At 38.2% G+C, this 144,179-nt stretch overlaps 2 protein-coding genes and 1 long non-coding RNA gene across 4 annotated transcripts; all 3 read right to left on the bottom strand.

Annotated features, from left to right (window-relative positions):
- Positions 1-21,655: 21,655 nt before the first annotated feature.
- LOC128511011 (uncharacterized) lies at positions 21,656-25,150 on the bottom strand. Its single transcript, XR_008356149.1, has 4 exons — positions 25,112-25,150; positions 22,404-22,445; positions 22,111-22,203; positions 21,656-21,828 (listed from the first exon to the last, which is right to left on the bottom strand). It is a non-coding gene; the product is annotated as an uncharacterized LOC128511011 (long non-coding RNA).
- A 25,204-nt stretch (positions 25,151-50,354) lies between these two features.
- Positions 50,355-55,613, bottom strand: LOC128511327 (protein phosphatase 1 regulatory subunit 15B). Its single transcript, XM_053484129.1, has 2 exons — positions 52,726-55,613; positions 50,355-50,840 (listed from the first exon to the last, which is right to left on the bottom strand). Exons 1-2 carry the CDS (start codon positions 54,589-54,591, stop codon positions 50,649-50,651), a joined length of 2,058 nt encoding a protein of 685 aa, XP_053340104.1. The 5' UTR covers positions 54,592-55,613; the 3' UTR covers positions 50,355-50,648.
- Positions 55,614-58,109: 2,496 nt separating this feature from the next.
- Positions 58,110-115,508, bottom strand: pik3c2b (phosphatidylinositol-4-phosphate 3-kinase, catalytic subunit type 2 beta). 2 transcript variants are annotated; one of them, XM_053483917.1, is made up of 33 exons: positions 115,228-115,508; positions 108,863-109,729; positions 108,483-108,583; positions 106,262-106,422; positions 100,245-100,365; positions 97,848-97,959; positions 96,654-96,733; positions 94,670-94,733; positions 93,808-93,954; positions 93,470-93,503; positions 89,417-89,612; positions 85,808-85,930; positions 84,187-84,357; positions 81,144-81,255; positions 76,987-77,129; positions 71,869-72,057; positions 71,489-71,582; positions 71,243-71,337; positions 70,240-70,420; positions 69,985-70,092; positions 69,081-69,173; positions 68,876-69,005; positions 68,576-68,712; positions 67,937-68,106; positions 67,609-67,765; positions 67,349-67,458; positions 65,266-65,467; positions 65,003-65,127; positions 63,039-63,156; positions 62,403-62,493; positions 61,703-61,809; positions 61,484-61,612; positions 58,110-60,814 (listed from the first exon to the last, which is right to left on the bottom strand). In XM_053483917.1, exons 2-33 carry the CDS (start codon positions 109,619-109,621, stop codon positions 60,623-60,625), a joined length of 4,752 nt encoding a protein of 1,583 aa, XP_053339892.1. In that variant the 5' UTR covers positions 109,622-109,729; positions 115,228-115,508; the 3' UTR covers positions 58,110-60,622. The 2 variants fall into 2 exon arrangements, with proteins under 2 accessions (XP_053339892.1, XP_053339894.1); XM_053483919.1 differs by lacking the exon at positions 115,228-115,508 and adding an exon at positions 114,760-115,072.
- Between the last annotated feature and the right edge of the window lie 28,671 nt (positions 115,509-144,179).

Here is a 144,179-nt window from a genome sequence, read left to right as displayed (position 1 = left end):
GCACTGCAATGCAAATTGCCAAATTGCTCCTTGTGCACCCAAACGCAATCATATTTAGTCTGGAATCATGTTGTATCTGGGCAGTGCTTTTAAACTTTCACCTTCTGAGATATCACCCCCTGTTCCTCAGGGTCACTGGCATGTCTGGAATGTCAACACGGATTGGAATTCTTACTAGACACACAGATATACTACACTTCAGCACAAACACAAACCCTCCACTTGGACGCACACAAACACTCCACAAAAAACACAAAGTGTCTCCTGCAGATAATTCATGCCTCACACTCTGGCTGCTCCTGTCAGATTGGGGGGAAAGAGTTATAGATCATAGTCTGGCCACACAGCAGCCCAAAGAATGAGGCTGAACTTCTCACAACTCCCCATTGCGCTTTTTCCAACTCTCTCTGGCCAATTAAAACATTCCAACCCAATGGCCTTTGTTTTCACCATGGCCCATTAACTTGTAATTTACCGCTAATCTGTAAACCTAGACGATTTCAAGCACCAGCTGTGCCTTAAAAAAATAGTGCTTGCTCACCACTGTTGCCTGATCCTGTGTACTCCAAAAGCCATGGACGGTTCTGATTGAACTTTTTAATGAGTTTAGCACACAATAAACGTGTAAGCATATTCACTTTGCCCCAGGCCCAACAGTTGGATCTTATTATTATACAATCTGGATGTTATTATTACAGGATCACGTTATGCTAGAACCCCTGCCATGCTCTGATATCAAAATGCCATACTGGTCACATGTAGCAAATAAAGGAAAGAAGCATGGGCTACAAATAAAGCGATATAAACAGGGGTGGAAATGATGGCCAGCCCTCCCCAAGGGATATTAAAGTGGAACAGGTAGAGGCATGTTTCAGGAATGGAAAGAATTTGGGTTATTTGCAGAGGACACGTGGCAGAGCTATTAGCAGGACCAAACCAGTGCCGCAAGTGCCGTTAAGCCCCTTTATCTTCTGAATAGCAGGAGTGCTAATTTTGAAGTCTCTAGAGAGACTGTACTTCAAGGATGATAACAGATTAGCAGGCTAAACGCATGAAGAATGCCAAATAGTCACGGAAGCCCTTTCTAGTAAAAACATTCATTACTTCATGACACTGTTGACTAAATAATTTCTAAATTCCTAAGAAACATTTGACTCTATTTTCCCTACTCAGTACAGTATGTTTACAATGACCTTAAGTCATACACTGTATATCACATTGCATAAAATAAGTTATAAATCCGGCGGCACAGTGGCTTTGTGTTTAGCATTGTTGCCTTGCACCTCCAGAGTCTGGATTCAATTCCTGCTTTTGTGTGCATGGAGTTTGCATGTGCTCGTTGAGTTTCCACCAGGTACTCCTCTTTCCTCCCACAGTCCAAAGAAATTGAAAATTAGGATAATTGGCGTTCCCAAATTGCCTGGGGTACCCTGCTCCAGGCTCTAGGCCCCCGCGACCCTAAATACAGGACAATGTGGTATAGATGATAAATTAATAAATCAAATTAAAAACACAGGCTTATGTGGCATACAATGATTTATTGCTCTATCTTCAGTGGTAGCTCAGAGAGTTAAGGCACTGAGTTACTGTTCGGAAGGTCGGCGATATGAACACCAGCTCCACCAGGTTGCCCTTGTTGGCCCCTTGAGCAAGGCCCTTTACCCTATCTGTTTAAGGGGCGCCGTATCATGCCTGACCCTCTGACCCCAGCTATGCTGGAATATGCAAAGAAAGAATTTCACTATGCAGTCATGTATATGTAAGAAATAAAGGCTCATCATAACTTAAACATATCAATGTGCTATCTGCACTCTAGCCTTCCACATAGCTATTTTTTTTCCACAAGAGGCTAACATTGACACCCTGTGGCCATTTAAGAGGTTCTAATAAGCACTACTAATACTGACAGACAAAGTATCACATAAACCACATTCTTTTTCATTTACAAAGTCAGCCCTTAACAGGAATTAAACAACAATATAATAAATAAATAAAAACCATGATGGTTTCATTGGTCTGTGTAAAAGAACAAAAATTATGTTTTGCCCTGAAGGTTTGTGCTTTATTATTGGCAAAACTTAATAACAGTGCTGGGATGTTGTGACATTTCGCTTTCCACACCATGTCTGTGTGTGTATGTACATGTGCATGTCCTCATCTGCGTTTTAAAGTATGTGTTGCGTGTGTGCTTCAAACAGGGTGTCAACACCTGCCTGCTCTCCGGATGACATCCGGTGAATTGAGACAAAGGTGCGATTCTATCTGTGGGACGCCTCATCAGACAGGCATTTAGCTGGAGTTCTGCTCCTCCTCGTGCCTTAAGCTAAAACACACATAAGTACGTTTAACATGCTTGAACAAGTTAGTCAGCTATCACACTGCGGAGAGAAGTCTGCTCTATGCATGATCTAGGATGAGCTTCTCTTAAACAAGTCCCGATGTTTGTTTAAACCACAGAAGTAGACAGATAAGACTTTAAAGGCATCTGCTAGTCAAGTTGACTTCAATGTCATTCCATCATTGTGCTGCATCACTGCTCAGGTGCTGTACAGGATGAAATAAAAAGCTAAAAGACAAAGAGCTTGCAATAGTGACTGCGATGTATTAACCCAACATATGTCATGTATTATATTTGTCCCTGTGCACAAAATGATGATGATGTCCCTAATTATTATTAGTCTATCAAGCTAAAAAGTTGTGCTCATTAGAATCAGTCTAATATAGTGGCTACCTCTGCACAAAACTGGCTGGGCAATTCTCAAGTGAATTGTGTGCATCTGTGCATGATCTCGAGGAAACAATCAAGCAGGCGTGGATTGAGCAACTGACACCAGAATAATCCAGATGTCTTTTTGACTCAGATCAGATCCAGCCGGTTTTCAAGAATAAATGACCTCATACTAAATAATGAGTGTTGTATAGCAATTAAATATTCAACTTATTATCAATATCTTGATTGATTGCCTTAGTATCCGTTTTGTTGTTTAAGAATGTCAATAAAACACTGAGTATCACTTTTGTCTCAACACGTTTAGCCACCACTGCATCGTATGGTACTCAGTTTACTACCTACTGTATTGTATAGAGCTGCAGTCAATATTTAATTTTAAAGAAAAACTATTGATTTTTTTTAACCTGTTATATATATAATAATAATAATAATAATAATAATAATAATAATAAACTCTCTTTTTTTGGCTTTACTACATTACCACTGTAAGGACTTGTTTACATACTAAGGAATAACACACATCAGACTGGGTTGTTATATGGTTGCTATAGTTGGAACTAGATAAGCTAACAGACAGTTATTGATCAATAGTTTAATTGGGTATTAACAGTGTAACTAAAAGTAGTTTTAAATTCTTAATGATACTATGTTGGGGAGAATAAACCATAGAGATGGTGTACAGTCCTGTAAAAGTTTATTTTTATATAATTTTTTTTCCCCAATTATTCGGCTAGAAAACAAGCTATGTTAACGTCCAGGTTCTGTGGCTGAATCCCCAAAAGCATTAAATGGAAAGCTAGCGCACTAGTATGCACAGTCACTTGTCCAACACATCAAGTAGTGCCCTTGATTAGTGGTATTTGGGATTCGGCTTTGTGTTAAAATATAGTTAGCTTTGTAGCTCGTTTTAGCATAACTGAACCTAAACAGAGGTGATGTGCAGCAAATTATAAGCACTTATTAAGTAGATAAAGTGTGGTTTAAGATGATCTAACCTTATCAGATGTGTTTTCTTGCTGAAAGTGCTTTCAAGACTGGCTTTGAATTTAGTTTTGGTAGGTATTTTCACCATTGCTGCGACCAACAGTGAGTATAATTACCGATAGTAGAACACGGAGTGATAGAAACAGCTAAAGTGTCTCAGTCCGTCTATTATTACCGCTTGTAAAATGAGATTTGTTTTATAATAACGAATGAATACAGTCATCATTATGAGTATCATTAATAAAATTCCTGCAATATTCTAACAATATATGTAGTTAAAATAAAATAACGTTGTTATTGTTGTTTTATATTATTACTTTTTACCCTCAGGTTTAAAGTTAGTGAACTTCTGATGAATATTTCTTTTTCCTTTTATCTTGATTTCCTTACTTTTCTCTGGTGATTATAAAAAAATTCTATGATGTCCAATATACTGAGCTTCGTAACCCAATATTTTGAGATTAAAATCATAAACCTGAGTCATCACATTTGGTTAGCATTACTGTAAAGAGTTCAAAAAGGAGTAAAGATACGATCTGTTTTAAATTTAAGCTTGATTCTAAAAACAATACACCAAAAATCTGACTTGTTCACACATGCTATTTTTCCTGTAACATCGTTAAAATTTTAATACGGGTTACTACAAAAGCTCTACTTTTATTTTAGTAGATGCTTTTCTTCCTGCTCTGGCACAGACATTTATGTGGGAGGCATGTAAATGATGCACATATTTGATAAATCGGGGGTGTTGAACTATGTAAATAAACGGCTGGTGGGCAGATTCTTGTCTCAATACGACTGAAACTGAGTCACAAATTCAGTTACTTTCAAAAGGCTTATTCAGATGCTTCATATTCCATTTCATGTAATTTAATCTAGGTTTGTTTCTATCAAAAGTATGGGAAAAAAAGATGTTAAGACTTTCCACCAGCTTCAGTACCCCTTGACAATGTCGGTTTGTTTGGGGTAATAAACTAGAAATTACAAAACAGTATCCTATCATTACCTCTAACCCTAAAAGACATAAATTTAAAAATCTAATCTTTTTCCACGGAATAATTGCATTAAACCATAAGAAATTTAGGTTTTTACAGTAGCTCAACTTTACAGATAAAGGTAAAATTATACCATTCTAAATGAATATATTAAACACCTAAATGTGTTAAAACATTTTTGCTCATCCATCATTTCCGCTTGGTAAGAAGGGAACAGATGCAGACTTTTAAAAAACTTTTTGGGCAGCATGGTGGCTTAGTCGTTAGCACTGTCGCCTTGCACCTCCAGGGTTTGGTTTCGATTCCCGTCTCGGGTCTGAGCGCATGGACTTTGCATGTTCTCCCCGTGCTTGATGGGTTTCCTCCCACAGTTCAAAGACATGCAGATTAGGCTAATTGGCATTCCCAAATTGCCCAGTAGTATGTGAATGTGTGTGAATGTTGAGGTCCTTTAACATGGAAATAAATACAATGGTATTTACTTCTACTTGGACTACATAGGTACCTGGATGGATGTATGGATGGCTGAAGATTAGTGTTTTAGCAGCTATCTGGTTAACTAACAAACCTCCAGCTTATCTTTTTGGATATTTTAATTATCAAATGACAACCATGTATAAACATTTAATTATTGGTAAAAAAAAAAAAAAAAAAAAAAGGTATTTTGGTAGGGGTACATCATTCAGCAAGTAGAAAATGTATCCTCTGTGTGTATGTTTATGAGTGTTTATTTATTAACAGTATGGAATTGCAGGTGGCATGGCCAGATGGGTGGCAGAAACACTGCCTAAACAGAACAGTGACATTTACTGGCCCCAGGCCATCTGGCCATTGCTTATGTCAGTCCTTGTTTACTAACTGTGTGATTTCCTTCTAATAAAACATAACACATTACCATGCTCATCACCACCTGACACTGTGACGATATCAGATGTCACTGAGCATTTTATTCCAATTTGGCACTTACATCATTATTTTTATGACCTCTTATCTAACCACTTTTAATCTGATTATTATTTGAATTTAGTATCATATTATAAAAAGCTCAATTATGATCTAAATCGCCTAAAATCATCACAGTTCTAAGAAACAAACAATATTAAGACATGCCAAGAAAATCTCTTCACATGTATGAGGATCCTGTATGAGGGTATGAGCTTGTAAAATTCATGTTTTTGAAATAACAAGTAATATTTAGGTGCAAGCAAATCAGAAATATACAGTAAGTACCCTTTTAATATCATGTGTTATCTTCTTGCTACTATTATTACATTGTTAAGCGACGCTTTGTAGAAGTTTTCTGGAAATTTGCCCCAGTGCTAAAGGAGAGACTCAGCTACCTACACACCAAAGTTAGTGTATGCCCCTTGTTTGCTCAAGTGCCACCAAAAGATCAAATTTGCAAAAATAACTCTACTGTAAAAGCTTTTTCTTTGAACGCATGCAAAGATCAATGCACACAACAATGGTAGATTTACTATGCTTACATTTTTTTTATGACATTACTTTTTCTTTTTTTATGTCCCATTACAGAAGTTGGATTACAGCATTGTAAGACCAATCCGAACAAAACTTGTTTCTCAGATTTTGATATGTAAGATGACAGATTGTCCGTAACATGCACACAAATTTACTAGTAAAGTTGCCATACAGGGAGTGATCTTCAGGAGAAACTTTCATGAGTAAAAAAACAGAACCTATGTTACAGTAATATATTTTTTCTAAACTCTACTCGGTGCTATAATCCATAAATTAGTAAAACTGTTCATAGATTTTTTATATTTTGACATAAAATGATGAAATGACCTGGAATATTGACTTTTTTTTCCTTATTTTACAAGACATTCAACCCATAACATGCAAAATTTGCCAAACAAGAAGTTACACCATTGCACTGCTTTTACATTCTGACACCAAACTTGTCAACATGCAACATGTTGGTAACAAACCAATTTTGAGGTAATTTCCATGAATTTCTGTTACTGAAAACTGGAAATGGGACATAATTTTAGCAAATGATTCACACATTGCAATCAAATTTTGTAAACATACTTGGAACCAGCACCTCTTTTGTCACTAAGCAGAGGGGGCAGATATATAATAATAATAATAATAATAATAATAATAATGATGATGATAAAAACAGTTAATGAACATGTTATTATTGTATAAGTACTCTTAAGATTCCTAGTGCATAAAAATAAACCCTATCACCCTATATTGCCTTCCACAATAATTAAGAATTTGCAAATTTTTCAGTAAGATACAGAAACGCCTGAGGCATAGACTTAAACATCAAGACAGCCTCTTAAAAACAAAGAGTGCGGCAGTGTTAAGAATCCACACAAGCATCCACTGAAAGTGTTTATAAATTACTCTTTTTGGCAAAGACTTTCGAGGGAGGAGTGTCCCAGTGACAACAGTCTAGCACCAACACAGATACACAAAGACTCAGCAAAAAGCCCCTCAGTCACAGAGGACAAACAAGGTATTCTTCTCTCTGAAAGCATCCATCATCACCAAGCTCTCCATTTACCACAGCCAACCTGCTGGTAGTGCCAAGTCTAGCCATTCAGCCGCCAGTTAGCCAGTCTCAGGACCATCTACGGACACCAGTGCCACATGCACTGTTCAGGCTGATTTCAGGCCAGTAAACAATAAGCAGTTTCAATGTTTTTCCTTGGCCTATTCCTCTTCCCACTCGACTCGCAAATTATTGGCACACATTTTATCCCTTCCTCCTGCAAGCAATCCACCATTTCTTCAGGCTTGGGACTGAAAATAAGGATGCCCTGCATCTATGTGGCTGGGTATTACATATGGGCAAAGGGATAAGGGCCTTGTCTAAGGACGCAGCAGTGGCAACATAGTGGTGGTGGATCTCAGTGCCCCTATATCTCAGTGGTTGGGTATTATATGCTGTATGGGCATGGGTTTAAAGGCCTTGTTTAGGTCCCCAACAGTGGCAATCTGGTACCCCTCACTCTCTTCCAACCCAGACCCTCAACCACACAAGCCACCACAGCCCCAAGCATTTTGTAATTTAAAGCTTTAATTAAAAAGGTCTACACTTAAGATCTTTGGCAAAATATTTTTTCTTCTTTCTGCTACTCCTATGAGAAGTTGCCATAGTGGATCACCGTGTTGCATATTTTAGCACATGTCTCATGCCAAATAAGCTTCCTGAGGCAATCCTCTTCAATTTATCAGTGCTTGGTATGGGTGCTAGGGTACAAAAATGCATTTCCCATGGTTGGGTATGACTCCCTGACTGAGAATTGAACAAAAGTCAATGACAGTGGTGGAAATGTCAAATGTTAGCCACTAGTTGAAACCTGTATTGAGAAATTACTATATTGTAATTTCTTACACTCCTTCCAAGAGTGTGTTAAATTCATCAATGAAGAAATGCAATAAGAAAGCAAATGATTAATTTAGGAATAGGAAGCTAGGGTGAGAGTGCAGGGTCAGCGAGGATACAGCACCCCTGCAGTGGAAAAGGTTTCTCAAGGGCTCAACAGTGGCAACATAGCAGTGCTGGGGCTTGAACCCCGACCTTCCAATCATTAACCCACTAATCCACAGCCGATCGAGCCACCACTTGCCTTTTTGAAGATGTTATCCAAGATTTAGATATTATTCAAGAAAATTGTCCTTTGCATTCAAACAGTAGTTTACTTCTGATATTTTACTGACGATCTTTAATACAACTTCAACAAATTTCATTTACCATAATATAACAATTTACTTGCTTAGTTTGTTTATTAGTTGAATAATGTTAGCTGTTACATATTCATTATATACAGTATATAATTGTTATATCATTATATCCAAAAATAAATTTCAATTAATTAAATGAAATGTGTTTATATAGTTAAAATCTTTCCATCTTTCCCATAATCCTTAATGTTGCTAAGAAATAGAATGTTTAAGCTATTGGTTGCAACATCTCTCAGTTGTTTTTTTTTTTTTTCTTTTCTTTTTTTAAAAAAAACATGTATTAAAATAAGTTTTAGTCACTGAATGGTTACGGATATTTAAATCAGATGTGACAAAAACCATATCTTCTGTAAAGAGACGTGCTTCTGCTCAGTCCTCAGGTGAAATATTTGTAGGAAAAAAATTCCCACTAACTGATTAATAATCAGGTTTAGTATGTTTAGTAAGTGTATTAGTGCCTGACTATGGGCTTCTAGGAATATCATTTTTAATCCATATATAAAAGTGCACCCATATTTTAGACAAAGACTATAAGTGAATGACTCCTACACCTTATTGCCAAAAGTGTGTGGACACCTAGCCAGGACCCCATAAACTGTATGTATGGGCCTTCCCTAAACTTTTGCCACAATCTTAGAGGTGCATCATTATGTAAAATGTCTTGCTGTATGTAGTTAAGAGTCCTAAAATGGTCCAGTAGACAATATTCCTATGTTAAAGAGGCTGATAAAGAAATTATTTGCCAAGGTTGGTTTAAAAGAACTTTAAATGCAACATTAACTGCACCACAGGCCACCTAACCCAACATCAGTGCCTGACCTCAATATTGCTCTGAATCACATAGTGGTTAAATTAGTGTAGAATCTAAAGGGCTGCAAGTCTCAGGAGTCTCAAGTTCTGTGTGCATGTCCTCTAAGTTTTCTTGTTTAAAAAAAAAATGTGGCAGTAGATGTACTGGCTATGCTAGAATGCTCAGAATCTATGCTAGAATCTCGCTGCTATTGCTGGGAAGGACTACAGATCCACTGCATCCCCTTTTCAAGGTAAAGCAGTTGCTGAAAATGAGTGTATGACAAAATTTTCTCCAAAGCCTCTAACACTTAATACTGATCAATTCTATACAGTTGATTCAATACTAGATGCAAATAGTCTCAATCGTCATGCCCTTCTCACTCTTATCCACAGTATGGAAAAGGCCTTCACAGCGTGACAAAATAATGTTGGAATCTCGAATAGCGAAATTTATTTTTGAAGTGCTTACACTATTTGTGTGTATGGAGTTTGTATGTTCTCCCCATGCCTGGTGAGTTTCCTCCAGGAACTTCTGTTTCCTCCAACAGTCCAAAGACATGCAAATTAAGCTAATTGCCATTCCCAAATTGCTTGTAGTGTGTGAATGAGTGTGTGCATCTGTGCATGTGTGTGTGCCCTGCGATGGATTGGCACCCCGTCCAGGGTGTACCCCATCTCATGCCTTAAGTCTCCTGGGATATGCTCCAGGCTACCCACAATGATGAGTGAGTGAGTGAATGCTTACACTATATAATAGTTGGGCACTTTGAAGCCTGTGGTCTAATCTCAAAGTAGAACCTTGAAAATGTTTAATGGTTCACAGTTTTCACTTGCCTCATAATTCCTGGCCATACCTGCACTGCACTGACAGAATAGGTAGTCCCATAAACTGTTTTTGGATTCCTTTCTCCCAGCAGCAGTTGGAAGCTTTGCTGCAAATTACTGTGTGACAGAAATGAGTCAGCAGGAAGGAACTGATCGATGTGCCCTTGGGCAAAACACGATGCCCATGTGTGGATTTGTCCTTCTGTAGTAACAACAAAATTACAAGCTGGACTTCAGGGATTGTTTTATCTCAGCTTTTTTTCCCCAAGGTAAGCAGAGAGAGAGCAATTGCCCAGCTTTTATTAACAGAGTAGGCCAAAGCGGATTGCTTCAAGTCTTAATTAAAAACAGTGCTCTTAGACTTTTGACTTTTGGGTCCCTTGTATACAATGACCATACAACTAATACAACCTAATGCACAACGAGCACAATCCGTAAGAAATAGGGATATATATTTTGATTCATTTGCTATTTGGAGCAGCATTTATTACAACTGTGGTCCTGATGCTGTCTTTAATAAAGAGCATGAGGACATTATGTGTATAGTACATTACAGCTCACAAGCACTTCATCATACATGGTTTAGCTTCAAGTTCCTCCTGACAGCACTGCTTATTTTCCTATGCGGCAATAAAGTAGAGGTTTAGTTGTCATTTGCATTTGCATCCAATTAGCATAATATCATTCCTAAATATAGCAAAAATAAGCAGGTGACACTCCGTCATGATTGTGAGAAATATGAAAATCAAGATCATGAGTGTGTATAAATTTAGCAAAAGCCCATCGGGTTGTTCTAATGACAGACAGCGGTGTCTAGGACTGATATTGCACTGCTGGGTTCGGCAGACTCGTTATGAGTTGTTCCTCCCAGCATAAGAGCACCATCATTCAAGTTTGCACAACTGGCTCTCCTGTCTGAGGTTATATGACTCAAAATAGTCACCTGTATCATTCAGTAGATTTATGATGAGTTCAGTGATAATGGTGTATGATTCAACCATCAGACTCTACTTTCGAGATAACTATGGCTAGCTCAACCCTCTCATCTGGTAGCGCTTCAAAGACAACGTCTGGTTAAGTAGGTGCTTTACAGGTGATATTTTGTGGCCAGTCCTGGCTGTGAGGCTCCCCAAGGCAGTGTGTGATTTAGTGTTTTTGTTCTGTTCCTGCCCCTGACATACCTGAGTTATGTAGTCAGCGGGTGTCCCTATAGTCCCTGCTTACCTGATACAGGTGATCTGGGAGCGAGAACAGGTTTGAATTTGAAGTAAAAACAGAACTCTAAACCTGTGTCAGAGTAAAGACTCTCAGGCTGTCGGATTGAGACAAATTAGGAACATCTGTTTCAGAAACTGAATTGTTCATTTATAATAGAACTGCACTGATGGAATGAAGAAAAATCTCTGTCTAGACATCTCACAGACAACTCAGAAATTCACACGCACCAGAAGAGAAGAAAGAACAGAATTAAGTGTTCCATAAAAAAACAAAGTAACACAAATAGTCCTTGTCCTTTTATCTTTCTTTTTCATAAAACCCAAAGAGAGAGAGCTTACCTTTGTGAAAGTCTTTCCCTGCCTTTGTTTTCCTCAAGATGTAGTTTCTTGTCGGTCTCCTTCTCTTCCTGTATGAGAATGTGGCGTGGCTCGACTAAAGGAGGTGGGAGTGGGAGTAAGAGAGAGAGAATAAGAAAGAAAATGAAAAAGAGTGGTTGAGCGAGCAGAAGAATCGAAAGCAGAGGAGGAGAAACACGAAACCACCAATGACCCTCAAACAATCAATCCCCCCTCTCCTTCTTTCTTTCCCGCTATTTTTCCTCTTTCAGTCTACAGATTCCTTGCAGGAGTTGCTCCAAGAATATGGACAGACAGATGTGTTTCAGTCTAGATTTCGAGGAAAACAAGGAAATTCGATGAATGGGAAACACATAGCTGTAAAAAAAAAATGCGAGTAAAAATATGACCCGTGAAATGAGTTTCCTTTTTTAAAATGCACGGGAAGTTGCAAGCAGGATTGCAGTGCTTTTTTAAAATTATTATTCTGACCTCAAGTTCTTTCTAAGTAAGCAAAGGGAAACTACCCAACGCTAAAAGCTGACTAATAGATAGATAGGGAAGAGAGATGGACCAGGAGTGAGAAGGAGAAAAAGAGACAGAGAGAGTAAGAAAGACAGTCTAATACAGGTGGATGGAAGGTTTATGGGAAAGTTATGTGATATACATGACACAATAGATAAGAGTTAAAGCATGGTTACATGTCATTTTATTCCCTTTCTTGGCATGCTGAGACATGAATTTGCAATCACAAACAAATTCTATGAAAAACACACCCAGCTTGTTTTCTATGCAAGTGATAATCTAGAAAATTAGGCTGGAAATCATCCTGGTCATCTGAATATGTCAATAAATAAAGAAACCTCACTTGGGCATGTTTTATATTGAAAGTAAAGTACACACACACACACCTAATATACATACTGCACAAACATTTAAGAGTATTTATATACACAATAAAGGCCAATAGTTGCCAGTATTGATTTTATGGAGCATGTGTGTGTCTGTGATTACTAGTGAACACTGAAAAAACACCTGAGGGCAGGCTTCTGCATTTGTTTAGACGTCTAGGCTTGCAGGGGACAAAGGTTAAGCATTGTCAGGCCACCTTGTACCAACTTTGTGCCACTGCAGGAAGCAGGACACACACTCAATGCAGCCATACAGATGTGCAGATCTATTTCATAACATACCGGCTCATAGTTAAAAAAAAAAATAGTCAGAGGATGTTTTATTCAGTTTTATTAATTTATGCAACGATCTTGTATGAAAACTGAAAATGTTTGAGTTTGTGGCAGGGGAAGCATTTTCTAGGACTTTACTTATATGATATTAATTAAAACTGCTACTACTACACGTTCCTGCATTTTAGTTCATTGAATTTTCCACAAATGCATAGTATACTGTATGTGTTTGAGGAACTGGCACTCATTTAATGCTGCTACAATATAAATTAAGCTGCACAGCTGTCATGGTCTTGAATAATTCATTATGGTTTAAATATTTAATGTGAAATATGTAGTGCATCTTTTTTTTTCTTTATCCGTGCAAGGTATTTGCTTATCCAGCCCTTTCTCTGCCTATCATCCTCTCTCTGCTGCCTGATTCTGCTAGGCGAGCAGACCACCATAAATGTGAACACAAAGACGTCTTTCTTCAGCCAGCAGGCGGTCGGGTCTCCTCTGCCCCACAGTGTTGATATAATGCTACAGCTCAAGAGATATGCGCCTCAGGGAAAAGGAGAGGGACAGACACACAGAAAACAGTGCTGGCAAGAAGCAAAGAAAAGTTGAAGTTAAAATTTGCAGCAATAAAACAAACTACAGAATAACCATCCTAAACTAGCACTAACTAGTATAACCTAGATTAGTTAAGCATGCAAATATAAACTATTTAAAGTTGTAGGAGACGGACTGAGACAGAGGGAGAAAGAGAAGACAGACACCATGAGAGAGAAGGAGACCTGAGAGTGATGGAGGCAGAGTGAAAAGGTGATAGAATTTGCAAAAGGCAGAGAGACAGTCCAATGAAGAAAGATAGGGAAAGACAGAGACATAGTGAGCAAGACAGGGAAAAACAGAGACAATGCTAGTGGGGGGAAAGCAAGACAGGGAATTTTTGTGATAGATAAAGATAGAAAGAAAATAGACATAGAGTAAGAGATGGAAAAGAGAGAGAGTAAGAGAGAAAGAAATGAAAGAGAGCCAGTCAGAGACAGATGGAGATAAAGATAGACAGTTTTTTCTAATAGACGGGAAGAAATTGGCAAAGAGAGAGAATAAGAAACAGAGATGGACAGAGTGAGAGGAAGAAAAAGAGACAGATATGGTGCGAGAGAGACAAACTGAAAGAATGTCATACAATACAGAGACATAGGAAGGAAGAGTGATGAGAGATAGAGACAGCAGAAGAAAGAAAGACAAGTATTTGTGAGGGATAGACAGAGATGGTGAGAGTGTGATACACAGAAAGTATGAAATTTCTTTTAGGGAGAAAGACAGGGAGGGAATGAGTAAACAGATGTTGAGAGAGACAACACGTGAGAGACAAAGAGAGAAAAAGATGAGAGAGAAAGACAAGAGGAGACATGGTATTTATTAGAGAAAGAAAAAGATGTCAAGAAAGAGGGTATAAATAGAGTAAGAAAGAGACAGACAGCGATTGCGAGAGACAGACTGCAATTGTGCGTGAGACAGTGTCCTGCCACTTCGTATCACCCTAAACTGTTCCACAGAGAGTTTGACAAGTAAACTGATCTGCGAAACATTTTGCTGATTATTAACCAGAACATGTCCAGAGACACGAGAACTCACGGCACTAGGCTTGAACACGGGCAGCGTGGAAACACAAATCATTTCCTAGCAGCTTGAGCAAACACAGCCCCTGTCATTTCAACACACCATGCTGTGGTCCAGAGAGCCATCGAGGGCTAATAATTGTCCTGTAACTATGTGTAACATTGAAAAGCTAACACAAGTGCAAAATATGTCTCATTATTCTTAAGAGCCCTGACATGGCAACGAGTGGCAGCCTTAAAGGATTTGAACTGCCCCATATGCTGCGTCGAGCTTAAGGAGGAGAAGTCGAATTCCTTTCTCGTTATTTAAATAACAACCCAAGGCAGTAGTGATAGCCTGGACGCTAACAGTGTCACGCAGGAAATGGAGGGGATTTAGGGTAAAGCAGCGGGTGCACGTCTGGGAGGCCACTGAACCTGAGCAAAGGATTATTTTAAATCCGCTGATTAGACAAAGCCACATTATCTGCTTGACTACAGATTTACCTCCATTTCAGGTATGTCTTAATGCGCAGCAGAATGTATTCTGTTTGTCCGGGATAAAAAACTAAAGAACAAAAAAGAAATAGCTACATGCACTTTGCAAACATTCCACTCTAAAATAAAATTTCACAAGTTTTCATTCTGGTATAAACCATGAAATCTTAAAATAATAACGCTTAATAATAATGAAGCTTCTTTGTGAAATATTGCATGCTGAACATCTAAATTAGCTTTCATGGATTATGAAAATCAGGCTTGGAAAGACGGAACTCGAATGGAATTCAGTTCAAAGATGTAACTACAGACACATGTTCTCCTTGTACGGTCTCATGTACCAGACAGAGTGGGTCAAAAGGTTTTGCTTTTTTATTAAGTGTTTTTTATCCTGTACTTACATTATTAAAATGAAAAAACATGCAGTAATCACAAATTTATATAACTTATAACCAACTAGAAGTGTCAATAAACATGATTTTAATATACAGGGTCCTTCTAAAAAAATTAGCATATTGTGATAAAGTTCATTATTTTCTGTAATGTACTGATAAACAGTAGACTTTCATATATTTCAGATTCATTACACACAACTGAATTAGTTCAAGCCATTTATTGTTTTAATATTGATGATTTTGGCATACAGTTTATGAAAACCCAAAAGTCCTATCTCAAAAAATTAGCATATTTTATCCGTCCAATAAAAGAAAAGTGTTTTTAATACAAAAAAAGTCAACCTTCAAATAATTATGTTCAGTTATGCACTCGATATTTGGTCAGGAATCCTTTTGCAGAAATGACTGCTTTAATGCGGCGTGGCATGGAGGCAATCAGCCTGTGGCACTGCTGAGGTGTTATGGAGGCCCAGGATGCTTCGATAGCGGCCTTAAGCTCATCCAGAGTGTTGGGTCTTGCGTCTCTCAACTTTCTCTTCACAATATCCCACAGATTCTCTATGGGGTTCAGGTCAGGAGAGTTGGCAGGCCAATTGAGCACAGTAATACCATGGTCAGTAAACCATTTACCAGTGGTTTTGGCACTGTGAGCAGGTGCCAGGTCGTGCTGAAAAATAAAATCTTCATCTCCATAAAGCTTTTTTAGCAGATGGAAGCATGAAGTGCTCCAAAATCTCCTGATAGCTAGCTGCATTGACCCTGCCCTTGATAAAACACAGTGGACCAACACCAGCAGCTGACATGGCACCCCAGACCATCACTGACTGTGGGTACTTGATACTGGACTTCAGGCATTTTGGCATTTCCCTCTCCCCAGTCTTCCTCCAGACTCTGGCACCTTGATTTCCGAATAACATGCAAAATTTGCTTTCATCCGAAAAAAGTACTTTGGACCACTGAGCAACAGTCCAGTGCTGCTTCTCTGTAGCCCAGGTCAGGCACTTCTGCCGCTGTTTCTGGTTCAAAAGTGGCTTGACCTGGGGAATGCGGCACCTGTAGCCCATTTCCTGCACACGCCTGTACACGGTGGCTCTGGATGTTTCTACTCCAGACTCAGTCCACTGCTTCCGCAGGTCCCCCAAGGTCTGGAATCGGTCCTTCTCCACAATCTTCCTCAGGGTCCGGTCACCTCTTCTCGTTGTGCAGCGTTTTCTGCCACAGTTTTTTTTCCCACAGACTTCCCACTGAGGTGCCTTGTTACAGCACTCTGGGAACAGCCTATTCGTTTAGAAATGTCTTTCTGTGTCTTACCCTCTTGCTTGAGGGTGTCAATGATGGCCTTCTGGACAGCAGTCAGTTCGGCAGTCTTACCCATGATTGCGGTTTTGAGTAATGAACCAGGCTGGGAGTTTTTAAAACAGGAATCTTTTGCAGGTGTTTAGAGTTAATTAGTTGATTCAGATGATTAGGTCAATAGCTCGTTTAAAGAACCTTTTTTTATGATATGCTAATTTTTTGAGATAGAAATTTTGGGTTTTCATGAGCTGTATGCCAAAATCATAAAACAATAAAAGGCTTGAACTACTTCAGGTGTGTGTAGTGAATCTAAAATATATGAAAGTCTAATGTTTATCAGTACATTACAGAAAATAATTAACTTTATCACAATATGCTAATTTTTGGAGAAGGACCTGTACTGCACAAGTCAAATCAAAACCTTTTGCAAAGTAACAGAACACTAAAAGCAAAAACTACCTTTATTTCTCTATATAATCCACTGCTACACTAATGCACTTATTCCAGTGTTTTATTAGCGCTTAGATACCATCAAGGTAGAAACTTTTCTTAGTATGTCGGAGCTATAATCAGACTTCATGCTTCACACCTGAAACGCTGGCCTCCCAGGAACTCCTTTACTGCCTCAGACATGTGGAAATGGCTTGGAGTGATGTCAAGACTACGTATATATAACACTAAGACGAGCTCCTGTCATGTGCTAGTAGTGTGTTTGAATGATTGTGTATAAAGTTCCAACGGAGAGATCTGTCTTTTCTGCAAGTTTGCACCATTTAAATATTTCACTGTAGCTGAGAGCACTGTCTCAGCACTGTATCATCTGTAAATGTCAGTTTTACACCTTCATTCATGCGAAATGTCATCACAAGTTCTAGTTTGACTTAAACAGTCTAATAAAATATTAGACTACTAGACTAGTTTGATTTGCTTTCTTCACACACACACACACACACACACACACACATATATATATATATATATATATATATATATTCTAATATGGAAGTCTTTTGACTAAGATTGGATACAGCCTTATCCACATAGGCATGTCAGAGTAGGTTCATGTACTGTAGATTTGATGTCCTTTTGTGGTTTAAACACAGAGTGGTGCGGTTTTGTGGTGTGATTTTAATTATCATATGAGAGTAAAAAAAAATATATATATATAAAAATTCTCTTATACTAAATCATTTTGCGATTAACAGGGAAAAAAGCTATTCTTTTGGCCCGCATTTTGTATTCTGTTTTTTGATTGTTAAAAAACCCTATGTCTCTTTCGAAAGATTTAAAGGTAGGGATATAGATTATGTTCTGATCTGGATTAGGTAGGCCATTAAAAAAAGGTTTCAGGTGCTGTACGCTGGGTTTTCTGCCTCAATAATGCAGACACAATCAAACCGGCAAAAGCTTTCCTTGTTCACAATGAAAAAAATTCTTGCTCTTCTATACTGTAGCTTTATATGATGTGCTTACTGTAATAAATTATAACACTGATGTTATTGGCTCATGTATACATTTTTCTGCCACATGATATACAGTACTTGTGGTTAAAACACATGCAGTACATGGAAAGGCAGTATTTTTTATCTGTCAGCTTGTGTAATGTGGGATCTCCTAGACAAACATGGAGAAGCCAGCCTGCAGTCAACTGTACAGGGGTACTCACCTCCTACACTACCACTGGAACTTAAGGAAACCTTCAAAAGGCAGGCTTCATTTATCTGAGCCTGTAACACAGAGTTCTGCCAGTAACACAGAGTTGATTTGAGTGTCAAGGCCAACGTGTGTTGCTCCCCCTCGTGAGCATCATGAAGGGAGGTGTAACATGAAATAGTGAGATACATGGATTATTTTAGATGAATCATGCACTAAGACATCAAGGACACAGGATAGCAAGAAGAAAATGTGGTTTCATTTCTTTTTAATCTAACAGTAAAATATACGTAGGCTGGAAAACTAAGCATAAGCATATTATGTAAAATACAGAAAAAAAATATTGCATGCATGAAAAAAAGCAGGTGTGACCTTCGGAGGACTGTGGTTGAGTCTGTAGCACGGTCAGTAAATCTAAGCAGTAATATCCTTATAAAAACTACACAAATTGTACCTGAGACTATATTTTGAGCAAAAAAGTCATCACTCCAATTATTGAGGTTTTTTTTTTTTTTTAGAAGACATAATAGCTCTACAGCAGTTAATTGCACTTTTACACAGTACTGTATATATTAGATCATATCAAATTAGATTAGATTAGATTAAATTCTTAATTCATTCATCTTCTATACTGCTTTATCCTGTATACAGGGTTGCAGGTGGCCTGGAGCCTATCCCCGGAAACGTTGGGCCCTGGATAGGGTGCCAATACATCACAAGGCACAGTCATACACTCACTCACTCATTGTCTATACCTCTTAATCCTGTTTTCAGGGTCGTAGGGGGCCTGGAACCTATCCCAGGAGGGCACGACACGGGGTACACCCTGGACAGAATACACACACACACACACACAATTTGGGAATGCCAATTAACCTAACCTGCATGTCCTTGTAGGACTGCACTGGTAGGAAAGTGGAGTACCTGAAGAAAACCCTTCAAGCACAGGGAGAACATGCAGAACAGAAAAGGTGAGAATTAAATACTCCAACCTGAAGGTGCGAGACCACATGACCCCACCCTATATATATTATATTATATTATATTATATTATATTATATTATATTATATTATATTATATTATATGAAAATTTATGAACCTATATCACATTTTATAGAACTATAACGTATTTACAGTACATCTATAGCCTCCTCTTATTTACTTACCCCCTTATCTTATCTGCAGGGTTCAAAGCTGCATGACTGGTGGTACAGTAAATAGCAAGCCACGTGGAATTGGCATGTGATAAACAGTAGTACTATAGATACCAAGGGACCTTGTACTCACCACACTACAGCATGGTAGATCTCAAACATGAGTTAAAGAACCATGAACAATCACTGCATAGCAGTTAAATATAATCAAGATATTAAACTCCAAGCATCTCCTTTCTATTTACTTAACATTGACACATATTAACACAGCTAGTCATTGTTTTTACTCCATTCTGTCTGGATTTAATCACCTGCCAGTACACATATACCAGCCAGATTTCCCCTATGAGCTAGCCCCTATGAGGATATGGTGAAGACTGACACATGCTTCCTTTAAGACATGAAGCCAGATAGCCACATGCAACCATCTTGCACCACAGAGTGGCGCAACACAGGGAGGAAGAAAAGTGCCATCCGCCATCTAACAAATGCATGACCTCACAGATGCCCTAATAACCTGGTAAACAATATGCCATCCCACCCTTTCAGACAGCAGTGTCAATTTTTCTCCCTCAGGTCTTAGTCATAGAGGGCATTTGCATTGCCAGGCTTCAAACTCGGAGTCTGACCCACATCCAGCACAATACATGTTTTTAATTTAGAATTGTTGGAACAATTTCCACAACAAAAAAAAATAATACATACCAAAAATGCCTACCTGACGATGTTGACACACATCTGACATCATAACAGAAATTCTGTTTGTTTGTTTGTTTGTTTGTTTGTTTGTTTGTTCGTTTGTTTGGAAAGTCTTTTCACAGGTAGTAACCTACTGTACAATTAGTAGCTTTTGTGTCATACTATTGGCATGTCACAGGCATACATCACCGACTGTAACAGTAGCCAGCTGCATTGTCAACTTTTACATCACACTGTGTTCGTGTCACAGGCATTCCTCACTGATTGTAACAGCAGGCAGCCTCGTCTGCTCAGGACTACTGAAACCCTGGATTAGACTGGACTACGACGACAGCACATATGACAGGCAGACGTAAGGGCTGCCGAAACATTGGAGTAGCGTGAGGAGCGGCAGCTAGTTGATTGCACACTATATTTGCAGGTAATGGTCGGGATCTGCATGTGGCGGAGCCACGGGTAAACATCATGTACGCGGGTGGAGCCGCAAATAACCTTTAGATCTTTGAAAGATATCAACGGTTTTATTGATACAAAACTATTAAAATTTGTGCAGCGTTTTTATTTTCAAAACATTTTGCCTAGGCAGATTGCCTATGTTTTAATTTTTTTTTTTTTAAGTCTGACGGTGTTGACAGAAGCTCAATAAATAAACAATTTTTAACAGCCATTAAAATGTACTTATTTTCTTGGCACACAATGAGTGATTGTTTTTTTACAGATTTTACTCAGTTTTTTTATCTTATAATATTTGTGCAATAACATCTCTTTTTTTCCTAACTGTACAGTATTATATTACCTACACTGTAAAAAAAATCCCGTAGTTTTTACGGAAAAAAACTGGCAGCTGGGGTTACCAGAACAATTCCGTAAAATATACAGCAAAACAGTAATTGCTTTTACTGCATAACATGTATTTTTTACAGTTTAAACCAGTAAATATAACAGAAGTCTAGTGTGTTATATGCTGGTTTAAACTGTAAAATGTACATGTTATGCAGTAAAAGCAATTACTGTTTTGCTGTATATTTTACGGAATTGTTCTGGTAACCCCAGCTGCCAGTTTTTTTCCGTAAAAACTACGGGATTTTTTTTACAGTGTTGTAAAGCCGATCATCTCCTATCCTAAACCTTTTCGAGATGTCTGCAGCGAGCATGTATTTTGACATGACAAGCCATGCAAATATGTTCACAACGTGCGATTAAGAAATTGAGAATATTATGGTCCAACAATACAAAAGACATACTGCACACAAAATGCAACATATTCTAACGTTTTTCCCCCAACTGTAACACATTTAAAGAGGGGGAAAAAGTGTGTGTTTGACAAAAAAAAAAAAAAAAAAAAAAAAAAAAACATTAAAACAGTATTCTGGACATGTTTTACATAAGAAAAAAATCATGTCACTCACAAAAAAATAGAAAACAAAAAAGGTTCTCACTGTATGAATCTTACACTCAGGTGCTTGATGTTGGTTTGTTTTTAAGCATCTGTACTTTTGGTGAAAGTCTGGTAGCATCCAGCTGGAGAAAGATCTTCTGCAGTACCTCAGAGAATATTTTCAGTTCCTGAGAATAACTGGAGACATTAAGACCGTACATGTAGTAGCGATGTCTCCCAAGTCATGAAGCACTTCAACACCCTCAATAACAATTCCAACATCAGCTGGAGAGGTAGTGGCATCACCTCCAACATTGATGCTGTAGATGCCAAATACAACATGTTCAAGATCCTCTCTGCAGCACAGCCATCTGTATTCTATTGATACACAAAAAGCAAAAATGAAAATCACTAGACTAATACAGAATTCCAAAGAGCCTGTTTGCATTGCATTTTTCCCGGTAGTTGTTTTTCTAGTCTTTAAATCACTAACATTTGGTCCACACTGATTTCTCACATTCTTTTCTCAAGTACACCTGTGATCTGATGCCATCTAATAGCAGCTTTAACTTATAATTTAAGAAGACTAAATGGATATTGTGATATTCTGAAGAGCCCAATGATACCATTACTTCTGCAGTAATCATTAGCATTACCTACCAGATATTCTTTGAAGAGACTGTCCGGTTCTTCATTTAAGTAGACACAAAGTGCCTTGATGAGGCACTCCCTCTTCTTCTCAACAGTTGCATTCTTAAAAAAAACAAAGAGAGAAAAAAAAAAAAAACTCAATATACTTAATACAATCCTATTGAGTGAGTTACATTTCACTATAAAATTAGGCACATGTCTAATGTCGTAAATAAAACTAAAAAAAGTAACAAGCTACTCAGAACTAACAAATGAAATGTCATGTGAGAAACAGGATTTCCATTAGTAGACGTAGATCTTACCTGTTGCGAGTAAAGCACACCTTTTATTAAGGACCAGAAAAACTGCAAAGAAAAAAAAAATTTATAAAGACATTAATATTTTAATTAGGTTAACATCAAGTATAAAAATTTGCCCACTATACACAAAAATATACTTTATTGCAAGACCATTTTCATATTGTACACCATTATTTTTGCATTTGTAAAAAAAAAAAAAACATGTAAAAACAGGCTAATGTTTAATTCATGGTATCTTAAAATTTGGTAATTATACCACCAGCCCTTTTATCAAACATCTTATTACAATGTTTTGTTCAAACCACAGATATAAGTTAAGATAACAATTATTACTATATATAATTATATACTTTTTGCCAAATAATGGAAATATATGCAGTGGACCTGTGACACACGAGGCTGAAGGTATCTCCTTATTCGCAGCTTCTGATTCGTTTGGCTTCTTATTGTGCAGCGTCTCACTCTGCGGCTGAAGTTAGCTCCTTATTCGCCTCGTTACTAACGGGAGTGTTCACGTTGGCGAAAGCTGCGCAGTTTAATCAATAAAACGTTATTTTAGCAGGTACCCAACTATATAGTAAAAGTGAAATTGTCCAAGCTCAGATTGATTTTACACTTTAAAAATTAAATGGAAATATGTCATTCTATTATGCACAATGGTGTGAATAAGAAGCCAGATTTCCAGGACCATTTTAGTAGCTTAAATCTCTCTGGGCCAGGCAAATATGAACCATACAACATCTAGCAGGTACCCAACTATATAGTAAAGGTGAAATTGTCCTGGCCCAGATTGATTTTACACTTTAAAAAGGATGGAAATATTTGACTATTTAATTGTATTATTAAAATCAACTTTTAAATTAAATATTCGTTTTATTTAATTTTATTCATTGTTTTTTTTTTTTTTTTTAAATGTTAGTGATTTTAATGTCAATTAAACTCTAGAACAGAATTTTCCAGTGTATCGAGCGCTCTGACTGATTAATGGATATGTATTAATTATTCAGCATTCACTATATTTTTACTATTTGCCTATCCCTTACTTGCTATATACACTCGCTTAATTATAAGTAGGAGAGTATGCTACTATTCAAACTAATAAATTTTAATTATTTTATACAGCACATTAATGATTGTAAAAATGTTGCACATAGCAATGATAACTAATAATAACATTCATTAAAAAAAATTACCCAAACAGGTATTAACAATACAGAGATGCACATTCAAAATGCAATGACAAACTATATGGGATTATCCTAAATTTTTTTACAGTAAACTAATTTAATTTTCATTGTATCTCTTACATTTTCCAAAAACACCAGCATGTCCTTCATTTTGGAGAAGACAAATAAAAAATTCACTAGAGTATCTTCTTTTTCATCTTCAACATTTTCTAGTGTCAAATTTACACAGGGCCGTGTCTGTTTCATCCTTGTTCATGTACAAGAGATCTCAATACATATACAGTGATTAACACAGTGATTAGTCTGTGCCATAGACTGAACAGTGTTTAAGGTTTTTGTAACAAACTAAAATACAGGCTATTTTATTCTCTTTTTTGCCATCAACATCAGCAGTAAACTAATCACTGTGTTAATCACTGTATATGTATTGAGATTAATATATTTTCAGATTTTAGAGTTACCTGGTGTATCAGTGCATTTTGGAAGCTGAGAGGTGGCGCAATGAAAATAAGCAGCTTTTCTGGTGGAAATGTTGCTTCACCTCTTGTACATGAACAAGGATGAAGCAGAGACGGCCCTGTGTAAATTTGACACACTAGAAAATGTTGGAGAAGATGAAAAAGAAGATATTCTAGTGAATTTTTCATTTGTCTTCTCCAAAATGAAGGACATGCCGGTGTTTTTGGAAAATGTAAGAGATATAATGAAAATTAAATTAGTTTACTGTAAAAAAAATTTAGGATAATCCCATATAGTTTGTCATTGCATTTTGGATGTGCATCTCTGTATTGTTAATACCTGTTTGGGTAATTTTTTAATGAATGTTATTATTAGTTATCATTGCTATGTGCAACATTTTTACAATCATTAATGTGCTGTATTAAATAATTAAAATTTTTCAGTTTGAATAGTAGCATACTCTCCTACTTATAATTAAGCGAGTGTATATAGCAAGTAAGAGATGGGCAAATAGTAAAAATATAGTGATTAATGGATATGTATTAATTATTCAGCAATCAGTCAGAGCGCTCGATACACTGGAAAACTCTGTTCTAAAGTTTGACATTAAAATCACTACCATTTAAAAAAAATGAAAAAATAAATAAAACGAATATTTAATTCAAAAGTCGATTTAATAATACAATTAAATAGTCAAATATTTCCACTCTTTTTAAAGTGTAAAATCAACCTGGGCTTGGACAATTTCACTTTTACTATATAGTTGGGTACCTGCTAGGTATGGTATAGTACATATTCGCTTGGCCAGAATGGATTAAGCTACCAAAATAACGTTTTATTGATTAAACTGCGCAGCGTTCGCCAACGTGAACACTCCCGTGAGTAACGAGGCGAATAACGAGCTAACTTCAGCCTCGTCTGTGACACGTGGCTAAATCCGTTAGCTTACTTCAGTCTAAAACACTAGCACTCTCTAAAACTACAGAAGCAGGTCAAAGTTAAATACTATATATATATATATATATATAAAAATATGTACTGGCGAAAAAAAATCTTATATCTTACCTTTTCGTGTGTTGACCTCCTCTGTTAAAACGGACAGAACAGCAAAGGGTAACGCGCGCGCGGGCAGAGAGTCAATTAACTCCAGCGCAGGTGTAGTTTGAATTGTCTCACTCTTCTGTTTCATTAGCGGTTCATGACAGCTGGGGTCTCGCTACTGCCCCCTGCTGTACTGTATGAAATGTTGACTTAACATGAATGGTTTGTGATTAGACAACGTATTAGGAATTTGTACGGTCAAGTTGACCGTAATTACAAAATTACTTTACCCTAAATCGAAAAAAAAAACACTTTACGTCAACAAATACGATTATTTTGAGTATATGAAAGTAATTATATTATGTAAAGTTCACAACCTGCCTTGTAATTGTTTTTGTGTTTACTGTTCTTTAAAACTTTACAATACAATATTTTATGATAACAACTAAGTATTCTTCAACTAAATTCTTTTCTAATTTGTACAGATTACAGAAATTCGAGGCAAAAATATGTTGAAACGCTTTTCTCCAGGATGTTTTTTTAGAGAGCATTGACTGAAATCAACACAAGCAGGTTTAATTTTTAACAAAAATAGTAACATCATGTTTATCTCATGGGTTTTACATGTGATCCCATGGGTTTCACACAAAAAATGTCCCAAAAACACATTTTTGCACATGTAAAAACATGTAAAATTCATGTATTTTCTGTAAGGGATAATACAGTATATTGTTGATTTTACTGCAATTAACCGTATTTTCATATGTTTTTAACTGTTAAATGTAAGGTATTACTCTGTTAAACTAATTACGGTTTTTAACTGTAAATTTTACGGTTATCGCATGTTTTGTGGAATACGGTTTTATTCTGTAGCATTTATACAGTATTTTACCGTTAAATTTACTGACATTTTTTACAGTGTAGTGCAATTTAATTTGATTGAAAGTGTAAATGCTGTAAATGCCCTACTGTGGGACAAAAAGAGGTATATCTTAATGGGGACACTTTATTAAATAGAATAAAAAAAATTGTAAGTAGAGTTGAAAAAAAAAGTATTTTGTTATGCTGAGTTGGTTCAGCTTATAAAATTGATCATAATCAAAACATGAATTATTTTTCAAGAAATGTTTTAAAGAAAAACACAATATTATATGCTAGATATGTTTTGTCCCAGTTCTTAAGAATGACTGATATTTTATATATTTACAAAAAAAAATGTAAATTGTTCTAGACTTATGAGTGTAGAAACACTCATAAGTTCTATTATCCTGCCAAAAGCAGGGCCAAGAAAAATCTGTTCTGTAATAAATAAAATAGACCACAGTATTCGGCACTAATATCATGACTACAAAAATCTTTTTTTCCAAATTACTTTTTTTTTTAACTCCATCAGCCCACCTACCCCTATTACTGCCCAGTGTCAAGGCAGTGTCATTTTACCCCTATTACTGCCCACCTACCCCTATTACTGCCCATGTGCACAAAGCTCTGCACTAGCCTGTTAATTAGGGTGTCTGTAAAATAACTAATGGGAGGACGATCCAAACACAAATTCCTGACAAGAAGCATATTTGTGTTTGTATATATATATATATATAATTAGAATAAACCCTAAACCATATAGATGGACATTGCCCACAGCATTGCCCACAGCAAACCAAAAAAAAGGTTATTAATCGATATGGATCAATTTCATTATTGCATTCATTATAAAGCCTCTATTTGGCTGTTCACTTTTGGTTGACAGCACAAAGAAAGAGATAGAACAGGATAAATAGTGAGAGAGCATCATGATCACAGCAGAAGGTGCAAAAGATAGCAAAGAAGACCCTGGTGTGAAGATCACATACTTCAAAAGCTCACTTAACAAAAATATGTTAATTAATGCTAAAAAAATTTTTTAAAGACAATTCTTTGAAGACTTGCATTTTTATTAATAACTGCTTGCGATGAAACATGGGTTTTTATTATGAATTACTTATTAAAATAATAATAATGTTGGCTATTTCTTGTAGTTGCCATTTTGGGGGTCACAGCATAATACAGGACAGTTGAAACATTTGTAGTAAATTGTTCTGAACTTATGAGTGTAGAAACACACATCCTGCCAAAAGGAGGGCCAAGGAAAATCTGTTCTGTAATAATCCATGAATAAATAAAATAGACCACAGTATTTGCCACTAATAGCATGACTACAAAATATCACTTTATCAATTCTTTTCCGGATTACTTTTTTTTTTTTTTACTACTTCAGCCCATCTACCCCTATTACTGCCCATGTGCACAAAACTTTGCGCTGGCCTGTTGACTAGGATGTCTGTAAAATAACTAATGGGAGGACGATCCAAACACAAATTCCAGACAAGAAGCACATTTTTAAATAAGTTTTTTTTTTCATACACATTAATACTTTTGTCCTGCGGTCATGGCTCTTAAAATAATCTGGTAAAAAGATGTGGGTAAACTAAATGAAAAAACTAAATGAACATTGGTAATCTACCAGAGTACACATATAGAATACTGGACCTTTAAACAGAAGTAGCAATATACTCTATGCAGCTTGTAATTCTAGAAAAGGGTTAACTTGATTTTTTCCCTTCCATAACTCACCAGCTTTTAAAAAGAAATTAGAGCAGGTCGACTGTTGACCTACACCGGAAAGACATAAGTTTTGTAGAAGAACTGTCACAATGATGGAAACTTCTTCATTTATTGCTAGCAATCCATTCGCTATAATGGTCCTGAGGACATAAGATCAGGAAACCTTTCTCATGGCCTCTAAGAGATACAGCGGTAAATCAACATTGCTTAGGAATCACTGAGTGCCTGAGAGATGAAATACAGAGAAGCACAGGCTCTGAGCTATCCGCTTGGTAACTAAGCGGACAAATAGGTCTCCTAGAGACAACACGTCAGCTCCTGTTAAAGGAGGAAGCAGGGGCTAACAATAAAGTCCTACAACAAGTCCAAAAACAAGTCAGAGTTTCTCTGGCTAAAAATGAGATAAGATAAAATGTCCTGTACAGTTAACCAGCTGTTAAAAAGGACTATCTCTTGATGAATTTTTAGTGCAGTAAGTAAAAAAATAAGCCGTATACAGTTAATGTGATAAAAATGTGATTGTATTAATAAATTTAGACATTTTACATTTAAATTAATTGTTAAATTGAACACAAAAGGACCATGAGTGCACCAAATGGAATTAAAAAACATCTCTCTCTCTCTCTCTCTCTCGCTCTCTCTGAATTTTTCCATCAGGATTTCCCCAGACAACCCCATGTCCACGACCTATTGATGAGATATTTACATTCTCATCCTACTCTCAGTGTGTATAGTAGAAATGCATCATGTATGTTTTATCTGGAAAGATTAAACGGCTGAGCATGGCTTTAAAAGTAGGCCAGCGCTAATCAGGTTCAGTCCTTAGTGATATGGGAGAATATAAGCAGCTGCCTAAATCGCCATCTAGAGGAGGCATCATTTTTCTGAAGTCTCAACTAGTTCCCTCACAACATATTGAGAGTGCAATATTGAGGACCCGCATTACATTACATTCGAAGTCTCGATTCACGGAGGTGTCTCCAGCATTATTAAAACCGTAAAATATCAAATGTATTATTAAAACTTGTAGGGATATTGGTGAATCCTCAACTTCATAAAAAATGTGGCTGGGAAAAAAAAACAATAACCATGATCGGATTGATGCACCCATCATGCATTGTGCCCATCGTATAAGCCCCAGAAGGCAGTGTTGTAATGTTGGGGTTGCTTCAGTTGGTCAGGTCTAGGCTCAGCAACATTTATGTGGCAATAAAATGAAGTCAGACTGCCTGAATGTCATGAATGACAAGGTTTTCACATCAGTGTTTTTATTTTATTTTTTTCCTCATTCCTCCCTAATTTAGTCATGGCCAATTCCTCCCCGTCACTACAGGGCTCCCACATTAAGGCTACTACTACCATTCAGCCGGGAGGGCCGAAGACTATCACGTGTTTCCTCCGAACCGCGTGATGCCAGCCGAGCATCTTTTGAACTGCTTGCTCACTCACGGTTAGGGGCAGAGTAATACACTCGGAGAAGAGCGCTAACCGCTACTTCCGCGTGCATCAGCTCACAGACGCCCCTGATTGGCTGTAGAGCCGTGATTAATGTGGGAGCACAAAGTACCTCTCATCCCTTCCCTCTGAGAGAGCTCGGCCAATCAGCTCTCTCTAGACCTCCGGCTGGAAGAGGTAACAACATCACCCAGGGATCGAACCAGCGATGTCCGGATGATAGGGCCATGACTTTACCACTGCGCCACTCGGGAGACCATCATTTCTGAGATTCTTCAGGATCAAATTGTACGAAACAATGCGACGGTGAATGCGTGCCATAATCCAGCTAAAGGTGATATTGAATATATTGATAATGAAATATTACAGTATATTACAGGCTGCATATCTGGTATGCATTACTAGATTAATCATTCATGGACTTAGCTGATCCTGGGTTACTGTAAGATTTATAGCACACCATGTTTTGGGGCACGTAAAACTGTTTAAGCAGGTTTCTGTGCGGGTAAGCCTTACATACTGCTTTATTAAACATAAATAAGACCAAAACAATACAGTACACGAGTCAACACAACTATTTAAGAATTTAGTTCTAGTCCTGGTTATAGTTTCTTTTCAATTTCAGAGACCGATCATAAAATAAATTTTATTACAAGAGAACCTCATCACCTGAGGCCAAAAAAATATATATATCAAAATAACTTGTCATTCGTCAAGTAGATGCAAAACTTCACTCTTGCACCACCTATGAGTGGGTTAGCATTTTTATTCTGGTTTATTCTGGTCATTATTTAATTCAGTGCTTCTTCATTAACTATTTTAAACAAATTCAATCGCATTAATTGAACACTAGATGTTAGAACCTATGCAATCTATACAGTTAAAATATATGGTGTGGAGAGCACGCTGGTCACATGATCACTTTCTTTACCGGAGAACCAGGAATCATCTGAACATGTGAAGTAAACAAAATAATATAGGTTTTATGGTTCCACAGCAACATTATTATAATAATTAAAAAGAGCTCTATGGTAGCTTTAATAACACAAGTCCCATGCCATTGCAATGTATTGGAAAAAGGCTGCAGATCTCAGGCACTTTGGAACCCTATTTCCCCTATAAACTATACCAGAGCTCATTATGTTTCAGTTGATCATCTTCCCACAGGTCAGATATTTTCATATTTCATAAATTTTTTGGAAGGATTTACCACATTTGTTATTTATAAGATAAAGATATATAAGTGTTTTAGAAACTCTTGACGAGAATCAAGAGTATCTTTTCGAACATGCTGTATCTGAACATCTTGTATCTTTTCGAACATGCTGCAAAACACAATTAGAGAAAAGCTCTCGTTGCATGAGCTCACAGACACCCATCATTGGCTAATGTAATTGTGATTGACAGGAAGGAGAAATATATTGCCTAATTTACATGTCTTTGGTCTGTGGGAGGAAACCAAAGTACCCGGAGGAAACCCACCATACATGGGGAGAACATGCAAACTCCATGCACGCAGACCTGAGGCAGGAATTGTACCCAGAACATGGAGGTGCAGGACGACAGTGCTAACCACTAAGCCGCCGTACCGCCGTGAAAGGTTATACAGTACATTATTTATTATTCTCTACAGGAAACATTATATATGCAGTATGCATTACAATGTAGCAGGGAACAGTGTATATCCTCTTGGAGCTCTGCAGTAATAAATCTTGGTATGGTTGTACTTTTACATTCACTGCAATCAAGCCGATTTGTTAGACCTTCTGTACTAAAAAAAACCCAATCCCTTCGTGCATGAAGACTAACAACAAACACAGACAACACAACACGTGAGTACAATATATGAATACAGTAATACACGGTACAAGACGAGTCTTTAGTGACAGAGAGAGAGAGAGAAAGATGCTTCTACTGTACTCCTGTACCCATGAAGCACAATTTATAAATTCTACCCATGACTCCACTACTCCTTTAGTAATAACAAAATATGAATTGTTTTGGAGGCAAGTATATATATACTTGCCTCCAAAACAATTCATATTTTGATATACAGTGGTGTGAAAAACTATTTGCCCTCTTCCTGATTTTTTATTCTTTTGCATGTTTATCACACAAAATGTTTCTGATCATCAACACATTTAACTATTAGTCAAAGAAAACACAAGTAAACACAAAATGCAGTTTTTAAATGATGGTTTTTATTATTTAGGGAGAAAAAAAATCCAAACCTAAATGGCCTGTGTGAAAAAGTAATTGCCCCCTGAACCTAATAACTGGTTGGGCCACCCTTAGCAGCAATAACTGCAATCAAGCGTTTGCGATAACTTGCAACGAGTCTTTTACAGCGCTCTGGAGGAATTTTGGCCCACTCATCTTTGCAGAATTGTTGTAATTCAGCTTTATTTGAGGGTTTTCTAGCATGAACCGCCTTTTTAAGGTCATGCCACAACATCTCAATAGGATTCAGGTCAGGACTTTGACTAGGCCACTCCAAAGTCTTCATTTTGTTTTTCTTCAGCCATTCAGAGGTGGATTTGCTGGTGTGTTTTGGGTCATTGTCCTGCTGCACCACCCAAGATCGCTTCAGCTTGAGTTGACGAACAGATGGCCGGACATTCTCCTTCAGGATTTTTTGGTAGACAGTAGAATTCATGGTTCCATCTATAACAGCAAGCCTTCTAGGTCCTGAAGCAGCAAAACAACCCCAGACCATCACACTACCACCACCATATTTTACTGTTCGTATAATGTTCTTTTTCTGCTGTGTTACTTTTATGCCAGATGTAACGGGACACGCACCTTCCAAAAAGTTTAACTTTTGTCTCGTCGGTCCACAAGGTATTTCCCCAAAAGTCTTGGCAATCATTGAGATGTTTTTTAGCAAAATTAAGATGAGCCGTGAACACTGACCTTAATTGAGGCAAGTGTGGCCTGCAGTTCTTTAGATGTTGTCCTGGGGTCTTTTGTGGCCTCTCGGATGAGTTGTCTCTGCGCTCTTGGGGTAATTTTGGTCGGCCGGCCACTCCTGGGAAGGTTCACCACTGTTCCATGTTTTTGCCATTTGTGGATAATGGCTCTCACTGTGGTTTGCTGGAGTCCCAAAGCTTTAGAAATGGCTTTATAACCTTTACCAGACTGATAGATCTCAATTACTTTTGTTCTCATTTGTTCCTGAATTTCTTTGGATCTTGGCATGATGTCTAGCTTTTAAGGTGCTTTTGGTCTACTTCTCTGTGTCAGGTAGCTCCTATTTAAGTGATTTCTTGATTGAAACAGGTGTGGCAGTAATCAGGCCTGGGGGTGACTACAGAAATTGAACTCAGGTGTGATAAACCACAGTTAAGTTATTTTTTAACAAGGAGGGCAATCACTTTTTCACACAGGGCCATGTAGATTTTTTTTTCTCCCTTAATAACATAAACCTTGATTTAAAAACTGCATTTTGTGTTCAATTATATTATCTTTGACTAATAGTTAACGGTTTTTGATGATCAGAAACATTTAAGTGTGACAAACATGCAAAAGAATAAGAAATCAGGAAGGGGGCAAATAGTTTTTCACACCACTGTGTATATAGACAGTGGGCACTGAACGTATTTAGATCCCTTAAATGTTTTACTCTTTGTTCTTTGTTATATTGCAGCCATTTGCTAAAATCATGTAAGTTCATTTTTTTACACACAGCACCCATATTGACAGAAAAACACAGAATTGTTGACATTTTTTATTAAAAAAGAAATACTGAAATATTACATGGGCCTAAGTATTCAGACCCTTTGCTGTGACACTCATATATTACCTTAGGTGCTGTCCATTTCTTCGGATTATCCTTGAGATGGTTCCACACCTTTATTTAAGTCCAGCTGTGTTTGATTATACTGATTGGACTTGATTAGGAAAGCCACACACCTGTCTACCTTACAGCTCACAATGCATGTCAGAGCAAATGAGGTCAAAGGAACTTATGACAAGGCACAGATCTGGCCAAGGTTACAAAAAAATTCTGCTGCACTTAAAGTTCCTGAGCACAGTGGCCTCCATAATCCTTAAATGGAAGACGTTTGGGACGACCAGAACCCTTCCCAGAGCTGGCCGAACTGAGCTATCGGGGGAGAAGAGCCTTGGTGATTGAAGAAACCCAAAGATTACTTGGTAAAGAAGAATCCAAAGATCACTGTGGCTAAGCTCCAGAGATGCAGTCGGGAGATGGGAGAAAGTTGTAGAAAGTCAACCATCATTACAGTCCTTCACTAGTCGGGGCTTTATGGCAGTCAGTGATCCGCCTATCCTCGGTGCAAGACACATTAAAAAACACCTGAAGGACTCCAAGATTCTCTGGTCTGATGAGTCCAAGATAAAACTTTTTGGCCTTAATTCTAAGCGGTATGTGTGTAGAAAACCAGGCACTGCTCATCTCCTGTCCAATACAGTCCCAACAGTGAAGCACGGTGGTGGCAGCAGCATGCTGTGGGGGTGTTTTTTTTTAGCTGCAGGGACAGGACGACTGGTTGCAATTGAGGGAAAGATGAATGCAGCCAAGTACAGGGATATCCTGGATGAAAACCTTCTCCAGAGTGTTCAGGACCTCAAACTGGGCCGAAGGTTTACCTTCCAACAAGACAATGACTCTAGGCACACAGCTAAAATAACGAAGGAGTGGCTTTACAACAACTCTGTGACTGGTCTTGAATGGCCCAGCCAGAGCTCTGACTTAAACCCAATTGAGCATCTCTGGAGAGACCTAAAAATAGCTGTCCACCAACGTTTATCATCCAACCTGACAGAACTGGAGAGGATCTGCATGGAGGAAGGGCAGAGGATCCCCAAATCCAGGTGAAAAACTTGTTGCATCTTTCCCCCAAAAAACTCATGGCTGTATTAGATCAAAAGGGTGCTTCTACTAAATACTGAGCAAAGGGTCTGAATGCTGGATACTTAGGCCTTTGTGATATTTCAGTTTTTCTTTTTAATAAATCTGCAAAAATGTCAACAATTCTTAATAAAACTTAAATAATTTAGGCAAATGGCTGCAATATAACAAAGAGTGAACCATTTAAGGAGGTCTGAATACTTTCCATACCCACTGTATATAAAAAATCATATACTGTATAAAATCATATATACAGTATATACAATCATTGCCCTGACAGCCTAGGATTTTACTGTCCTCAAAATGTGATTGCTTTCAAATCTATTTTCCAATAACAAAATTATTATTATTAGTTATTTGCTTAAAAAAACTTTAAGGGGTTAAGTAGAACTAAAATATAAAACTATGGAGATAAAAAAAATGCTCTTACTTAGAGTAACTTACAAATGTGCTTTGAAGTTTTCATCATTAGATATGGCCTTACACTCTAAAAACTGCAGGGTTAAAAAACAACCCAACCTTAACCCAGCCGCTGGGTCACTATTGGACAGAACACGCGCTGGGTTGTTCTGACCCAAGTGCTGGGTTTAACCATTTAACCCAGAATTCTGGGTTGTTCATCTGACCCAACCAGTGGGTTAAATTGACACTCTAGCTGGGTTAAACGTTAAAGTGCTGGATTATTTGATTTGACCCAACCAGTGGCTTAAATTGACACTCGTGCTGGGTTGACATTAATTTATTAGATTTTATCTTAATTTACACAACTTTAAATAATGTAAATAGATTGTCACAGAATAAGAAAATGTGAATAACTAAATTTTGACAAAAACATACAGTACAATCCGAAGATGACCTTTTGTTAAATATAAAATAAATGTAACATAAACACTTTGTAAAACAATAAAAACAAGAGGCCCCTGTAAATCTGTCAATTTGAATTGCATTTAATACAATGTTTAAAAAGAGTAAAAATACTGCCAGCTATAAGTGGCGTACCTCTCCCTTCAGAAGTGAAAAATCCAGAAAGTTCGTCATGTTGTTTTTCTTAATTCCAAGAACACAAAAAACAAACTTGACTTGGAAGTGCACACTCAAGGGTATGAGGACACTAGGTATATTGCAAATGGAACGCAGCATACAGGATGCGTCACACAGCTGCGATATATTATACCATAACCGTATTATTAACCTAGGATTGCCTGTGAGAAGTGCACATAGTGTGGAGAAACCAGAGAATAAAGATGAAAAACCAGTGGTTGGGTCAAAATAACCCAACCAGGTGTTCGTTTGTAAATGACCCGCTATATCTCATTTAACCCAACACAGAGCAACCCAACAATGTGTTTAAAGTACCTGAAATAACCCAGAATTTTGACCCAGCATACACAACCCAACAACGTGTTTACAGAAACAACCCAGCATTTTTAGAGTGTGCACAACAGAAATCACAGCTATGTTTAATAGCGAAATTAAGAGCATTTCAAGAACACATAATGAACTCTGTGAATTGCAAATAAACAGTTGTGTTGGCTATGAGAAAACCACTTGTTGATGAGACTAACCAGAAAAAAAGGCTTTAGTTAATTTATTTTTACTTTGGAGCAATGTGGTAGGTTGTACGACCCAGATTGACCCTATGCCAGAGCATTGGGTGCATCAGGGTAAGGAGGGAAGCACACAAAGCAATGAAGCCATCGTGCATTGTGGCCACTGTACAAGCCCACTACACCCATGTTCCCATGATTAGTCTAAACAATGATATTTGGTCATAAAATGAAGTCAGTTAATGACCTGAACGTACCTAATGACTGGGTTGAGTCATCAATGGATGTTTTTTTTCCCCTGATGGCACGGGCATATTTCAAGACACAAACTGTGAAAAAGTGGTTCTAGGAGCATGAATCATTTTCACACAGGGATTGGCCAGCACATTGCATGCTTTAATCAAAGGTCAAAGGGGTCAAATTAAATTAGATTGGACAACTTCTTTTTTTTTGGCAAGGCAGTGTATAAATAATTACACAATAATAAGGCTCACAGCAATAATGCTGTGTTATTTGACTTTTATTTTTTTTTTTTTTTACTAAATTGTTTAATTCAGCAGCTTTCAAAAACCAAATAAATAAATCAATACATGACATGTTAGATTCACATCCCGTAGTCAGGAAGATTTAGAGCCGAATTAGTTTTTCACTGCAAGCAAACCATGCTGGAGTTCACTTTGGACCGGACTAGCTCATATGCCTTTACACCAGCTGTTTTGGTCAGCGTGAGAACTGTTGCTTTGTTTTCACCTGCCCAAACAAGGTGGGAAAACACAAAAGGATTCCATACAAATGGAGTAAACACCATAAACGTGAAAGCACCCTAAGTGTTGGCTTTCCGTGCATGCCAGATCCTTCGTCGTGGAAGCCTCAAAATACTCGAAAAGGCTTCAGGCGGAAAGCCATTCAGCCCTCATTAGCTTCTTTTGTCATCCATAGAGAACGAGCTCATCTTGCTTTTCAAGTAGGGCCTCAAACGTCCACATCCTGTTTTTAACACTTTTTATCACGAAAACACACAAACGTAAATAGCTCGTACTGGAGATGAAATGAGCTACCAGAAGTGGGATATTAATCTAACGTGATTAGTCAATGTGTTGTGCCGGATGATTAGACCCCTGACTGCTTGTCGGCGAAGGATGTATTATAATTGAGGACTAAATCAGGCATACACACATGCCAACAAACACATGCACAAACACACGCACCATGTCTACAATTTACAACCAAGCTTACAGTGAGGAACTGAAAACGTTGCCTTTCATTTAATTAAAGAAAGCTTTTTAGGCCTGCGGTCACTATCGCTGGTCATTCCTCTAGGGGCTTAAAGCAAATAAAACAATGTGACAACATGTCGATATAATCTACAGCAAGAAATGCCTAGCACGTAAAAACTGCTAAAAAGAAGGTTGAGTGATGTATATTAAGAATTAAGTAGGTGAAGGTAAAAAAACAAAAAAGGTTTCACACGAGGCCCACGGTGGAAAAACAGCATTAGTTCTTGATTTAATTGTCAACACAAGCTCTAATCTACTTAGAGCCCATGCATGATAAACACATACACTATTGGACACTCTGTTTATTTCTTCTAACTTTAGTCTAATTGCAATCCATTAGCAAAAGTAATCCCCACAAAAGTGCTCTAAACATCACAATCTGGATTCAAAGGAAGAAACACATGTGCCAATGATGGCTTCAGGAAGACAGCGAGATGACGCACAACAAAAGCCACTGTGAGGGTCTTTGTGTGGAGGAGGGTCTCTGAGGAGGGCAGGTGCCGCCAAACAGACCCATTATCTGCCTCTGCCGAGTCTGAGCATTAACGACCTCCCCCGCCCATCCATAATCCATCCATTCACTGCTCCACTCCTACTGTCTCTGAGAATGACAAACAAAGCCAAGACTTGTTTTCAGGAATCAAGGTATACTGTACATTTAATTTCTTCAGTAGAATTGGAAGCACTATATACGGTAGCTATAGCCTATACACAGAGTGAATTATGCATGCAAAAAAACATTTAGTGTAGCTATATTTCGCACCTACTCATCATCTATACCGATTTATTCTGTATAAGGTTTTGGGGGGGGGCTGCAGGACTATGGGCGCTGGAGTGTATCCCAGGAGACTTAGGGCATATGGCGGGGAACACCCTAGATGGTGTGTGTACCCATAATATTAAAAACTATATTTTTTACTGCACGATGGTTCCAAGTGTATCTGAGACTCAGCAACAACAACAAAAAAATGAAATGGAGTGACTGTTGATATAATGTAGGTATATTACGTATAATATCTTGCTATGTCTGGTGATTCTCATGATGGCAAACTTACATACTGATACCCTCACTCACACGTTCTCTAATACCGCTTATCCTCTACAGGGTCACGAGAGCCGCACTCAGGGCACCATGGGTGCCAATTCATTACATGGCGTACAAGCACAAGCACTTACAGTACAGGCAATTTGGGAACGAGAGAACCCTGAAGAAACCCACCAGGCACGGCGAGAACATGCAAAGTAAACACACACAGTCCTAAGGCAGGAATCAAATCCTCGACCCTGGAGATGCGAGGTCACAATGCTAAGCACCAGCTACTGTGCTGCCTATACTTACTGTATATAGAGTTTATTAAAACTATGCTAAAATACTGAGGGAAGAGAGAAAATCCATAGATTTTAAATAAGTGTAGTGTAGTGAGTTTAAAAAATAAGGCGTACATATGATCTGAATTGGAATGCGTGCAGAAGATACAAACCTGGCTTTTAGTTGTGGAAGAATAAAAACGGTAAATTGATTAAATATAATAATAAGACAATTGTATGTTAAGGTTATAAATCAACTTAATCATTATTATGAAACCATTATTATGAAACTGGAAAAAAAAATTAGAGGGAGATATTCTTTGTAACTCTTATTCTGGATACTTATTACAGAGAACTGTTTGTGATTAAAAAAAAAAGAAGCTTAATTCCTATTGAAAATGGGTATAGCATATAATATATCTCTGATTAGTATGTAAAGCAATACAATATACATGACAGGGAATGCTGTTATAGGAAAATAATCCAGAATAGGTTACAGCATTACTGTTACAAAAAAAAAAAAGTTCCTGTAATAGCATATCCCAAAGTGTTTAATACGGTTTATATTACAGCAACTTGCCAAAATGTAAATATTTATATAATAAAAAAACAACTGGGTGTATACTTTAATGAGTTTGTAGTTGCAGTTAATGTCGTTATGTACAATTAGAGCTAGAAACATTCAGCGGCTTTTTCATTCTTAAGTAATAACAATTTTATTGTATATTATATCTGTTTACTATTAGGCTTACATTACAGTATGTGATGTGTTTGCCATACATGACTTTGAACAAGGTGATATTGTATAAACTACACAATAACACAAGCACATTAATAGACTGTAAAACATTATGTTGCAGCTGCGTAACTCTTAAAAATTAATCAACCCCTTTTGACCAATCAGATGTATTATCTCAACAGCACTATATGATAATGTATTATATTATATTATATTATATTATATTATATTATATTATATTATATTATATTATATTATATTATATTATATTATATTATATTATATTATATTATATTATATTATATCCAAACTAAAGCCGGAACTATAGAAATGTTTGTCAAATTGAAATAAAATGTTAGTCTTCCTCTCGAGCTACTTACTGTGTATGTCTGTGACTCACATATGAATAACTCTAAGAGACTCGTTTCAGCTATGAGTCACATCATCCAGTAAGAAAAAACTTCCCACACAGACACACACACACACACACACACACCCTGTGGCTAAGGAGAATGAACACCCCATCATCAGAGTATGAAACAGACGGAGCTTCCATTGAAGATGAAAGTAAGCTAGTGGCATTAATAAGGCGAAGTCAGCAAAATAACCCACGCATGTTTCAACGAGCTGGTCATGTGACTGTTAAATGAGCGCCTTAGCATCACTAATGACGTTGCTCCATTTCTGCATGAAATGTTTTCACCAGTACAGTTCTTAATGCAAGATGTAAACACACCCTGGCCACACCCACTCTTTGACCTACTGTAGCTGCTCGGGAGTCCAAGAAAGACAGCATGCAGCATTCTTGTGACAGAGAATCAGAAGAAATTCAGGCTTCAGGCATTTACTGTACATGCCACACCGTATTATTGTCTTTAAAACTGTGTAAAACAGGGGGGGAAAAGCAGTACCTATTTTTTTTGTGTGTTTCTTTTTACTAATGTCCACATTATTGTTCTGTCTATGGTTGACCAGAGGAAACCCTATTTTTTAGGTTACTATTATTATTACATTGTATTGTTATTGTGTCTAAATGCAATAATGATGCATAAATTGTATTCAGGAAAATTTAAATTCCAGTTATTTTTCTTCCTACCGACGGGACTCTTCCTGGACACCAGAATAGACTAAATATTGGGCAAAGCCACAAATAAAAATTAATGTGCCAGAAATACAGCTATAAAAAGCAATGCCTGCTGACTCAAAGGAACATGTTCTTGAACAGACAGCCAATATTTTCATAACACCCATGGAACTGGATGAAGGGGGGGGGGGGGGGGGGACATACATTCTGGAGAATGGCAAGTTAAATTCTTAACATGGTTGTTCTGTACTTCTGAAAGGCAGAAAATAAAGGAATATGCAATAGATATTTCTACCACTTTTCTGCCTATTGTAAATACAATGTCGCATTTAAACATCAATAAAAAAGTAGTTATGTTAAAATCTATTTGTGGCCATGCTTTTTTTTTGGATGCATTAATCCTTCTTTTCCCAGTCTTTTGGATTGACCTGGAAGAGGATTTGGATTAGCTGATAGATAAGGGGTTAGGGAGGCACTAGGGAGCAAAGCCAGGGTTAATTATCTGTTCTCACTCTTTCCCAGACACATTATATTACTCTGCTTACTTAAAATACTCAGCCTTAGCAATGTCATTATAATGTCCACTGATCATGAGTCTAGGGACCAGACTGATTTGAAAATCCACTATTATACCACTGTATAGGAATTATTTTAGGTCTTGTGTAATCAGGCTCCATGCCTGTCTGTTTTACCTGGCTTTTACAGTTTTTTTTTTTTTCCTTGGCTTTATGATGAATGCCAGAGTCTTGATTTCTGGCACTTTTGTAGCTAGTATAGACAGGAAGAGCTTCAGGGATAAAAATTCAAATCTGCACATGTGCACATTAAGAGGAGCCATAAATTATTTGCTGCTTATAAACCAAGCCATCAATATTGTATGTATACAGCCTTAGGGAAACCAATAAATTGGGGCATTATTTTGACTGTGGCTTTGCGCATTTTTTTTTTTTTTCATATTAAGTCTGATTGCTTTGTACTGAAAAAGCAAAAGCAAAAAAAAAAAACCCTGCTTGTTCACATTGGCTATATTATTTTATACTTAAGCACAATCAGGTATCCACAGGCTCTGATACAATAGGTGGCAGTGTACATCCAGTTCATCTGCCAATAAACACAAAGAAGAAAAAAAGTAAACAGGAGTTGTTTAATGTTTACAGTTTTGTTACAGTTATCTTTCATACCTAGTGGCCTAGTACACTATACCGTGCTTGGGATCACTTTTTCAAGTGGAATGGAGCAAAGTACATTGGTCCTGAGTGTGTAAGAAGCCTTAGGAGACACTAGGCACATTTGATCCATATCATGCCCGGTTACAATTGCTCCTCTCTCCCCACTGGCCAGCTTATGTTACGTTAGTAATATCGCTCCATACCCACCTACAGTTATGCATCTACATTCTACCATGCAGTAGGTGGCAATATAAACATAATTGGTCTGTATTCAGCCAGTAAAGTAAAAATAAAAATAAAAAGTAAAAAAAAAGGATATATATAAGGAAGTCGAGCATCACTTTTTAAGTGGACCCAAGCACAAACGTACCAGACTTTGGGGTCAAGTGTACTCAGATCCGTGCCTGAGCATCTCATGTGAAAGCACCCTTTGATGCTCCGAATCATTTTTTTTAAAACCCAGCAAGTGCAGCGGTTGAATGACAACAACGGTAACACATTTACATTTAGGCATTTGGCAGACGCTCTTATCCAGAGCGACTTAGATTTTTATCTCATTACACATCTGAGCAGTTGAGGGTTAAGGGCCTTGCTCAAGGGACCAACAGTGGCAACTTGTTGGTTGTGGGGTTTGAACCTGGGCTCTTCCGAACCGTAGTCCAATGCCTTAACCACTGAGCTACCCCTGACCCTCATACACTCTTACTCATACTCTTCATTTGGAACCAGATTCAACCATGAAGTGCTTTAAAGCATAGGGGCTGGATAGGAGTAGGAGTATGGGAAGCCTTTCATTACCAGATGGCAGAGAATAGGTCTCTGTGAACTGAATAAGATAATAAGTATACTAAAATAAGTATGCTATTAGCAGGAGAACAAGAGATGACCTGTGTATTTAGCCTGGAATCCATGCGGTGGCGGTTTTTGGTTGAAAAACTCTGGCTTCTGTTAGATGTGTGAAGTAGGCAATTTTCTATTCAGGTCCGGGTAAAAACTAAGTGGCCGTGCAAATTTGTGGCCAGCTCAGGGTCCTGCTTACATAATGGGTAAACAAGAAGCATTGCGCAAGTTTAACTAATCATTCACGCCTGACTGCCAAATGTTGCGACACAACGCATGCATTGTATCAACAGGAGATCATGAGTTTCAAATCCACAAATGTGTGAGATGCATGGCATACTCTCTCAATCACAGTGAACTCACCAGTCATGAGCACCTGTGAGCTCATGTACTGTACAAAGAGAAAGTAATGTCCAGATTGCATTATTTTTCGTTCTCCTGAATGTGTTATGCTGCCCTATGTACTGTAGCATGAGCCTCAACGGGAAAAATGTGGTTGCCTGGCTTCATGTGTCACAGATTTTCACCGTCTTGCACTGGTATCTGTCATATGATAGAGAGGAAAGCTGGTTAATGTTTGGGACATGGCATAGTAACCAAAATCTCCAAACTGTCAAGAGATGATGTTCTACTGAAATCTATCTTCCTGACCTGGATGATGTCATCAACCTGCAACAGTACTAGCGTAAAAGAAAAGATACCTGGTAAGGTTTAGGTAGTATCGGTTAAGCAATGTTTAATTCGCGCAAAAATGACAGCTTTAATTAGAACTCCATGCCAAATCATAAAAATCCCATAAAGAAAGGAAATAAATGGTGTAGAGAGACACAGCTGAACACAACCATAAATGACGAAGAACTCTATTTTGAAATCTGCCTAATTGATCCTCAGGGAGAGATACATGTGTGCCCTTGAGTCAGGATCACACACACTCTGGTTTGTCAGGCAGCCCATGGGGACTGGAACGGAGCTAAACAGGGCCATTCAGTTGCTAATAGAAGCGAAGCCCATGTGGGTACGGCTCTCCAAATTTGACAGTATGAACCCAGATCCAGCAGAGATGCAAAATCACGTCTGTTGTCCTGCTGTCAGTGTCCCATTGCATGACAACAGAGCCAAATGCAAAAGTCAATTACTTAAAGGAATATGTAGACGGAAAACAATGATCCGGTGATGATGCAGAGCACAAAAACACATTTGATGCATATAAGAGCTATGAGTGTTATCTAGAGGAAAAGTCGAATTAAGATCTGCTACTTTATACTGACATAACGATGACAGTCCTAAATAAAAAAGCCATGGATTGTATGGATATTTTTTTGACTTTTGCACTATTGTGGTGTCTTTATTGTAGTTTAACCTACAAAAGTGAATTTCCATGTAAAGCATAAACTACATGAACATTTCATAAATGATTAACAGAACGTTATTCTGGTGCCAATTTGTTAAACAATGGAGTCAGCAGTGCCAGTGTGCATCTGCTTCCGTCTCAATGTACATGCCATTGTGCAGATTTTGTGTGTTTTTTAAGCAAACAGCACAGTCAAACAGTTGTTCTTCTGCAACAGAATACTCAATGGCTGGCTGTCAGTAAGCAAGCAAGCTTTTAGTCAGTACCATAAAACACCAGCACAACCTCGATCAGGATACATTTAAGAGTGATTTGGTTGCAGATTGCCTTAAATATTAATGAGCCTGTCAGAAATCATTTCCCACTTGAATAGCCAGTCACAGCGGGTGATGCTAGGGTACTCATGCCAACATGCTGTTGTTGGCAAGAGAAATACCCGATCATGGATACGTTCAAAGTTCAAAGGGGCTGATATGGAAACAAAAAACAAAAATGTGACCAATGAAGGTTCTAAATGAGCAAGTGAGCCAGGCTTGTGTCATTTAATCCAAAAAGCGGATCGGAATCCAAGCAGGTAGTAATTTTGATCTCAACAATGTCGATAGAACACATGCCAAAAAGCACAGCAGAGGAGGCAAAAGGGTTAACTTGTTTAAGTCGATCCCCTGTAGACTTGGCACATCGATACTCCAAACAACCCAGACTGCTTTTACAGGAAGTCATTTTTTTTAGCACTGGTTCTTGTCGATTCAATACAAAATAAATAATGAATAGATGACCGAACAGGCACTTAGGTACAAGGAAGCTGGAACACGGTACAACAAAGGGCATCAAGGAAAAGTAATATGACCTCAACCGTCCCCTCCCCTCATTACTTCTTTTTATGTCTCAGTTCCTCCCCCTGCCTCCACACACTGCCCGGTCTCTTTCATTCCCCTCCTTTGTCTTTCCATCAGAGACCATGTCCCTAGGCACCTCTGCCAGAGCTGATTTGATGGGTTCCTGTGGTAGAGGTGCTCTTAAGGTTAACACTTTAATCTCCAGCTCTCTGTGCCACTTTTTGCCTTTTTTGTCTGTGCCGTAAAGTTTATAAATAACATATGTCTTATGGCGTCTGAGACAAATATATATATTTTTAAAAACTCCTTATTGACTTTTGGTACGAAGTTATGTTTGTCACAGTGGTGCAATACAAGTCAATGCTGTAATGTAAATAGTGCATGCTAATTGTTCCAAGCCTGTGTAACCAAATCCTGAGACTTGCCAATCATGCTTAAGCTTGCCCAGTGAGCTAACTAACGAGTTTACGATTCTGTTGTATTCACTCCATAGCATACAAACCTGACCTGTTTTTTTTTTCAAGCATGCCAATGCTTATATAATATGAATAATTAACCTGATGTCACTTTGCATGAAAACAAACAGTGTGATGTTACTCGTCAGGCAACCTCTTCAGTCGAGAATGTTTTAATGATGCACATATGCCGAGTGGGAACTCGCAGAACATAAAACGGGGATTATTTCGCCAGGGTTTTGCTGAGACAAGGATCCTCTATCGCCAGATATTAAATTGCTGAACCTTAATAACGTACCAGGTTTTATGTTACACTGTAAGACATTATTACATGTTCAGCTCCTGCATTGTCTTTCAGGTTGCATTATCGTCCTGGAGACTTGATATTTAATTGCGCTGTATTCATAAAAGACATAGGTGTTGAAATTACTTTAAAGCTGATTTTTTCTTTTTTCTTTTTTTTTTTTTTGCACCAGGTAAAGAGGCCCGCATGCATGAATAACATCAGGTCAAGTATGAACGGCGGATTGAGATTTGATTGTTCAATTAAGCATCCTAAAAACTTCACCTTGTCTGCCACAGACACCTATCACATGCCTCTATATTCCGAAATATAAATCGCACACACTGCGAATTCAAACACACACAGCTTCTGTCACCTGACTGTACCCAAGGACATCAAAACAACAGATCACTTATTTATCACACAACAATATTAATAACAAAAAATTCGAAAGGAGGACAGATGCGATATTGGCAACTCCAACAGAATAAGTTAAATGGACAAAGATATGGTGTCCCACCTTTTACTATGTCTAACTAGAACGTTCATACACACATACTGTACTCTCTCTTTTTTTGTGCATTTGCTGTGTAATTCTATCCCTAACATCTGTATGCAAAAAATTAACTCTAAAGTTTGTTCAGTTATTTTGTCTTTATAAAGGAGTCTAAACAAATTTTCCCATAAATAAATAGTTAATGACAATATAAGCACATACTCGCACAACATGTGCTTAAGTAGGGAATCCATACTGCCTTGATTGTGCCATTGTCTTCCCAGTATATGCATCACACTCCTTTCCATTAAAGTGTGCTGGATTGTCCCAGATGTTGCCATTGGCATGATGCAAAACATGACAGGGTTAGAAAACATTGCGGTCTATCGAAAGCCACATAAAATAGACATAGAACAAGAAAGGGAGACAGGTGGTGGCAGTCTGGGGTTCAACATTTTGTCACACAGCATATGCAATGAGGAACGAACACCACCCAAACATGAACCTTTCTATCAGTCCAGGATAAGGTTTCACGCTCTATTGTATAATACGCATGGCTAGAATTGTGCTACAATAGTACCGTAATCAATTATTGCTCTGAACCCGTTAAACAGCTGTCCACATGAATGGAGAATGGATGAGTGCACGGATGTCGAAACGGGATCAGTGTGTTGACAACACATGGAGCTTCCAGCATGGCCATTTCAGAGCAGCTTAACCCCCCATACACCCCCCACCACCACCACCAAACACACACACACACACACACATACTTATAATGCTATTGTTGTAGACTATATCCACTGACATATATTACTATAGCTATATACTGATACTGTACGCCTATGGCTCTTTTTGTTTATCAGCACTTTCCAAGGCATGCCAAATGTCCCCAAAATGTCAAAATTGTCCTTAAATACTATAATCATGGAAACAGCTGGTCCCCATAAAGAACCAAATACACTGTGTGTCTCTCTCACACACACACATAACCGAACCTGTTTAATACCCAAGCACAAAACCACATCAACACCACTGACAGCCATTAATGCATACTCACCAGCCACCTGCTCCAAGCTCTTCTCTCCGGCTCTGATTACCCGTCTCCAATATGTCCACAAGATATAAAATCAGCCTTGACGAAACAACAAGATGATGGCAGTCTGGCAGAGACTGTTCATAGGAGGGTCAGAGGAAGGAATAAGAGAAGGCTTAGCTTTAGAAAGCAACAGCCATTCATTAGGCAGCTACAACAGAGCCAGTGCTGGTGGGTGTGAGGCTTTGGGATGCTGTACAGCAACATGCATCCTCGTCTCGCAAAGGGATAAAAGGAAGGAGGGGCGATGCAGGGAGGGAGGGGTGGAGGGATCGAGCATATTCACTGCAAATCCCGGGAAGTCACATGACACTGTCTGAGCTCTCCATCAGGAGGGAGGAAGAGAAGGAAAGGCAGCAAGGAATCTCGGTGCTAATGAAAGAAGTGTGCAGTGGTGAGTGGCATCATCACAGCTTTAGGTCCATGCTAAAGACAGAAAGAGCTGGAATCTCCTGCAGGTCTGCCCACAGCCCCAAGCTATCTAATAGCAGCAATGAATTATGCATTTAAGAGGGGAAAAAATAGTGATCTCCAAATCTAATGGATACTTTCTAGGATCATATTTTGTTTCAGCAATGTTCAATATAATATTAAATGGAGAAAAATGCTAGGTAAGGTAGGTTAATGATCTACAAGATGATGAGAACAATGGCACTGACTGTGTTATTAGAATGAATATAAGGAGGTGATAAAACTACACAGTACAGTATTAAAGTTTATGATGCATTCATGCCAATTTCAGCAGGCTCACAAACACATTGTACAATAAAGTAGGAAAAAATAATGCGCTAAACCACGTATCCTGTACAGGATTGCGGGAAACCTAAAATCTATCTCAGGGGAATTGGACACTAGGCAGGGCACACCCTGGACAAATTGCCAATCCATGGCAGTGCACAAGCACACTCGCTCACACATTATGGGTAATTAAAAAAAATAAAAATTGGCCTAATCTGTTTGTACTTGGAGTGTGGAAGGAAACCAGAGTACTGTACACATAGGAAACCCACCAAGCACTGGGAGAACATGCAAACTCCATGCACACAGACCTGAAGGCGGGACTCAAACCCCTGAGCCTGGAGGCGTGAGGCCACAGCGCCTACCACTATACAGCACATTTCGAAATTCATTACAAAATAAGATAAAATGTTAATTACAAAGATCAAAATCCAAAGAGGGAGTTTTTAAAGATACATCTTCTGGGTCACATCCTGACTGATGGCAGCACATTTTTGCAGAATCAGTACTTTTTAATCAGAAAATTTGTGTTTTTGTTTGTCCATCCGCTTCTTAAGGAGTGACCATAAATTCTCAGTGGGATGAAGGTCTGGGAGTTTCCTGGCCATGTGCGCCATTTCAAAAGGGTCAAATTATTGGGCTGCATCAAACAAACTCTTCAACAGAAAAAAATAAAAATAAATCATAAATGGAGATCATCATCATCACTTAAACATTTCTCTATTTAAATGATTATATATCTACTGTGATTATTTCCTGTAAAATATAGGCCAAATGGGGGGGTCATATCGTGATTATCTTATTTATTTAATCACATAAACTCCTCATATTAACTGAATCGGATAAGTATCTCAGGCGTTTTTATAAGCATAATAAGACACTGTGTGTTTGACTCTCCTGTTTGAAAGAGATGCGGCTGTTCTGATTGGTTGTTGTACTCGCTGCAGCTCCAGTGGTGGGCGGGGAAACGGACGTTAGCTCGCTTGAGACGGATTTTCATTGGTTAAAACAAACGCAGTAACAGGAAGTCATCTGAGAACGCGGAATTGAACCTAGAGTCAACCAATACTAAATAATAAAGATATTTATGCACACGTACTGTTCTGGAATCTTAAACACACCCGCCTTCATTCATGACTGTGGTTATTGTTATTTACTCCTAACAGACGTTATTCAGTAAAGAAAAAAAAAATGGCCCACACTGCCATCTGGTGGTAAAACGTTCATCCTGACCATGATATGCTTTATATTTGTTTTCCTTGAACCAATTCAAGTGAGAAAATTCCTTAAAATGTGAAGGATTAAATGTATTTCCTGGTTAGAATTTATTACAACTCCTGTTTAATAGTGTTAAATCAGGTAAAGTAGTACCGCAATTTCTATCAGAATAGTTTTTGGCTTTATATAGGTATCATTTAAGTTTTTTTTTTATTTTTTATAATGTGTTTAAATTTTTATTGTAATTCACGGACGGGCTGTTTGGACGTGTCGCTGGACTTTAAACAACCGTAATATAATCACGATGATAAACAAAATGCAGTGCCTTCTAGTGGAATACATGGGTAACTACAAGTGTTACGAAATAAATTGTGATGAATGTAGTTGCCAGGATTGACCACTAGATGGCACGACTGCCTGATATTGTAAATGAGCGTAGCTCTGTAGAACAGCTCAATTCTAGATGTCCCAAAAACATTATGAACTGTAATTTACAGTATTAACATAGTTGACCCACTGTGCTCGATTCTAAACCACTTTATAACTATTTAGGATCCTGACAAAATACTCCAACTATATTTTTTTAAACAGTGGTTAGTGGAAAGATTTACTAGTGTAAAGAATGTCCATTTCCATTCCCTATTATTTTAATGATGCAAAACATTAATAGTCTTAACTGTGGTCTTAACATTCCTAAAGGTGTTTCTGTAAGAATCAGACAAACAGCTCAGTTTAAATAATAGTTTTATTTGCATGTTAAACTGATTAAGACAAAAATCCAGAATATATGCTGAATAACTATAACTCTAAATGTTTTAGAAAAATAAAACAACTCCATGTTAATTATACAGATTAACCCCTATGCTTTGACATCAAGCATATTATTTCTATAGATCATCATGCATTTAGCTCCCTGCACTTCTTTTTAGTCATACACATAAATCCGGCCACTTGATCACAGCTGCCACAAGTTCAAACTACAAAGACACAACCTCTCGATTAAGACACGTTACACACCACAGTGATTCTCAAAGCACTAGAAAGTCAAGCTGGTTTAGGAGAAAATGAAAGCCAGGGCTGTACGCTTACATAGGACCATGCAAATATGGAGCGTGAAGAGCCGCCAGCCTTTAGATGCAGGAACACATACTGCCTTGGGCTTAGCTGGACTCTATAAATACTGTGTTCACTTGGCGACGGTTAATCATCCACGTTACTCCACCGTGCTGTGTGATCAAACATTGAGCTTCCAACTAAGTGTACACAACTAGTACAAAGTACTAAGTACACAACTTAAGTGCTATCTTTGGCTTGAAGGTTAATTAATTAGTGTACAGGTTTTACAGCTGCATTTAGAAAGTATGAGACATTTGACCCAGGTTTATTAACGTCCCTTACTCCTGGTATGAAAGAAGAGACTTAGCGGGTCTGGAGTGTCACTTTGCAGGGAAGGAAAAATTTGAATACATGTTCAATGCACAATACAAAATAATAAAATGATGTACTTTTCCTTGGCACAAAAAAACATCCTGACCCACTGACAAGTTGTTAAGCATGAACTTACGCCACAGATTTTTGCTTGAATTCCTTTTTTTTTTTTTTACAACAAGAAGAAAAATGCCCAACCATCTAAACACAGCATTAATAAAATCCTTGTAGTACATAAAGGCAACAGGTTGTTCTAACACTATAAAGGGCAAGATTTCAACACTGTTGCACTAAAACACTTGAGAGGTTGAATGTAGGACTTTTTTAGAAGCAATTTAGAGTTGCAGTTAGTGCATTGGTGGCTTTTTATATCAAACAATACCTGCAGATAAACTTAACATTTCAAAGGCATTTAAAACCAGCTTTCTTCAAACTGTGACCTTTTCATTCACAGGAAATTTTGGACGTCATAACAGAAGTATTTCTTCCCTTTATTAGTCATTGTGGTGATCAAGATGCTGCATTACTGAAGTTCTCCACAGAACAATGGTTCTTTACTGTATGACTCAAGTGAAGCGTTGGACCCTAACACACACTGATGAAGCTGCAACACGGGAGTCTTTATGCTTTCAGTTTTTCCCCCCCCTCCAATTCTTTGCCTCTTCTTCACCCTGAATTAGACCCGATATGTAGTTCTGTCTCGTGCAATCAAAAATAACTACGAAAGGCAAACCATAAAATAAAATAAACTAAAAATAACTTAATCAGCTAGTAGGGTAGAGTCTCTGTAAGATGTTAAGGCGGAAATTGGGAGACAGGCAGTAACTGATGCTTTCCTCCACTTCCTGAATGCGACGATGGAAGCGACAGCGGTCTCGGGCATATTCCTCCCACGGGCCGCGCCGCTCCTCGTCACTGCTGGCGTAGAACTCCTCGACTTCCTCTATGAACGTCACCTGCACCAAAACATAGTGTTGAGGTTTACCGTTTGTGTAATTCCCTGACAGATATGTCAAACTTTAAACAATCATAACAGTTCATTGTTTTATTATAGACATTTTGTACTACAATAATAAAGTTCTACAATAAACACAACCATATCGAAATATCCATACAACTCTGATGAAGAAAAATGCTGATGAAGACATTTGCTGTTAAAACGATTTCCTTAACAAAATTACAGCTTTAAACAGCAGATAAGCAAAATGCCTCAGGTAAACATCACTTTCCCAGCAACAAAATTATCATTAATTAAATGTCGATATAAAAAAGAAAATTTTTAAATACAAGAGTGGAACATTAACAGTTAGAATTGAGAAAACCCTGAAAATTAATTTTGTAATCCAGTACTTTTACACTGTATTTAAACGTCACTCTTTTCAGAGGTGCAAACACTAACGTCACATCAAGAGCTTTACAGAGTTTCAGCTCAGTATTTCATCATGTAGTCCTGCTGTTACAAATCTGTTTTTTTATGTTTTAACTTTAAAAGGTGATAATGTACATACAAATTAACATAAAGCATTATATATATATTGACTGTTTTTTGAATACGTGTGAGAAACGGCTGACATTTTGCTGCATAATGGTGTGGTACAAACAAATTACGTCAGGGTGTCCTATAACAGCATGACCTTAACCCAATGTGTCAAATTTTAACAGTTATACATTTTACAAGTCCAAGTTAAAAATTTTACTAAGGTGTAACATCTGGACCATAGGCACAAATATTGAACAGACACGCAGTAAAGCCTTTGTCCTGCTGATGTCCTGAGTCTAATGTTTCTGTACATTTTCTGAACAGGCAAAGACCCACCCTGTCCAGTTTAGAGGTGAGCCTGTGCTCATGATGGCATCAGATTGCTGTTTGTGTCTGACATAAGTGAAACCTTATGCACCCTCCTGCTGATGTTTCATGCATACCAAGATAAAGCATGGTTTGAGTTCGTACATATTTTATTTTCACTTACAGAAAGTTATTCTATTTTTCTGACTAGTCTCTTAAACAGAGCTTCACTGTTGCTAAGTAACGTTTCATTTTCCTCTAAAATAACCCGATATTATATCAAAAGGAGAAAGAGGGGCGGTGGTCTATTAAAGTGGCTGGAACAGTGCATACTTCTACAGTTACAGCTAATGTCTAGGACTAGATTTGAGTCAGAGACTGAAAATGGGCCAGCGTTATAATGAGTAATGGGCAGAGCACTCACTTGTGCTTCCCTGGAGAGCGTAAAATGGAAGCATTGCATCAGAAGATAGAAAAAAAAAATGGGATCTGCGGTCTGCTTGCACTGCTTTACATCATTTTCACATCATTTCACAGCTGAGCCTTAATGATGATGATCTAAATCCAGGATGTGACTACTGAGGCTATGGCCAGTAACAAAAAATCTGGATGCCTGAACTGTCAGGCAGTATTTCCATGACAGAAGAATTTGTACTGGATGTCTGTACTGGCTAAACTGGATGGGGTGCCAATTTATCGCAGGGTGCACGTGCACACTCACTCACCCACCAACCCAATTAGCCTTCCCGGAATGTCTTTTTCAACAAATAATACAATAGCGTTTTAAATGTTCCATTTAGTATTTATACATATTCATCGAGGCAACACCAAATAATTGGATAAATGTTCTCATTAAGAGAAAGATTGCTATAAATAAAACATTTATTGATTTAACAAAACAAAAAAATTTGACAAACTACATAAATTCGCAACTTTCCATGTATAACCTGTAATGACTTGCAGCCTTTTGCAATTACATACTTGCACAGGTCCATATTATGATTTTTATGTGATTAACTGTGCAACACTAAACAAAATAAAAATTCCAGACTAACCTTTTTTAGCCTGACAGCTGCCGCACTTTCGAGGCCATGGACAGTGGTGGTCTCTGAGAATCCGCTGTCCATTCTCTCCTCTGCCTCCTCTTTTCTATAAAGCAGAGGCTCGACCGATTTCCCTTTTTTACAGCGCTGTCTCGCTGGAGGCCGAGTCCTGACTGACGCCTGAAAGTTCATGGGACTGTAGGGATCTGAAGAGCAGCTGAAGGAGTTCCAAAGTTTCAAACTCTCAGCTTCATCCATCGACGAACAGCCTTCTTCGCTTGACTCCATGTCGTTCAAGGTTTCTTCCAGAGGTGAAGAAAGAGATGATGGGGAGGAACACAAAAAGGAATCGGGTTCTACTGGGGATCCCACAGGAGACGAGTTCACCACGGATGCACCAAGCTTCTGGGATGTGTGAATTGGGGCGGTGAAGTTGCGAGGGTTATAGGGGTCCCTGGTTTGGCACATGGAATTCCACAGTCTTTCACTCTCTGAGTCCAGTTCATCAGATTCTGAATCCTCCTCATCCTCCTCATCCTCATCATCACTGTCGTCTAGGTCCTCAGAGTCAGAATAGTTATCCAAATCGTCACTGTCAAAGCCGTCATCGTCGTCGTCACTGTTGTCATCCACGTCCGACTCGTCGCTGCAGGGGGTGCCCATGATGTAAGCGATCGCCTTGTTCTGACAGTGAGGGATGGACTGGACTGGCACAACCTCAGGTACAACCTCAAGCTCATTGTTTTGCTCGTTCTCCTCTCCCTTTTCATCTTCCTTGTTCACAACCCTCTTAATGCAATGAGTGTTGCCAGCAGATTTGTCCCCCTCTCCACCGTGCCCATGATCGCCAGCCTGAGAAGCAGCAGAGCTCTCATGGCCTGACAACTCACAAACAGCATTCATATTACACTGCCTTGCATTGGCACTTTCTTCCTCCAAGCTGGAGTATCCATGGTCCTGATCCGGGGTCAGAACTGCCACCTCACTGCAGGCGGCAGCAGCTCTGGTACCGACCAGATGCTCTTCGATGCTGTGTTCATGAGCTAAAGGGTTTGGGAGGAATTCCAGCCTGGCTGTGTGAAGGCTTGCATGATCAGCTGACTCTTTGAAGCGTGACGGTCCAGCACATTCGCCGTTTGCCCATTCAGTCTGGCTGCTGGGTCCTAACGGTCGATCAGATAGGACAGGTGACCTCTGGGAATCTGGTTCACACATGAGGTGCTTATTACAATGCGGGGAGTTTGTTTCAGCATTTGCAGTGGTTTTAGTCTGGTACAAAGCATCGAGAGGATTTTGCAGGTCGTCAGATCTCCAAAGTCCCTGCCACCACCAGGTGTTAGAGCCGCTCGAGGCTGGATTCGGGTACCAAATGCCAAACTTGGGCTCGCTGTTCTTTGCTTCTTTTGGTGAGAGGAACTGGCCAAGGAACTTTCTCGCCAACGCAAGGTACCTGTATTCAGCTGGGGCTGTTTGGTGAGCCTTGAAAGTCATATTCACGCTGTCCTGAATCCCTAGTTCTCTCAGAGAGTCTGCTGTCAGCCAGCTCAGAGGTTCTGCATCGCCGGAAGTCAGAAACCCGCCGTTTTCATGCTGACAGTGAACATAAGCTACACGCAGGTGAGTGGAGCTCTGGTCAGAAGGCATGAAGTTATCAAGACCTGCCATTAACGTATGTCCAAAGTCAATGTTGGGTTTTCCTGCCTGCGGTCCTGCTGGGAAATATTTCTGCAGGAGCGACCACGCAGGCCTAGACAGCGCTGACAGCATGCTAATCCACGAGCTAGCCGAACGGTCGCTCCCCACCTCAATGCTAGCGGCGGCGGCGGGCCCGGACCCCCTCTTAGAGAAGTGTTCCTCTGAGCTCATACTTTTAAACATTATAATATATATTAATAAATCCAAACTATTAATTAAATAGAGTTAGGAAACTGAAAAAACGGTGTAAACTGATGTTACCGGTAACTTCTTAGACCTTAGCTAGTGAGCTGGGCTAGTAAAGTATTTTCCCTTTTTTTTTTTTTTTTAAACGAAACTAGTTTAATACCTAACTGTTAAATATAAGGGTAAAGTCAGACTTTAGACGTAAACTAGTTAAGTAAAATTGTGGGAAATACCTGTGGTTGGAGTAAGTTTCAGCGCCAGCTGGACGACGTTAGCATTAGCCTAGCACGCGAGTGCGGAACCCTTATATTTAATTTGTGCTGCTAAATATTAGCTACCGAATAACTAACAAAAGTGGACATCAACAAAGTGTCGCAGTTCAGAATACTGTCCGTGTTTAATATTGTCAAATTCCCGAAGTGTCCATATTGTTTAAACGACAAGGGCATGTTGCCGGTTTTCTCTCCATGCAAACCAACAGTGCAAGCAGTCGGCGCCCACGTTCGCCATGTTCATCTTCACAGCAGCTGTATTCTGGGGATTCGTTAAAGTCGCACGCTTTTTGAGAACAGAAGAGACAGGAACGGAGGATGGCGTGATGAGGATCGAGCTGACATATTCCACACTTCTCAACTCGGACGTCAATTTACAAGCCATGTTGGTTTTATAAGGCGATCCTGAAGCTGGCCGTGTGTCGCTGGTGAGATGAGACTGCGCGCCGAACACGAAGCAGAAGCCGAGTTTCCGCGTTGGCAAAATTAACATGCGTTTCTTTTAAACGTCGATTTACAAAGAAACAAAAGAAAACAACGAATCGTTTAAAATTATGACTGGAAGGACTCTGAATTTTTCTAATTCGCCAACAGATTCAGCTGTAGTTTTTCCAGTTCCGTTTTTCCCCCTCTCTCTTCCTCTGGCAGAGAAAAGCCCAGGGCTAACAAGAGGAGATTTCATCAGACAGACTAAGGCACCGTCAATAAACTCCGAACTTACTCGAAACGCACAGTTAGGGAGCGTCGCAGCGGCTAGTGCGTGTTATGCAACAAGCTCAAGCGTTAAATCGCACGCATACCGTGTGGTGTCACATGTCCTGTCCTGTGGTCGTGCTCAAAAATAATCTTTAGCTAAGTTTAGGACAAGCTTAAAAAACAGGCGAGTTCATTTTAAATTCAAGATTCTTTATTGTCACTTTAGTAAGTACAGAGAAATTAGAGCAGCCCTTACAGTACTTTCAGTTTTGTAAATCGAAATAAGTAGATTTATTTAAATACACACACGCAACTGCGTTATACAGCACATTATAGTGATGTATAAGTTACAATAACGGTGTGGGTTTTCTGAGTATAGTATGTGTGTGTGTATATATATATATATATATATATATATATATATATATATTCTGGGAAATATTTCTGCAGAAGCGACCACACAGGCCTGAACATATTATATATATATATATCAGCTCATACACAGGTTAGTATTGCACAGGATTTCACAGTATTGCAGCAGGTCATAAAATAAGTAATTGCACAAAAGTCACACACTGGGATTTGCATATGATGAGGGTATTAACTTGTAAGGGAATGTAACTATGTTAAAAAATACACAGTTGCACAAATGAAAATCAGTGCAAACTATTAAAAACAAAATGTTTATGGATACCTGGACACCTCACCAATATGTGCTTGTTGAACATCCCAGTTCATATTTAATCTCTTTTACTTTTATAAAAGATATATATAAATTTTCTTTTCAGTGTATTTTAAAGCAATGCTGTCAGGATTTGTTCATTTAGCCTCAGAGCCATTCTGAGGCCACTTGGGTGTCAAGGCCTGGGGTGCAATCCGCATTCCAGTTCATCCCAAAAAAGTTTTCACTTCAAGGCTCTATTATATGCAGGTTTATCATGTTCTTCCACACCAATGTCTTCATAAAGCTCACCTTATACAAATGTACTTACACAAAGTGCAATGCCTCCCTGAAACAGGTTTTATGCCTCCTAATTTAAATTAAGAGAACATTGTAATGGTACATAATACACTATAGGCATTATAAACAATTCTGTGAATCCAAGTTTGTGGTAACATTTTTGGGAAAGCCAATACATAATATGATGAATGTGACAAACCTTTGACCATATAGTGTATTAAGTATGTGCTTTTCCCCAAAATGTTACCACAAACTTGTACTTGTTCTGTACCTGCATTTATTGCAATATAATCAATAAAGTGACATGCAGTGGGGTATTACCAAACATTTAGTTAATAATTCTCCAGTAATAGCACATTTTAAGTGTAGCATTTAAAGTATGGCATATGTGTTTCTACATAAAAGGAGACCACACAACTTATACTGTATGGTCAATTTTATCTGGATACCTCACCATCATACCTATTGTATATGTGGAGCTTCCCCACAGGTATAGAATATCTTTGTATGGTATAGCTTTCCCGCATTTTACTTCACTGGAACTAAGACGCCCAAAACTTTCCCAGCATGAAAGTGTCAATATGCACATAAAAATATGGTTTCCCAAGGTTCAAGTGGAACAATTAAAGTGGCCTGCACAAATATTATTATTAGTAGTAGTAGTACGAAAAACAAGTAAGATAAAAGCTCAATGTTTAACTTCCTCAACATTTCCCCCCCTCCTAAAGCTATAAAATAAGTGTACAGTATCTCACAAAAGAGAGTACTAAGTATTCTACCAACTGGCTACAAAACAATTTTTGTTTTTAATGCATTGTGTATCCTTTTATCACTATAGTTCACACAATAAGCACAGTTTTGTTTTTTTTAATCCTCACATCTTGAACAGTAACTTGTGTGTAAAGGAGCCTTTTGTTTGGATAATTGCAATTCTTGTCATTCATCATTACTCCTCCCTGGGCTGTATTAACATTAATGACTATAATCAATGCAGAGACAAACACTGCTTAGACAAAGAGCCAGACACGTGAAAACACACGGGCCTGTTGTAATTCTAAACACTACCCAGCATTTGCAAAGCTGGGTGTGAGTTATAATCAAGGGATCTTTACACAAAACTGAAACTAAAAGAGGTATGACGCAGGGTCCACTTTATTAGGAGCTCCTGCTAATTTGTGCAATTTTCAAATTAGCTAATCATGTGGTAGCCATGCAGTGCATAAAATCATGCAGACACAGGGCAAGAAATTGACTTAATGTTTACATCAAAGAGGAAAATGTGATCTCAATGCTTGTAATTGTGGTGGGAGTTGAAAGCTGACCAGCCAATCTGATACCAACGTTCATGCACAGAAATCATGTTCTTCCTAAATTCTGGTATGAACATTATCTGCAATGCTTCATTAGAGCATTAGATGTTCTAAATGAGAGCATTTAATTTATATGAATAAAACCTGATAATTTTTTACATACAGCAGCTTCTACATATTTTTTGGGGTTAACATGTAGGCAATGTGTTAAAGTTATGGTCAGAACCAACTAGCCAATACTAAGCAGACTTACATCTTCATAGACATGACCAGGTGTTTTTTTCATTTTGGATTCAAGTTCTTTTTATTATTTAGTGCAAATAATATAAAAAAAATGGTCTAAAAGGAACACAGCTATGTCAGGAAATCAAAACAGTGACAAAATCCATAAAGCACAGACAAATTATAGTCTTAATATGTACAACAGACTAAGCCTGTTCATTTTAAACTTACATTCGCTCCATAGTTTCTCTTGGACAAATGGTCTCTGGTGATTCAAAGTGAACTAATTTGGGTTTTTTGGAGTCCTTTGCAAATCTTCTGCATAATAAGAGCAGGTCTGAGCTTTCCAACCATCTCGCTTTCTTACAAGGGCACACAAAGAGTACCTCACCAGTAATAACACTAACACTCAGTACAGATTGGTACTTCAAAAAAATAAGTTGACTAACCCCAACATTAAATAAGACACATTAGTGACAGAACAGTATAATATTAAACAACAGTATAATCAAGAAAACTGCTGTCTCAGGGTTGGACCAAGAACTTTTTAACAAATCCCCCTTTGGCTCGTGGCAGGCTACGATGTGGTTCATTTTTAGATGACAGCATATCATAACACTATGTTATAAACCTTTAACTAAACATACTGATTATTTACATACATACTGTACGAATAAGGTCTAAAACATAGGTGAATTTCAAGCAGCTGTTTTCCTTCATTGAACAAAGTTTTACATGAAACAGTTTTGTTTTAATTTAGTGAAGTGGACAAATAAATGTGTCACAAAGAAACACAAAGTGACAGAACATGTAAAGGTGTATACAGAAGGGAAAAAACATAAAAACAGCCTTAGTCTCAGGTTCAGCGAATCATTTGCATGCGTGCACATCTGGAAAGGAAAAAAATTCCCAACAGATTAAAGCTTAAAAGTATACAGTTGAATTTGAAGTTCACAAACAATTTCAACAAAATAAAGAATCTGTATTAATAGGAATATTAATCAATAATATTGTGGTACGGTTTATCTTTGTTTCCTTTTCTTCAAATAAATAAAATATTCCATTTAAGTAACTGACTGATCCCAAAAACGTAAGCACAAAATACTTCATAGCAAATAAGAGCAAAAGTGCAACATTTATCCAGTAGCAAATTTCACAGCATGCACATGAACCATTCAAATACACACATTCTCACTGGAGAGACAGACGCTAGGCTGAGATAAGTCCGAACCAAAACATAAACTCATTGCTTAGGTTCCTCTTGTCTTGTTTTAACCTTCATGGTTCATTTTAAAGCAAACTATAATAAGGGCTTTACTAGGTGGTGTGCTATCAGGCTAGGCGATGTAAGGGAAATATATCACATTGTGAAAAGCACACATTCTGGTCTATAAAGTGCCACTGTGATTCAAACAATGTAATGCCTATTGAACCCTAACGTTTTGATCGATATAAGTTATGAGACAGCATGTGTTATATGACAAGTATATTACTGGAAAAATACTTCACAAATAGAGAACCTAATCAGACTGATTTAACAGTTCTTTTGTCGAATAATAACCTGGATTTTTCTCCCTTAGTTTCATTAACAGACAAAAAAAAAGTTAATTATGAGAAGGTTTGTTAATGTCACCTGGCGACCCTTGTGGCACAATGTGAAGTGTAACAAATATATTTTAAGTCTGGTCCCAACTTGAGCATTTTTATTTATTTATTTATTTATTTATTTATCAATCTATCTATCTATCTATCCATCTATCTATTTATGAAAATCATTTCAATCTGGGACCTTTTAAGACTGGTGCTTATTTAAAGAAACAAAGAAAGAACGTGATTAATAAACAAAAATCAAAAGTTACAGAGCTTTTTATGTCATTCATACTACAAATGTTGTACTGAGTAACAACTTGCATGACTACACACAAGTGTGCAATGCCACAGAATCTTAAGTGTTTTAGTTTTTCAAGACATGATAGATCCCTGCCACCTGTAAATCGATTCGTTTTACAACGCTCCATATCTCCCTTTTTACATACATAAAATCTGTAATCATCTAACTCTCAGGGACATAATCGTCACAACTGAAGCTAGCTCCAAATCGAGCCAAAATAAAAGAGCATCTTAAAAAGAAATAAGTTAACGTTTCACTTCTTCTCTCTCTGTGAGGCTGTACAATGGACCAGATCCTTCTGGGTTCTGCATCCGAGAGAGTCAGTGTTTCTTATCTCGGCCACAGCTAGTTCAGGCATGTCCTGTTCCACAGTCACATGTAGAGGACAAAAAAAATCCCCAACCCAACTAGCACATGTAGTGATGTCTCTCCATCACAGAGTCTACAAGTCTCCAGGGCAGGAGAATCAGCAACAAGCACCCCAGTGTGGGGGAAAATACCTCTTTCTATGCAGCATCTAACAGACCCCAGTGCAAAGACAGGCACACCTACAGCATGCTCCTCAAAGGGCTCCATCTTCAGAGTCGGTTCCCTTCCATGTAAAGGGACGTACTTAACAAAAATACTGGTGATCAGACCATCACCCAGGGTCTGTTTTAGCGAGTCCTTTTTCGAGTTAGCGGCTGGCATCGGAGCTGCCTGTGCTCAGCTGGTGCCAGTCCACCCAATGCTGTCCGGGTGTTAGATTATTTAGGGGGATGATGGCCTCGCCCAGCAGCGTGTTGTCCCAGAACGCTCCATCACCTAGCACTCGAAGATGGATTGAACGCTTGCTCAGGTCCCCATGTGGTATTTCATCATACACCAGCTACAGGGCGAGAAAACACAAGCAAACATCAGACAAAATGATCACACTGATGGCTAAATGCCAAGGTAATTTTACACCAAACTTTGTTTCTGAAGGTAGGCTGAAGACTTACGCAGAAATGCTTCTAAAACATAATGATGAACAACATGGCCATCTCATTCTCCTTCAATAATTCAACTAAAAACTGCAGTTGAATTAATGAAGGCCTCCTCATGTTCATAAGAAGTGACTATGACTATAGAAACATGAGCTGCTGTACACAAAGGAGGTGATACTGTCTCTGTTGCCAGTCAGAGACACACTAACTAATCTTGAGCATCTGCTAACTTGTGTATGCTGAAAAGGGAAGTTTCGGCAGCTGCAACGTGACCTAACGTGACTAGCATTTTGAAAATCATGGTTTCATGTGCCTCAAAGGAAACATGTGTTTTCCGTCTCAACATTAAACGTCATTTGACGGAGAGAACTAATGTGTGGGAAAGGACAAATGACATGATGGGGGAAAAATATAAAAACCTATACAATGCCCTGTTATATTTGAAACCAGTATTACATAATGCGTCATACTTTTTCTCTAAATGTTGCCTAAAATTTTGGTTTTGTTTGTAACATCCTGCAAGGTCTCAGGCAACACAATACTGTTATCAAAACACTTGTCTGTCATCTTACCATTTCATTATATGTGGGGTTGCATGTGCGACGAGCTGCCTTTGTCTTCCTCTTGCCTGTTTTCTGGGGATCAGGAAGCAGGTACAGTTTGACGTATGGATCAGGATCGGTGCCGTCCTGTAAGGGTTGCTGTTGAAAAGCATGGAGTTATTAGTGTCACATTCCTTTTTTTCCATTTTTTTATGCAATATATACCAGAACCAACGCCATAAGACTCACCAGGCCTCGTATGTGCATCACCATAATGAAAAGCTTGTTGCTTTTGTAGGAAATGGACAATTTCACTTCACCAGCTGCTTTACCAGCCACAGGAGTCCAAGAACCCTCTGTAAACAAGAGAATATAATTAGCACTGTGTACAAACATGTAAACACAAAACCTGTTTGGTGGAATCTTAGAAATGTGTTTCAGAGAACTGGATGTATTTGTGCACATGTTTATGATATAATATACAAGCTGAAAATTTATTCATTTTGCTCTGAGCTGAAGAAAAAAAGATGATCAGAGCTCACAGGAATTAAATATTAAACTAGTCGAGAAGCCAGCTATGTCTAAATAGTGTTCACCTCTGACCCGATTTTTTTGTCCCCATTAATGTTTAACTAGCTTTATTGAATTCATGGGGGATAAGGAACTAAAGTGCGTACAGACCCATGGCAACTCCCTCTGCATTACAAATTCTCTCCAAACTCATTGATTACAATTACAAACACACCATTTGGACCTTTTCTGGTCATTATCATCACACATACACTCCTAGATTGACCAGTTCAAACGTTCTGACTCATTAGTAAACTCAGAGTAGACTCAGAGTCACATGATAATGTTGGATAAACATTAACCCATGTCCACATGCTTGATGCATCACCATGATTTCGCTTCTATAAATAAACACTGTGTACGTGCAAGAACATTTCACCTGTCGGTTTTACACTCAGCACGTTTACAGCTGTTCCTACTGGCCGCTCGTCTCTTGGTAACGGGTGGAAGAAGGTGTAGACCAGGTCACACTGCAAAAAGAGAAACAGAAAAGAAGAACCTAAGCTTAGCTGGTGCCTTACATGCATCTTAAATAAATCTGCATGACAAGTTCAGCAGCATTCTTTTTAGACACTCCCTAAAGGAGACGCAGTGTTGGAAGTGTGAAGTGCTCGGCTGCTCTCCAAGCTGACTAGGAGGGGCAGAAACACTGTCTATCTAAAGAGTTTTTTTTTCTTCTTTCCTTTCAGAGAAACCGGTGGCTGATTTCCAGGAAGTAATGCAGTCAAACTGAAACATAAGCACACCAATTATTTATGAACTCAGTCACAGCTGAGTGAGAAATGCCTGTTGCATGAACACTACAGGGATGAATTTAATTCTATTTCATGGCTGATTGATTGATTTTTTTTTTTAAGCCAGGTTATGAAAAAAAATGGAAGACCCAGGCCTAAATCTGACAGCATAATTTGTGAAATCCGATTACAAAGGCCCAAACAATCCTGTCTTTTTCCCCCCTATTGACACAAATTCTAAAAATGGACTGTGTGTGCTGGGAATAACAGGAGGGAAATACCTGAGCAACTTCAGCGGCTGAGTGGATCAGATGCCATACGTATGCGTTCAGCTCATCTTTTCTGCGGTCGGCCATGGCTTCTCCGCGAGAGCGACCAAGCACAAAGCGACTGGGAAAACTGTAGGACAGCAAAGTGAGAAACATATAGAGCTATTTTAAAACAAGCTTACGTATATACAGAAACAGTGCAGTGAGGACACAGTGGTGGTGGCAGGAATACTGCTAAAGCAGATGCCTTTTATATCTGTTCACTAACTAGGCAGATTAAATAAGGCACAAATAAAAGACTTTCCATCCAGGTCAAAGTGTTTACTTTATTATATGTTCTGTTTGAATTTTCCCTTACTCCTTAAAAAAAAAAAAAAAAAAAAAAAAAAAACAAGAACCAAAAGCAGAAGAAAAAGTAACCAGGGTCATTTGGAAAGACAATTGAAACTGTGACTATAATAATTGTTACTGCACAACAGCGTAAATGTTAAGTCTAATATGTGTGAAGAGCTCTCAATAAAAAAAATAATTTGTCATTATTAAGCATTATGATTCTATTCTGTTGACAAAAGGAAAAGGAAGTCCTACATGCATCAGTTCTGCATTAGTATTTTCCCATTGGACGAGTTGGTTCAGTAGGCTGCTGATGTGCAGTACTGTGCAAACACCTCTTTTGTTCATATTAAAAGTTAATAAAATAAAATAAATGGGAACAAATGTTTTACTGCAACAGGCTGCAAAGATCCTAAAGATACAGTTTAAATGTGGTTGTTTATGTAACAACCTCATTAACCTTATTCCCCCTCTTGTCTGTTCTGGATTATCTGTCATCACCTGCACCTGTTTCTTACTGGTTCATGCCTTAAGTTAGATGGTTAGATTTATTTTATTTTTTTTCATAAATGATTTATAGGGCAATGTGTGGCTTAACAAACAAAAATATTTCTTTAAAACTGGTCAGTTACAGGCACTGGACACGAGAAAATGAGGGCCAAAAATGAAAAGAAGCCTGGAGAACTATTCCCCATTAAACTATATTAAAAATACCCAAGAAAGTCTGGCTCTTCGGAAGCAAAACATAAGCAAGAAATGAGGTGCGGCTCAAGACATTTGCAAATCTTTGATTTGGTAGGAATTTTTAAAACATCTTGCTGTGGTGTGCAGTTCTTTTGAATTTCTGTCACCTTGGGCATCTATAATGATCATTTTTAAAATAAATTTAAAATAATTGGATGTGATGATCAAGTTGGATGTGACACAGTACATTGTCTCATCGTCACACAGCTAACATGTAAGCGCCGAATGAAAATAAAGGCTATATGTTCAGTAATAATAAATTCAATGAGAAAATACCACAGCTCACAGCCAAAGACTTGCTGCGTTATGACACAAGGACAAGTACGACATGTCTTATCAGCCGACACTTTATCAGGGCGGGACATGGACATCAAAGTCACACCTCCCTGAGGTTCTACACTTAAACATTTTCTAAAGTTTGTAGCTTATTATAATTTTAGTCTGGTTTAATGAAATTTCCAGGAAATTAAAACATGTTCTGGACACGTAGCAACAAGGAACAACAAACACTGCTGTTAGCAGAGCTGTGCAATTTAATCGATTATTAATTTACTGTAATCAAGCTTTTGTTGGTTGATGGCTCAGTTCTCTATTCAGAATTGATTAACACCTTTTTAATTATTAAGGTAAACTTTGTGTGGTACAGAAGACTGGCAGGAAAAATATATAAATATATATATATTTCAATGGGACATGACATTTAAACAATCGATAAGTTATTACGCATTTATGAGAAATTATGAGAGTTTATTAGAAAGTTTTAGTAGTTTTTTTAAGTCAAGAAGAAATGTAAAAAAATATAGCTGTTCGAGGCAAATCAGACACACACTGGAATGAAAAAATAAATAAATAAAAAAATCACAATGCCCAAACAATTAAATAAAAGACTATCTGCGTACCTGGGCAGTTTAGAAGAAGGGAAGATGAGTCGCAGTTTACTGTGTAACTCATGGAACTCCTCAAAACTCCTCTGGACCAATGTCGCCCCCTGCTGGCCCTCACGCTCCACTTTCACCACGTAGGTCTAAACCAGAGGGAAAATTTCACATACAAGATCTCTTAACTGAAAACATATTATATACTAGAAAAAAACTAGCACTATGAGTGTGTCTGTGGTTCAAGTTTCATCGTGATATCAGAGCTAAGTTTCTAGCAGACGTACATAACCCTTGTTGGGGCTGTAGGTTTTTATGTGGCGACACACAAACAGGCTGCGAATGAGGCCATCACTTTTCATTGTGTAGACTCGCGGTGCAAACGACAACACGGGACGCTCCTCTGAGGAGGCAAACTTCATCTGGGCAAGGTTGTGGATGAAGAAGTTGAGTTTTGTGGCGACGCTGCCCAGACTGGACTCTATCAACCTGTCAAGATGAGAAAAGTGTTAACTGGATTCAAGAAATTATAGTACATTCAGATCACTGTTGTACCCATGTTGTATTTTTGAGCTCCACTTTTTAAAAAATCCAACAACCACGAGGACTTGGACAAGTCTATGGCGATACCAGGACACGTATTCCAACAAGTTTTATACTACACTGTATACTGCAATTTTCAATGATCATCTTGATTTTTATGGTTTTGTGTATATTGCATCCCTCTTTACAAGCTGCTGTCTGGATAGACTGGATATTTGCAAAACAGTTGCTCAGTGCTGATAAAAGTCTGTCAAAGGTTGTCAGCAGAATTGTGTGCATGCCAATCCTATAACTCATTATTAGTGGAGGAAAGTTCATTGTAAGGCTATACGAAATAGAGAAAAAAATTTGTTTAGCCAAATTGACAACCTCTGACTTGATAGCACTATAAATACTGAACACCAAAATTGTTTTATGTATCTGAACTGATGTAACACGCAGAGATTAAATACATATGTTAAGTTTCACAAAAATGTATACTATAATTATTTTAGAAAAGCATCCAGTGCTTACAGAAATATTACATTATTATAGGTAAATTCACTTCATCCATACATAGTCACATGTATTTTCATTCTCATACGCTTTTCATTTATAAAATACACACTCTACATAGTGGGATAAATATGCTCTTGTGTCTCCTAGATTATGCAAAGAATCTAAACTGACATTTTAGAGTCAGCAGCAAAAAAAATAAATAAATAAAAAAGGCAGGAGAACAGCAAATGGTTATAGGTGAAAAGTACATTTCAGGCTTTACCAATTTTCTCTAATGAAAGGACTCATTCTTGGAAAAGTACATGTAGCAGAGCCTCCACTGCCCCACACATTTTAGATAAAAGTGGAGTCTGGGATGTTTATCGCATTTTGAAAATTAAATACTGCCAAACTGCGGACATGCTTCTGTTTTTTTCCTCCTGACTCGGAGTCACGTAGTCTCATCAGGCACACGGCTTTCTTTTTACAGTCCTTTTCCCCATACCATAGATTTTTATGTTTTACATGCCAAAGTGAATACCAATACTTCTTAACCAGTCACCTGCACATTATAAAGACAATACAGACAAGCACAGCAAGGTTTTCAGACATGAAATTTGAATTAGTTGTGTGAAAATATACAGGTTATTTATTATAACTATATTGTGTTTAATAAATATTTATATTTAGTTTTGACCTCTATCCAAACCTATATATTTTTTGAACTGTGAAAGAAATACACAAATATACACTTAATATGCAGGCTTGTGGAGAGTAGAAAGCCTTTCGGTGTTGACTTGCTGAACAGAAAACAGCTGTAAATCAGTTTCTTCTTGTAAAACTCATGATAAACACATCCGGTCTGTACAACATCAGACAAAAACAGCAAAATAACTGAGATGCTGATGTGTTTTTGTAGAACTTAAATGGAATTAATTGTGATTATACATCATGGCAAAAGTGCCGCTGAAAAAGTAAAAGGTCGTCATTGCTGCTTCACAACCCCCAAACCTGGTTCTTATAAAAAAACATTTTAAAAAAAATGACATGGCTCCTATTTAAAATCCTTGTCATTAGTGCTGCTTGTCAGGAGCTGAGTTTATGATTTTAGTTTACTGCTCCATTTTATCCCCAGTGGAAAAGAATCATTTAAGTCAGTCACGTTCCTGTAGTATACTATAAATTTACTTTAAATTTAAACCATGATTCATTCAGAATTCAGTTAAGGCTGCATTAAAACATTTATCAAGCTTGCTGTACGTCCCACAGGTTGTACAGTATGCCCTAACTACAGAATGCAATTTAGAAATCCCCATCCTCATGATGACGAATTATTATGCGTTTTCTAACCTTGTGAAGTACATGGTGGCATCCGCCTCAGACTCGTGTGGTCTCAGAGCGTCATAAACATACTTTAAATCCTCTTGATCTGAGAGCTCAGGAATGCCACAGGACAGCATCTGTACACAAACACACAAGGACTCAGCACAGTAAGAATGTAGATAATATGCGTAAATGAAACCATGCATTTTACAAGAAATGCATGGAAATAAAAAATTAAAAAAACACTAGCAAATGAAATAAAACAGAGTATAAGATTTTTAGCTTACCAAGCCCAGCAGGTTGAGGAATAGATGAGCGTGTTTCCTGATGAGGTTGTACGCCTCGCAACACAAGTCAACAAAGTCATGAAAGCGACTTGAAGGCTTATCACCCCCATTAATCACATAAGCCATGTCAGATGTAAAGACAAAAGGAGCCCGGTCCCTAAACAACACAAAGAGTGAAACATCTTATACAAGTCCAATAACATATATCACTGTTTTTTTATCTTGCAGGAAAAGGTCAATTCATAGTGATGCCTGTAAATGCAAGGCTTGTCTGTCATGTGTAAACTGGTGTAAACAGATTTTTCGCATTCCTCATTGTTGATCTCACCGTTTGATGTTGCCAAACATCTGCGCGTGGCCCAAGAATTTGCCAAAGTCAATATGAAACATGTGGCCACTGCTCTTCAGCATGATGTTGTCATTGTGGCGATCACAGATGCCCAGGATGTAGGTGGCAACACAGCAGCCTGCACAGGAGTAGATGAAGTTCTCTACTGCCTGATGAAAAATAATGACACAGCGACATTGGGGTAAAGCCAGTCTGAACACTAAAGTAACTATTCTAGATGCAAATGGTCTACTTTTAACAGCATTATTATGCATTCAAATCTGTTCAACAACTCTATGTTTGAATGATTGACAGTTCTATGCTGTATCTATGCTATGTGAAACTCTCCTGTCTGTAGGCATTCGTTTCAGGGGCACAGTAAATCTTCAGTGTGTATCAAATTTGTGCCAATTGTGCTTCAATAATTGATGCCTCTCATTCTTTCACTTGCACTTATTACACTCCACTCTACAGCACATTCCCTTTAAGCCATTTGCACAAATCACCTTGATCCATTATCCTTCAAGATATGACGAAGCTGCATTAACTTAATGATCACCCATGGCAACCTTCTTGATAGTATTCTCCTAAACCACAGAAATGTGAATTTATACAAGGATGAAAACTTGGGCTGCTCACTTTCTCATACTCGTCCTCGGAGGGGTTGTGTTTCTGCAGCCAGTCAGCCAATGGGCGGTCCTTAAAAGATCCAGTGACTCCGTGCTCCACTTGGATTTTCCTCAAGGTCTCAGCATTCGGGATCATCTCCACCATGCCTAGGATAAAATAAATAAATAAATAAATAAAAAGATGACATTTAGACAAACCTCTCAAACTGTTTAGAACAGGCCTAGTACCTGTATGATCGTGTAACTTCCTGTTTCACGTAAAGCATACATGTTCACTAAAGAGCAAAATCAGACTCTCACACACACGTACCTCGGCTCCGGCCGGTGGAGAAGCAGCGGAAGATGACCATCTTCATATCCAAGCCTTCCTGAATCCAGATTTTGTTCATGATGCGGATGATCTGCAGAGTGAGCATGTCCTGCCGCAGGTCATCTCCTGACTGAATACATTTAAACTTCAGTTACAATTCTCGAAACTTTAGCGTCACTAACAGACTCTGCAAATGAGTTAAGACCTTAAAGATGACGTTGATGTTGTCTCCCAGCGGGTCCATGTTCTGGAACGAGAGCTTGAGTGGCACAGCATTGGAGTTAAAATAGGAGCAGGCCTAAGGGAATAAAAGAAGAGGGTGGGGGGAAACAGAAAAGGCTTAAGTAGAAGAAAAGATATTAGGTTTTACTGGTGTTGAGCACTGAAGGAGTGCTAGACAAGCCCTCAGAAAGGCACAGAGAGGAACAACAACATAAGTTTCTTTAATCACCAACAGCATTCAGTTTCGGCATAACAAACAGTACAATATATATCTCAGGATAAGGCACAAATACACACAACAAGACTGGTGACAGAGCGGTTCGATGAACATGTGAAAGTGAAGTTGAATATCTCCCATGGCCTGCACAGTTACCAGATCTAAATATTATCGAGCCACTTTGAGGTGTTTTGGAGGAGCGAGTCAGGAAACATTTTTTCTCCACTAGCATCACGTTCAAAATCCCTCTGGCCACTGGACTTGTATCTGTCATTTGCAAGACAAATTGACGCTGTATTGGCCGCAAAAGGAGGCCCTACACCATCCTAATATAGTGGTCTAGAACCAGGAGTTTCAGTTTCAATGCCCAAACCCTGTATGTATGTATGTATGTATGTACTGTATGTATGTACAGTATATATACACGCCATTTTGAAACTCTTATGAGACACTGGAGAATGTAGTTACTAAATAAAACTATACTATTTTTCTAACCAAATGCTCAGACATGATTAATTCCTTTCTTTTTCGCATAAAAACTTATCATGAAAGGTGTCGCTGTCACCAATATAAAGGAGTTTTGACAAAAAAATAAAATAAAAAAAATCTATCTAAAGCCGAAACAAGCACTGCAACTCAATCATGGAAAGTTTATGACTGATCCATGTACCTGTATGTTAATGCCCTTGACTAGGAGGCCAGGGTTAAGAGGAAGGCGGCAGCTGCTGTTTATGGAGAAGAACTGCTTGACCTCATCCAGTCCCTCTCTCAGAAGAGCCTAGAGTGAAACACAAAAGAACAACACTTAGCACTGCACTTCACAGTAGACAAATTAAACAGCTTCGCAGCTGCTCGTGGTTCAATCATCAGTACGAGAGAAGCAGCTTAATGAACATGATGAAAACGAGGAGGAGGAGGTTCAGACCTGCCGCGATGATGGCGAGGCGTCTCGGACACGCTGTGCAACTTTAGCTAGGATGCTGATGAGCCAGCACTGGCGGTCGAACTCTTCACGAAGACCTCGGCCTGAGCAGCAGAGCAACGCGGCCAGCAGGTGCTGATAACGTACGCTGAACTGGGAGTCCTGCAGTGTGTCCTTCAGCAACCTGTACATTTAAGTGTTATAATGCTTAACTGCTTTGCACAAATATAACAATACACTAGTATAACAGTACACTATACAATTTGTACACAGTGTAATATGCTTCAGCAACATTACTGACAACATTAATGCTGTGAATCACAGGGAGACTTTTGATATTTTCGTTGTTGGGATTTTTAGCAAGTCAGTGCAATTGTTATGTTAATCTGCATTACACACAGCACAATGTTATTCCACACACACTTCAATTACGGAATTGTTAAAATCATTGCGGGAACAACCTATAAATGCAAACTTCATTCATTCCTTTTTAATAACTATCTTCATGGTGGATCCCAATTGGGGCTACAAGCAGTTTCTTAAAGAAATCTGCTAAAACCTGAAAGGATACATGGGTACTCAGAAAACAAAACTGCACACAGAGAGGTGTGTAGCTTTTCAGTTTAAATTATGGCTGATCTAGGGTTGTGATGAAACACACGAACAGCATACAGTAGATGACTTATACAACCCACTACACTTTAGCAACCTTTGTAACCCGTCACCCACAATGCACAAGGAGCCTCTGAGACAGACGTTAAGGATGGATCTTTCCAGCAGATGGCGGTATAGCTGAATGAGTAAAGCACTAAACAGTGCTATTATGAATCTCAGATGTACACTTAACGCCATATGCAACTCGATATGCTTTTTATTTCAAAGGGTGTCTATTCACGTTGGCCAGGACTTGCCATGTGACAGTGACAGGTGTGTGTATATATACACACTATCAAATTTCAGACTATGCTGATCTCAGTATTGCGTGCAAAACAGAAAGTGGACGCACCAGAAAAGGCAGTGACCGACACGCACATTTCCCATGGCTCTGCGCAAAAGAAAGCGCACCAGAGGACTGTCCAGGTAACACTCGTACTTCAGTGCCTGAGTGAGGGGAAAAAACAGAAAAGGTTACCAAAATATCAGGTACAAAATATCACATTAAAAAATAAATTAATCATGTGTGCATGTGTGTAAAAGTGAGACAGAGAGAGAGAGAGAGGGAGGGGGGGGGGGGACAGCAAGTCGATGCTACCTGCACCAGCTGTGGAAGAAAGTCCAGTAGCTCAGGGTCAGAAATAGAGTCCATCCACTGGACAGCTGTGCGTCTGCACTCCTGATCTGGAAACCTAAATACACAAATAAAACTGATTTACATCTTAAAGTTTTACAACTTAACAGGTCAGAAAAAAACTGTGTGTCTATATGCATTCTAAATGGATATTGACTATAGATAGATAGAAAGGAAAACAAAAAAGATGGACAATAGAAGGATGAAAGAAAATTCTATAATTTCAGATAAGGATTTGAAAAATAATAAAGCATCAGTTTACAAAATAATCTGGTATAATGTATTAGAGTTGGTCAGGTGGCCTTGACAGGATGTGAATAGTGAGCAGGAAACAGAGCTATTACGTGGCCTGCAGCAAGCCTAGTGCGTCCAGGTGGTTGGTGCATGCCCACTGGCGAAGGAGACCATAGATGTCAGGCAGACATGACCACTCCCAGCTGGGGGCGCTGGCAAGGATCATGGGCAAGTGACTGCTCTCGGCTTGGCAGAAGGAACGCTTTTCCCACAGCAGACGCTTGTGCTCTGGAGTCAACCTGACAAAACACAGGGGCGGAGAGGTGACCATGTGTAGTGAGGGTATGGAAACGTTATTTAATGTCAACCAGTCAACTTGTACAACCTTGGAAGGTCACATACTGTTAAACTATGCAGAATTTAGTTGCGAGAGAGACAAAGAATCATCTCTAACTTATGGTTTTATCAGACGCTAGAAAAGTAAGATGCTTAGGGACATGCAGCTGACTTGTACTGAAACCTAAAGAGAAATTTAATATAAGATTTTACAACATAAAGCAATAATGCCTGTCACACCCCGACAGAGTGCAGATACACACTTGAAGTTTAATTTGACTCTTCCCCCATCCTGGAACTTTATAAACACACTATAGACAGGAATGTTCTTCCTACACAAACAAATCTGTATTACATATTCCTCTTCATCATGAAGTTCCTGTGTGGCAAAAAAAAAAAAAAAGACATCCTGTGATACAGGATGTGATACAGGATGTGACACCTATTTTGATCATCCTTATTTCTTTCATCTTTTCTGCTTATTCTACATTTTCAGATCCCCTCATTTATTATGCATCCTATACCGAGCGTGTTTGCAACACTGTGCTAAATATCAGATTAGACTTCTTCAAAAGCAGAAGTTTTTTCTTAGTAATGTATTGGCTTCTGTCCATACATTAGGGCCTGAAAAATTACCAGCTACCAAGTCTTGTCTCAGCTAGGCTTTAACATTGGCTTGTGTTCACATGTAACCCATTCCTGATTACCACACAGACACAGAAAAGAAAAAAAAAAGAAAGAGACGCGCAAATAGAAAGAGGAAGAAAGATAATTAAAGTAACCAAAATAGAGATAGACTGAATGAAACAGAATGTAAGATTAAAAGAAAGAGAAAGAGAAGTAAGAACGAAACAAAACAGACAACACAAAGGAGCTCAGAAAATGAAAGACACCATGCAATGAAAGACACCATGCAAAAAAGAAAGATGATTAGTTCTTAACAAGTTTAAAAGGTCTCATATTTTTCTATTTGTTTAAAAAGCTCTTCAGGGTCTCAAAGTCTGGCTCTAGCCTAAATACCATTTTTCCTACCTCAAACTCTCTGTATTTTCCATTTCAGTATTTATGTAAATGAGCTACTGCTGAGCCCCACCCCTCCAGAAAACCGCAGGCATAAGCAACAAGCGGGGAGAGGGGGTCTTCTTATATGACATCACAATAGGAGATCTATAAATGGCAGTGATGCGACCTACAAAACTCCAACTAGATGCTGAGTGTTACTAAAAGAAAAACATGCCAAAAAGAAAGGTGGTGTGTGGACGTCCCGGATAAAGCAGACAAAGTGTTCAAGACCGAACGGCGGAAAAGGTAACCAATGTACCTCATTCCAACTGCCATTAAACTACAAAGAAGAGGAAGATGTAACAAAAATGAAAAAGGAAAATTCAAAATGTGAATACACACCCATGTGAATGTCTGAAAATGATTAAAAAGGGCGGGATGGTCAATACCACTCTGGAAGATGCTTCCCTCATTTCTTTCAGTATAGCTCATACTCTCAGGCCTGTGGCTATCCAAAGCCCAGGCCAAGGAGTGGCGCCAAACAGGCTAACTTGATCGTCTGCTAGTGGCACAGGTTCATCACTCAGTCATATTGAGACTGTGTCTGTTCCCCAAGCTCAACAAAAATTTGAAAAGTTTCAAATACTAAAACAAAGACTCATAGTTTTAGTAATCTAATTAGTATAGTATTAGACCACACTGAATGCACAGCCAGCACTTTATATACCACTTTATAATTATAATCTCAGTGAATCTGAAAAACTAAAACTGCAAACACACACTTTACATCCAAAGTTTCAGATTCATAATTCATAAAAAGTTGTATCATCCTATGGACTATCCACATACCCACAAACATCTCTATAAACAAGGCTTTTTTTTTGTTCATGATCTTATAAGCATATAAACAAAGCCATGATAGTCACATGATTTCTCTTTGATCTCTTCAACACTCACTTGAAATTAGAGTAAAAAATCCAAGAGGATATCCCGTGGGAACTAAAAACGGCTCAACAGCCGAGTCATTGTTAGCTAAAGATTTCTTGCAGTCTATTAAAAAAAAAAACATGGTTTCTACATGTACTCTAAATGTGCAGATGCAACTATCATTACTTATTCTGCAACAGTATTGGACCACTTTTGACCATTTAAAGTACTTACTCACTGTCTATACCTCTTTATCCTGTACACAGGGTTGCAGGGGGCCTGAAGCCTATCCAAGGAGACCTGAGGCACAAGGCGGGGTACACCCTAGATGGGGTGCCAATCCATCGTAGGGCACACACACCTACACGCACTCACATGTTTGTTTCACACACTACGGGCAATTTGGGAAAGTCGTTTATCTGCATGTCTTTGGACTGTGGGAGGAAAGCGGAGAAAACCCAGCAAGCATGGCGAGAACATGCAAAAGACGACAGTGCTAACCACTACGGGTGAAATGTGATTAGAAAGTGATTTGAAAGCTTGGTATAAAATAACACTTCACATAATAGTCAAATAGTTCAGAACAGGAATCTGAGGTTCCAGTGGACGTAAGCAATATCAGGCGTTTTCTAAATTTGTGGCCTATTTTGGAAATGTTTTGGAAGTACTATATGCATACTACAACCTCAAGTCCTTACTCTATGTCTAATAGCTAGGCAGCTAGTTAGATACTTTTAAGTAAGCTTGTACGCGTCACCACCAGAACAATTATCCTTGACAACAATCAGACAAGTTCGCTTTAAATGTATTACTACTGTAAATAAATGTTTCATAATATAGCCATAATCTCTACATCTGTAATAGCAGGACCGATTGAGATTGTGTGACTCAGAAGTACTGAGAGAGTCTCCTTTAAAAACAATAATAATTTAACAAGTGCTGTGGTCAATCAAAATCTGACCCAAACATCAACATGTACAACTAGAGCCAGCCAAAAGGATAAAAAAAAAAAATATATATATATATATATATATATAAATTAATTGAGACTTGTGTGGCTGTAAACTAGCTCTCGGTAGGCAATCTCATCATCTCTTTGCCCTTCCCTGCTACCTTAAAAGTCACATTTTGGGAGTGGCTCTTTCCCATGGGATGCCAGCTGCAGGGCAAGACCCCTGAATCATATTACCACCCGTGTGTACTGAGCTCCATCCATCAGGAAAACCATGCCCCTCCTTTAGTTTCTGGATTTAACCCAGAATACAGTAAATGACCAGTCCCATACACTTTTTAACTGCATTTCCCAGAGTTCACTACTTACCAAGCTTAAGATAATTAATGATTAATAAAAATAAATAAATAAAGGGAAAAAAGAAAAACCTTTAAGTATCCTGGGTTTAATACGAAATGTATCCGGTTCTCCGAAACAGCAATTGGTTGCAGTTTATGAATGTGACTTTGCTCAATGATGCAGAACGTGATGCCGTCATTATGAGCTGCAAGACTACTGTGACTGAAATACACAGTTTGTAGCAAAGTTGTGTGTGTACTTCACACATTTAGTGGATAGACATTTAGTTTCAGAGTTGACCATGGTGCTGAGTCAGCAGGACGTAAAGTGAAATCACACCATTAGCATACAGTACTGTTGAAACATCTTTAGCCACCCCCTTTTCTTCATATTTTGCTTCCAAAGAGTCAGACTTTCTTGTTATTTTAATGTAGTCTTGGAAATAATTCACCAGGCCTCCTGAAGGACTTTTTGACTCTCATTTTCAGTCCAGTCCCTGTATCTGACCTGTGTCACCACACAGTGACCTATGAATCATTCAAGCACAAAAAAAAATCTATCTTAAGGCATGGGACTAGTGGGAAACAGGTGCAGATGATGACAGATGATCAGGCTGGTGATGGATTTACTGCTGATGCCGAGTGGTTGGAACAGACAAGAGGGGAAACGAGATGGCTGCTGAGGTTGTTACATAAACAACCAAATTAATTTTTAGTCATAGTTTGCTCCCGTTTCTTTCTCTGACCTTTGCACATTTTTTTTGTATTTCACAATGCTCAGAGACACTGCAAAACTGAGCAAAACCATATCTGTATCTCACAGCAGCAGCTGATAAGAGAGCACACACCCAGCTCAAACCCTTGACCTATGGTCGGACTGACTGATATGTGACTTAATACTTCCAGGTTTCTTTAACCCTCACACTCTATAAATGTTTAACAGAGTATTTGCGTATCTCGGGAAAGACCTACGTGGCAAAATGAGGGACAGAAAGCCAGAAAACGGGTGGTATAGGAAAGAAAAAGAGAGAGAGAGAAAGAGAGAGAGAAAGAGAGAGAGAGAGGGTACTAGACAAAGGAGTGCAGAGGAAGAGAAACCAGCTGGGAGGATATCCACATCACCCTGTGTGCAGCTGAATGTAATAAAAAAAAAATTACACTTTGGGGAAAAAAGAAAACAATATATGGAAAAGGCTTTAAAGTCTAAACCTTCATCAAACATCACTAATGAAGTCCTCGCTGTGCTTTGGTGTGCTGGTGAGAATATGCCTAATGGTTCAGAATGGTATGCCAACGTCATTTGGGAATGTGGGAAGTCTTATCGCTCAAATGTGACTGAAATGATATGCTTGGAACTTCTAAAGGAGCTTTTTGTAGGATTATTCTAAATCCTGGCAGAATGCTTTAATAAAGCATTTAATATCCAGCGCCTTTTACATTTTACATTGAACAGGCATTTAACAATCAGCTGTCAACTAAATTTAACAGCTGAATCCTAAAAAGTCAAAACCATGTCCAGATGACGCATGACAAGCCACAGAGCGTCAAAGATGTACTCCAGCTTCTCATTCCATCTGCGATATTGTATAGTTAGAAAACACCCTTGGAAGTATTCTCTCCCCTTTCCATTAGTAAGTTAATGCTCATTGTTTTAGTAAAGGTGTGGTTCTCACCAGAAGAGAGACTTCTTGTTCAGGATGTCCTGGAGCTGTCTCTGGCTGCTCTGATCCAATCGGGAGAACTCGTACTGAGGGCTGAACTCGGCTGGTGGAGGGGTGCTAAAACGCACCTCAAATGAGGATGTCGGAAAGTCCACCTGAACAAATTAGGGATGGGGGGGAGGCAATGGATTTTAGGACAATGGTGTTTACAATGAAACGGCATAAGAAGAGAAGATGATGAATAGTAAACTAGAATAAAAACAAATTAACACTACATAAAAATAAAGATACATTATAATAGAATTTTTGCTGCTTATGGTATACAAAATTTTTTGGGTTTAGTCGATAAGTCTAGTCATATAAAACAGGAAAAGGAAGTGGGAAGGCAATACACAGCTTTTTTTTTGTCGAAAACATATATAGAAGTGTGCTTTTAAATAGCACTGTAAGCTAAAATTATATTCCTTTTAACATCATGTTTTAACATCATTTATAATGATCAAAAAAGCATTTTGTAGACCGGATCAACACCGGGCCTAACAAAACTCAAGAAGAAAAATGACTGAGGTTTTCTTATCGCTGCCTTTTCCAGACATTTGGAAAGCACTTTTTTTCGTTAAACATAGCATTGCACTTAGTGTAGAGGTGTGCGGTCTTTTCTCTATGGCCGACAAAAACAATCAGTCAAATTTGAAATTTGTGAGACAAAGAATTATTACAGGGCTGAATAAACCACTTAGTGCATGCTTTTATTCAACTTAAGTATTTTATCCTGGGTAAGGTGGGTTACATTGAAAAAAATAATAATTTTAATTTGTTAAAAAAATATCATAGGCAGGTGCAAGCAGTGACATTAACTGGGCGGGATTGGTAAGAATTCCTTCTGGAGAAGTGTCTTTCACACACTTCCAACTCAATCCTTCTTTATCCTGATATAAACAATCAGTAGATATAGAAAATTGAATCTAGTTTTATACTACGGAATAATATGCTCTGAGATAATTCTAATTTCATGTCAATAAAAAGGATTTTTAAGAGAAGGGTAAAAGGGAGTGAGAATGCAGCACCTGGGTTTATGCTCGTTATCAGCTGCTACAGTTCACTTTAAGTCTTGACAGCTGTGTCAACAGCTGCGCTGGGCAGTAACAGAAGCTCCTACAGCACAACGCCTTTTAACAGTGGGGGCTTCCACCTTCAACAGGCCAAGTCAAACACTGAAAGATTCACTGCTATCTCTCTCTCTCTCTCATGTACATTCGTGGCCAAGCAATACTCAGTGCATGTGTAGAGGAGTTGAAGAGCAAGGGAGGACAAAGACAATCAGAGTAGAATTTTAAAAAAGTCCAGATCAACTGAAAAAGCAAAGGGCTGGATTGACGGTGGTGGGGGAGGAATGTGAATGATGGGGTGAGAATATTTTTCAGTCTTAAATAAGGCCCAGATGTACTATCTGGTCCCAGATGTGCAGCAAGGGCAGTCAAGTTGAGAAAAGAACACCTTCATGCTGTCTTTCAAAAGGTACAAACCAAAAGCTTTGAAAAGGCTGGAAGTAGTCTCTTCCAAACACAACCCAAGTGCCCTCAGACAGAGCTGTAGCCACCAGGCACACGACACCACTGGCACAGCTCTGAAGCAGTTCTGAGAATCCAGTCTACGTCACATTAGTGCCTTTCTGTGCGACTGATGGAAATTTCAATGCATTATCATGATCTCACTTGACTTTGCTGTAGGTCAGAAAGAGACCAGCAGGGTTTGGTGATTTCTTGGCTCTAAATCGAAATGAGTTCAGTCGGGCGTGTAAGAGCAGGGAAAGAACCCAACTGTGCTGAGCTCTAGCCATAGGACCACAGATCTAGCAAGAGAACTGGAGAGGGAAGGAAAAGTGGCTTTTCGAAAGGCACTGCAAAAAAAAAATAAAAAAGTGTCATGTTTGGTTGTTATGACGTGGCAAGTCAGTGTACCAGTGTCTGTAAAAAGTGCATGGGTTTCTGTGAGAGTCTGCGGGTGACAGAGTTTATGTAGTTGATGACTGAGCTTGTGCGTGTGTGTGTGTGCATGCGTGGGCATGTGCTGGAGGGGATGTCCTGCAGGATGAGATGTAAAAAGTTCATTTTTTCTGGCCTGTTTCCCTCATGCTCTTTCTGTCAGAGAACTGACCTACTTTCCCTCTGCAGAAGGACACACCCCTTAGGAACCAAACTTCAGCTCTCCTGGACAGACTATAACCAAGTTAAGCAAAACCCTGACAAATAGACCACTTAGTGCATGCTTTTATTCATCTTAAGTATTTTATCCTGGTTAAGGTGGGTTACATTCCAATTTCTTTTGTTTTGTTTTGCAAAAAAAAAAACCCAGAACCAAATGTCCCGCTTTCTGGAATTGCAAACAACTATCACAAGACTCCTACACAGTATATAATCAAGCAAGTTAATGTATAATGTAAAATATGTATAGTATAATGTGGAAAACAGTTAACAATCACGGTATTACACAGATTTAATTAATAGTAAGCAATAATTTGTAGTGTAATTTTACTTCTATTCTTTGCAGTTGTTTGTACTTTCCCATCAGTCAGTTAGTTCCTGTTTCCTCAGAATATCAGCCAGCCAAGATTGCATTTTTATTAATACTGTTTTTTTACATTATGACAGCTCTGTTTGAACTGTGAAGCCCAGTTTCACCACCGTTTCAGATTTTGGGTAACTAGCAGGTAGTGAAACACGTTTTGCTGAGGTCAGCGTCTATAGGATGTGGTCGTGCATGTGCGCTAGTGTGTTTATTATGTTGTGGCTTGTAAGTGGAGAGCAAATGTACCGCAAACAGCTCATTTCTCTTAACCACTCTCTTTTTTGTCAGGATACTCTTAAAGCCCTTTTTGACATAAATTTAAAGATAAACTGCCCTGTGCACTTCATCCGCTTTCTACAGGTTACACTTCGAAGTGCAAAAAATGACAAAATATCTCAAATATAAATAACTTATTTATTTATTTTTTGTTTAAATTAATATTATTTATTAAATTAGCCTAACTAGTACTTCCTATTATTAGATTATAATCAACTAAATCTCTGAATTATATTCTATCAAAAGGATTATTTTGCCTACACTGCCTGTCCCAAAAAATTCCATAGTCTAATATTCAGTTTGATCACCTTTAGATTTGATTACAATGCACTGTGGAAGCCAGTCAATGCTCCCAGGACCACTCTTTCACCATTTGTGTCCTGGAATATGACTAAGAAGTAAAAAAATAAATAAATAGTACTGTATAACCAGTTCATTCAGTATATTCAGGTAGTCAGCTAAACTTATTTTATTGTTGCTGAGAACAGAGGCTAGAATAACAGTCTATCACTTCATGCACTTCCCTTCTTGACCTGATGCACGCATCGTTTTGGACCAGAGTCAAATTGAACTCATCAGTGCACATGACCTTTGTGCATTGCTCCAAAGTCCAATTTTTATGCTTCCTCACAATTTTTTTTTTCTAATTAGCCTCACTAACAAGTTTAGTCCCAATACTGTGAGTTTTTGTCAAACTGAAATGCTCTTACTTTTATTATTAAATATAGCAGTGATTTCTACTATTTAAATTGTTTTTACTATGCAACCAAAGTGATCTCTGATTACAATAATTTATTTTTCGAACACATTTACTCTGTACAGTTTATGGCTCGGCACCGTCCTTCCAGGTGTTAATAACCCTATTTCAGTCATTTCAGCATAATAGTAGCTTTCTTTGCTTACTGTAGCCAATAATTCATCCCTTCTGTAAAGGTGACTTACTTCTTGTTCCAGATTGTTCATTAGGGACAAACGGATAAAGCTACATCCTAAATTTATATTTCTGTAAAGCTCCTTTCCGACAAAGGGCTATTAAAGCAAACTAATCTGGACTGAGTTATTTCTAATATTAACATATTTTATATTATCTGGAAACACTAGCTTAATGCTATTATTGCACAACAATAGAATAAGGGAACTTTTCCAGGGAAAAACAGAACAGTCTGGTAATGGCAAAGGGAAGTGTTTCTGCATTTGTAAGAATACAAATAAAAATAGTCTCATAGACAAACAGACTGATGACAGTAAAAAACAACAACAGAGAAGTAGGAACCCTGAGGTGCATGTTAAAGTGTCTTCCTGTACAGTATATATATCACACTAACCTGCAGGATGACACTATCAGGCTGGCTGAAGTTGGGAGTGCTGGACCGGGTGTTTCCGCTCCCTGGCGTTGACGGCCAAAGACCCAACAGCTTCCTGCCACAGGTCAAAATGCTGCAACACAGGAAAACACACAGCTCTATCCCATTAGCCCAACATCTACTTCTAAAGATACACAACAATCTCAACAACATGAGGGGCGTTCAAGTCAAACCAGGACGTGTGATGACATTTTTCGTAGATGAAGTAGTAAAAAAAAAAAAAAAAAACGATTGAGGTTTATGTAAGAGGCAGGAAAGAGTTAAATGGAGCAAATATTTTAAAGAAGGCCGTACCTCCTTGAATAATGATCTCGGCCATGATGACGGGAAGCCCATTCATGAACATTTAGTAAATAAAACGCTCTTATGGAGGGAAAGAAAACTGGCTGGTTTGATCACCAAAGCCATTCTGCTTTAAAAGGCAAGACACACGCTCATACTACCCACTGCACTTGCACATTACAGGATGGGAGTTAACTGCCACATCCCCCATACCATCCTGACCTCAGGCCATGTGATTTCCATACATGGGCCATTAAGGGAGTTCCTGGGAGGCCAGTGTTCCAGAAATTAATCCGGCAGCCTGATCACAGAAAACATTCTACCACTGGGATACTAAAAGAAATAAAAAAATCCTTATTTGACTTGAACACCCTTCTATTTTTTCTGTTTCCAGCATGTTTTTTGAAATAAGTGTTTACTCACGACTTTTGAAAACAATGCTATTTAAATGAAGCTGGAAGACACAGGTTATAATAACACTTTGGTGTAAAACAACCAACCAATAATTTTTTCAATTAATTGAAACCATTTTGTTTAGTATTTAATGCACAGTTATGTTACTATTATTTTAAACACGGGCAGACAAATCCCACACTTCTGTAACAAGCAGATTTGATGCTTGAGCTATTCATAGCTGAGGGGTGATAGCTGAGGAGATTCAGTAATAAGAGTAGGAAAAAAAATTTACTCCCCACTGACTGTCACAAAAATTAATGTGCGACTTGGTACAGAAAATATGTGTAAAATGAACGCACAGTGGTGGCAGGTTAGTGCTGTAATTACACTCCGATCTCTGCGGCTCACTACTTGCTGCAATGCACATCTGAGTCAAGGTGTAATCTGGGAAATGAAAGGTATGAGGAAACACTGACTAAACCAAGCCATATAATGTTCAGCACTAAGCTGTCATAAAACTCTATTGCTTTTTCAACAAGCACACATACCTTATATATTTATAGTTAAATAAATGGTAGGTCATGTGAGTGCATCTTTGGCCAAGGACGTGCTGACGTTTTTTTTGAGTGTGCAAACACAAGGCATAGCAAATGAATGTATGACCAGTATGACAGCACGACACCAATCACTGTTATTAAAAATCACAAACTTTAACAGATTACCTAATCTTAGATTAACCCTAAAAAAGAGACAATCCCTGGTGTTTCATACATTCAGCTTGATCTACAGCACCTGCAGTCACTTGGCGTTCCTATCACTGTTATACAAACTTTATTGCGCACTCGGTTACTCCCACTCGTTCAGCAAAATTCACTCGCTTACGTACAGTGTGATAGTGCTGAGTCAAAAGCAAACCTGCTTTCCGCAAAGCAAACCACAAAGACAGTTTTTTCTTTTGTTCTGGACGTTGTTTTTGAGCACAGAGGAAGTGCTGATTTGCAAAAAGAGCACGTTTCTTTTACATTTACCCTTTTAAATGCTCACAGTGCAAAAGTGCACGGTTTTGCTCTTCTAGCCATTTAATGTCAAGTCAAATCAGAAGCTTGCTCTTGTTAACATGTGGTAATTCCATTAGATAGTGTTTAAAGTGACTATTCATTATATATCATGTGCTGTTAGTTTGGAGGTCTGCCAGGCATACCCCATTATTCCTCATAACTCACTATTGCAGGTGTGTATAGAGTTACAATTTGATTGTTAAAAAAAAAAGCTACTTTTTAAATCATATGCATTTGCTTTTTGGTCAAGACATGGCATTTTCCATCTGTGACCTAATAAAACCATTTCCTACACTATGATTTATAAGTAGTTTTTATTCATAAGCAGTCCATAAATTTATACATATTTTACAGGTCATCCAGATCACCATAGCAACCAAAATGAATCTGTAAAATCTGAGTAGATGAATAAATCCTTTCTGTCACAAATAAGTGCTTATAATTTTACATTTTTTTATTGTGCTGAATATTCGTCTTAACTTGCACAGGCCTTTGACCGCAAATTATTTTGGAAGGTGGAAAACAATTACAAAATAAACTCAACCACAATAAACTGTACTGTACTGTAACTGCCTGTACAACTGCTTATTAAATCAGTTATTCAATAAAGCCTATATATATATATATATATATATATATATATATATATATATATATATATATTATCTTTTAATAATATGATTAAACTGACCCTGAAATTGGGGGAAAATAGGATTAGTGACTTCAAGCATGGCATGGTTGTTGGTTCGAGATGGATCGTTGAGCTCCTGAAATTTTCTCACACAAGTATACAGAACGGTATGAAGGAAAAAAAAAATCCTTTTTGGTGGCAGAAAATCATACGAGGGACCAAAGGAGAATGGTCAGATGGTTAAAGTTGGGAGTAAGTCTATAGAATGTGCAGTACATTGAAGCATGAACAACAGCAGAAGACCACATCGGGTTCCAGTATTATTAGATAAAAACAGAAATCTAAGGCTACAGTTGGCACAACATTGCCAAAACTTAACAGCTCAAGACTGAACAAACATCGGGTCGTGATACAATATGTACTGATCAGTTTTAGGGATCCGGTGGATCAATGGCTGTTAAGATTTTGAGGCAGGAATACAACCTAAACACAACGCAGAAGCAGGGAGAACATGCAAAACTTCACAAAATGGATAAAGTGCAAACAGGAGCAAACCATGGATTTTGGCACTATGAGGTGCTGCACCACCATGTTGTCCTATACAAAAGCATAATTCATTATTCCTTAATGCACTCACTGTCGAAAGTTAAAGAGCGGCATTGTGACCCAGCCCAGTGCCTCCATGTTGCGGGCTTTCTGCTTGCTCTTGTCATCTGCCCCTCCAGGGGGTGGTAGCGGTGTCGCATATAAAGTCACTGTCAGCTGAGACTCTCGTGGCAGCTGGTTGATCTGCACTGGAAAGCAAATCCTATAATGTAAAATGAGAAGAAGAGAGCAAAGGGGAAAACAGGATCAATCAACTTCATGGAATATTATCTAGCACACCTACTACAGCAGCTGGCCAAAGCTGAGTGGGTGACAACTGGTCATTCATTACACCCAGAAAGTCCCGAAATAGTTACAGAGGTGCCTCTGAGATGAAAGGGACGGCCCTGAATGCACTTCATATTAAAGCACTACAGCTTATGTCTAACTGGCTATCATCATTATTGTACCATAAAAATGTTCTCCAAGAAGACTGTAAACTTATTGTTGTAATAATTTAAGAATCTTATGTCTGCTTTCAACAAGTGTTCTGATCGTAACAGAGCAAAATAACCCGAATGAATAAGTCAAAAACCTATTAAAGTCAAATGATCAACAACACCTGCACTATACAAGCTATACAATACTGGGCAAGTCTTGAGCCACCCCTCATTTGGTCATATTCAATAAAATTATGTACATTAAATTAAAGAAACAATAACATTTTTTTACTGCAACAGGCCTAAAGATACAATGTAAAATTATGTAATAACCTCAACAGCAACCTCATTTCCCCTCTCATCTGTTTACTCCATCTATGCTGGTGTTCTTATGCTCGAATGATTCTTCTGGGCATTGGTGGCTCAATGGTCTCTCGCCTACAATGAGCTAATGCCCAAACCCCAGCCACTTGATGCAGTGGTGGTCCCAAGCCCGGATAAAACAGGAGGGTTGAATCAGGAAGGGCATCCAGTATAAAACCTGTGCCAATTTGTTATGCGGATCGAATGGTTCACTGTGGCGACCCCTCGACAGGAGCAGCCGAAAAACTAACAACATGCGTGAATGTTTCCTCTGAAACTGGTCAGGTACAAGGAACGGACTGAAAACCAAGAACCAAAACCTAGCCAATAATGAGGGCCAAAAAATCTTTCAGAAAGCCTGGAGAACCATTACTCAAGACTAGGTCCAACTAGGCTCTTTGGAAACAAAATGAAAGGTGGCAGAAGACTTTTGCACAGTACTGCATTACAGTACAAAAGCACACTCTTGTTTACAAAGAAAGTCTTTAAAGGAGCTGACCAGGATTTTAGATCAGCAACTGGTAATAACTACTAACTGGTCTTAAGCCATGTACATCAATATATTCAAAACATACTAATATGGCTAATGGGGAAGAATTACAAATGTAAAGATTCTATTATAAATAGCTTGTGTGTATTAAATTACATCTGTTGACCAAAGTTCCTATTGTGCTTGTCAGGAAGTGAATAATGTATAATCCTTCCACACCATCCACACACAATACATTAACCGCAGAAGCTGGAGTAGAAAGATTGGGGGGGGGGGGGGATCTACAGGATGCTGTACTAGTTTTTATTTCAGGTTACAAGCACAACATAAAACTGGAATAGAGAAAAATTATAGCTGTTAGGACTCCTTAGGAGACTCACCTTTGGTCCCAAACCACCAGATGGAAAAGGTATTTGCTGACTGACTGTTTGCTTGTGTGCTGGGGGGCACAGAGTTCCTCTCCCCCATGGGTGAGGGAACACGACAGAAAGAACCCTTCATAACTGTGAATGGAAAAAGAACAAAGAAAGAAAATCGGTGTATGTCAGATAGCATAATTCTGTCCAGGACCGTCCCAACATGAACATGTTTACACATACACTACAGGCGTGATTGTATGATGTATAATGCTGAATATGAAAACTCTAAACACTGAACATGCAAATTTGATGTGTGAAACCACTTAGTTGGCTCAAGTTTGAACAAGTTCACAAGTCTTTAAAATAGTTCTTTTGCCCGGATCTACTGTAAACTTAACACTGGCAGACTTTTTTCCAGTTTCTCATGTCATACAGTATACACTATAAAACTGCAATTTGTAAAGAATAAAATAAGCAGAGCATGATATTGATAGGAAAATAATCAAGTTGATAATTCAGCAAGATTACAGGCAGTGTCATGCTGTTTTGCTAAACATCAGCTGTGTGTGTGTGTGTGTGTGTGTAATAGCAGTGTTTGCCTTCGTCTCTGGCTTTCCTTGTTAGTTTTCTTCTCCATCTGCTTATTTTACTTAATATAAGTAAGAATTCTTGATCAGGGTAGCCACTGGGAAATAGTTGAGCAAGACAAAGCACATTTCCAGGAAAGCTGAACACCCAAAAGTGTGTATAAATTTAAACCTTGTGTACATATTAAAAACATGACAGCTGCTACTAAGGCAGGGTAATCTTAAAAGAACATGTTAAAATGTTAACAGTGCAAAATTCCTTACTCCCTTTAATACAAACTCTTTCTCAATCTGCTTACACTGAGATATTAGCGCATTTTGAGCACAAACAACAAATAGTTTGTGTGATTCCACAAACAACAAATAGTTTGATCTGTTTTAGGGGAGGAAGGGATTTTTTGCTAATTTTCTCCCTACTTTAATAGTGTCCAATCCCACCCGCCATTTGGGCACTCCCCTCCCAAGCTTACGGACACCTGTGATTGGCTTAGAGCTGCGATTGATTTGAGAGCGCAGAGTGCCTCCAATCCATCCCCTCAGCCAATCAGCTCTCTCCAGACCCCCTTCCAGAAAGTAGTTTTAATTTCTTACTTGTACCAAGCACCCAAAAGGTGAGGAGAATAAACCCAAGCTAGCGCAGTTATGTGTGACGCAATTACATGTTCCACACACCAATAAGTGCCCTTGATTAGGACTTAGAGAGAGATTTGGGAGTCAGTCTTGTGTTAGAAGTTAGTTAGCTTTATAGCTAGACGTAAAGAAAACATTTTATAGAGAACGACTTAGAAGCAATGATTAAGGACACAAAGCATTGTTAAGATGACATAAATTTATCAGATCTGTTTTCTTAAATAACCAAGTCTAGATTACAAAATAATTCCTGTTAAAACAAAAAGACAAGCAAGCTTCAATTTTCTGCGTCTCTCTGACAACATGTCAATTTTTCCTCACATACTCAGACTTGGTGCTTTCTAGATGATTTCTTTCTTATCTATTTTTAGTGGAACTATTGCTCAAATGTCAGTCTCCTTCCACATGATATATTAGTATATTCCTGGTGTCATCTCCGATTCCATCAAAGCTGCAATTTTGCCTTTTCTTTATTTATTGCTCTTGTAACAGCTGCCCGTGAATGTTGTCCATTTGTTCATCACTAAGGACATTTGATTAATTCATTCCCTCAATATATAGAAGTGATATTTATCGGGTCAGATGCCTGGCAGATTAAAACCAAAGTCTGTGCGACTGATATGATAAAATAAAAGCAATCATGCTGCCATGTTTTCACTGGCACCATGTTATTGTGGGGGGGGGGGAAGGGGGGGGATCAAAGCAGGCTATTGCAACAACAAACAAAATGCTCTCAGAGGCACTTGAACTGCCTAGAAATGGGTCAGCAGGTTCTCTGTAATGCTGTGTTCAACTTGAGAGTAGGGGAAAAATTCCTAGAGACTACCAAGCAAATGTTTCAGCCTTTCCATGTCCTTAAATCTTTGGTTCTGGAAACAGTTTAGAATTTTGAAGCAAGGTTTTCAACGAGAATCCAAAGGCCATGAGTTGTATGCTATTCGGTGCCAGCAGAGGAACAGCTTTCCATCCCGGTTTCATCACAAAACACTGAATTTCCAATTATCCATCAGCCAGCACAGCATATGTAAATGTAGTATGGGGCAGTTAAGTCAAATCCAAGTCAGTCCAATTTTGTGTAATCCCAGGTTACCATTGGCTCTCCAGCAGTCTTTATTAAAACAAACTTGAACTGGAAAAGTCTTTAAAAGGAAAAGGGCCCTTTAGAGACGGTTCAAAATAGAAAGAATAACATTCGCCAGCTAACTGGAATGCCAGATAACTGAAACAAACAGAACAGCTAAATAGATGTATATTCCTGGACAAGAACAAGAAAGATGCTTAGATCCAGAGCAGAAAGGTTAATTCAGAACTTCCTGTCCACCCTTTACTCGGCACCGTCAACAGATGGCATGCGTCAACACTGCACAGGTGCTTAGCACCCCGGCTTGCCCTGCACCCTGCCTCCAAAGGGGTCGAAGGTCATGACGAGTTCCCATGCTGCATCCTTTGTGGTAGCTCCATATGCAAACAGAATCAGTGTCAAAGCGAGACAAAGGACACCGGTCTATCACAACCAATGGGAGGAAGAGACCATTTGCATGGTGGATGGAGGGGAGAGGACAGGCCTAAACCATTCTGGGGTTGTGAAAGATCATGGCACTGGTTAGTATTTGGTTTTGTATGGGTGCTCAATGCACTTAACACTCTATGTTCTACATTCAGCCCAGATTGTGTGCGCGCGCGTGTGTGTGCACGTACTGGGACGCCCAGAGGAAGCAGAAAGCGCCTGGTAATTTTCAGGGGTTCCCTCTGCACCTCATAATACCATGTAATCCTAGTGGATTACACCAGGGCATGTGTAACATAGGACAGCTGTGTGCATGTGTGTGTGTGTGTGTCTGTGTGTGTGTGTGTGTGTGTGTGTGTGTGTGTGTGTGTGTGTGTGTGTGTGTGAGAATATATCAGAGTAGTGTTTACAATCATTTCTGGCTTTCCTCATTAGTTTTGTTCTCCATCTGCTTATTTTGCTTTATACAAGTAAGAATTCTTTGACAGGGTGGAAATAGTTGAGCAAGACAAAGTTTCCAGGAAAACTGAACACCCTGAGTCAATGTGAGTATAAATTTAAACCTTGTGTATGTATTGAAAACATGACAGCTGCTGCTAAGGCAGGGTAATCTTAAAGGGACTCGCATGTGCCAATGTTGTTAACAATGCAAAATTCCTTACTGCCTTTAATACAAACTCGCACCACTCCTTTCTCGACATTATTTTACTGAGACATAAGCAGTTAAATTCCAAAGATGTTTTAATGTTTAAAAACAAAAGGTTCAAACTGCAACAATTAATACACACTTATGAGCGTGGTAGGATTTTATAGTTTGGATAAAAACACAAACAAAAGCAAGAAAAAAAAGAGTCAGCTAAGCTCATGGTGCAATTTTGCTAAGGAATGCTGACGTGTTTGTGTTACCTGGCGGCCCAGGTGATGGGGACACGGTGGGCAGCATAAATGCTGAAGGACAATACATTTGTAATCATGCCCGCCTCCTGGATTGGCGCCGTGGTGCGGCTGCTGTGTGGAGCTGTGTGGAAGTTGGCGTTGAACGTGCTGCAGTAGAGCTCCACCAGATCCAAGATGGCGGCCGTCAACCTTTCAACTATTTTCTCTGTTGTGGGAACAGAAGTAGAGATCAAAGACCTTTCCATTTAAGGCCACTGATAGGACTTGCAAAATGGCTCAGGACGTACATGCACAACACATACCCATATGCACACAAATACCTAAATAGCTTGACTTCCTGTTGTAAAAGCACCGTCTTCCCCATTTCAGCATGTACAGACAAATGTGTGAAAGCTGTTGTCAAGCTACATCTAGTAACTAGTGTAAAAAAAAAATTTAAGGCATGCAATCTTTGCACTGGGTGGGCTGGCAGTAGTGCACACAAACAACTGCAAATGCACATGTCTGCACACAAACACACAAACTTATACCTAGGGGCAGTTTAGAGTAGCCAATCTAGTGAGAAAAACAAGACAGGACAGGGAAAAACATACGTGAACGTAGGCCAAACCCCACACAGACAACATGGGTTCAACCCAGCACCTACTATATGCACATGCAGCCTTTATTTATTAAAATATATATATATATATATATATATATATATATATATATATATATATATATATATATATATATACAATTTATATATTATAATATTTAATTTGGATATTAATTAATTAAGGAAGTCATACACCATTATTATTATTATTATTATTATTATATTTGTTGTTGTTGCTAGTTTTATATCGTCATTCAAAGCTAATAATTGTGTTTACCCCCAGATTTGCAATGATGATCCTACAGGGCAGATTTATTGGGACAAAGAACGGATCAAACAGGAGTATAGCACATGTTTATGAAGTAAAACACAGTAGAGGAAGGCGAACAGTGTGCATCCTGACGCCAGACATGCATCCTTCCTGTTTATCCCAGTAAAGAAGCAGACGTCCTTCCAGCAGGAGGTTTTGTGACACACACACACTGATTATGAATGTCCTTACTTACATACAGTGTACACACACACACACACACACACACACACACAGTCAGCCAAAAAAATTGCACGCATGTCAGAAAAATAGCATGATTAATAATTATCATAATATTATTAGATATTTCAATATACACTATATTGCCCACACGCCTTCAGATGCATAGGAACTAATCCAATTCTTAATACATATGGTTTAATATGATGCTGGTCCACCCTTTGCAGCTGTAACAGCTTCAACTCTTCTGGGAAGGCTTTCCACAAGGTTTAGGAGTGTGTTTATTGGAAGTTTTGACCGTTCTTCCAGAAGCGCATCTGTGAGGTCAGACACTAATGTTGGACGAGAAGGCCTGGCTTGCAGTCCCTGCTCTAATTTATCCCAAATGTGTTCCATCAGGTTGAGGTCAGGACAGTCAAGTTCATCCACACCAAACTTACTCATCCATGTTTTCATGGTTCTTGCTTTGTGCACTGGTGCGCAGTCATCCCCATACTGTTCACACAAAGTTAGGAGCATAAAATTGTCCAAAATGTCTTGGTATGCTAAGATATTGAGAGTTTCTTTCACTGGAACTAAGGAACCAAGCCCAACTCCTGAAATACAACCTCTTATCATAATCCCCCATCCACCAAATTTTACACTTGGCACAATGCAGTCAGACAAGTCCCGTTCTCCTAGCAATCGGCAAACTCAGACATGTCCATCGGATTGCCAGACAGAGAAGCGTGATTCGTCATTCCAGAGGACACGTCTCCACTGCTCCAATGGAAACCTATTCCATGAAGGTCTCTAGGCACTGCTCTGGAGCTAATCTAAAGGCCACATCAAGTTTGAAGGTCTGTATCTATTGATTCTGAGGAAAGTTGGCGACCTCTATGCACTATGCGTCTCAACAACGCGCTCTGTGATTTTACATGGCCTACCATTTCGTGGCTGAGTTGCTGATGTTCCCACGCGCTTCCGCTTTGTTATAATACAGTTAACTGTGGAATATTTAGCAGCAAGGAAATTTCACGACTGAGATCCTGTCACAGTACCACACTGGAATTCACCAACAAGAATTGACGATACAGAAATATCGAAAAAAAGAAAAAATATATTAATTTATACAATCAATTCTTGGTCTGAGTTCCTTTAACATTACAAGGAACTACTGCATCAACGGGTTATGGCATGGAGGCAACCAGCCTGCGACACTGCTGAGGAGTTATTGAAGACCAGGTTGTTTTAATAGCAGACTTCATCTCGTCTGTATTAGGTCAGGTGTTTCTCTTCTATGTCTTAGCAGGTGTAAAGTCCTGCTGGAAAAAGAAATTGGCATCTTTATAAAGCTGGTCAAAAGACAGGAGCATGAAGCAGTCCAAAATCTCCTGGTAGACAGCTGCATTGACTTTGGACTTGATAAAACGCATTGGACCAACACCAGCAGATGACATGGCATCCTAAATTATCACCCACTGTAGAAACTTCACACTGGACCTCAAGCAACTGATTCTGTGCCTCTCCACTCTTCTTCTACTCTGGGAGTAGACACGGTGTCACAAACTCATTGCAGACACCATTTCCATCCAGCCCTTTCCACAAATATGTTTCAAAACAGAACTCTGTGAACAGCCTGCCCTTTTAGGGATGACCTTCTGTGACTTGTCCTCTTTCTGGATGGTGTTGATCATTATAATCATCATCATCTGGACAACTGTGAAATCAGCACTCTTTCCCATGTGTGTACTGAACTAGACCGAGAGATACGGAGTATTTATTCTGTATGAATAGTGATTTACTGAAACTTTGAATGAACTATTAATATTTTGAGATACTAAATTTTTGATGTTCAAAAGCTGTAATAAAATAAAATTTTCTACAATATTTTCACTATTTTTCGAGATGCGCTATATACATAGACACACGTCAGAAGATCATCAGTCCTAAATCAGACTTGCTTAAATTCAGTAATGGTAAAATGTCTTCTATAGTGGGCAAAGTTCTAATAAAATCAATAGCTACATTATAACTGAGTAAATAAAACCCAGGCCTGATAAGAAATGCTGCGAAACAGTAGTCGTAGTTAATTAGGTAACGTTAAGCTAACTGTTGGTTTGTTCGTTTAAATGCCTTTGTACACTAAAAAAAAGCTTATTGAATTTACTTAATTTAAATGCATACATCAGTTCCACAGTATTTAACTGAGTTCCATTAATAACAACTATCTTTATGAATCCAAGTCATTTGTGCTGTGAAACAACCCGCAAACATTTCCTGCTGTGCCATAACACTGCACTAGGTATCATCAAGTTATAGATTTCAGTCTTACTTTGCTTCTGTGGTAACATCCTCATGAGATTTCAGTGTATAATTAGTTGACATTTGTCGACTATCTGAGACTATAGATGACTATGTGCATTGATCACATTTACTTTTTAATTAGTGTTTAAACTAAGTATTTTTTTATGTATTTATTATGTTCTCTTAAATCCAACTGCTTATTTCTTTTTTCAGTGCAGAAACAAATGTCAAATAATAAATGCCTAATTTATAGTTGTCTATAGCTTTTACTAGGAAATGAGGTTTGTTTCTAGCATATCAGTTTCAACAGACAAACAGGAAAGCCTACTTGGTTTCATAATGATCATATAATAATAATAATAATAATAATAATAATAATTAAAAAAATCTAACATTAAATTTTCCAGTGATTCACTAAAAATTATTCCTGCAATAAAGAATCCCTAAGCATGTATAGTACTACACTGCATTTTCAATAATTATGTTTTAAATTGCTAATCATTATATAATATATTGAGTATTGCAACAAAAAAAAAAAAAAACATATTACTATAATCTCAAAATAGACAACTTAAAGTTTATCTTAAGATAGTGAACAGAACATAATGATTAAAGTAATATTGTCTGTAAACGTAGGTCACAGCAGAAGTGACACACAGACTACTGGGGATGATGGTAACTGTACCTCTGTTTTCTCTCTTCGCCAGCACACTCACATCCTGCAAATCAGAAACACACAGACAGAAAGCAGATGAGGCGAGCCGCCTTAGGGGAAATTTCTGCAGCATCAGTGTTTTGGCTTCAAAGGTTAACAGTTTGAGAGAAGACGGTGACGTGTACAGTTTGTCCTCATTCTGTTTCAATACCGGAATGGCTGTTTATAACAGAACTGCCGAACGAAATATGGTGCTAGCGCAGCGTGCAACTCAGCAGACCAGTACATCACTGTTTTCCAGTAGCTCATCCACATTGGCTTTTCAGCAGGTTCATATATTGTGTCTGTCTGTGTTTATTTGTGTTCACCTTCTGGACTCTGGGCTGCAGTCTACACGGGCAGGCGGGCAGCTGATTCAGGGCCGAGGTGATGTCGGGAGTTTCCACAGCGGCAAGCGAGCTGCACAGAGCCTTGACTGACTGTACCAAGCGCTCCACATGCAACTGAAGGTCAGCCTGCAGAAAAAGAGAATAACATACAGTGGAGAAAATAATCCGATGACCTGCTGATTTTTTTCAATTTTGCCCATTTACAAAGAAATGAAGGGTCTATAATTTGTATCATAGGTTTAATATAAAGGATAGAGACAAACTATCAACCAAAAAAATCCATAAAAAACACATGATGCAAAGGTTATAAATTGATTTGCATTTAAATGTGGAAAATAACCATTTAATCCCCAAGCAAAGTGTGACTTAGTACTTGGCGTAGAAACCCTTGTTGGCAAGCACAGAGGTGAGAAGTTTCTTGTAGTTGGTTTCCAGATTTGCACACATCTCAGGAGGGAAATTGGGTTTCTTGCCAAATACTTGCCAACTCATAGTTTTACTCATTATAATTTCTATAGGAATAAGGTCGGGAGACTGTCTAGGTCACTCCATGACCTTCATGTGCTTCTTCTAGAGCCATTCCTTTGTTGCCTTGGTGGTATGTTTTGGGTCATGTTTTGGGTCCTGTAGGAAGACCCATACCCGACCCATCTTCAGAAGGTTCTTATCCAAAATTTTACAATACATGGCCCCATTAAAGACCTGTACCTTTACAAAATCTCCATGGGATCAAATACTTATTTTCTACGCACTATTTCCAAGAAGCATGAATCCATGAATGCAGTACACATTACATACACAACACTGGCACCCTCCTGTTCTTCATCCAAACTTATCCTACCTCTGATAACACAAACAACTCGGCCTCGGTATGAAAGGTGTCCAGAAGCAAAGTTAGTGCTTCCCTGCAAAAAAACAAAAACAAATGTTGGGTACAGTGATGAAAATCATACATCCCTTTACATTTTATTATTGAATAAGAATATTTATAAAATCATGCCACGAATCGAATCGACACCTAGGTTTTGTGATAAGGGCTGGGTATCGAGTTCGATACTTTTGAAGCACCGACCGAATCATCTCAATACTATCGAGTATCGAAAAAATCATTTTCGTTCGGTGCCAAATTTCGATACCCAAAAGTATAATCTTGTCATCGTCAGTGAGCTACAAAAAGTGCGGCATCCTTAATGTGCCCGGATCAAATGCTGGTGATTGGCTGCTGCGAGACTGCCTTGAAAATCAATAGTTTACAGCGGTTACGCCCACTCGCCCAGAACTTGTCAAATGTGAGGCTGTAATGCACACTACACTTTAAACAGTAGCAAAAAAATTTACGCAAACGATGTTTAAGCGATTAAAAGTATGGCTACATTATGCCAAGATTGACGGCAACAGCGTGCGATGCAATATTTGTAAAAAGGTTATCATATACCAAGACTGGCAACACGTCAAATATGATGAAACACCTGACAGTACACGGAATTAATTTGCGAGCAGAAAGTTGCTCCGTGTTTGAGTGCAAGAAGATCACGCCGGTGCAGTCATCATCCTCCTCTCAGTATTTTCCTGACTCGGGGCCTCCAACAACATGCCCACCACAAGCGCCGTCCTCCGTGACTGATGAGGATAACGGCGCGATGACTGGGGCTCCGACAGGTAAACCGACATACACAATCGGCTAACTTTTAGCGCTTCATGCTTGTGTACCGTTAAAAGTTAAGTTTAGGTTTGTGCGGGGTCACTTTAATAAATCATTTTTACCTTATGCAACGTTATGTACTGTTTGATGGCTTTAAATACGTAGCTATGTTGATGCTAAAATGCTTTAGTGATTCTTAAAAGGTTAGTTCACTGAAAAAAACGAAAATTCTGTCTCTAATTACTCACCCTAATGTTGTTCCAAACCCATAAGACCTTTGTTTATCTTTAGAACAAAAATTAAAATAATTTGGATTTAATTCAAGAGCTTTCTGATCCTCTCATAGATTTACTGGATATGCATTTTTCAATGCCCAGAAAGGAACCAAAAACATCAAAATAAGTCCATGTGATATCAGTGGTTCAATCAAAATTATAAGAAGCTGTGAGAATACTTCTGTGTAAGAAAAACAAAAATAACTTTATTCAACGATTTATCTATGGGAGGATCAGAATGCTCTTGGATTAAGTCCAAAATATCTTCATTTATAGATAATTAATAAAAGAATTTTCATATTTGGGTGAACTAAACCTTTAAGCGACAGTGAGCCTCACAAATACTTGAAACTGATTGAACTTTATTAAAACTGTTTACACTGATCTATTATGTTAATTACACTTTGTTCATTTTGTGCCTTTGTTTACTGGTCTTAGAGATAAGCCTGCTGTGAAAAGTGTCACAAACATCCTGAAAAATAAAACCAAAGTTTCTCAGAGATTATGTGTATTATGTAATCTTTTTAAAATATTTTTCTTAAATAAAAGTATCAAAAAAAGGATCGTTCAGAACCGGTATCGAATTCAGGGTATCGGTAATTTTGGAACGATACCCAGCCCTATTTGTGATATCGTATAATGATATGGTGATTTCCAAGCCGGTTGGCTAGTGTCACAGTGATTGACAGAGCATGGCATATGGCCCAGAGAGTGTGGCCTATTTTGCTCTATTGACTAATGGCCAGAGATGGCATAGGTATCATTGGGACTCAAATTTACAATCTTGCAAAATGTAAAATAGAGGGCACTTCGGCTGAGAAACGTGCACTTCTGTTCAGACACATAAAAGTCATAAGTATCTTTTTTTACTTGCTTTGAATTACTAATGCTTTTTCTGTCCCCCTTACTTTGTCACAGTCTGCTTTATGGGTCTCTCCTGCAGCGTGATACTGTGGTTCAGGGAGGATGGTGTCTCGTCGTCCTCTTCCTGCAATACCATAAAAAAAAATGTTTTGAAACCTAAAAATTGTAGGTGGATAAGTTACATGATGCTAAAAGAAACACGTTGATGAGAATTCCTACTGGTAATTGCTAAGCACCTCTAAGGTTTGGGTATGTAAATCTAATCCCACATGTGCATAGAGTTAGCATGTACTCCTTGTATTTGGTAGGTCTTAGGTACCCCGAGTTTCCTTCTACAGCCCAAAGACATGCAGTGTAGGCTGATTGCCATTTATAAATTGCCTATAGTGTAGGACTGTTTGCACACGTGCGTGTGTGTGCCGCTGTGCCCTAAGATGGGGATGTGAACTGCCTTGTGGATGAGGTTCCCTGGGATAGGCTCTATTCTCCCACCCCATGATCCTACACAGGACAAGTGGTATGAAAAAGAGAAATAATAAAAAAAAAAAAAATAAAAAAAAACAAGAATAAAGGTTACAGTGCATATGCAGTGATGCATTTGCACCACTATTGAACTCTTAAATCCTCTTTAAAAATCCCCTTTGTCACAGTTGATGTTCTCCCACTGTGCTACACAATGTTTCTAGAGATGAGAAGCACTGACGAGAGCAATGTGCACAAATGGATGAAGATGATTAAAAAAGAGGAACCGGCATTGAAGACTAATTACTTAGTGGGAGATCATCAACTGTGACGAAGGGGATTTTTAAAGAGGATTTGAGAGTCGGGTGCGAGAGATGATAGCGCAAATGCATCACTTGAGATGGGGACCAGGTTGAGTAGTACATTCGTATAGAGAAAGAGTAGATTGACCTTTGTCTGCTGATAAAAAGTTTATGCTCACTTTTGCAGAATTTCAGTACAGTTTTTGTATTTGCTTTAGATCAGTTAATATATGAATTCATCAATCACAAGCTCTGTTCTTGCTCAGCCATGGGAAAAAAAACAAACTTGTGCGTCAGTATTTATTTTTGTTAATGCAGTTACTCCCTTTACAAGGTCAGTCTATCAGGCTAGATTAATTCCTGTAGAGAGAGGTCGCTCATTCCTCTCTGTACACTCTACAGGGTTACACTACTGTAATAACTTTCATGAAAACTCAGGTCTCGGGGGAAAACATGCTGTGTTGTGGTACTCACAGTGCGAGCTAGCTCCATGTTAACAGAGCTTCTCTTGGTGAGGAAAAGCTGGACGTCCCGATCAAACTTCAGACACTGCTGAATGTATTCAAGTCCAGCCAAGGTTTGAGAGCTGAGAGAGACAGAAAAAGAGAACCAAAAGAACTCTTGTAATTTTTGTGTGCCCCTTGTGTGACCCGTAAATCATACGAAACATTTGCAGGAAAAAGGTCAAGTTTTACTTATAAATGTGTTTGCACTAAAATCTGTTATGTTTGGCTTGATTTGCTTTTCAAATAAGTCAAGTTGAAATTTGTTATCGTTGAAAACCACAACCTATTTCCCTATGAGTGAAGTTGAAATATGATTTTATTTGTTGTTATAAAAACCACAACTTATCCCTATCCACAGCACTTATAATAGCTGATGTTTGTTGATGTGTTTTTACATCAATTATTTATTTATTTAGCCATCAGCTCAAGCTGCGATGGAATGTTTGAACATTTTTTTTTTTTTATGTTTTATTTATCGATCATCATCTTCCTGCATTCCAGTGTTGGTTACTGGCAGCAGTTATCAACACTGGCTACTATTGCACAATAGTACTATACTACTCCGTCATCAACACTGGTGGAATAACAACAATGCTACAGATAGGAAGTCCTTCCCACTTTGCACAAGCTCAACATTATCAAAACGAGACACATTTCCGGGCCAGCTGCACCCCTAGTAAAAAACATCCAATTCTTACACGTATACTCCTTGATCTTGTACTCTGTGAGGTATGGCGAGTTACATCGCTGTTAAGCCATGTAATACATTTTAGTCTGGCACTGCTCTCGACCATGCTGGTCTGCCCACCAGCCAATCAGAGCAGATAAAAACACATTTAGCGATACACAGCTGGTTAAAGGTTGTCACAGTTCTGGGGAAACCCACTGTGGTTTTATGTAGCCACAGAAATAAGAACGTCAAGCTGCCTTTTTCTTTTTTTTTTTTCTGAGGGGCCCTTAGTTGAATGACAAGTCTATTTGTACCACAAACCACTAAGCAGACGTTTTTCTTTTGGAATCGGCCCTTCTTCCGGCCACAGTGCTGGCAGCAAACAAAGTCGAGGAAAGAAACTGCCTATACAACACGCCACTTGTTATATTGTCTGGGAACTACTTTTCATGACTGACCCAATACACATTTTTTAAAACATTGAGTGAGATCTGGGCTGGATGCCCAGGACTCTGTGCCCAGTGTGAGGTGGGCATAATAGCTACAGGGAGGAAGGGGGAGATTGAGAAAGGCCTGGAGTCCATGATGGCAATGGAAAGCCATTACAGGAGGCCTTGACATGGCCTTGTGCCAAACTGTGTGCTGGCCTCTTGTCCATTTGTAACATTCGCCATGTGTTTGGGATGCACTATTATTGCCACATACAGGAAGTAGAGGAAATGACCTGCACTGTATTTAAAAAAATTATTGGCTGATTCCTTAAACTGACACTCGGAAAAATAACTTTACCAGAGACTAGTTGCATTCAGCAACTTTTAACTAACAATGATGCAGTTGATGTGTTTTTACTTAAATTATTTATTAATTTAGCCGTCAGCTCAAGCTTATGATGGTGCCTTGGAAGCGCATTCTCCTAATCATCCAGAGATCGGCAGTTCAATTCCCGGGTGATGCTACAGCCAGAGATCAGACTGGCTGCACTCTCTTGGGAAGCACAACTCGAAAAGATGCGGTAAGCTGGCATCATATGTCTTGGAGGAACCTCTATCTACGCTTGATTGGAGAGACGGATGAAAACTGACTATGACTAAGTTAGGAAACTGCCACTATGAACCAAAACATAACTACTTCTAGTTGTCTTATTCATAGCCAGAAACTAACCATTAATGTTTACAAATTAAAAAGTGACTGTTGTCATCATTCAGTAATAGACTTTTTCATGTAACCTTGAATAACTCTGATGAAATGCTATTTTGCACTGAACAGTCAGGAAGCCTACTGAAGTCTGACGTAAAGTAGGAGTTGGTGAATAATAGGAAGGTGACAATGGTGGGTTGGGAAAATCCAGCACAGGGTAACAAGAATAAGTGGCATTAATTTACAGGCAGGTGTTTTTTAGTTCAGCTGTAAGGGTCTTTTTTTACTTTTGTTTTTAATCACACAAATACCACATATTATCAGAGAACATAACATACCTTGAGTCAGTCAAAACAATGAGCATTCATTCATACTGCATGCTTCTGCAACATTTCAAAGCCAATACTTCAACAACTATTAACAGTAAATATATTGCTCAGACCTATCAAATGCTCTGGAGAAAAGAAAAATGCAATGCCTAACACCTAAAATTGACGAAGCAAGCTGTTTTTGCAGATGCTGCACTGCCGCTTCTTGAGGTTTAAGATTAGCTCTTACTTGTTAAGATACTCGGCTTGGCCGCACACTTTCATTAGGTAGTCATCCACATCAACTAAGTCCAGGTCATCATGGGCGTAGCACAAGGTCTGGTATATTAGCAGGTCAATGGTGGAAGAACCTACGAGAGCAGGAATTGGTGTGTTAAAAGCAGTACTAAGACAACTGGATAATTTAGATGATACAAATGCAGTCTTTTCAGTGGAAAAGTTTTCATCAACTGGTCATAAAAACAAACATCAAAACATAAAAAATGTGATTAATCACAGCATGGACGCTGGTGCTAGATGGGCCAGTCTAAATATTTTAGAAACTGTTGATCTCTTGGGATTTTCACATGCAACATTTCTCTAACATGTAATCTTGGAAAAAAGGAAAACATCCCGTGCATCACTCTATGCATTAAGAGTTTACGATTTTACATAATGACCATCTGCATGAGTTTATTCATTCAGTTCACATGATTGAATTAATAGATAATTGCGTAAATAAGCATACAGTGGAACCTCGGATCGATCGCCAGTAACCCGGTGTACGAGCGTTCCGCAAGATGAGCAAAATTTGCTTTATAATTTTGACTTGATAAACATTTTGTATTGTTTTTTTTTTTTTTATATGAATATTTTTGGGTTGTGGAACAAACCATAAGAGTTTCCATTATTTATACTTATAGGGGGAATCCACTTTGATATACAGCACATGTCCAGAACAAATTATGCTCGCAATCCAAGGTTCCACTGTACAGGCGTTCCCTATTACAGTGGTCAGCATGTGTATTATGTCAGTCTGAAATACAGAATCTGTTTCATCAATATAAGCTTCCACTTGGTCACTTCCTGTCCATACACACTCACACATCTGATCCATTTCTACAGAACAGCCAGCAATCTGGAACAAGCCACTGAAGATCTCACTTTCTTCACAACAACATTGTGCAATAGTGAGTACTTCATGAACTTTTTTAATAATAAAATTGTAAATATTAGGCATAAAATTGAGGCTTTGAAACCGGACAATGTAATTGATAAAGATGTTAAACTAACCATGTCAGATCGGAACCTAGAATACTTTACTCCCCTTGAAGAGAATGAACTTATTTCACTCATCTCTTCTGCAAATTCATCAACCTGTATATTAGATCCTGTACCAACACATTTTCTGTGCCAGATATAACAGAACCCCTGTTAAGAATAATTAATTCTTCCCTCAGCATTGGTTATGTTCAAAAATCTTTTAAATTAGCAGATATTAAACAGAAAATTGAGAAGTCTGACCTCGGCCCCGGTCAGCTGTCCAATTACAGGCCAATATCAAACCTCCCCTTCATCTCTAAGATTTTGGAAAAGATATTAGCGGAGCAGCTATGCTCATAGCTGCATAGAAATAAAATACAGGAACTGAATCAGTCAGGATTTAGGCCTTATCACAGTACAGAGACAGCACTCGTTAAAGTAGTAAATTACCTCCTATTGGCCTCTGACCAGGGTTGCGTCACTATGCTTGTTTTACTGGACCCTTAGTGCGGCTTTTGACACCATTAATCATGGAATTCTTCTTCACAGATAGGACACCTGGTAGGAATTAAGGGAACACCGCTCTGCTGGCTCAGATCCTATTTGACCGATCGCTATCAGTACGTTAATTTAAATGGTGATTATTCTGCATGTTCTCTAGTGGAGTTTGGTTTCCACAGGGTCCGGTTTTAGGGCCACTGCTTTTATTCCCTTTACATGCTTCCTTTTGGCAACATAATCCGTAAGCATGGTAATAGTTTTCATTGTTATGCTGACGACACACAGTTATACGTCTCAGCAAAACCAGATGAAAAAAAAAAACAGCTTGCTAAAGTTAAGCAATGCGTTATCTTTGTTAAAGGATATAAGAGACTGGATGCTAATTAACTTCCTTCTGCTTAATCTTGATAAGACAGAAGTTCTAGTCATAGGACCGCATGCAGCTAGAAGCAAGATTTTAGATCACACTGTAATTTAAGATGGCCTTTCTGTTCCATCAAGTGCAACAGTGGAAGACCTCGGTGTGATTATAGATTTTAGTCTTTCATTTAAAGCTCATGTAGACAATATCACCAGGATAGCATTCTATCACCACAGAAATATTGCCAAGTTAAGGAATATATTGTCCCTTAACGATGCAATAAAACTAGTTCATGCTTTTATCACCTCTAGGTTGGACTATTGTAATGCCTTACTGTTTGGTTTTTTAACTAGGTGCATAAACAAACTTCAGTTAGTTCAGAAAGCAGCAGGGAGAGTCCTCACTTGAACCAGGAGATACGAGCACATCACCCCTATCTTATCTTCACTTCATTGGTTTCCTGTGAAATTCCGCATTGATTTTAAAATATTACTTTTGACATATAAAGCATTAAATGGTCTCACGCCGCAGTATCTAAATGAACTACTAGTGTTTTACGATCCGCCACGCCTACTTCGACCAAAAGATGCAGACTGCTTGTCAGTACAGCGTATTATGAAAACTACAGCATACAAGCTACACATGTCATTCCTCAACTGCCGGGGATCCAGACTCCATCAGCCCTCTGAAGCAGTCTGACTCATTTTGGTGCCGTGCTTCTGGTTGGAGATCTCGTCACATGGATGCTCCGTGTGTCTCTTTGGGATGCGCCTGGTGTCTGCGGACAGTTTCACTCTACCATGAAGATAGTTCTGGCCTGGACGGATGTTGACAGCTGTTTCTCTGAGGACTTGACTTGGCTGCAGTCGCTTGATAGTTCAGGACTGGAATTTCCTACAAGTTTACCTGAGCCTTCAATAACTCCATGGACTTTATATTGAAATCAATTAACATCAAATGTTAAGCTGAACTGCCTGCCACCTAACACATAGTATGAATGCAGATCAATTCCTGCTTTCACCCAAATGAGGAATCTAGACCGGTTCCTCTCAAGGTCCTATTGCCATCTCAGGCGGTTTTTTCTTGCCACTGTCGCTTTCGGCTTGCTCATCAGGGACTATCTAACCATTTTGATTCATACGCATTCACATTCCATACAAATAATTCTTTTGATTGTGTAAAGCTGCTTTGCGACAATGACAATTGTTAAAAGCGCTATACAAATAAAATAGAATTGAACTTTCATTCCTCCCACATCCTGCAATTTTCTTTAAATAATAATATTACAAGTGCCTTTTCCGAACATTGATTCTTACACAATCAAGCAAAGACCACTGATGAATTACACCTGATGCGATGCTAATACAATCACAAAAACTCCAAGGCCATTATATGGATACACGGGCCGAAAATAAGCAAACTGAAAGAGAATGTTTAGCTTCCTTGAGCTTACTCGGGCAAGGCCACCTTCTACTTGATTCCACATCATAAAGTGTATGAAGCAAATACACCCCACTGACAGGAAGGGAGTGGAGGATGGATCACCACATTCGCAGAGAGATGTGTGCCTTCTAAAAACAGTTAAATAATAACATGCATTGAGCTTGCTGATCTGATTATTATACACTGGCATTCTGTAAATACTGTCTTGCTTGTGTAAGACTTGATCTCAAGCCAAAAAAATTGCTTTATTGATCCAATTTATATTAAGACATATTTAATTAATTTTTTTTATGTCATAGAATCTGCTGGAATGGCCCACAACACTTTAAACCAGCAATAACTGGCAAATCACGCATTTTGGTGCCGTGCTTCTGGTTGGAGATCTCGTCACATGGATGCTCCGTGTGTCTCTTTGGGATGCGCCTGGTGTCTGCGGACAGTTTCACTCTACCATGAAGATAGTTCTGGCCTGGACGGATGTTGACAGCTGTTTCTCTGAGGACTTGACTTGGCTGCAGTCGCTTGATAGTTCAGGACTGGAATTTCCTACAAGTTTACCTGAGCCTTCAATAACTCCATGGACTTTATATTGAAATCAATTAACATCAAATGTTAAGCTGAACTGCCTGCCACCTAACACATAGTATGAATGCAGATCAATTCCTGCTTTCACCCAAATGAGGAATCTAGACCGGTTCCTCTCAAGGTCCTATTGCCATCTCAGGCGGTTTTTTCTTGCCACTGTCGCTTTCGGCTTGCTCATCAGGGACTATCTAACCATTTTGATTCATACGCATTCACATTCCATACAAATAATTCTTTTGATTGTGTAAAGCTGCTTTGCGACAATGACAATTGTTAAAAGCGCTATACAAATAAAATAGAATTGAACTTTCATTCCTCCCACATCCTGCAATTTTCTTTAAATAATAATATTACAAGTGCCTTTTCCGAACATTGATTCTTACACAATCAAGCAAAGACCACTGATGAATTACACCTGATGCGATGCTAATACAATCACAAAAACTCCAAGGCCATTATATGGATACACGGGCCGAAAATAAGCAAACTGAAAGAGAATGTTTAGCTTCCTTGAGCTTACTCGGGCAAGGCCACCTTCTACTTGATTCCACATCATAAAGTGTATGAAGCAAATACACCCCACTGACAGGAAGGGAGTGGAGGATGGATCACCACATTCGCAGAGAGATGTGTGCCTTCTAAAAACAGTTAAATAATAACATGCATTGAGCTTGCTGATCTGATTATTATACACTGGCATTCTGTAAATACTGTCTTGCTTGTGTAAGACTTGATCTCAAGCCAAAAAAATTGCTTTATTGATCCAATTTATATTAAGACATATTTAATTAATTTTTTTTATGTCATAGAATCTGCTGGAATGGCCCACAACACTTTAAACCAGCAATAACTGGCAAATCACGTCTTGCCAGTTCTAGAAAACATATTCAGATGTACAAACGCATAATGCTGTATTTGTTGCAAAGCCATGAGCCACAAAATAGAAGGTCACATGTTAGGGCAGTAAGCAGAGGATTAAAAAAGAAGAATTATTAAAAAATATATATATATATATATATCCATTCCCATACCTCTCTCTCATAGGCTCTCTAATCCTGCCCTGTCCCTTCTCTGCTTGTGTATACATATTTGTGTGCTTGCTCCTTTTAACTGGTTGAATGAAAAGCCGGCTATTTTAATTGAAAACACAAAACAGATGGCTGGCACGCTTTCCTTTGACTGTAATTCCATTAAGAGGATTCAGAAGTGAAAGCCCTTGCAGTCTATCAAATAAGATTCTCTGGTCCTGGCCAAATGTTAAAAAAAAAAATAAAAAAAAAAACACACACACACACACACGCACACACAAACACAGCTCGTCAAGCTCTGTTCATAAAAACAAAGACCCGGTTTGGCAAGTTTTTTGTGAATCATGATCCCAAGGCCTATTAAATTGACACATTACGGTTATTTCCTGAGGTGTAGACAGGGGAATCTAATACACCAGATTCAACTTCTCAGGAACATACCAAAGCCAGGGAAAGAGAACAGCGACAAAGGGTCGTGGAGGGGTTTACCAGGACAGCAGCACCTGACCCAAATTCCAAGAGCTGCTTCAATGAGCATACTAATTAATCGTGTTAACAGATACAGTGACATTTATATTAGAACATTATACATCAAATTAAATATATAAATATATTAAACATGTGGAAATATACTGTATATAATTCAATTTATCCTATAGTGCTACTAATCCAGCCAACTCAAACACTGATTACTTTTCAATAATAGCATGCCTGTTTTACTATTTGCATACCACAGCCATTTTTATGTAGATTCTTTTTTTAAATCAAAGTTAGTCCATGAAGACCTCCCTTCTGCCTGAAAATGTAAAAGGTACAGTTTGTTACCTCCAACCATTAGAAATAGAAATATAGTGTACTGTAACCAGAACATGAATATAAACCTGTGATTTTCCTTGCAGTTAGAACTAGTCAGAGCTGTAGTTGCAGAAAAGGTTTGCTTGGTGGAAAAATAGCAAACTTGGAGGCCAACAAATTATTTCTGTAGATGACTCACTATTCTGACATCACTCCCTGACCCTGGACACTATGTCAACTATTGCACTGTGGACATATAAAAATGCTGAATGGCTTTTCATTCTTGCTTACCATCACAGGTGAAGATGAGTGGCTCTCGGATGTGCTCACCGATGATGGTGACCTTTACGCTGACCCCCAGTACCTGCTGCTGCTCCTCCTGCGCCACACACGGGCTCCATACAAACCCTGCATTCTTTGACCGGTCTGTGGACGGGTAAGCTGAGCGCAACCTGCACATACCAACATGTCACTTAGAGTACATCATACAGGACGATGATAACATGATCATTACAGGAGGATGCCAATTAGGCTCCATCATAAGATCGGTATTATAGATTATTGGTTAAAGGCCAGTGCTTATTAAATGCATCAAACTGAATTCTTTTAACTTGAAATTATTTATTATTCTGAATTAGACTTGTTCAATAATAATGTAGCTGACTCCTGATTGTCTTGCTTCAAAATATATTATTTAGCCACAATGCCTCCATTTATGTTAGCCATACGGTACAGGCTAGTACAGGTCACAGTTGCAAATACTGTAATCAATTGTTATTTTGAATGATAGATATTTAAAGTATATTTTTTAAACATTTTTACATTATTTGCTTATGGTGAGCTCAGTGATCCCTTCTTTCTGAACATAGTAAATGGGAAGCGTGTCTTTTAAAGAAGAGGAAAAATCTATTCAATTATTAGTTATGATTCTTGTGTGCTGATTCATGTATTGCTACATTGCCTCCAAAATTGATTTGCAAATGATTTTTACCATTTATTTTAGAGTTGCACTGGTTGATCAGCCAGGGACCAGAATTGGCTGTTTTTTTTTAGCTTAATCAGCCATAACTGATTCTGTACTGAGTGCATGAGCTTCTGAGTGGTGTAACAGAAATGCATTTCTATGTTATTATATAATCAAACGTTAAGCGCGTTAAAAAAACTCCTTTTCTCAAAACTCCAAAACCCACTCTTTACACTCTTACACAAGTCTCACAACACCATGTGAGCTAATTAGTCTTGAAACACACACATTAGAACACACATGCTCAACTCTTTGGATGCATTTGAGGTGGTAAAACATCACAATTTCTTTATAATCCAACAGGTGGTTCAGTCTAAACTATTCCCACACTGGCATCCTGTGTGGTAGGAGTGAATTCTTTGCTATGACGTTTTTTTTTATGACGTTACACTCCTTTATTTAAAGTTAGTTTGTATCGTTAAATGCTGTCCTTAAACATGACTGAGCACAGAATTGGAAATAAACAAAGTAAAAGCTCTTACTTTTAACTGACTTATACTGTGCAAATTAATAGCTTAAGATTAATCAACATAGACATATTCGTTTATTAAATCTAAAAAACTGACTATACAGTACATCGCTCACCCGAGTTATCAGCCTAGCATGTTAATACCATCCAATGGTATGAATTTGAACATGCGTGCCATTACACATCTACTGCTATGATATGACGTATATCTAGTTTCAGTTTAGTCTTAGTTTCCCTTGTTTAACACTATAACCTCATTCCTGCATAACCTGCATTCTCATGAAAAGGCAATTTAGTGAAATGCTACTGAGGTGTTTGCTCAAGCTAAGAAATCATAGCTTTGATTTCTCTACCAGTGCGTTAAACTTAAAATGTTCTGTTTTTGTTTTGCAAAAAATGTTTTCTTAATTTGACAGGCTTTGTAGCAATTAACCTAATTAGCCTAAAGATGTTTTTAACTTAAGTTTTTTTTTTTTTACATTGAAGGCTTTTGTTAAAAGCAAATTTAATTTGATACATTGGTAATATTTTTTTTTTTCACACTCCATATGAAATAGAGTTGATTTGACATGAACTGACTTTATGCTCAATTTAATTATTTAAGAACTCTACAGTATATATATTTATTTGTAAGCAATTATTTGCTTTTATTACTGCTATAATTATTCATCATGGATAAATGAAGTCATGGCCTTCTTTCAAAACCAAATCAACTAAGAAGTGTGTAACATGTGGTTTGTACTCTTTAGCAAGATGCGTTTGCTACCAAACAGGCTTTTCCATTTACTACGAAAATTACTCAATTCGTGTGACTACACCTTAATCTGCAGCTATTAAACCCATTATTGTTTAAAGGTGTTACATAACCATAAGTTTGGGTAGTGCTACAACATATTATATTAGCATATTAGCATATAATTTTTTTATGCTGACATTCTTTTATTCTTTTAAGGGTTGTATAGGTTACTGATAAACACTACATTTCTAAGGACAAGCCTGAGCATTGAGGGAGAACTCACACATCGAGCATATGACAGAAGGCAGCCACCTCCTCGTCACGCTCCTCAGAAACCTGGAAGAGCTCATAGCCAAATCCATTGAGTCTGGAACGAAGTGACACCTACATGACAGGAAGGAAAAACACCACTGTTTACAATAAAATACTGTACATATGCTACATACAGTAAATAAGCCTTTTTTGTTTTGTAATTAGTCTATTAAGTTGGTCTTGGTACAGTGTTAGTGATTTATTAAGATGATATTATTAACAATTGACTCATTATTAACCATCAAATCATTGTATCCAGTAAATCTCCATTATAATCACTGACATGATTATTTGAGCAGTTACCAAATCTGACACTGCTGGCAAAATCATTAATTTTTTTGTAGTACATACCAGATCAGCTGACACCCTGCGGTTGTTTCTGCCACTCTTTTGCCCAGGCAAATAGGTGCGAGGTGGCACTTGAGGGGGCAGCGTCTTGCTGCGAGCCACAGGCTTTCCAGATTGGTCACCACTAACTTTTTGTTGCCTGGGTGACTGCTTACCGCTGTTGACCCTTATGAGGGAATCATTCAGGTTGTCATAGTTTATGCCTTCCCCGGTGGGAAGCTTTGGTTGGTCCACCTCAGGGCTGAACAGGTTCACGTCTCTGGGAGCTGATCCCCTGCAGAGGCCGAAAGAGTCTGGTTGAGGTATTGGATTCCTTGGTGGAATCGCTGGAGGAGGTTCATCCGGAGGTGGCAACCCCTTTGAAAACCCATCCGTCATCCTCTCGTAGTCATTCTTGCTGGGATCTTCCAGGATATAAAGGGGCTCCTTGCTGTAGCCATGTGGATCCACATTCGACCTTGACGGGCTGGAAACTCCAGGTTGGATGAGGTGGAGAAGCGGGTCAGACCCCGACAGCCCTTGCCGCATGTTTGTCACAGGTGGGCTGGGGATACGCCTAGTGTGTGTATTCCTGGATGGCACAGTTTTGCTACTGTCAGACTCGTCCCTTCCAGTGGGATCTTTGTCCTGTTTAAGTCGAGAAAGCGCATCATACTCCATCTGTAAGGCCTCAGCCAGAACCAGCTCTCTGGGACTCAAACCCAGAGACTCCAGGCAGCTCCATCGCTGCTCGCTGTCATTCTGTGTCTGTGCTGCAGACATGATCCTTTAGGGAACTATGCCACTATGCTGGGTGGTTTTAAAAAAAAAAAAAGGGGGGATCTGGGGGAGACAAGGTGTCTATGAAATCCACAGGAGAACCATTGCACCCTGTAGAGAGACAGGAGAGAAAAATAAAATTAACACTTAACTATTTACATCCCTTTGTGTATAGGAAATAACTTTTTATAGCCATACAGTCCTGGCCTACCAGCAAGCACTCCCCAATATGACACGTATGCCTTATTACATAAGAGGCTAATAGCAACATCGCCAACAAATTAAAACACATCAAAAAAGAAAGAATGAAAGAGAGACATTTATACTCCATTCAATTCAAAGATGATCACAGTTGTGCTTTCAATTACTCTGCATTTATCTAAAGAGAACCCCAGATGCGTTTTGTTTTAGAAGGACAGTCATCTGGATTCAATTAACTTTGCTTGTTCAGCAAAAATCAGGCTGCTGCCTCCTGCCTCTCATATGCTGAACATGGCTATCAACACACTGCAGGCAGTAAAGCATAGAGTCCTTATCCTGGCCTCAGCAGACCTACAAAACAGTCAGACTTAAGCAGGTCACTGGGTTGTGTATAAGACAGTTTTTTTTAAACTGTGTAAGAATGCAACTTGGATGAGTGAAAGAATGAAAAGTTGACAGCCCTCTGTGTATAGCCATCTATACCAGACCTGTCATGGGAAACTGTCCTCCATATAATCTATGTAGAATAATACATTGGAGTATAATATATATATATTTATATATATATATATATATATATATATATATATATATATATATATATAATTTTATTATATAATAATAATAATGCAGTGGTGGCTTAGGTGGATGGGGATTCGAGCCACACCACCAGGTTGCCACCGTAGGGCCTTTGAATAAAGTCTCTAATAACTCTATGACTATATAATACCCAGCCTCTGGAGATGCAGTGCAGGTTGATGAAAGAAATATTATCAAAGTACAATAACTGAACGTCTTGATCAACCAAACTAGGTTGCCTATTAAGAAAAATATAGTTTGATTAATGAAAAGAATGAGAAGTGATAACATTTTACAGCTCACAGTACTTTTCCAAAAGTTTAATTCAGAGCAACTGATCGTTTTTAATCAGTCAATCAACTTCATTCTTATTAAATTAAATTTTAAACGGACGTAGAGTCAAGCTAAGTGTGATTCCAAACCGCAGGGAGTGAAACTGTAATTCTGTTGAGGGAAGGTCCCTTAGCTGATATTCCTTGTAGTACACGGAGCAGGGAGGACCCTGTGAAGTACACGTTGGCCTACAGAACACAGCCTACCTCTCCATACAATACTTACCCAGAATTCCCTTCTCTACCCTAATGTAATGCAAATACACAAATATTTATAAATGTAAAATTGTAAACTAGCCTTCTGTATTTGAAGTAGGACAAATGAATTTTTCCCCTGTTTACAGAGCCTGGGGTAGTCATCAAAACTCAAACTTTCTCTTAAGAAGATATTTTACTGACAAACTCAAGATGCAAGTTGTTGTTTTTTTTTTTTATTATTATTATTATTTTTTTATTATTATAGACATGTGTGAAGCACACGATTCAAACTAGGCCTCAAGAATGAATTTCAATATTCAAATGAATGACCTACATGGCCTAATATGGGACAAACTAAAGTTCCGAACACTGATTTAATAGGCACAACTGCTTTAATAGGCACATCCAACCAACCCTTATAATAGCCAACCTAAAAACCTGCAAGCTTTCCAGCGTCTTTTTATTTATTTGAGTTCTTTGCCTTGAATTTCTCCTGACACCAAGCCAGGAAATCTGCCTTCCATTCCAGGGTTTACTTTAAAGTGCAGGGAATGTCGGTCAAGGGAACTTCCCTCAACAAAATTCCACCATTCGGAAAACACTCTGCAACATCACCAATGCAGCAGACATCACTTCCTGTGTGTGTTACCCTGGTAACTTAAGGACCTTGGATAGCTGTTGCTGCTACTGTGGAAATTTTACACTACTATAATTAATTCTTAAATATTTACTGAAACAAAAACTGATACCACTGCAAAACATATACTATTAAAATGTGCAAAAGAAATTATTTGGTTCATTTACAAGATGTACAGTGAAATAATTGTTTTTTTTTTTTACAAATTACTAACCTGTGTAATATGAAGTATTTTTAAATAAATAGATTTTTAAATGTATAATCAAATACACATTATTGTGACATATTATGTCATCCCCAATAATAATTATAATCTAATATATAAATTCCTTTTTAAGCTCCATTTTTTTCTGTGCTTCAGCGAGGTACAATGACTGATGGGAAATTTTGCCACTTCCGGCAAAGTTCACTGGTTCCCTTACATTGTTCACAGTTCCCCCTTGAACTGAGCAGTTTTATACATTACAGTTTGGAATTATTTTTAACATGGCTAAAATCCCTGTGCAGTCCACTTCGCAGTCAACTATATATATATGTGTGTACTGTATGTACAGTATGTTCCATAAGGAAAATACTGAAGTCTAATAGGAAATGCATTTCAGTTAACATAAAGTCCATTTTCTCGTCGGAACTCGTTTTAATACCACATTTAACCTGTTAAACTCCAGCTACTAGTGCAGAGCATGAATAGAACGAGATGAAATTATTTATTGCCATATCTACATCTTCATGGGAATTCCTTATGTTGACCTCAGTTTTCACCTTCACTGACAACAAGACAGACAGTGGGTTTTTCCCTGTGTTTATAACAATGATCAGGAAATTCTCACACACTTCTACCCACCATACTCCAAACAACAATGACATACTACAAGATGAAAGAAAAATAAAATATATGTGACATACGTTCCTCAAGAGCTCCACTCTATAACCCCTTTTACATGCACCCTGAAATTTATGATTACATATCCTTTAAAGGTTAACGCCACTTTAAAAGGGTCTGAATAAAGTGCTAAAGATCCGGTAGGCCCATAAACAGGGGGCTACTCTGACTCCTCTGAGATTAGCTTTTTTTTGGCATTTTGTCAACCACTCTATTTAGCACCTGTTTTTCCCATTTGTGTGCAGCGTATGTGTACATACAAAGATAGACAGATACAACTGAACCAAGAATAAGAGATAATCATATGTAGGAAAGTGGCTAGCAGAGATATGAAAGACATGCAAGATTTTAGAGATTATTAGGCTCAAAGGACCGAAAGGAGATTCACAACTCAGATGTGTTTGTAAACAGACAGTCCAGACATTAACAGATGGATCCATAGAGCATAGATGCACTTAGCATCAACTTCCAAGTGTCATCTCTGTGGCTGGCCTCCTTTTCCCAGGAGTGTGATTCTCCCATCATCTCCCCATTCTGGGCACCAAGGCCTTTTGGCCGCAGGGAAGCAGGAGCGAGAGGAGGGGTGGGAACCAGGGCGGAGTCTGCATTGTTCCAGCCCTGGGACCCTGGAATCAATCCCCTGCCGGGATATAATCCCATTCAATTAGGGGCGGCTCCCAGATTGGCCAAACAAAGGACGCAGAGTGGGGGACAACACGTGAGCCAGGGCCGGCACAGACACGTTCACACGCCTCCAAGAGACGAGAGACAAAGAGGCCGCTGTCATCTCCGGCCTTGCTCCCCCACACACCAAACCCCCCTCCCCCCCACAATAACACCCACTCACCGACAAATAAACCAGCGCCCTCTTACATACAGCTTCCATCACAACCCGAGCGGGAAAAGACACCCATGCTGCCAGCCAACGAGAAGCATATAGTTATATGTCTACCAGGGTGAACTTCAATGAGCTTATCAGTAAAAAGAATTGCTTAATGCTAGTTAAAATAATCGTGAACAAATGTTAGAAATAAAAAAAACATATGTTTCATAAAACTTTGATAATATGAGAGATACTACAGACAGTAGTCATGTCACAGCTTTGTTTAGGATGTGTTTCGTGTCAGTTAAAAATCACACATGCTTGACATGGAATATGACAGTGATACTGACACACAAGCATAAAACTGGAACAATACTAAAAATAAATAAATAAATAAATAAAAAACCACTGTGTCTGTTACCAATACTTGACATTACCAGATAACTTGTGGCTAAAGGCTCTCCCTGTGATAAACATTAGATCTGAAGCTTTTGCTCACATTCTCTTGATTAGTAACATGCGAGTGAGAAATGTGAACGAAGTTAAAGATTCTGGACATATTTTAAAAACAAAAGAAATTCCAACAGAAGAATAAATAAATAATACCAATAGCCACTATCTAAGAGCTGTGAAAACGAGTTAATACCCAGGCCACAATCAGCTGAAGCAGAATACTGCAACTGGCACGAGATCAGCTGTGACTGGAAGAAAGGATTACATATACTACAGTGGTTTCTCTCATGCATTGGGGCTGGAATTGGGTTTCTGTTGTGTTTGATGAGCTGAAGTGCATTTTCTGCTGTGTGTCAAGAGTCTTGTGTAGCGAGTTGGAAAATGTTTTCTGTCATGTGCAGCGAGCTGGAGATTGTTGTGTCACTTGTAGCGAGTTGGACAGTGTTTTGTGATATGTGTAGCCAATTGGAGAATGTTTGTGTCCTTTGAAACGAGTTGGAGAATGTTTGTGTCACTTGTAGCGAGTTGGCAAGAGTTTTGTGTCATGTGTGGTGAGCTGGAGAGTTTGTCATGTGTAGCGAATTGGAGAGTGTTTGTCATTTTCAGGGAGTTTGAGAATTTTTTGGGTCATGTGTAGCGAGGTGGTGAACGTTTGTGTCGTTTGTAGCGAGTTGAAGAGAGTTTTGTGTCACGTGTAGCCAGTTGGAAAGTGTTTTGTATCATGTGTAGCGTGTTACAGAGTGTTTCTGTCAAGTGTCCGCGTTTCCGTAACCTGTTTAACGAGTTTCAATAAAGGAGATAAGACTGTACGTGTCGCCGCCACCGAAAAAGAAATAATCAAACATAAACAAAGCGGAGACAGAGAATGTGAACTCATTATCGACCCAACATGAGATTGATGCTCTCAAAAAGATTGCCCTTCCCTTCCCCCTCACTCACTCACTTTCCACCAGACTGAAGGGGAATAAAGTGAACAGGTTGCCGCTGCGCTCATGCACACTGTAATCACGCAATGCACTTGGGAGGAATCCTAACCTGTTATTTAGCTCCTTCCCTTTCACACATCCATTCGATGCCAAACAAACAGAACTGTTGATCCAGAACCCGTGACGTTTCACTCGAATGTTGAACCCGTTGCGAAACTTGACAATCGATTCGCGAGCTATTTATTTATTTACCCGTCCTGTGAAATGGCTAGGAAGGAAAACGACGTCAGTCAGCATTGAAAACGGCGTTCAATTCACCTCCACGAGAACATATCGGATTTTATTCCAAACATGTCCCCTGCTTGTTTAGTTCCACAAAAAAAAATCACGGTCTGCGTGAAAACGGAGAGGTTCGGTGTCCGTGCACGAGCTCTGGGTGAAACGCCGCGTCTAGCGCGAGCGTAAATAACCTCGTCACTGCGCACCACACAAGCACACACACACACAAGCACACACACGGTTACTGCTGCCTATCAGCGAGTCGGAGAAAAGGTATACCAAAACCCAGCACACATACCTCGTCCACGGCCTGGATCATGCTCTTCAAAGCCCGCTTCCAAATGAATTGATCCTTAGGATGACCAGCTCCGGTGCACGCGCCAGTTTCCGGTGGGTAATGGCCCTGAGTCGCGTGGGCTCCAAAACACAGCGCGTTCCACACTTCTATATGTTTCATACACTGCGCGCGACGACGCCAAATCACGCACTGTATAGGAAAACCGGGTTATTTTTGTGCCCGCCTCGCAAAGGATTTTCGGTTTGGGGTTTTCAGTGTCGATATTCTCGTTCCAGCGCGCTTTCACTGGTGTAGCAGAGCTGGAGGAAAGGTGAAATAGCAACAATGACCCCTATTGGACTTGAAAGTAATAACATCCAAATTGGGACATAGACATACATTTACATTTAGGCATTTGGCAGATGCTCTTATCCAGAGCGACTTACATTTTTTTTTAATCTCATTACAGATCCGAGCAGTTGAGGGTTAAGGGCCTTGCTCGAAGGCCCAACAGTGGCAACTTGGTGGTTGTGGGATTTGAACCTGGGATCTTCCGAACCGTAGTCCAATGCCATACGGAATGGGTCTTCTTTAAAAAATGTTCTGCTGTAATATTTATATAAATAACAGAAATGTTTTGTCTGTACCTTGGTCAGAACTTGCTCTTTCAATGATATATTTAAAGTTTTATACATTGGAGGACCAGAAACCAGTCTCTTGGTATGTCTGTCCAGACAGAATTTGTCACAGCATCACGCAAAACTGCCAGAACAGTATTTAATAAAAACCTAGGTGTTTGCCTGAAGTTAAACCTGCGCCATAAATTAAATCAAAATGTTGAGTTGAAGTGAAACTTTGAGCAGTGATGTGTCAGATTATACAGTTTGACAGCTTACTGCGCATGCGTCATTGTGGGCGCATCTTAAACAATCGCTAAACAGAATTAAATGAAACCTTGCAGTACTTAGATATCTGACTCATTTATATTTTCACTGCTGAAATAACAGCGAAGTGCAACACCTTTTACCGTACCTGGAGTTGTTTTTAGACAAAACTTAATCTTTATCCAATCTACTTCTTTAATTTCTCAGCCGTGAGTGTATCATGAGTGTATTTGCCTCACTGATTGCGTTAAAGCAGATCATCTTATTTGTAGCTTTAACCTTCTTTTAACAATCTCCACAAACTCTTTTTCTCCCAATGACGTACTTAAGCTAGTTGTTAATGTTTTAATTACAATACAGAAGTATTATTAAATAGAAAGTGGTTTAAGTTTAAAGCCACGATGCACAGATAGTCTTTAGAGCTTTTTGTGACTGATGTGTTTTCTTTTTAAACAAAGCCTCATTCTTAAATATGTAACCTTTGTAAGCGGCCGATGATTTAATCAGGAAGTTATATCTGATTTTAAGAAATATAAAAAACTTTATTACTTTATTTTTTGGGGGGCTTGAAATAACGCGACCTTAAGAGGCCAGTGAAGCCGTATTTGAGCTATATACATGTATATAACAGCAAGTGTAAGTGGTTGTGCCTCTCAGGTAAGTACACAGGGTCATGGAGAAAAGATGCCAAAAGTACCTATGGTGCAGGAGAACAGCGCCCTCTCGTGGTAAATAAACCTCTACGCCAGGAATGACACAAACTGACAGTGTGGGGAATTATTGTGCCAAAGTAGCACAATTTGCCGAGAAAAGTCAACGATAGAGCACCCATAGGATGTTCCTAGGATCTGGCCTTTAAGGAGTCCAGCCCCTAATAAGAATGTAACATGTATAGTGTCTTGCTATTAATGCCTTAAATAGTACTTATTATATAATTTGCATATATTTAAAATATATTTTGATTAACACCAACATTAGAATTACTAGTAGCCACATTTTTCGATAATAATAATAATAAAGAATATGCAGGGAATTAGACCTATAATTATGTGGCTTCTCACCTGGTTTTTCTTTTTGTCCTCTCTCTCTCTCCTAATCCTCTCCCTTTTCTTTGTGCTGGTAAACTAAATATTCACCCACATAGAGAATTACGAAAAGCTACACATGCAATTGATGTACATGCACTAAATAACAAGTTTCTAGCTAAATGATGGTTTGCTTTGGACAGTCCAAGGGGTAATATTATTTTTAATGTGTATATATACACAGTGAGGTTATTAAGTATTTGATCACCCGTAGCCCTTTCCAGCTTTGTGAAGGTCTACAATTTTGTCTCTTGTGTCTTTTGACGGCTCTTTGGTTTCGCCCATGTTGCAACTTAGACTTTGGCTGATTGTGGGGTGCACAGGTGTCACAGCTAACGACCTCAAACAGGTGCTACTAATTTAGAATCATGAGCAGAGTGTAGCTGGACTATTTAAAAGCAAAATAACAACAGGTCTTTGAGGGTCAGAAATCTGGCTGATAAGCAAGTGATCAACTACTTATTTTACACAGTAATTCACAAATAAATTGTTACAAAATCAAACAATATGATTTCTGGATTTTTCTTCACAGTGGAAATGCAGCTATGCTAAAAAAATTCCATGATTTCTATGTAAGAGAACTTGCAAAATCACAGGGTGATCGAATACTTGTTGACCTTACTGTGTGTGTATATATATATATACAGTATATATATATATATATATATATACAGTAGTTTCTAAATTACAATAAATAACTGTTATTTATGATACTTCTTTCATCTGACCTGGTTGTTTTCTTTAAAAGAAAAAAAAACACTTTTTTATATATATAAAAAAAAAGACTTTTAAAATGAGTTTGTTCCAATTGTTCACTGTCTATAAATCTACTGTAAATATGGGATGGGTCCAGGGTCGATTCTAGGATCAGATGTTTAAGGCCCCCAGCCCCTAATGAAAATGTAACATGTGCAGTGTATATATATATATATATATATATATATATATATATATATTATTAATCCCTTTAGTAATTATAGTATTAATTATTAATATTATTTTATAATTGTAATATATTTTAAATATATACGCTAACACTAGTAAGTAACATGATTTTCATGCCACATTTTTTAAGAAACTGAAAAAAATATATATTCTGGGAATTACGCTTATAACTATGTGGTCTCACATGGTTCTTCTTTTTTGCTCTCTCTTTCTCCTTTTCTTTGTGCTGTTAAAGCAAAGTTCTATTATAAACAGTACAGTATATATTTTTTTCCACTTGACCTGATTTTTGCTTCTTAAAAACCTCTTGTATTGTATATCCATTTATATGAAAAAAAAAGGCAGCCTTGCGTGTGGCGCTGGGTGGTTTTAATGTAATGGCTAATCGGTGTATGTCTACTACAAATTTTAATAATTTTAAGTGCAGTTGTATCATTGACAACTATATAATACATTTTACAGCTCTTGGTAACTCAGTCATAATAACACGATGAAAAACATTGCTCATTCTCTGTAGGCTCCACACAGCAATAGAGATCCTGGAGATTATTGGACTCTGTTTAAGGAACCATATTTTACTTTTCTGTTGGAGCTGCAAATATTTAATTCCTTAGTATTCATGAAAATATTATAAGTAACAGTTTTTTCAAGTGTGTGTGTGCTCTGATCTGGTTTAAAACAATTTGTTTAGAGGTTTGTGTGATATATGTATTAATTTAGCTTCAGACATTCTTAATATTAGTTCATAGCTAGACTGTCCACCACCTCCATGTTTTTATTCTCCTCAACTCCAAAACTACTTTAACCGCTCTAACTGTCTCTAACCGCTCTATCTCTAACTGTTGGTCACCAGCTTCGCCAGTCACAGTTATTTACTACAACATAACCGGTACTATGTAGTCAAAAGATGGCCTGTTCTGTTAATCTTTTAATTTTCTCTTTATATTTTCACTAACAGTATCTTGCTTTAGAATATCAGCAAGGTTTTCAGTTAATAAGTAAAAAAAAAATTAACCAGATATAGACCATAACTACTGTAATTTGCAAAATTAACAAGTTATTGCAAACCATTGTTTTCTTTATACATACTTGACATATGTTGTCTTAATACTTATGGCCACCACTGGTTCTTAAACTTTTCTTTTGCAGGGTGTTGCAAAAATCAGTGATGCAGTGAAGGAATTTTTTTTTTTTCCTTAATGTCTGACAAGTGGACATTCGTATACTGTATGTGGAACCTAGAAGAGACCGGAATAGAACAAGACAGTGAAATAATCATACTATACCTGTTAGTGAGATACTGACAAGTCTGTTAAATGGAGATGTCTGGCATAAATGCATGTCTTCATTCTGTACGACTTTTTTTTTTGGAACATTGATTCACATTGGACATTGGAACATTTATTTTAAAATAAAAACCCAACAGGCCTTAAATTAGTGCTATACCTTAAGATGCATCATATTTATGTATCTATTTTATATAAAGTGTATATGTGACTTTAAGCTAATACTGTCACTGTATTATCACTGTCTTAAAACTATTTCCATACAATTTAGATAAACAGTTATATTTAATAGCAAAATCAGGATCATATTCTATTCCCCTTTCACAAGTGTCTAGAATATTGCCATTAGTTTGTACATTGTCTACAGTACATTATCATTCCATTCTTATAGTGCAGAAACTGTTCTTTATATACCTTTTATCATTCACTCCCAATATGCAGGTAATATATTGGAAGAACATAGAATTTAGAGGATTCTTTTGTGGGGGGAATGCAAAATGTTGTCTGGGTAATGCCAGAATATGTATCAAAATGTGCGTGTGTGTGCATGTCTGTCTGTTTTTTGTGGGTTTGATAACCATGGTCTCTCTCTGTTTTTGGTGTGTTTATCATAATTTTTTATGATTAGATCAAATTGAACAGAACTTCAAATAAAATGCAAATTGATAGTGGGTTTAGGATAAGTTTTAAATAAAAATTGTTATTAAACTGTAAACAGTTATTAATGAGCACTTTACTGCATTGTTGGAGATAATTTGGCTTCATATTGCATTAGGCTTCACTAAAAATGTTAGCACTTTCACAATACTTCTGTAGATACTGCCTTATAACTTTAATAGAAATTCTGGGAAATTACTTGTGTGTGTGTGTTCTACCATGCACCACTGAATACTACAATTTTGATGGTTCATCGAAATGAATGAAGATACTTCAGATATCCAAATATAAAGTTCCAATCAATGTTCAATTGTTTGGAGCATTATAAAGGTTCATCAGTCCGATTTGTCAGTTTACCTGCTTGTGGCAATGACATTCATTCCTGTCCAAAGATGTTGCACTGTACCTTAAGAAAATGTGGTTAACCTAAGTAGGTCTCACATTAGAATTTTAAAAACAATTTTTTGAGTTAATTCTTTTAAATCATGCAACATCAGTACATGTCAGGTAATTAGAACTAGAATTTGCCTATAAACAGTCCAAAATAAAAAAGTTAGCTGCCAAGGCAATAAAAGTCATTGTTTAGATTTAAATAAGTAAAATTCTTTTGAGACTTTAATAAGACGATTACTGGAGTGATTAATATATTTCAGTTAGAAACAGCTTTTTAACTTTTGTTGATTGAGTAGAAATCAGACTGACCAGCTTCTCATTTGTTAAACAACCAGTATCTGTGGTTGTGCAAAAGATTTTAATGGGATGACATTATTGGCCTGCATTAACCAAAGAAAAAAACTGAAATGAATAAAACTAGGTTAGGAACTGTGCAATGCATTATTAAAATAAGGAAGATATAGTGCTAAGCCATGAACTTTACAGAAAAGATGTGGTCAGAGAAAACAATGACGTGGGTAACTTCTAGTTTCTTGAGATTTTACCAAAAGCTATTTTCTACTGTATTCCAAACACATGCTACTTTCTTAACATAATCATTTCTCATTAATATGACCTGTTTAATTACCCCCTGGGCAAGTAACCTATCTTATTTAATATTTTCTAAATTCTGTCTGTTTTACATGCATATCTGTCTGTTTTACATGCACATGTTAAATGTATCCATTCACAGTATCTTGGTTTGGTGCATGACCCTTGAATAAATCACTACATATTCAACAAAATTACATGTGGGGAGACATGAAATTATGGGGAGGTGGCTACGGTATGTGCTCTGCATAACACACAAACAGAAAGTTACTGCAATAACCAAAGAAGAGCACTAGAGGTTGCCCTTTTGTTGTTCAGGGTGGTGACTTGTTCCTACTAGGTAACTCTGGTTCTTAAGATTCACATGTCAATGATTATGAGCTATAATTTGCTAAAGAATATCCTATTTTAAATCTGTTTATTGTTAGGCTTAAATTATGGGGCATGTTCTCCACACAAGTCTCTGCGTATGAGTTGTTTAATAATTTTGGTTATTTCGTTTTGACAATGAGGCGGCATGATGGTGTAGGGGTTAGCACTGTCGCCTTGCACCTCCAAGGTCCGGGTCCGATTCCCGTCTCTGTATGCATGGAGTTTGCATGTTCTCCCCGTGCTTGGTGGGTTTCCTTCGGGTACTCCGGTTTCCTCCCACAGTCCAAAGATATGCAAGTTAGGCTAATTCCCAAATTGCCCGAAGTGTGTGAATGGGTGTGTGTGTATGTGTGTGTGCCCTGCGATGGATTGGCACTTTATCCAAGGTGTAATATGCCTCGTGCCCTAAGCCTCCTGGGATAGGCTCCAGGTCCCTGCGACCCTGAAAACAGGATAAAGCGGTATAGACGATAAGTAAGTGAGTTTGACAATGTTAATATACACCAATTTATCATGTTTAAATATTGTAACTGCTTTTGTAGAATATGAATCAACACAATCTGATTTGAGAATTCAGCTGTTCTTTCATGGAAAGAAAAATGATAATTGTAGAAAAGTAAAAAAGTATTTGACTGGTTTTTAAATGTGTACCATCATAGCACATGCAATATGCATGATGAATAAAATTTACAGAAGAAATGTTAAAACTAGCTGTCTTACTGTATGCTGTTCAGTGATGCAATCAAAGGTTTTTGTCAAGTTGATCTTACAGAAACAAAAATACAAATATCTAGTTTAACTGAAAAGGATAAAAGAATGAAGCTTTTTGTAATCAAAATCAAGCTGCACATAAATGATGAAAGATTATGCTGTGGTCCATCTTGTGGAAGAATTCAAACTGTCAGAGAAACAAGTGAAAGGATACAGTCTTTGATCTTTGGTTATTTGATTGACTATTATCTATTGACAACTTATGCAATGAAATGATAAAACTAAAACCTGGAAACTAACTGGAATCCCACAGGAGTTAAAACATTATTTATTTGACATAAAAAGAGAATAAACTAAACAAGACATTTTTGATGATGATTAGCATCATGTACACTATGTTGCATGTCATAATTGAATTTCTCTGTTATTTTACTTTCTGTTAAACAATGATAATGAGTTTTTTTTTATAATTTACTGTGAAAACATTCCTGTTTAATTTCAGATTTATGCCTTACAGTAATAAGCTTTCCAGATAACAAACACTAACTAAAGTAGCCACTAAGATTTGACTAAATAGATGATGCCAAACTGAGAAATCATGCTCAAAACTTGAAATACAAAATGTACTGTAACAGCTGGGTTGGGGTTTTACAGACACAGTTATCAGGGACAATTGACCATAGCAATGGGGTTCCTGGCCCCTTACTCCTCTCTGTATCTGCTACATTCATCGATTGGTCTTGCATTCTGTCATGAAACTATGAAGGTGAGGATGCAGTACAGACAGGTTCTTATTTAACACATTCAAAATAAAAGAACAAACGCACCAACAGAACTAGACACAGACACAGGAGTTATGAGTGGAACTCAAAGCTAAGACGAGCATGAGCATTAGCATGCTAGCCCAAGAATCGAACAGAACGTGAGGTAACACAACAGTAGGACAACAGGGTTTTGCATTATCTCTTACAAACTTTCTCCATTTTTTACAAAATCTGGCATGCAGCATATTAAGACAAAGCAAGAGAAAGTCTATCCCCTATGTTTTCGGGCAGGGCAAATCATTTGTCTGAGGTATGCTAACAAGCATGGTGTCGAAGCTGCCATCAGGAAGTAGTGCTATAATACAGTATCTCCACAATAATTTGTTGTTTTCTATTTAAACTAGTAAGCAGAGTGCCTGCATCACCCTGGAAGCCGTTTTTATAAACATTAGCCACTCCGGCGCGGTACTGCAAATTGCAGACAGCATTTTTATGTGTAATTTGCAAAAGCACCACTTGGGGCGCATTTATAATTTGGAAGCTTGATATTGCTAATTGCAATAGTCCCATTTGGTGGCGCTATTGCGCATTGCACGACAAAATGCTAAAAAGAAAGTTTTGCTATATCTCTACAATTTCCCAACAAACTTTGTATTTGTTTTAAAAGACTGTTTCTCTCTTTCCTTTATATTTTGATATAAAAAAGCTGGACGTTATCACCCACTCTTACTTCACTTAGCACATAAACCACTGGTAATTTCAGCACTGTCGCCTTGCACCTCTGTGTCCCAGATTACATTCCCATATCCAGTCTGTCTGCATGGAGTTTGCATGTCTCAGGCTTAGTACGTTTCCTCCGGGTTCTCCGGTTTCCTCCCACAGTTCAAAGACATGCAGATTAAGCTAACTGATGATAATAATTCTGGAATTAATTACATAATAGGTGAATGCTTTTGGTACTGTTTCAGACACTGTAGGACTAAAACACAGGGTGCTCTAAAATTCAGTTTAATTCATTTTTATTTATATAGCGCTTTTAATAATGGTCATTGTAGCAAAGTGGCTTAACAGAATCAAAAGAAAATTATGGAAATTAATATAAAGAAATCATTTGGCAATGTGATGCATCAATTATTTCTTGATTATGTTATGTTATCTTAGGGCAGTGGTGCCTCAATTAGTTGAAGCTGTGGGTTACTTGGTTTATAACTGGAAGGTCGGGGGTTCACCTCAGCACCGCAAAGTTACCACTGTAGAGCCCATGAGCAAGGCCCTTGATCCTATCTGCTCCAGGGGCACCTGGCTGACCCTATGCTCTGACCCCAGCTTCATAACTGGGATATGTGAAAAAATTATTTCATTGTGCTGTAAGGTACCCGTGACAAATAGATAATAATAATAATAATAATAATAATTATTATTATTATTATTATTATTATTATTATACAATCATCAACAATAAACTGACTGATGTTCTAAACTAACATTAAGTTTTGATCAGAGGATTTCAGTGATCATATTTGGTTAGTAAACTGGATATTCCCATATTCCTATCAGGGCCAAATATTAAAAAGACAGCCCCTTGTCGTTAACACCTGTCCAGCAGGCATGCGCGTTCCCGATCCACATTCACTTTCAGTGAGTGAGAAACGGGAGCGCGCGTGGGATAAGCGAGTGCGCGCTCCGTTGAGGAAACGGCCGTTTCGAAGACAGCCGGGGACAAGAGAGGACATCCACAAGACATTCATTAGTACCGCATCAAGCCGAGATCTGCGCGTCCCGCTGTACATCTCGACAGAGGAATACGTGGCGAAATCGTTGCTCTGCAGGTAAGACACAAATCGTCAGTACTGCGATCAGTCGGCGGTTCGTGTGTGCCGGACGCAGCGGCCTCACTGCACAGGCTAAAAGAAAGCAGGTGTACGGATAGAAAAAAAAAAAAGACAACTCACTGTAAATCCTGTGATTCAGCAATTTCTTTCCTAAAAACGGGGTGTGATGATGATGACCGAGCCGATCCAGTAATCCTTAGGTTTTCCTCCTCTTCATCCTTGCGCATCGCTCCGTGATGCGGTATCATCTTTTGCTTGTCTGCGCAAATTATAAACAAGCTGCACTATTCTTAGAAATGCACTGGCTGTTCGCAAGCAAGAGTTTGAAAAGCTTGTGCGATGACTTTGCGAACAGAACAGTCACTATAGATACATAGGAGATTATATAAGGCTGATGAGTGGATTTTGAGGCCGAATGCAGCCGCATGCTGGGAGGGGGGGAGAGGGGGGGAGAGGGGAGGATGCTCGGAGTCAAGACTACTAACCCGTCTGTCGCTGCGTAAAAGCGGCCTGTAGTGATGGAGAAGTTCCTTATACCATGACTGCAATTAGCTATATGATTAAGATCCTAAGAATATTAGTTTAGACTAGGTCTTGACTACGTAATATCCTGTTTAGTTAGCATTACTTTATGCAGAGGTCAGACATGATTTCATGATAGTGCAGTTTATGAGTCGTAATGTACCAGGTAAAAGAACCAATGGACTGATTTAATGCAATTAAATAGTTCTATTAAGGGCACTGTCCAGTAGGCCTGTAAGAGCCTACATGCCAAGATTAAAAGGGTGTTTCCCCTCAAGATGCAACTTTTTGTACATTTAGTATACATTTTAGTCCTATAGTTATGGACAATAAGTGTGTCTAGGATGTAATTTAGCTTAGAAATATGTATAAAATGTTGATGTTATGAAGTTTGATGTTGTATTTACAACATTGTGTTGGGGTCCATTGTTAAATGTCATGGAATGATTGTTCACCATTCTATCAAAGTAATTCTAACTTTAATAAAAACACTAATACCAATCGCCATCCAGTGTGCAGGGTTAACACCCCAGCTACAAGGAAGTGCACAGTACCATTTCTTTTTAATAAGTGTGGATACTAATACAGATGCATTTTTCAAGCTTTATACTAGAAAGTAATTGAATTCTGAACCTTCTCAGAAGTTGTAGCCATGTTAACCTCTGATCTTGGATGACTATTTGTATTAGGTCTATTTTCTAGATTCCAGATTTCTTTTGTCGGAAGAATGCTCTTGATCAAACAGGAGGAGATCCTCCCACTGTGCTAACACTGACTGCTAATGCTATTTCTTTGTCACTAAGCAGAAGTGCCACTAGATGTTCTGGACCCTTAATTTCCCAACCTTGATTATACCAACATGTTTCATTTGCCATAGTATTTTAAGGCCCCCTGTTACTCAGGGTCCCTTGGTTGTTACTTACAGCACGGCTGTCAGTGGGCACAATAAAACAACTCTCCCAATTCAAAAATACTAGCCAACTTAAAGTTACAATACATTAAATACAAGAAGGGAAATATATGCTTTTTTTAAAAACTATATTCCATTTTTACATATTCATCCATTATTTAAATTTATATATAATCAATTGAGAGGTATATTTCTAAGAAATAAATGTGAAATTTTGTATAGAATATAACAGTTCTGCTAAAGTATTTGTATGCAACAATATGAATATGTGCTTGTTGAAGAAATAGGGTACCTTAATATTAAATTTGATAAAGCTGAAATGTCTTAAAAGTCGATCCATTCACGCATTCAGTCATTTATTTATTATCTATACTCTTTATTTAGAAATGCCGAATGAGCAATTTGGAAATGTCAATCAACCTACTGTTCATGCTTTTCGATTGTGGGTGGAAACTCAGTGAGCATGGGATAGGAAAGCAGCATTCAAATGCCCATCCTGGAGGTGCTAACAACTAAGCCACCATTGTCAAACATAATCATGGTTAACTTGCATGAGTTCGATTTTCCTTAACACAGCCACCACTGGGCCTAGACTTGCCAATAGTTAACATTTTAAGATGATGACCCTTTTATATAGGTTTCTAATTTATTGTGCAATGGGTGTTCAATGCATGGACAAAGCAATATCAATCTCTGCCCATTTCTCAGAACCTGGGGTATTGATTCCCCAACTAGTACACTATTTAGAGTAAAGCCTATACCAAATCAGCCCCTAAAGGTGCACAAAAGGAGAACTAACAACAACAGCAAGCATTTGCAATATAAGCTTATCTAGGATGGAATTTATATGCTGTAAAATTATGTTGATAATGTTGATATTATGTTGTTTTTTAAGTTGTATTTATAACATTGTGTATCCACGTAAGTCTTCAAAATAATTCTAACTTTGATAAAAAACTAAATTCAATGACGATCCAGTGTCCAAGATTAACATTGTTACAACACTGTAACAACCATGTATAACACCCCAGCTAGAAGGAAGTTTAAAAGTGTGGATACTCATACAGATAAGAGCTTATTACTGCCTTTTATAGTATCAGTCTACAGAAGATGATATTATATATGGTGTAGTACAGGAACAAGATACATACCTGATCTCATAAGAAATTCCATCACAGTTAATTTTCTATGAAGTGATTTGGGAAAAATTGTTACTAATGCATAGAATAAGTTAGCAAAAACGATGAAAGTCGAATTGTTTGGTAGGGGAAATAAAGAATATTTCTAATTTATTATTGACACACTTAAAAAGCTTTTTGCCTTTACAAGGTTATTAAATATTGTAACTTTTTTATATGAAACTAATAATTTAGATTTAAGGAGTTTAAGTGTAAGGCCTGTCAGTTTTTTTTTTTAACAAGCAGCAGGCATGGGGGGAAAAAACATGCAACTAATACCATTTATTATTCCCAACCATTAGCAAAATAGTTTAAACGCTTTATTAAATTATGAGTGATCCAATTTGTAAAATATTTGAGTAATAAAATGAATACTTTTTTTGCTAAGAAAAATATTTGAGATAGGATGCTTTCAGAGTTTCCATCTATTTTTAGACTTTAATTCAAGGTTCACAGATACAATGTCCTCATTTTAAATTATTTCCATTAACATGGGAAGCATTAGCTTACAAAAATCACTCAACTGAACGAGCAACGTTTCCACCATGAATTAAATATGGAATGACGATTGTAAGATTGTATCTACAGCCATGTAACCTTGCCACATCCTTATTTTCACAGCTCCCAATAAGCTGGACCCTTTAGTGTGAAGGACTGAGAGATATACATTTGTCGTCATCTGTAATCAGACTGTAGTAATATTTAGTTCCACTGAGGCCTAATTTACCATAAAGTGAAACGTGACCCCCGGTGTCTGATCTCAGAAGGTTTGACTGTTGACTGAGGTCTGTTCACCTGAATGGGCAAGAAAAGATTCCGTCTATTGTTTGATGAGTCATTTAGTCTTTTGTGTGAAGTTAATTAGAGGAATTCTTTTATTATTTATTTATGCATTATTCATAATGCAAAAATACTAGTAGATCATATCAGGTACTTCTATGGTTAGAAAATGTTTTTTTTTTAATATAAGAATTAGAAATGTATTTTTTAATTAAGACTATTGTTATATAGTAGGCATTTGCCCAGCTGTGGATCACCCCCCCCCCCCCAAAAAAAAAAAAAAAAAATTCAAACATTTTATAAAGCAGCGTCAGTGCATTAAAACTAAAAAACAGGTAGTGACTTGGCAGTTTCCCCTTCTTTTTGTGAACTGCAGTACAGTACATCACCATTAGATGGTGACATTTTATTCACATTGTGTAGCACAAGAAATAATATCTGAGTTAAATTAGTATGGTCTAAATGATCAGAATATAACAAAAGTAATATTTTAAATAACAGCATCCATAATAGCAGTGTGTTCTATTTCTTATTATGTTTTAAAATTATTGCTCTGTTGCTTGAGAAGAGGAAAGTTTAAAAAAAAAAAAGTTTCATCTGTTATGGAAATTATTTGCCCTGTGGATTAATTTTAAGTAATCCTCCTACCTGGCATCATGACTATGATATTCCATAGAGTGGCATTTGCCCTTGCATGCTGGTCACGGCAGTCAGTGGATGCCTGCAATTAAAACAGCATTAGAGGAACGATCTCATTTCATTATGGTTTTATGTCAGAAAAAAAAACAGTCTCAGATAGAAAACTACCATCAATTCACACTCTATAGTAGATGTTTAAATGTAGGATATATTGTTTACCAAAACAAAAAAAAGTCATAGATTTCTATGATGTGTTGTTATGGACATGGCTTTTTTTTCTTTTGCCTTTAAAAAAAAAAGAAAATTATAGGACGTTGCGTGAAATACACCTTTCCTTCCCCCAAAGAACATTCATATCTTTAAATAGGATTGTCTTTTCCCCTTCCACCCTTAAGCCAAGTAGCCTGCCAGCTCAGGTTTCTCATACTGCAACTGGATGCACCCCTTTTAGTTCGCTGCCCTTTGTTTTTTTCCAATGGTTTATTTTTAGCTCTGAAACAGCAGCTTGCTCTCGACGAGGGTTGAGTTAGTGAGAGAAGGGTGCGTCTGGAGGATGGCATGATTAAAAAGGATCACCAACAGCACTTCGCTTGTTTTTACAGAATCTTGTGTTTTGCTGGATTGCTCTTGGGCCTTGGAACAACATCGAACATGGCAAAACAGTAATGGAAGACTTTACGAAGCCCAAAAGGCCACTCTGTCTGGGTTTAGCCTAGTAAATGTGCTGTCTGGTTATGGATTTAAAAGAATAGTTAAGCACAAATAGGTTGCCATCTGTATCTGGGCTTCAATCAATGTATTTTGGCCTCTGGCATATGCATGGATTTCTTTAAATTATTTAGAAGGTCTGTATTGTTACCTAAACCATTAGATTCTGCTTAACACAATATAGTTGTGCCTTCTTTTGGATGAAGTATAATGCACCCATGTTGTTAGATAATGATAATATGCCTTGGTTTGTTATTTAATTTGTATTAACTTATTGATTAGAATTTTCAAAAACCCACTGCCTCAAGTGGTGCTTGGTAGTAGCATACATCTGATTAGTTGTAGTCATTAGTCAAATAAGGTTTAGAGCATGTTTGTGTAATTCTGTCATTTAGGCATGGCTGTTAATTATTTACTGTTTCCTGGAACAGAAGAAAAAATACAGTAGTCAATCCCTTTCTACAAAACTACTATACCATTTTATATTCCCATAAAAAGGAATGAGATAAAGGAACTTAAAATCTGGCGGCGCATTGGCTTAGTGGTTAGCACAATTGGCTTGCACCAATGGGTCCTGGGTTCAATTCCCAGTGTTGGGTCTGTGTGCATGGAGTTTGCATGTTCTCCGCATGCTTGATGGGTTTCCTCTCACAGTCCAAAGACATGCAGATTAGGCTAATTGGCATTTTGCAAATTGCCTGTAGTGTTCGAATGTGCGTGTGAATGTTAACCGGAGGTCCTATCATAGTTGTACAAAATGGGAATAAATAAAATTGGCCTCCATGGTCCCTAGTTGGACTACAGAGGGTCGTAGATGGATGGATATTTAACAGTAAAGAAAGTAGTTATGCTGAAATGCATGATTTGGTAAAAGATTTTTATTGCAGTATTACATACTGCTGATACAGTAGTAGCCACGGTTTGTTTATTTGTATGGTAACTTGATGACTATGTGTGTATCTACCTTATATTTTTAGTTTTCTTTTTTTTTTATTATGTGGAATTATTACCAAAATTTCATGAATGTTGCTTCATGCTGTCTTTGTCCTGTTTGACCTTAAGCCTGTCATGAGGGTAAATTTGCTAAATCGTCTGACATTGGGGGAAAAAAAATCAGTGCTTTAATGACTTTAATGCATACTGTATGCGTGCAGTAATTGCCTGCAGAGGGCTTCCTGCTTTCATGAATATCTTATTTCCATATTCAGGGATTTTCTCTTTAGCCTCAGTGCATTAAGGAAAGAAGAAAAATCTTTTCTTTAATACATGTCATATAAACGAAATATAATTGGACTTCAATAAGAATTTTTAGTAGACATAATGTGAAGATTTGTGCAATCGTGTATTTTGTTTATGTTGAATTGTTATTTATGGTTGAAAGTACAGCATCTATGGCCTTAACCTCACATCTAAGATACTGTGATCAAAGACACATTTTCTTTTCACCTTAATACCACAAAACAATGAAATTTGTTGTTTTTTTGTGCATCATCAAAGCAAGGCAGCCATCTGGCAGGTGGAGTGTTTTTGTTCTATATTTTATGTTCGTTTAAATATATGGGAGAGAAAAGAATAGTAAGATATTAATATCAAGCTAATATCTTTTTTTTGTAATTGTATGTCTGCAGAAAATCTCATAAAAGCTCATTACAATAGCTTCAAGATACTGTATGTTCTATTGTTTATCTAAGGAGTATAAGCAATATTCTGCATTTAAATCTTTAAGAAAAAATAGCACTAGGTTGCAATGGGTTGACCATTTATAAATACACACTATTAGTTGTTGCTACAGTTAAGGAGTAGACATACATCTAGGCATCTAGATATTCATTATTTTTTAAACCCACACATTTTATAGTATTATTTCTTTTGGTAAGTTAATTATTTACAGTAAATTGATTATTTAAATCAATATTATTTACTTTGTTCATACCCATGGTAATTTTAAATCATTTAATTACAGATTGATTATTTCAGCTTTAATTCTCTATATATGCGCCAAAAAGTCAGTAATGATTAGCAATATTCAGTTAATTGTGGGTGCACAATATGGGTATATTTAATGTCCTTTCTTTTGAGCCATTCTTTTGTCACCCTCAGTACAACAGGAGGATGAACCAAAAGATTAAACATCAAGGCATCAGGTAGCACTATTAAGAGTGTTGTACAGAGTCAAGTCAAGATAAAAAAGTGTGTGTCAGTAAGGAGGCCCATAAAGCTGAATGAGTTATACGAGATACCAGATCTGTCAGGAAGGTTGGGTTACAAGCAAAGTATTGTTAGAAGCTCGTGAAAGCTAGCCAATTAAAAGATGATTCTACTGAATAAGTGCAAAGTGCATTGGATATAGTGAACAAAAGCTGAAAAAAAATGTTTCTAAGCTTCTTTTGAAATTACATCTTATGGGGAAAACAGGTAACTTCTAGATAGGATTTCATAATATGAAATGTATGGAATTGTGATGTATGAAATCATGGCTCCATAAGACCTCTGGGTGGTGGGCTGATGTTAGCAATGGATCCTTTTGGTGCTGAGGCTTGTGGAGTGGGGCATCAGTGGATCAGACTTGTTTGTCTGGTGCATCCTATGGGTGCTCGATTGGACTGAAAGCTAGGGAATTTAAAGGCCAGATCAACAATCTTGGAGTCTTTCCTGCCAAGCCCCATACACAGCAAGCTGTGATGCCCTGCATGTCCTCATAGGCATAGATGAGCCTTTGAAGCCCATGATCCTGCCACTAGTTTACTGGTATATAATTAATAATCAGTTTTATTCAATTCACTTGGTTGTGTTGTTAGTGTTTTGGTGGATGGGTGTACAGTATGTAAACATTTGGCCCTAATGTTATTAATCATTTTTATGTAAAAGTATATTTACAGATTCTTCCAAATAAATAGTGTATTGCTTTACTTTATCTATTATTTAATTTTGTCCTTCTATCTATTATTCTTTCATGGATTGCATGCACATAGCTTTTCACTAGTGGCTCTTTGGCTCTAGTTTAGGTATAATTGTTAAACATGATGTTTATTAAGAGATAAGGAACATAAGCTACATTATATAAAATGACTAATTTATGGAAAGTCCAGGACGATGCTGCTTGTAGCTCAGTTTATTTATATATATCTGTCTTTTACTGAGATCAGTTTTATGTAGCAAGATAATTATATTTGCCATAAAATTCTACCCCTTTCCCCCAAATAGTTTTTTTTTTTTTCATATTGTTCATAGCATGGAATATGTTAACACGGAGGGTTCGTCTCTCTTTTCTGCTCTTTCTGCTGTGTATCTGCACCCCGGGCTGCTTATAACCTTTGTGCAAAGTGTTCTTGGCTACAACGAAGGCCATTTCAGCTCTCATTAAAGGGCAGATGTCTAACAAACATCACTTGAAAAACTCACATGGTGTGTGTGTGTGTGTGTGTGTGTGTGGGAGTGTGGGGGGGGGGAGGGGGGGGATTGGCTCTTAAGACCCATATGGATATCCATTAGCAGGAAGTCTTGGAAACGTACTTGCTCAAAAGTATGTATAAGTATAATGAGATTAAGTATGTGTATATGTATTAATGGTTTATTTTATGTAGCTTTATATTTTATGTGAAATATTTGGGACATTGCATTTAAAAAAAAAAAAAAAAAACACCAAGCACAGGGGGAACATGCAAACATGGCTGACTGATTAGGCAAGAATATCAACAGATCTTCTTGTAGAAGTTGCTTGACATGACACGAAACATCTAGATGATGTCTCGTGTCATGTTGTTAGCTGATCACTTTGCCTCCACAGGGACTTTAATAATTACCAAGCCCAGGCCTCTGATCACAAAGCCCGACTTGGCCACAACACCTGCTCTTAGAACAATGGGGAAAAGGTGATGATGCGATATTGAGACCTTTCTTTTTGTCTTAATATAATGTTCTGCATCCCCCATCAAACAGATCTGGAAACTCCTGCTGGTCTGTGGTAGATAACAAGCAGTGTTAATAGGGGTGATGTCACTGGGGTCAAAGGGGCAGGGGTGGAGACTACTGCAGCAGAGGGCCACATGCTGAGAGAGCACGTTATTATCTCTAGATGCAGATCAGACATGATTGGCATGTAACAGACAGCACCGAGGACTCATAATGCTGGTCTGGTGAAATAGTATGATATAGTGGTAGGACATTGAGATGTTACAGAAAACAGCTAGATCAGCTGTGACATAATCCTAAACCAAGAATCAGCTTTTATGTTACAATGATTCATTCACACCATGAGTTATTCCTTCAGTGTAATATGAGTGTGACATTTCATTGTGATGGCAGATGATAAAAAAGAAAAAAAAAAAAGATTCTCTTAAGACTAAAAAAATGTTTTAAGGGTTGTGAGGAGCAGCAGGAATTAATTGAGAAGGTTGTGTCTATTGCATGCATGTATGTGTTAACAGGCCCAGCAGAAATGCTTTGGCTTCAGTGGAACATCATGAGTTTGAATCTTGATTATGCCACAGCTGTCTATGGTCTGAAGTCCAAGAATGCAAAACTGCTTCTGCTCTCTGGATGGGAGAAATGGCTTTACTGTCTCTTTTCTCATTCCGAGAAACTCTAACCAATCCGCATCTGGGACGTCACGTGCCCAAAGAGGGCAGTTAGTGCTTTCCTTCACATGTGTATATGGGAAGAGCTTAATGGGCGGGAATTGGCAGATGCCCAAATTGGCAAATTGTGAGAACAATGGGGTAAAAAAAAAAAGAAACAGACAAGTAAACGTGTCTGAGAGGCAGTCTCAGTTGACAGCTGACAAAGGCACGCTTGCCTGTCTCAAAAACAATACGGAGAAAAATGCCAGTGATAACATGCAGATCACATTCTGTCACTGTCCATAAGCCATTCTGGTTCACATTTTCCCTCTTTTTCTCCACGCACCGGCAGATGGAGAGTGGAGGCTCGGCTAAAGCAGTTCTCCTCCGGGTCTACCCTCGTGTCCTCTGTAGCCTTTTGATATTTAAACCTGCCCAGCTTGGCCCTGAGGGAGACACCCAATTGTTTTCATTGTTGGTCCAAAACTGGGGCACAAAGAGAGGGAAGTGCGGAAGGGATATAAGATGAACAGAAAAGGGTGGGTATGATCGTGATGATACATGGAATAAGAAAATGAGTTTTGGCAGTTATTTTCACTGTCTTGTTAAAATTTCTTGAGGGGTGAGCAGAATGTAAATTGCGAGACCAGACAGAGGGGTTTGTATCCCAGAAGATTCTTCATCCTGGAATGTTTTGAGTTGAATCGAATTGCTTCAGGCAATAGCGATCACAAGGGGATTTATTTAGGTTGGCAAATGGGAAGAGAAAGAAAGACGTGTGTCTGTGTATGTGTGTGTGATGTTCCCGGGTGGGGGTGGTCAGGAGTGCTATTCCACCAACATGTAACACTGGGGCACTTGACTTTTTGTTGTTTTCTGTATATATTGCTGCACAAATGAAGCACATTTTTTCTTTATAGTATACCAACGTGATCAAATTCTCTCTTGCCTATTTGCAATGCATTAAACTCACAATCTTTTCTTTTTCTCTTAAAAGAGATGTTTAGCACCACTCCATGGGGCATAAACGGTAGAAAAGAGATTTATGCAGAATATGTACACATGCTGGGGCTGTGTGTGTGTGTGTGTGTGTGTGTGTGTGTGTGGCTAAACCAGTTAAAACTTTACATGCCACATTCGAAACCCGTCAAATTCTGTGGTATTGTGTGTATTAATGAGACAGAGCTCCACAAAGGGATATCAGTCAGACAAATGAAGTCTTCAGAGCAAAGCACTCAGCTTGAGTGACTGCAGCGTGGGTAATGGGACTGCTAAATGAAGATTTGAGGAAAACATACTGTAGGATTAAGGGTATCGCATATACAGATCAGTGACTGAATATTAAAGGGTCAATAAGGAAAAATGGATTTAAAATAACATGCAGTTTTATAAAAATATGCCAACGACAGTTTAAAGAAACAACAAAAGAACATCACCCAAAAGATTATAATTAACTCAATGTATATAGTTTAATATACAAAATATAATAATGAAATAAATACTATCTACTTTTTTTTTTTTTTGTTTGACTTTTTGTATAAATTCTATTTTACAGTCAACATGCTTTTTGGCTCCGGGGGCATGTGATGCAATTGTTATAGTGATTCAAGTGTGGATCATAAAATATAAAAATGAACAACCTTACTATGCAGGTTATGCACTTCATGATGATGTTCTATTAATTAAACATCCAGTCAGACAGTTTTATTATTTTATAAATGCTGACAGTAAGACAATAGGTCAATCTGGTTGTTAAAATGTCCCTAATATGTTGACCCCAGCTCATTATAGGCTACAACTAAGTCTTTAAATTGAGCTGCAATGGACAAGGAGTTCATGCAATCAGACAGAGAAGGCGAAGGGCTTTCCTCAACAAAGGTCAAGAATTGACGGTTGTGTATATCTAACTCTTGTCCTTTATCTATGCTTAGGTCTGAATCTGTTTCTCATTGTCCTGGTTGTAAAAGCTGCTGATTGCTTTTTCTCTGATAAACTACTTTTCTCCTCTTGAAGGTCACATCCTAAAGGTCATTGCCTCTTTTGAAGGTTGTTGCAAAGGGAGTAACAAATGTGGGTCTATCATTTTGCACCAAAGTGATCAACACCCAGACAAGAAGCGTAGAATGATTATAGCCTAATGAACCGTACTAGGTTAGTGGTAAATGTCAGAGTGTGGTACTGAAAACTAAAAAATAATGTGACATTCAATTTAGAGTTGCTATTCCTTTGCGTTATGTACTGTGTAGCAGAGAGGAGGTTTAGTGAGGAGGATACAGGGGGATGGGCAGAAACCCTTGAAGAGCTTCTATGAAATATTTATTTTGGCATGGAGATGATATATACAGTACCGCTTGTATGGCCCATCTCTGATCACTCTATTGAAGTGTTTTCATAGACTCCTTTTTCATCTTCCTGCATCCTGCATGTCAGTTATAGGTTTCCATATAAAAGAAATTGTGCTGGTTGGAATTGAAGCAGAATGCATTTCGAAATAACGAAATACAAACAGTGATAATATTAAATATACATATAATATAAACACTTTTGCCACCTCACAGCTCTCACGTTACTGTTTGTGCACTGTTTATCTAGGTTTTTTTTTATTGATTCTTCTGTTTTTCGAAACATGCAGGTAGTCAGATTGCTTGTGCAAAATTGCCTGAGGATTCCTTAAACGCTACAGTATGTATGTGAGTGACAGAAAGAGACAGAGATGCACAAAGGGATATCAGTCAGATAAATAACAAGTGTGTGTGTGTGTGTGTGTGTGTGTGTGTGTGTGTGTGTTTATGTTCAAGGGATAGGCTTAGGATTTCCGACGAACCTGACTAAGATAAAATAAAATGGTTACTTTTCTCATTGCCCCCCCTTTTTTTTGTTGTTTACTGAAATAATACATTTGGATTATCTAAGGTCTTTTGAATGACACGCGTCCTTTTGCTTAGATTTGCAGCAGTGAAGAGCTTGGGTGACCCACTGCCTCAACTGCGCATAATTACAACAAAATTAATCGGTTCTGTAAAAATTGCAAGCCAGCAGGGAACTATAATTATTGCCTTAACAAAACAAACAAACAAACAAACAAATAAATAAATAAACCTATAACCAGCAGCAGTATTGTGGTAATGCATGGTGTTGGGTCTATATTAAATATTAAAATATATATATATATTTAACTTTTTACTATTTTGTAATTTCTAAACGCTGTGTTGCAATAAACCTGTCACATTATATATAATTATTAATCAGACTGACAAATCCTTTAAAAAATTACAATTATCAGTGGAGGTGACAGTCACCGACAGTGAATATCCCACACAACACAATGAAGCATGAAAAAAAGTATCCATGATTTCGAAACAAGTGTTTAATTCGCAGGAATAATAATCATGCCTCCAGGTGTTTCACTGAGGGGATTCTGCTTTCTCATGCATTATGATGTCTCCTTCACTGTACTTTCCCATGTTTCTTTAGGGAATAATAAGTGCCAACATGCCAATGTTTCCCTGCATGTCTTGACATGCATTTTGAGGGGCTTAGTCAATGGAAGGATCATCGTTTCTTTTTCCTCTATCCAACGCCCCAACTCTGTGTAGCAGAACTCTCAGAGGCATGCTTGGTGTAACCATCATTAGTTTTTACATACAGAACAAGTGTTCACTGAGTCCTACAGGGAGGTGACATCATCATCAGCATCAGCATCAAGTATCGTTCCGTCATACAGTAGGCGAAAAGGTGTGTGAACAGTAAACTTAAACTTAGAAAATAATCAAAGAGCAAATGAAAAGTATACTAGGTTTCTTATTGATTTGAAGCAGATGTTTGGTCTATACTACAGATGGCTTTTCTCTGTTCTATAATTATTTATGCGGGGCTACTTTGAGGTCTTGCTGTCCAGCTGCTTTGCTCTATTGTCCCCTGGAACATTGTTGTGTGTGTGTGTGTGTGTGTGTGTGTGTGTGTTTTATGCTTGAGAAGGGGGTGCATAAGCACACTATACTGGCGGGAAACCAAGGCATGGTCCAGACTTCTGCAGGCTATACAGGAGTCTGGCCAGCAATTAACTGAAGCAATGACACGACCTCCTGTTGATAGGGAGGTTGAACCCACACGCCCCAAAGAGAGAATGAATAGGTCTGCATGTGGCAGCCATTCTGTGACTGACATGCAGAGAAATGCTTGGTTATTGTTAACTCAGTTTTAGGTTCACCCTTTTACTTGGCGTAAGTATAAAATAGGTCTGATGGGTGACCCCATCAGACATCAAGACAGCAGTTGGATTACTAAGTGACAGCATACTAAATTATTAGCTTCTGTATCCTAACATATTCTTTTCACATATACTTCCTTATAATGACATTTATTTTAATGCATATTTTTATGGCACGTTTTAAATGAATATTAATAGACACGGTGGCTTAGTGGTTAACACTGTCGCCTTGCACCTTCAGGGTCTGTGTTCAGTTCCCGCGTTGGAGTCTGTGTGCATGGAGTTTGCATGGGTTTCCTCCGGGTACTCCAGTTTCCTTCCACAGTCCAAAGACACACAGATTAAGCTAATTGGCATTCCGAAATTGCCTGTGGTGTGTGAATGAGTGTGTCTGTATGTAACTGTGCCCTGGATTGGCACCCCATCCAGGGTGTACCCCGTCTCGTGCCCTAAGTCTCCCAGGATAGGCTTTAGGCATGTACAGTACACAGGATGAAGCAGTATACACAACGAGTGAGTGATTATGTTACAGCAAAGGAGGTCTACGATCATATGGGTTGCCAGATCTCTGTTATAAAATACAAGACTTTTGGGATTGTTATCAAACCAAAGAGAACGTTCCTCTCTTAAATTCATGTCGTTTCATTTTTGTTCTACCATGATTATATTGTTTACGCTTGATATTTACCCACTTGTCTTGTCATGTTAACTCACAATCAACCTGTAGCTCAAAACAGATTATTTAATTTAAAATGTCGTAATCAGGCCCCACTACCATTTTACCTTTCCAGCACCCCTGTTCTATTGGATCCTCATTCAATTTCCAAACTACAACAAAAGCGCTTGGGGCATGTGGAAAAGATTTTTGGACACTCAGGGTCCTGCTGCTTATATTGGCCTCAGCTTTGTCTTTTTGTCTTTTTGTCTCTGGCGTATGTGACATCTGCTCTTGTAAATGGATAACTTGCTCGTAACTTCTGACCCCATTCATTGCCCAAAGGTTACATTCATTATTGGTCTCTGTTTGTCATGCACTTGACAATTCTTTAAACATTATATCTGTTTTGAAAGGATAATACACAGATATGTAACAATATGCAACGAAAAATGTTTTCAAACCCTGGATTTTTTTTTACTCTGCTTAAAGCAAACTAAAATTATTTAACTTCCGAACTCTGACAGTTATTAAAAAAAAAAAGGTTAATTAAAGAAATGGTGGAAGGGGAAGACAGGCGGATATGATAGAGCCCATTTTGCCTGCGGCAGCAGCTGCTTTCGACTGCTACCATTAATCTGACCCTTAGACCACTCTTAGTCTTTGAGCACATGGGCCTAAGATCAATTTAGAGAAGAGGAGAGACAGAGAAGGAATAGTGGGTATGGGACTGACAGCAAGTAGACCAGCTGTCGCAAATTCAAAGGCTCCTTTTTTTATTCCTACTCTTTAAACTGAATGGCTGGTTGTGTATGCATGGTTGAATTTGGTCCCATAGATGCTGACTGCTTACAGACTTGTTAGCTTTACCCAAATATGCCTTTACAAACTGTTTAAACAATAATTTAGTATTTGAACTAGGCATTGTTCTCTTCAAATTGCCATGAGCACAAACAAAGCGTATATATCCCAATAAAGCAAAGAAGCTGTTTATAATACCACATGGTCTTGTTAAAAGGCAGGTGGGTTTTAAAAAAAAACAGTTGGGGACATATTTATATTAATATTGTGCTTTCTTTAATTAAAGCAAACACACAAACATAAGCATTCTTAAAACGACCTTGGTCTATAAAATTTAGTGATGTTGCTTCGTGTGTCATTGCTCAAGGCAGTGTTATGCATTATACAGTCCCGGGTTCCAAAGTCTCCATACATAGGAGGAATTAGCACTTTTTAATTCTGCAAATTGTAACTATTAACAAAGCATGAAAGCCATTTCTTTAAATAATAATAAAAAGAAAAACACACTGGCTTGTCTCTCTCCCACTCATGATGGACTTTGAAAACACTTGACTATGAAGATGGTCTTGGACTTCTGACAGTAGTTGCTCAAAAGTTCAGGCCTGCAATTCCCAAGAATGGTATTGAACCTGAGCCTGCGATAACGAAGCTAGACTCCGCATTAACTTAAGCACCTCTCCTGTTATACTGAACTTCCAGCAGCCTGTATACACAGTATGACTGCAGATCAATCCCTGCTATCTGATTTCACGCAAATGAGGATGGGTTCCCTGTTGAGGCTGGTTCCTCTCAAGGTTTCTTTCGATTGCCATCTCAATCTGACAATCGGATCATTTTGATTTACACATATTTCCTCATACTTTTAAAACTAATTTCCCTAATTTTCTTTTGATTCTATAAAGCTGCTTTGTGAAAATGACTATTGGTAAAAGTGCTGTATGAATCAAACTGAATTGAAATGAATTTAACATCTGTAGATTGGACTGGTGAATTGCCCAGAGCTTCCCCAAATAACCTGTTAATGGAATTTGAGGTTGAAATGTGTTGGGCTTCCTGTTTTTCGATAACGTGTGTTTTTGTTGTTATTTGTAGTTTAGTGTATTCATTCTGCAGGACAGAGGAAGTCTGTTACGGTGTTTCATGGCCATATATTGTACTCTTTCTCTCTCTCAGGCTTTGTTTTAATTTTTTTGCTATTTATATTTGGCTAAGTCTGCCCTTGCACACAGGGGCTGGCTTCGGGCGTTGGCTGGGAATTGAACCCAGGTTTTCTATAAGGAAAGAGAAGCCTACCACTGAGCCACCAATGCCCCACCTGCCATCCTGGTTGTATAAACATTATTATTATTACCTTTGACTGTGCTTACTCTTGCACTGGCTGTGTTAATTCAAGTTTATGCCGAGCAGCACACTGGTAGGGATTGCTTATGTAGCTAAAATTTGATTGTCTCAGTGCAGAGTTGGTGGATATAAGAATTAGATTGATGACACTGGCATAAGGTATTTCTATCTTTGGATAGAATGCTATAAAAACGTCTGAGAATGCCTTTTCACATACAAGCGAATAATTTACAGATATCAGTGTATCACTGGGTGTTGGAGTCTCAGTGGTAAGTTTCTCACCTACTGTACATGTGGAATGCCCGGGTTCGATTCCCAGCCAATGCCCAAACCCCAGCAAGTAAAAGAAGTCCCGGTCCCAAGCAAGGATAAAATGGGAGGGTTGTGTCAGCAAGGGCATTCAAAATAAAACCTGTGCCAAGTTGTCGTGCAGATCGGATGGTCCGCTGTGGTGACCACTCGATGGGAGCAGCTGAAAGTCGAACAACAACAACAACAGTAAGACATATCAATGTTCAAGATTCACTGAGATAATTGGCACATTTAACTGGCCTGTGTCTCCCAAAATAGACAACAAAAAGACTGATGAATGAAATTGATAAATAAAATATTTTGAACATGTGAGTGGCAAGAGTGATGATTTTTCAAACTTGTTCCTTAGCACTGTGTTTGTGTTTGCCTTAGACACTAAAGCCCTGTCTAAAATAACCTCCCTACTTACTATTCACCATACAGACTCTTCTGCATTTCTGTATAAAGCACTGTACAAAAAGAACAGAGAGAACTTGGTTAATGGGAAACAATAACATTATAATAACTTGCTGTTTTAAAGCCCAGCTTTAATGTACTGTACATTCAACCAATGTAGATTTAAATATATATCCATCAACTGACAGATGGGGTTATTATCATTAAATGCAATTTGCTTGTATACCTAAGGCCACTCCATAAATTTTATTATGTGTTTCAATAGAAATCTAATGTAGATTCATCTACTTTGAACAGTTACTATTGAGATGCCTTAAAGCCTTCATAACGGCTCTAATATGAGGTGCTGGTTGTTGATTGGTGATTTCTAAGGCTGGTGAGTCTAAATGAACATCTCCTCTGCAGCAGCAGGAGTTCAAGTTCTGGTCTTGCTTTCCTGAGATGGTCTTCATCAGAGCCAGTTTCATCATGGTGCTTGATGGGTTTTGCAAACACACTTTACAATACTGCTCTTGCATAAACGGTTTCAGAACAGCTGACTTTTTTGTAACTTAATTGCCTAATTCCATGTGTGTTATTTTATAGTTTTAAAGAAATAAATCCAGTATAATCCTACAATAAATCCAGACTTTTGTCCAAACTTTTGACTTTGTACCGTAAATAATGTATTATATTAATTGGAACTATTTTTTATTTTCATATGCATAACTAATTTAATGAACAGAAAATGCTAAATTAATCTACAGAACACAACAAAAACTAAAACAAATAAAAAAAAACCTGACGAATGAATTAATAATCGAATCAAACTGTTTTTGTGAACTTTATTTATTTATTTGCACTAAGTTCTGTCCACTCTGTCCACAGTTCTGTCTCTCTCTCTGTCTCTGTCTCTCTCACTTTCTCTGTCATTCCCCATGCTTTTGAGAGCTGTGACAACCAGGTCATTCTGTCCACTAGTCCACTGTGCCTTTGTTTTGTATCTACCAACACTGAAGCCCACACAATGGACGTCAGCCGCAACGAGGGAATGTTAAACATCTCCCACACTAAGGATGCCTACACTACAGTCAATAGAGCTCTAACTGTATGACTGTAAAGGAGAGAGAGAGAGAAAAAAAAAACTCTTTATAACAGGTAGTGTTTGTACATAGCATTCCTCTGTTTAAGAGCTCGAGAGAAGCAAAGATGTGTGTTTAATCAAGCTTCGCATGAAAATGAAGCATTCGCCTAGGCGTCCCGATGTACACTGGGCTGCGTTTATTTATTTATTTGTTTATTTATTTGGTTTTGATGTTGTATTCATAAAAAAAGCTCTTGCCATAGAGTATCAGCCAAAACACAGTATTAGTGCTGATTTTGTTTTCTTTTATGTTATACATAAAATACAGAAAATGTGTCCTTAAGAAGCTACTTCTTAGGTTTATGCAACATACAGGTGACCAAATTTGCTAACATCAGCCGTTTTGGAGAGTTGATTTTATATATGCCCCAAAAATGTTCATTTTGCAGCGTTATACTGTCTCGCTTCAAATACTCATTTCAAATGCAAATGACTACTAAATGATACTAAAATTGGTGTAAGATTAAAAGCATTATAACCTGTAAAATGGTTACTTCAAAAGTTTTTTGCAATATCTTAACAATTTTGCATTTTACGATAATACACTCAGGTTTATGTCTTTTCATGTAAAATCTAAACTGGCCAAGTTTCATCTGAATGACAGTTGAAATCATTAAAACATTTGAATTAAAAAAAGTTACGAAAGGTTTTGAAATTGTGTTTAGCAAATTTTTATTTTATTTGATAATATATACGTGTATGCATAGTTACAAAAAATGAAGCATGGATCAGGAGATAAGAAGCATTAAGTATTATGAAAAATGGTGTTGAAAAACCAGTCACTTTTTCACCTAGTTGAGACACTTTTTAGCACTGACACCATGTTTCGGTTGTATGTAAACACTTTTATGACATAGGGCATTACAGGAAGTAGACTGCCTCTCAGCTTGTCTTTTTTTTCCCCTTGCTGGACTTTCAGCTTTGAAATAGCATATTAAAGGTGTTTACATTTCATGATCTGCCTTATGTTTACATTAAACATTATGTTGTCGAAGGATCAAAGGGAATTTAAATAAAATGGCCTTAAACCTATATATAACGATCAATTTGTTCCTAATTAGTGGTACTTATTTATGTTGTTGGACTACTGAATGTTCTTTTCAGGTAGCAGGTTTGAAAGACCGTAAGCTTAGTTAGTTGTTTGTCCATATATTTGCATAAATCTCATGCTCTGGTTATGATGTGATCACTCAGGGTATTTGACCTTGATTATTTCAGTCGGAATAAACAACGCCGAGTGCACTCCAGCTGAACACCATGTCGGGTTCAAGTCCACGGTAGGTTCATGTTGAAGATTGGAAGATGTCACGTGGTCTTTA

The sequence above is a fragment of the Clarias gariepinus genome, chromosome 23 (genome assembly GCF_024256425.1).
Source record: "Clarias gariepinus isolate MV-2021 ecotype Netherlands chromosome 23, CGAR_prim_01v2, whole genome shotgun sequence".
NCBI lineage: Eukaryota > Metazoa > Chordata > Actinopteri > Siluriformes > Clariidae > Clarias > Clarias gariepinus.
This window is presented reverse-complemented; position numbering and strand designations above follow the sequence as displayed.

Excerpts from the sequence above, each read along its gene's own strand:
- LOC128511327 (XM_053484129.1), bottom strand. The coding sequence starts at position 54,591 with ATGTTTAAAAGTATGAGCTCAGAGGAACACTTCTCTAAGAGGGGGTCC. Across the intron at positions 50,841-52,725 it reads CAGCTGTCAGGCTAAAAAAG|GTGACGTTCATAGAGGAAGT; the intron begins GTTAGTCTGGAA and ends GTTTTGGTGCAG.
- pik3c2b (XM_053483917.1), bottom strand. The coding sequence starts at position 109,621 with ATGTCTGCAGCACAGACACAGAATGACAGCGAGCAGCGATGGAGCTGC. Across the intron at positions 89,613-93,469 it reads GGCGAAGAGAGAAAACAGAG|AGAAAATAGTTGAAAGGTTG; the intron begins GTACAGTTACCA and ends TTCCCACAACAG. Across the intron at positions 68,107-68,575 it reads CCGAGGACGAGTATGAGAAA|GCAGTAGAGAACTTCATCTA; the intron begins GTGAGCAGCCCA and ends ATTTTTCATCAG.